This window comes from Panicum virgatum, chromosome 8K, assembly GCF_016808335.1.
Source record: "Panicum virgatum strain AP13 chromosome 8K, P.virgatum_v5, whole genome shotgun sequence".
Classification (NCBI taxonomy): Eukaryota; Viridiplantae; Streptophyta; class Magnoliopsida; order Poales; family Poaceae; genus Panicum; species Panicum virgatum.
Genome location: NC_053143.1, coordinates 33290038 through 33434216, shown reverse-complemented (window position 1 = coordinate 33434216; position 144179 = coordinate 33290038). Strand labels below are relative to the sequence as shown.

The 144179-nt window shown below is 44.7% G+C and overlaps 5 protein-coding genes and 1 long non-coding RNA gene across 8 annotated transcripts in view; 4 read left to right on the top strand and 2 right to left on the bottom strand.

Annotated features, from left to right (window-relative positions):
• Nucleotides 1-50367: 50367 nt before the first annotated feature.
• On the top strand, nucleotides 50368-52105 carry LOC120646267 (leucine-rich repeat protein 1-like). Its single transcript, XM_039922917.1, has 8 exons — nucleotides 50368-50470; nucleotides 50555-50687; nucleotides 50975-51046; nucleotides 51138-51281; nucleotides 51369-51512; nucleotides 51722-51802; nucleotides 51895-51947; nucleotides 52068-52105. The coding sequence occupies exons 1-8, from the start codon at nucleotides 50386-50388 to the stop codon at nucleotides 52103-52105; spliced, it is 750 nt and encodes a 249-aa protein (XP_039778851.1). The 5' UTR covers nucleotides 50368-50385.
• Nucleotides 52106-55146: 3041 nt separating this feature from the next.
• Nucleotides 55147-56525, bottom strand: LOC120646266. Of its 2 annotated transcripts, XR_005664345.1 has the most exons (4): nucleotides 56145-56525; nucleotides 55817-55888; nucleotides 55560-55676; nucleotides 55147-55426 (listed from the first exon to the last, which is right to left on the bottom strand). It is a non-coding gene; the product is annotated as an uncharacterized LOC120646266 (long non-coding RNA). The 2 variants fall into 2 exon arrangements; XR_005664344.1 differs by having other exon boundaries at nucleotides 55817-56519.
• A 24043-nt stretch (nucleotides 56526-80568) lies between these two features.
• LOC120645642 lies at nucleotides 80569-81721 on the top strand. Its single transcript, XM_039922412.1, has 2 exons — nucleotides 80569-81380; nucleotides 81499-81721. Exons 1-2 carry the CDS (start codon nucleotides 80569-80571, stop codon nucleotides 81719-81721), a joined length of 1035 nt encoding a protein of 344 aa, XP_039778346.1.
• Nucleotides 81722-82981: 1260 nt separating this feature from the next.
• Nucleotides 82982-85274, top strand: LOC120644447 (acyl-CoA-binding domain-containing protein 1-like). The gene is made up of 4 exons (XM_039921073.1): nucleotides 82982-83155; nucleotides 83751-83868; nucleotides 84861-84923; nucleotides 85069-85274. Exons 1-4 carry the CDS (start codon nucleotides 82997-82999, stop codon nucleotides 85143-85145), a joined length of 417 nt encoding a protein of 138 aa, XP_039777007.1. The 5' UTR covers nucleotides 82982-82996; the 3' UTR covers nucleotides 85146-85274.
• Nucleotides 85275-91730: 6456 nt separating this feature from the next.
• Nucleotides 91731-100718, top strand: LOC120644444. 2 transcript variants are annotated; one of them, XM_039921068.1, is made up of 5 exons: nucleotides 91731-92019; nucleotides 94091-94301; nucleotides 95183-99921; nucleotides 100046-100144; nucleotides 100248-100718. In XM_039921068.1, the coding sequence occupies exons 1-3, from the start codon at nucleotides 91843-91845 to the stop codon at nucleotides 99904-99906; spliced, it is 5112 nt and encodes a 1703-aa protein (XP_039777002.1). In that variant the 5' UTR covers nucleotides 91731-91842; the 3' UTR covers nucleotides 99907-99921; nucleotides 100046-100144; nucleotides 100248-100718. The 2 variants fall into 2 exon arrangements, with proteins under 2 accessions (XP_039777002.1, XP_039777004.1); XM_039921070.1 differs by having other exon boundaries at nucleotides 91764-92019; nucleotides 100046-100104.
• Nucleotides 100719-142761: 42043 nt separating this feature from the next.
• The window catches only part of LOC120645640, a 1499-nt gene continuing 81 nt past the window's right edge, over nucleotides 142762-144179 (bottom strand). Inside the window, exons 1-4 of the mRNA XM_039922411.1 lie at nucleotides 143320-144179; nucleotides 143069-143201; nucleotides 142890-142974; nucleotides 142762-142772 (exon numbers count right to left, since the gene is read on the bottom strand). The exon at nucleotides 143320-144179 is cut by the window's right edge and continues 81 nt beyond it. Of these exons, the coding sequence (XP_039778345.1) occupies nucleotides 142762-142772; nucleotides 142890-142974; nucleotides 143069-143201; nucleotides 143320-144179 (1089 nt within the window). The remainder of the gene's footprint in view (nucleotides 142773-142889; nucleotides 142975-143068; nucleotides 143202-143319) is intronic.

Below are 144179 nucleotides of genomic sequence, written 5' to 3'. Positions count from 1 at the left end.
GATCCTACTCCTAGAGTAGCAGCTCCACAACCTCCAGGTGTAGGTCGACGACGCGCTTGATCACATCGAGCACCTTAAGGCCCTTTAGGCACAGCCAGAGCCCATGGAGGAGGATGAGCCCCAAATGGTCCAGGGCATTTCAGGACTCGACACTGCGTCAGGGCTCCCACTGCCCCCGCCACAGTGAGCCCACTCCCCCGCTAGGAGCGAGTCGTCGGTCAACAACTTAGACGATTTCTAGATGTTCAGATGTTGTATTTTGTATTACTCCTCGTTAGGTATTGCCTTGCTTTTGGACATGTTGTGATAGGCTAACGACGAGTTGAGCACCACTATTTATGTCGAGTGCCACTCCTTTGTATTAAACTCTGATCGTGTGGACCAAGTTTAGAAACTTGGTGGATGGTTGTAATGTTGGCACGCAGCCAAAACGTTGATTCAGTAGTTGTCGAATTTTTATCTCTATTTTCCTTTATTTATGGACTGTGCGATGAATACCAAAGTTTTCACAATTGTTGCGACCTAGGTGTCTGCAAAATTTCAGCATCCTTAGACTTATGCGCTAAAAGTTACAAGCCGATCATTACAGCTCGGTCTGCTGAAAATCTGCCAAGACAGAGAGGCACAAACTGAAATTTTCAACCATCGTAACCGCGAAATTTGAATCTGAGTTGAATACCGAAGTGGTAGCTCTATAAATTCTTTAATTTCTGGTGGAAAATGATGGCATTTGCAGTAACGTGCTGAGAGTTATGAATTTTCTCGTAACAGACAGCATTCTGTCCAACTCGTTAATCCTTATGCTGTTTTACATTTTGTTGTCCGCAACCAATCTTATGCGCCCGAGCATTGGGTATATACTGTGCTAACAATGGGTTTTGCATATTCCAAATGGTGGGATCAACCTGTGGACACCCCGAGGGGTTTGAACACGAGAGCAGCAGTGCAACACCCCCTCCGCCACTGCTGCCTAGCGGAGCACCACCACAACACCCGCCCCCGCCACCGAACTTCGGAGAGTTCATCGCAGCACAGACGGAGTCACTCCGTCAGCTCGTGTAGGGGCAGCAGCAACAACACCGCTGGGGTGGGCAGGCGCCGCGTGCCGCTGAGTACTCAGACTTCCTGAGTACCCAGCCCCCTCTCTTCACCAAAGCAGAGGAGCCGCTAGACGCCGATGCTTGGATTCGAACCATCGAGTCCAAGTTCGCTCTGCTGACAGCACCATGTACCGAGGCGAGCAAGGCCCTATTCGCCGCTCAACAGCTTCGAGGGCCGGCTCGACTCTGGTGGGATCACTACGCCTCTATGCTGGAGCAAGACCACGTCGTGACATGGTAGGAGTTTCGGACCTCTTTCCGGGCACACTACATTCCGGAGGGACTTCTGGACCGCAAGCTCAACAAGTTCCTGGCTCTCACCCAGGGCACCCGCACTGTGCTCCAGTATGCCCAAGCTTTTAACAGCCTCTGCCAGTATGCCGGTCACCACGCCGACACGGATGCCAAGAAGCGCGACCGATTTCGTCGCGGACTAAGCACCAAGCTCAAGGAGCGCCTCAACCTCGTTCGAGTGGAGTCCTACAACGAGCTGGTCAACCTGGCTATCACCCAGGAAGACTGCATCATGGCTCACCGGGCTGAGAAGAGAAAGAAGGCACCGTCAGGACCCTCCACTGCCCCTCCCCAGAAGTACAAGTTTGTGCAGAACGTGGCACCCCAGGCTTCCCAGAGGCTGCCGCAATAGGGACGATGGGTGGCTAGGCCACCACCACCCCAGGGAGCACCCCGTTATCCCCAGCAGCAACCCGCAGGCCCCAGGCTTAATGCACCACCGCCACCAGCTCAGGCGGGCATGGCTAATCGATGCTACAACTGCGGGAGCACGGCGCACTTCGCCCGCTTCTGTCCCCACGCTAAGCAGCAGAACCAAGGCCAGGGTGCTGGCCAGCAGAATAGAAGCAAGGGCAAGAAGCAGATGGTGCAGGTTCGGCAAGGAGGAATCAACTACACCATCCTCACTGAACTTCTAGAAGAAGCTCTAGTCATGACGGGTATTTTCTCTATCTACAACAAGGCTGCAGTTATATTGTTTGATTCTGGAGCATCACATAGTTTTATAAGTGGAAAATTTGGTGCAAAAGTGGGGTTAGATTTCTACCACACTAAAGGGTCATACATGATATCAACACCGGGTGGTAAAATAGCCTCTAATCAAATCATGAGGTACGTGCCAATCAAGTTGGAAGGAAAAATCATCAAAACCGACCTCATATTACTTCCACTTGAAGGCATGGACATAATCTTGGGAATGAACTGGATGACACGACACGGGGCAATCTTAGACATCTCAGCCAGAGTTGTAGAAATCAACTCACCATCCCACGGGACTTTCGCTATCCACCTGCCTTCTCATGAGTGCAGAACTTCCTACGCCTACGCCGCTGAAGCCACGAACCTAAAGTCTATTCTAGTGGTATGCAAGTATGCCGATGTTTTTTCGAAAGACTTGCCAGGAGTGCCACCTGATAGGGATATAGAATTCGCCATTGAGTTACAACCCGGCACAACACCTATTTCAAAAAGGCCATATTGGATGCCACCTAAGGAATTGGCAGAATTGAAAATCCAACTCTAAGAACTGCTGGACAACGGTTTCATTCGACCTAGCACTTCACCATGGGGTTGTCCAGCCCTATTTGTAAAGAAGAAAGATGATAGTCTGAGGTTGTGTGTGGACTACCGACCTCTCAATGCGGTTACTATCAAAAATAAATATCCACTCCCCCGAATCGATGTCTTGTTTGATCAGTTATCGGGAGCAAGGGTGTTCTCGAAGATTGATCTTCGTTCGGGCTATCATCAGATCAAGATTCACCCGTGCGGCATTCCTAAAATAGCCTTCTCCACATGGTATGGGCTGTATGAATTCTTGGTCATGTCTTTCAGCCTTACTAATGCACCAGCCTACTTTATGTATCTCATGAACTCGGTCTTCATGCCCGAGCTTGACAAGTTCATTGTGGTATTCATTGACGACATCCTCATCTATTCCAAGGATAAGGAAGAACATGCTCGACATTTGCACATTGTCCTTCAGTGCCTTAGGGATCATCAACTATATGCCAAATTCTCCAAGTATGAATTTTGGCTAGACACAGTAAAATTCTTGAGTCACACCATCTCTAGCGAAGGCATCGCTGTAGACCCAAACAAAGTGCAAGAGGTGATGAACTGGAAGCCTCCAACCTCAGTCCATCAGATTCGCAGCTTCTTAGGCTTAGCCGGATATTACCGCAGATTTATTCCGGACTTCTCCAGAATTGCCAAGCCAATAACAGAGCTGCTGAAAATGGGAGCCAAATTCGTGTGGGACGACAAATGTGAGAAAGCCTTCCACACTCTCAAAGCACAGTTAACTACAGTGCCAGTCTTAGCTCATCCCAACAACACCAGGCCCTTCGACATGTATTGTGACGCATCCGGAACAGGTCTTGGTTGTGTGCTTATGCAGGATAATAGGGTCATTGCTTATGCTTCCCGAGCACTTCGACCCCATGAGAAGAACTATCCTACTCATGATCTAGAGCTAGCAGCAGTTGTTCACGCCCTAAAGATATGGAGGCACTATCTGATGGGTACTCAATGCCACATCTACACAGATCACAAAAGTCTTAAATACATCTTCACGCAAGCTGACTTGAATATGAGGCAACAAAGATGGTTAGAGCTAATCAAGGACTATGATCTTGAGGTGCACTATCATTCGGGCAAGGCAAATGTAGTAGCAGACGCACTGAACTGTAAAGCTCATTGCCATTGCTTATCAGTCGAGTCATACAGCGACACCCTCTGCAATGAGATGAGGAAGCTCAACTTGGAGATCATTCCTCAGGGCACTCTGAACCACATCTCTATTGAACCCACCCTTCACGACCAAGTCAAAATGGCACAAGCTCACGATAAAGGCATCACTATCATCAAACAGAAACTTGCGCAAGGGGATAGTAAATATAAATGCTTCTGGCTAGACCACCAGGGAACCATATGGTTTGAAAGTCGCTTGGTCATTCCGAAGAACCATATGCTTCGCAAACAAATCTTAGATGAGGCACATCTATCCAAGTTCTCGATCCATCTAGGTAGCAACAAGATGTACCGAGATCTGAGGCAGAACTTCTGGTGGACTCGAATGAAAAGAGAAATCGCCAAGTATGTTTCAGAGTGTGACACCTGTCAAAGGGTGAAAGCCAGCCATTTAAAGGCATCCAGTACACTTCAGCCTTTACCGATTCCATCATGGAAATGGGTGGATATCAGCATGGACTTTATTGTCGGATTGCCGAACACCGCTCATAAACATGATTCCATTTGGGTTGTAGTGGACTGACTCACTAAAACTGCACACTTCATCCCAGTACACACGACCTATTCAGCTAAGAAGTATGCTGAGATCTACCTTGAGCGCATCATCTGTTTACATGGAATCCCGAAGACCATTGTCTCTGACCGCGGTGCACAATTCATTGCACGCTTCTGGGAACAGTTACAAGAGTCTCTCGGTACCAAACTTATCAGAAGTTCAGTGTATCATCCTCAAACTGATGGGCAAACCAAAAGGGTAAACCAGATCTTAGAGGATATGCTGAGAGCATGTGTCATCCACTATGGCAAAAGTTGGGACAAGTGCTTAGCTCTAGCAGAGTTTTCGTACAATAACAGCTATCAAGAGAGTTTAAAAATGGCACCCTTCGAGGCCTTATACGGTCGTAGGTGTCGAACTCCATTAAACTGGTCACAAGCAGGGGAACGAGTCCTATTCGGACCCGAACTTGTAATAGAAGCGGAAGAGAAAGTGAAAGTGATTCAAACCAATCTCAAAGCTGCTCAGTCGAGACAAAAGAGCTACTTCGATAAGAGACGGAAGCCACTCCAATTTGAAGTTGGCGATCACGTCTATCTACGGGTTTCACCAATTAGGGGTGTACAACGGTTTGGAGTAAAGGGGAAATTAGCTCCTCGTTACATCGGCCCCTATGAAGTTGTTGAGAAATGTGGACCCATGGCATACAGGTTGCGACTTCCTTTGCATTTGGCAGCCATCCACGATGTATTCCGTGTATCCCAGCTCAAGAAGTGCATCAGAGTTTCTAGTGAGACCATTGATCAGCATGACATCTCAGTCGAGCCAGATCTATCTTACGTCGAGCACCCTCTTAAGATCCTTGATCAAAAGGAGAGGAGAACTCGGTGTACCACCGTCAAAATGTACAGGGTACAATGGGCTCATCATACCGAGGAAGAAGCCACGTGGGAGACTGAGCACTACCTCAACCACAACTTCCCGGGTTTTCTAGACTCCACATTAGTTACACCATCATCCACACTTACACCTTGTCTGAATCTCGGGACGAGATTCTTCTTAAGGGGGTAGGCTGTGACGAACCCGAGTTTTAACCCATAAACCCTAAGTCGAGAAACGGTCGTAAAAATTTAACTACAGCTCCAAATCGCTCGAAACTTCACTCACATATCCTAAAGTTATGCCACAACTCAGTAGTAACAAAAGTTGAGGGAGGAAGTAAAAATTCACACATGAAATGGCGGCCTTTCTTTAAAATCAAGAAAATCAGGAAATAACTTTAAAAGGGTTAAAAAGTCAACTCTCACAAACTTGCTTAATTGAATTTTTGCCCCAAACAAAAGTTGTAGAGTTTAGTGAGAAAAAAAACTTTTTGTGTTCAAAATTTTTGAAGTTGCCACATGAAATTTGGAGAAAAACCCTAAAAATAGCATGTTTAGGGTGAATTCCATTTAAGTTCAAATTTAAAATTCAAATTCTCAAACCGAGCCTCAAATGAAAAACTGCCCAACACCAAAGTTGTAGAGCGTGAATTGAATTACAACTTTGGTGTTGAAACTTTTTTGAGTGCAGTTCAAATTTTTAGAGGAATTTTAGTTTTAAAAGCGTTGACCATTTTTGACCGGGCCCAACTCCTCCCTTCTCTCTCTCCCTCCTTCACTCCACCGGCGCTCGACTGGCTGAGTCACGCCCGTGCCCAGGGATTCCTCGCCACGCGGCCGAGCTCCCCTGCCACCTACCACTGCCGCCCTGCTGCTGCCATGGGCGGGCTTCCGCGCACGCGCACGCCCCGGCCTACAGCCCACCCGTGAACGCTGCCTTGCTGCGCCGCTGCCGCGCCCGTGCTGCGCTGCCGCCGCGCCCCACCTACCCCGCCCCGTCCCGTCGTCGTGCCGCCATGATGGCCCTACGCCGCGCGGTGCTCCGCCGGCACACGCCACTGCTACAGAAAGAATCACCCCGCTGCAGCTGCCTTGACCGTCGCTGCGCCTCGCCGTGTGCACGCGCCCACACGCCGCCCCGTCTAGTCGTGCAGGCCACGCGGGCGCCAGGCCATCCCCTCCCCAGCTCCTCGCCATGGCCGTGTGTAGGGTCGAGATGGCGGACTAGAGGGCGGAATTGAAATTATTCGCTTAGCCAAGACTTCACCCCTCTAACTATGACTCTAAGGCACCTCCAAAAAGATCCTACACAAAGCAAATGGAGTGCCAAGCTAGTAAGAGCTCTCCTAACAATTCTAATGCCAAGTCACACAAGCCTAAGCACTAGTACTTCACAAACAGGGGGAGCTCCTACACAATTCTAATGAGCAAAAGCACAAAACTAAACCTAAGCTCACTAGATGCTCAAGGACAAGGATACACAATCCAAATCCAAGAGCTCAACTTGCTTAGCTACACAATCTAAGCATGAGCAACTAATTAAGCTACACAAGCTAACTAGTTACACTAGGATATCTACTTCTAGCTACACAAGCAAGAAGATGATTAGCAAGCTATACAAGCTAACTAATCACTAGAGAACAACTACACAAGCACAAGATATAGATGAATGTAAATACAAGGCTTATGATTTGGAGAATGCAAACCACCGAGAAGAGTAGACAAAATTGACACGGTGATTTTTATCCCGAGGTTCACTTGGTTGCCACCAAGCTAATCCCCGTTGAGACAAGCTCCAAGGTTGCCGCCGATCCTCTTGCTAGTGGTGACTCTCAAGTCACACTCTCCCACGTGGAGTGCTCACACCGAGCTCTAGCACATAATTCGGCCGGACCACTTGTTGCTCTTCACGTCTCGCTCAACTAGAGTTGCTCTTCGCGGCTCCCGCGGGGTGAGCACAATACCCCTCACAATCTCTTCTCCGGAGCACCGCACAATCTTCTTGCGGGCTTCAATGGAGCCTCTTCCCACCAAGCCGTCTAGGAGGTGGCAACCTCCAAGAGTAACAAGCACACCGGCTTACAACACGATCACCTAGTGCCACTCGATGCAATCTCTCAAAGCAATCGCACTAGAATCGCTCTCTCACTCGATCGGATGATTACTATCAAGTTAGAGTGAGTAGAGGGCTCTCAAGCACTCTCACACATGGACACCAAGTCCCCAAGGTACTCAGCCACCTCAAAAGGCCGGCCACACCCTCTATTTATAGAGGGAGGCCCCAAACTAGCCGTTACACTCAAATCCCGTGAAAACAGAGTTTTCGCGGACTGTCCGCCTCACAGAGACCGGACCGTCCGCCATTCAAAACAAACGGCTAGAACTGCAATGATTATGTGTCAGAGTCGACCGTTAGAGCCCAGGGGCGGACTGTCCGCGCCCCAGGGGCGGACTGTCCGCAGTTCAAAAGGTGAGCACACACAGAAACCGCAGTGTTTCTGTCCCAGAATTTTCAGTAGGAGGCGGACCGTCCGCCCCCAAGGGCCGGACCGTCCGCAGTACAATTTGGACACCCAAGACAGAACTACCACATTTCTGCGCCCATTTCAGCTTTTAAAGGCGGACCGTCCGCCCCCATGGACCGGACGGTCCGCAGTTCATTTTGGACCACCAACAGAGCCAAAAACAGTTCTGTTCGAGCTCATCCGAGATAACGGCGGACCGTCCGCCCCCAAGGAGCGGACCGTCCGCAGGTCTATTTCCAGCAGAAATGTATCTCGATAAAACGGCCATAACTCTTAGCTCCAATGTCCAAATTTGGTGATCTTGGACTCTATGGAAAGCTTATTCAGAGGGCTACACAACCCAACTGAATAATTGATCCAAAACACAATGGATCAAAGCAGTATTCCACTCCAAGAGCCAACCTAATCTCCAAAGAACACCGAAAAGCCTTTCTTGCTTCCCCAAGTTGATAAACATCAACTCCAACTCTTTCTCCTTTGCAAATGTGCCAACACCACCACGTGAAGAACACCATGTGCATGTGTGTTAGCATTTCACAATCATTTTCAAAGAACTTTCACTTGATCTCACCACGCCACTCGATCCTAGCAACATCGCAATGTTAGATCGCTCAAGTGGCACTAGATGACCGATATGCAAACAAGTTTGCCCCTCTTGATAGTACGACCATCTATCCTAAATCCGGTCATGCACTTCTCTACACAACCTTTGACCGGTGAAATGAAATGCCCTACAAGTCATACCTTTGCCTTGCGCATTCCATTTCATCTTCCCAAATGTTGATGCCACACAAGCACCAAACTCCATCAAGCCTTTTGATCATCATCATGAGTCAACACTTGGCTTGATCTTTCTTAAATGATATGATCCACTCCATATCATCACATGACCTCTTTGGTCCATCGATCTTGACCTTGCTCGCTCTTCACCGTTGCCTCGGTCCATCGGCGCCAAATCTTGCCCAAGCTTCACCGCCTCGCGGTCCCTTGCTTCAAAGCCTTGACTTGCCCTTCTCCATTGCAACCGGTCCATCAAGTCAAGCCTTGTCTTGATCTTCTCCACTTTGGTCACATAACTCCATGTCATGTCCCATATGCAATGAGCTTCTCGATCACACTATATGAGCATAACATCAACCCTTAGCCATTTCTCCTCCATGGCACATGTTGCTCATACTAGTGTCTTTGTGTGGACTAATCTCCTGTGTATCTCAACATAAACACTTATTAGTCCACCTAAGTTGTCACTCAATTACCAAAACCAAATAAGGGTCTTTCACCATGTGCGACCGCAACGATCACCGCGCCCTGTCCGTGAGAACCCATGCTAAATCAACTCGCACGCCTACTCACTGATGCCCGTGCCACGCGTCGCCGGATTCCTGTGATAGCGCACGCCGGGCACCATCGTCCTGACCCGCAGCGCCTTAACCCGCTCACGTCCGCCATCCACACCACCCCGCTCAGACTCTCCTCCGCCGTACAACGCTCGCGCAACCTCTCTCACTGTCCCTTTTCCCACACCCAGAACCCAATTGCAAGAGCCGCACTTCACTTCCCACCGCGACGCCACCCAACGCCGCCGAGCTCCTGACTCCACTCCGCCGTACCACCCCTCCCGTGGAGAGCCTAGCTCACCACTCCTCCACACAAGCCAAGAGCACAGCTAGCTCCCTCTCAGTCCCGAGCACCTCCCAGCACCGTCCTTTCCCGCTCCGGGCCCACCAGTGAAGCAGAATGCCGCCGCCGCCGTCGTGAGCCTCGCCGCCGTACCCATTCTCGCGGAGAACTAGACTCCAGTACCTCTCCTACCGATTGCACCGTGTTTGTAGCTTCCCTGAGCTCATGTGGTTCTCCTCGACCTCTACCCTCTGCCCAGGCCCACTGGAGCTTCGCCGTCACCGCCGTCCGCGAGCTCCGCCACCCCTGCTCACATCGCCGCCACGCCTGTGACCACCTCGGCCCGATTCCACCCGCACACAGGTAGCGCTCGATGTGTCCTCACCTCTGAGTACCTTCCCCGCCGCCGGCGAGCCCTACCTCGCCAAGAATCCGGCCGGCCACCACGGCTCTGCTATGCCCCCGGCCGGGGGGACCCTATTGCATTTTATTTAAAACTTCTTGGGGGCGTCACGTAAAACGCAGGGACTGATTTGTAAGAACTGAACTCAAGTTTTAAAATCCAATCAGTGAACTTGTAAAATTCGTATAAAATCATACAAAAATCAGAAAAATGCAAACTTCATTGTTCTGGGTTCTTTGAAAGTAGATCTACCACTTTTGTTACAGAAAGTTTTTCATTTGACCATTATATTTTGCTCTAGTTTAAATGCAAGAAAAAGTGGTGTTAATTAGATCTCCAGTTAGAAACCTTTGCTGGATTTCGTACTTTACCAGTGGCTCACCCACCTAAAGTTAGCTCTGCCATTAAAATTTGTGCTCCAGAAACTTTGGTTAGTTAAGGTTTTTAATTAGCTCTTGTTTAATGCCTAGTTTTATGGATCTATTTATATCTTGGTATATACTACATGTTTAGACCTGAAATTGTTACTACTTGATTAGATTGGTAATAGTGAGTAACAGAAAAAGTTTGGGAATTTTTGGATATAGTATACTGGTCCAACTCATTTTGAGCTTGGACAATCACACAAATTTAAAATAAATAGTTTAATCACTTAGAAAAATGTAAGTTTATTTCCGGGATCTACATTTAGCCATAAGAAAATGTTTGAAAAGTTTGAGCCACTCAAATCCCCCAGAGCTCTCTGTAGAAATTAGTTTAGCTCTATGGTCGAATAAATTGTGCAATTTTTCATGCCTAGAAAAAAAGTTATATAAGACTGAAATTTTTACTGTAGCAAAAACACCATTTCACATCTTCATTAAAATTTTCAAGGCCAGTAATTAAGTCAAACTCCCTGTATAATTTTAGTTTTGATAATAGGCTGCAGTTGTATTTTATTTTTCATATTTAATGTACTGCATATATTGAGTTGAAAATTTCACAGTAAATCCATACTCACATGATGCAACTTGTGTTAAATTTGAAAGACCAGAAAGTCACAGAAGTTCAGTTTCACATTTAACCAAGATCATGCAATTAAAGGGAAATAATAACTTTTCTATTTAATTAAGAAGGGTTAAGAAAATCCAACCAACTCATTTTATGAGGTAAACCAGATTTGAAAACTACTCTATAAACGATTGCTCAGTAATGAAAGAAAGAAATAAACTCATTCACTCTCAACCTATATTTCATACAACTTTGTTATAAAGTTTAAACACGAAACATTAATATAACGCACGCATTTGCATCCATGTAGAACCAACCGCTCTCGCTGACGGCCACTACGAGTTAGTCCCGTCCAGCGACGAGGAACACCGTGACATGCAAGTGACATGGACGGAAGCAACTGAAGACCTGGCCCAGCATCCGGAAGCCCCCGCGCAAGAAACCGATCCAGATGGCAAGCCCCGGAGCATAAATTCCTAACTAGATAGCTATTCTATTATGTAATCTATGTTTATTAATGTTTGCACATTAAGTTGTTAGATTTGTTTGAAACCTTAGTTGCATAATCATAGCTTCCCAATTGAAATTCTTACTAGATGATTAGGATCGCTAGATGGCTAGGCTATTTCTCGGTAGAAGTCGAGTGATCTCTTGTCACTCGCGAGCAATATAGGAATTGCTTGTTTACTACATGCTGCAATCATAGGTCTACGGATGGGGAAATATATTCGTAGATGCCCCGTCTGATTAGAGGAAATGATTAAGGCCGCAGTGTGTGGTAGTGGTTGTTAAGCGTTTGAATTTACTAGCCACATGCCGAGAAATATGGTAATCGGAAAGCAAAAGTACTTGATCCGACCGGCAAGTGGACATACCACCTACCGTCACTTGAACCTAGTTCTCATGCCGGCCACATGCGGTTTCAGTTGTGGGTCACGACTCGGCTTCTACCAAGCATGGGGCTGCTGTCTCTGAGGGGCGGTGGCACTGGTCCACGAACCGGGAAGAAAGGGGAAATGTTGCACGTGTGACTCTTTGAGCAACCACGTGTCGTGTGAGTTAGGTTTGCCTTGCAAGGTTAAGAATTTGATTCGAATCGGCCACCGTTCACGGTCAATGAGACTGCTTAACACTTTTGCCACATAGAGTAAGAAGTGGAAAATGATGATGATGAACTTGTTGGATGAGGAAAGATAATTTTTTGTACCACCATGGATGAATAGCAAGGTGCTAATTTAGAATGGTTTAGGTAACAAACTTAATTGGATGCTAAAATGTGAATGTAAGTATCCACCCTTAGATGCTTTTCGACAGAACAAACCCCTCAATCCAAAAGCCATGCATGTCTAGTTATATGGGCTAAGTATACCCATTAGATGGGTAAGCCTTGCTGAGTATTAGTATACTCAGCTTTACTTGTGGGAATTTTTTGTTGTACATGTTCTTTCTAGGAGCAGATTGCCAGGTTAACCTAGCCATGTTAGCTTCCTCCTGGCTGGTCCGTCGAGTGGCACCCGTCTCCTGCCGATGGGGATGCTATGGAGTAGTTCGCATACGGGCTTCATCGCGAACCGCTTTTGTTATCGTCGTTTAGATTCCGCTTCTTTTATCAAAGAACTTTCGCTGCAGTTAAACTCTGAAGTGATATTTAAGTTGTTAATTTAAGTACCTTTATTCGAACATGGTCTGTAATAACTTTTAGGCTGTGAAACTCGGTGATGTAAAATTTGTGTGAGCATGTTGTAACTCTAGGCTCGCCTTCGTGCGAGTATTTGATGTCTTACTTCGATCCTGTTCCAGTGGTTAAATCAGGAGGTTACCCGACAGAAGCTTCAGATTACTCCATTTGAAGTGCATAGGACCGAGAAATGCGATCAGAGGTGAGGGGGGTGAATGGGAGCCAATAAAAATTCTCGCAATCAAAATTTTGGCTCAAGACTAAGGTGCGCACCCCAACCCTAGAGTCCTAGACGTAGTGTAGAGTAGTTATAGAGGAGATACACCAACACTAAACAGCCTTAGGAACAAAAGTGATCAAGCGCAGAAGCAAACACAAAAAGACAGCGCAAAAACAGCACGATATACTAACACCGGTTGAACCGACGCATATTGAAATGAACCCGTCGGTCTAACCGGTGTCACAGAGCCGGCAGCTGAAGAAAGACACGCACCGGTTGATCCGACGCAGAGGTTTGAACAACGTCGGTTTTAAACGGCGTGCCTACACCAGGTCAACCGACAAAATCAACCTCTTACATCGGTGCAGTTTTCTAGAGGGGCGACAACACACACCTGTGAGCACCGGTTAAACCGACGTGCACTAAGGGCACCTAGTCGGATTAACCGACGTGCAACAAACGTCAAAGCAGAGAGTCACGCACCGGTTAAACCAGTGAAGAGAAAAGTGTACACGTCGGTTGAACGCCCAAAACTGCAAAACTTGTGGTAATGTCAGTTGATCCGATGCACGTAGAGGCTAATGCACCGGTGCAACCTCCAGAAACCCCAAAGACCCTAGAAACCCAAACTTGTAGTCACCGGTTGATCCGACGACCTTGAACTCAAGCGTCGGTTCAACCGGTGCTGTCGAAAACAGAGTCCAGAGGCGTTTTCCAGCCTGCGTTCTCCCAAAAAACTCGATGATTCGTGGATCAAAATGAGTCCAAAATCCACCAAAATTCATAGGCACGATCACAAGGGACTTGTGAACAAACCCACGGAAGAAATCGACGAATCACTCCATGGTTTGGAAGGAATCGAGGATTTAGCGATCAAGAACGGGGTTTTGTCTTGAAATGCGAAAAGCACAAGAATTCTGATTCTAAAGAGCTCGTGATTCCTAGAGGTTTTGCACTAGGCAAGAGGGATTAGAATCACGTCAAAGAGCTCCAAGAACCACACCAATCTCGTATTACAAGATCAAACAAAGAAATCAAAAATCGTCGCAAACAAAGCACGAAGCGTATGAGATCGAAAACGAATTCAACTCCCCGGAGGTCACAAGGAGGGAAGGGCCTCCTTTCCCGCACAGATTTAGTACAAGGTCTTCAGAAATCCATGGCTAAAATCCTACCTTAGAGAGAAGAAGGAGGAAGAACATGGAGGGAGAACAGAAGGGGAAGGCGCCTGGCTCATATTTTCTGTTCTGTGAGCGCACCAGGTAACCAGCGGGAGGGGGGGGGGGGGCGCTAGCCTTTTTGTTTCCCTGGGGACAGCACCACCCACTCCAGTTCGCTCCCCTTTCTTTCCCTCCAAGTCTTCCTCTAAACACTAGAATAACCCTAAGTGCTAAAATTAAACTAGAAGGCCCTTAGGGGCAAAACCGGAAAAGATACATCGAAGACCATCCGACTGCTGCGATGACTTGGAGAAGTTTGCTTCGACCTGACGCAATCCCTCTGATGTCGCCACGCGTTCTTCTGGAATCTTCACGGGGGCAGTTTTGGGAAAACTGCCGAAACCGAGTTCGGGGGCGGTCTTGGAGGAACCGCCAAACCTTCCCACGCGATGTTTCCGGCACACCCGCCAAGCCCGATGTCGCCACGTGTCCGACCTCCCGCCGAAACCCTAGCGCCTTCGTCATCCAGATGTCATCGCCATCTCCCTCCGACTTGGCCGATGTTGACGCATCCCAGCCATTGGTTTTTCCCGAGCCACCAACAAACTCAACGCCGTCCCGCCTTGGCGCCAGGAGTGGATCGCAACGCGGCCCAGCAGTGGCCCAAGCATCTGGGGGCCGCCCTTCTCCACCGCACGGTCGTCCGGTCGGGCCTCTAGCGCCACCGCAAGGTCTCCCGCCTCTGCATGGTCATCGAGCTCCCTGCCACCGCAATGCCGCCACATGGTGCTCAGCACGTGCCTCGCTCTTGTCCAAACCATCTTGCTGCCACCGCGCCATCCGTGTACCTGCACACCACAGACCAAGAACTAGAGCAATCTCCACAGAGTCGCGACTATACACAGTTAGTCCACTCCACGTGTTGGCAATCACTCATCACACCAAGGAGCAGGCCTCCACTGCCTCTCAATCTCCCCCTTGATGAGTGCATTGTCAACACCACATCCCACACGGGCACTGGTGAAAGAAAGAGATAACCAAAAAGAAATAGAAAACAAAGAAAGCTAACTCAAGTGATCAAAAGCGAATGAAAGCCAGAAAGGATCACTTGAAGATAGCAAAGCCAAAAGAGTCAGCCCCCAAGACAAGGGCAATGGCTTGACGCATTGACTCCAAAACATGCTTGACCCCTCAAGAAAGAGGCAAGGCTCAACACAGCCAAGCATGTGCAAAGCTGGTCCCTCCAGAAAGAGACAAAGCTCAACGCAACCAGCAAAGCTCAAAACTCCCCCTGAAATGCAGCTCCCCCTCACTATGCAACTCTCCCCACATGTGTGCACACTCAAAGACTGGAACTCTCCACAATCTCTCCGCCTAAGGTATAAGAGGCACCAAACTCTCCCCCTTAGACCAAACACCAATCTCTCCCCCTTGTTAACAAGGCACACACCAAGGTATCTCCCCCTGTCTAGATGCCCCCCCTGGAAATATGCCATGAAGTGCAAGCATGCGTGCCTAAAAAGCTTCCAGGTACAGAACAAGAGCATTTGCAAGGGTCTAAACAGCACAGCATATGAGGGTGCATATACAAAGACAATGCATGGAAAAGCTCATAAGAATATATCTACACAGATCATGAGCAAGCATTTGTTATTTGTAAATGAAAAAGCATCACCATAAAGGACCTAGCATACTAGAAGGTAAACAAGCATGCCAGTGCTAGCAAGAACATACAGGTGAGCTATCCAAAGCATATCACAGCAACTGCTACTCAACAAACTGAGAACTCTTAATTTCTCAACAAGAAGAAGTGGTGCCAGGGGTTGAAAACTTGCAAGAGCTTAACTTAGCGAATGTGCCAAGCCTAGGTCAAGGACCATCAGAAGCTTAAGACAACACTCTCAGTCATCCACAGCCTTGTCCAAGTTCTCCAGAGGAGCAGTCTCGGTATAAGAATAGTGGTGCAAGCAATCCCACCTGGATCTTTTCACTCAAAGCAAAGCATGATATACCAAATGTTGGATTTTTGAAAATGAACACCAATTATAACACTCCAACCGTTTGAATTTCCAAATCAACCATGAAGTAAAAGAGGGCATCTTGTTGCATATGAGAGCAAAGGACCTAGCCACTAAGCATGAACGAGATAGCATAAGCATACAAACCTACACATGCTAGTAGCAGATCCTGAAGGTGACCATGTTTTATGATTTTCAACGAATAAAGGAGCTAAGCTTAGACCCAATATACAACATATTCAAAGGAGCTAGCTACACATGGTCAAAGCATATATACAACTCATAGCATAGCACAAGGCACAAGCAAATGCAGATATCATACATGAGAAGCTGGTGCAAGTGTAATGCATATGAGCAAATGCTATGCAAAAATGGTATGTACACAAAATGCAAGAGAAAGCAAAGAAGAAAGAAAAACAAATCCTAAACTACAGAAACAACTACCCAACTCAAAATGGGTAGCACACGCCAAGCTCTCCCCGCAAGCGAGCAAAGGTGGCTTGTTCTAGGGGCTTGGTCAAGATGTCGTCTACTTGATTATCAGTGGATACATGGGTCAGCTCGACATCACCCTTCTCATAATGGTCTCTCAGGAAATGGAATCTCACGCTTATATGCTTGGAGCGAGAGTGTAGGACAGGGTCCTTGGCTAAGCTTATGGCTGAGGTGCTATCAATGAAAATAGGAACTCTGCCATAGGTTAGGCCATAATCGCTGAGAGTGTGTCTCATCCAAAGGATCTGGGAGCAGCAACTAGCAGCAGCTATGTATTCAGCTTCTATGGTGGAAAGAGCTACACTAGTTTACTTGCAGGCAGACCAAGACACAAGAGAAGTTCCGAGAAACTGGCAGGTGCCTGAGGTCGACTTGCGATCAATCCGACACCCACCATGATCAGCATCAGAAAAGCCAACCAACGCAAGAGAAGAGGAAGAAGAGTACCAGAGGCCAAACTCAGGAGTGTAGCGGAGGTACCTGAAAATCCTCTTCATAGTGTTCCTGTGAGAAGTGCGCGGAGAAGCCTGGAACCTCGCGTAGAGACAGACCGCAAACTGGATGTCGGGTCTGGTGGCCGTCAATTACAGGAGCGAGCCGATCATGCTTCTGTACTCCTTCTGGTCCACAGCAACACCTTCAGCGTCCTCATCCATTGCCATAGAAGTGCTCATAGGAGTCGGCATGGGACTGAGGTCCCCGAAGTCGAACTTCTTGAGCATGTCCTTGGTGTACTTGGCCTGGTGGACGAAGGTACCATCCCGGGTTTGCTTGATGTGCAACCCGAGAAAGAACTGAAGCTCACCCATCATCGACATCTCAAACTCCCTGCTCATATCATTAGAAAAACTAGAAACAAGAGAGTGAGAGGAGCCACCAAAGATAATATCATCCACGTAAATCTGAACCAACAGAAAGTCAGCACAACGCCTGAGGAGAGACAAAGTCTTATCTACCGATCCCATGACAAACCCCTGCTTAAGCAAAAAGGCTCTCAACCTCACATACCAGGCTCTAGGGGCTTGTTTCAGACCATACAAAGCCTTCTGAAGCTTGAAGACTAGGTCTGGAAACTTGGGACTCTCAAAGCCAGGAGGCTGCTTCACATAGACCTCCTCCTCTATAAACTCGTTCAAAAAGGCACTCTTAACATCCATCTGATACAGCTTGAACCCCTTCGAAGCCGCAAAGGCTAAAAAGATCCGGATGGCGTCTAAACGAGCTACAGGAGCAAAGGTCTCCTCATAATCTATCCCCTCCTGCTGGTTGTAACCCTGAGCTAATAACCTAGCCTTGTTTCTCACAACCATCCCATCCTCACCCTGTTTGTTCTTGAAAACCCATTTGGTACCTATAGGGTGGCAATCTGGTGGCGGCTCTACAAGGACCCAGACTTGGTTTCGCTCAAAGTTTTCTAGCTCCTCATGCATGGCATTGACCCAGTTAGAATCAAATAAAGCGTGTCCAACATCTTTGGGCTCAAAGGTGGCTACAAACGCAGAGTGAGCACAGAAAGTGGTTGAGGTAACCTTCAACCGCGTCTGAACTCCTCGGTGAAAGTCCTCGAGTATCCTCTCTGGAGGATGATCCCGCAGGGCTCGGTGGTGTACTCGCTGAGGTGAAGTCATCTCGCCACCGCCCTCAACATGGGTCCTGGAGGAAGAACCTTGAGCTGGACGTGGATCGGCCGTAGTCGAAGCTGTGGGGAGCGGGCCGCCATCGTCGTCAGAACTCAAATCCCCAGGAAGTGGGCCTGCATCCGGAACAGGAACACCACCATCATCCTCAAAGACCTCAGGCTCATCCTCATCCTCGAAGATGTCCTGGCCAAACTCATCATCACCTGCACACTCCACAGAAGCAGACAAAGAAGGAGTGGACTCGTCGAAGGTTACATTACAAGTTTTGACGATCCGGTTAGTTTCAAGAATAAGAACACGATAGCCTCTAGATTGAAGAGCATATCTAAGAAGAATGCCATCAGAGCTCCTAGACTCGAACTTATCAAGATTTCCCTCCTTCAAAACAAAGCATCTGCAACCAAAAGCACGCAGGTGGGACACCTTGGGCTGTCGACCAAACCGCAACTCATACGAAGTCTTTTTCATGAAAGAGCGAAGGAAGATGCGGTTGGCAACATAACATGCGGTGTTGATCGCCTCGGCCCAAAAACGCCTAGGGGTCCTATGCTCATCGAGCATCGTCCTGGCCATCTCCACTAAGGTCCGGTTTTTGTGTTCAACCACGCCATTCTGTGGAGGAACATAAGGTGAGGAGTACAGATGATCAAGACCAAAGCCACGACAGATGTCATCAAAACGAGCATTCTTAAATTCAGAGCCATTGTCACTGCGAATAGCCCTCATGGAATGTGGAAGCTCGTTCTGTAACCTCAAAGCAAGGTCTCGAACGTACTGAAAGGCCTCATCCTTAGTCTCCAAGAAGAAAACCCAAGAGTATCGAGAGAAGTCGTCCACGATCACAAGAATGTACCACTTCCCACCAACAGAGCGCACACGAGCAGGACCAACGTTGTCCATATGAAGAAGCTCGCCTGGGTGCGATGTCATCACCTGATTCACAGGTGGGTGCGGAAGGGATACCATCTTCCCGTGACGACACGGGTGACAAACAAGGTCCTTGTCCAACTTGAGCTTGGGCAATCCTCGGACTAAATCAAGTGAGCTGAGCCTAACTAGTAGATCAAAGCTCAAGTGACCAAGCCTCCTATGCCACTTCCAAAGCTCAGAAGACTGACCAGTCACCAGACAGTGAGAGGTGCTAGAAGAACATCCAGAGATGTCAATGCGAAACACACGGCCAAGAGGAACAATGTTGCAAATGAAATCCCCTCTGGAATCAAGAACACGCGAGCAACCTCTCTTGAAGCTTACCTCATACCCATCATCAAGAAGTTGCGAAACAGAAAGCAGATTAAAACCAAGTTTATCAACAAGTGCAACCTCTCTCAGAGTGAAGTCATTAGAAATCCGAATAGCGCCAACTCCACGTACCTTTCCTCTGATGTTATCCCCGAAGATGATGTACTCTTTGTCCTTCGTCGGGGTAAGGCTGGAGAACCATCTGTGACTCCCGGTCATGTGGCGCGAACAACTGGAGTCCATGAGCCATATGTTCTCCAGGTCTCGAGTGTCCTGCTCAGTAGGAAGAAAACGAGCGGGCAAATGGCCCGACACTGGGGTTAGCACAGAAGGAAGCAAACTAGTGTCATGCCATCTACTCGAAAGCAGGGTAAGTATCCTCAAATAAAAACTGTGGCTGGCGACCACCACGCTGAGGAAAACGTGGTGCGCCTCCGCCGCCAAAGCCTCGGCCACACTGACCACCACCGAAAGCACGGTGTGGGATGGTGCCGATGAAACCACCACCAGGAGCGTGGTATCCACCACCACCTCCCCCTCCTCCACCTACACGACGTGGCCTGGCATCCCACCTTTGCCCACGTCGAGCTGGAGCGTGTCCTCCTGTAAGCTGGTGAAACACCTCCGGAGCGCGCCTCTCAGGCTGCCTGCGCTCAAACCTCAACCTCCGAAAGCAAAACTCTGCCAAGTGACCATCCCTCTCGCACCACTCACACTAGTAAGGCTCTCTCTTGTGTGTAGGCTGTGGTGTAGGAGCTGGGGCTCTCTGAGGTACTCTGGGGGGCTGAGTCCTTACCTTGGGCTTAGGAATAGGCTTACCACTAGGAGGGATTGTATCCAGTCGGTTCTTGAGGTGGTTAGGCTTGGGAACCCACACTGGATTCTTAGGTGGAGCTTTGGGTGGCTCAAAGAGAATTCCATCCTTAACTGGTGCTGGCTTAGGAACTGGTGGAGCTGTGGAAGAAGAAAGTGCACTCACACTCGGCTCAAGCATCTCACCAATCTTGCCATAGGGTTGGACAAAGTCAGCAGGAGTAAAAGCAAAACCAACCCCAACACCATCAGGATGCTTAAACTGCTGAACCATCATGCCCAACTGAGGCTCGCGGGCGGACACCCAACTGAGAATCTGCCGAAGGTGGGAGTTCTCCTTCTCCATTCGGGTCTTGTCCTTCCGTGCCTCCTCAAGCTCAGAGATCAAGCTTGGGCACACAGTACAATCAGCAGAGCAAGAGCCAGTGACTGCGGATTTCTCCAACTTCCTCAAAGCAGCATTCTTCTCCATAAGCTCTTCTCTAAGCGCTGGGCACTCCTTACAAGCACCCAAGAGGGTAGGCCGGGACTTGAGCTCGTCCAAGGCCTTCTTGCCCTCCTCGAGCTTGAGCAAGTTCTCATCATACTTGCTCCTGAGCTCGGAAAGGTCAGACATCAAACCAATGCACTGACTGCACTCATCCTCCTCCTCACAATCCTCCACAATAGGGACAGACTGACCAATCTCTAAAGCTAGTTTAACTTCCTTCAGCTCTTGTCTCAAGGATCTAAACTGCCTGTTAGCATCCTTAATGATCAAGTCCTGATTATCTAGAGCAGTGTAAAGATCCTCCAACTCCTCAGGAGTGGGGTGCTCAGGACGTACCTCAGAGCTTGGCTCTGGCTGAAGTACAGGCTCTGCCATGGTGGAAGGAGTCCCATCGGCGTCAGAGTCGATGGCCATGGTGCAGAAACCGGCCGCCTTCCCAGCATGGAGGCAAAGGCCAGTGAAGCCCTCCGTGGCCTTCTTCTTGGTGCTCCGCTTCTTCTCGCCACGATGGTGTGAGTCGGAGTCACTGGAGCTGGATGAAGACGATGACGTTGAACTCTGGCTGGTGGAGGAGTGATCCTCGCTCTGGGCGACGAATGCCTGCTTGCTCTTGTACTTGCCGACATTCTTCTTCTGCTCGTGGTGCCGCTTGGAGCGTCCGCCATTCTTCTTGTGGGAGTGCCCACTCTTGTGCTTGTGGCGGTGCTCGCGGTACTCTTCGTGCTTGGAGCGGTCGTCCTCCTCCCTGCAACTCTTCTTCTTGGGACACTCAGTGGCGAAGTGGCCGGTCTTGCTGCAGTTGAAGCAGGTCTTCACTCGTGCTTGTCTGTTGTTGAAGGCTCGCTGGAACTTGTGGATGATCAGTGCAAGCTCCTCGTTTCCCAGCACCTCCAACTGCTCATCTGTCACAGACACAAGAGAAGACAAGCAAAAACCTCCAAGAGAAGGGTCAGGGTTAGCTCCAGAGTTGCCTACCAGGGCCATCGACTTGGAGGCGGAGGCATCAGCATGATTGCCTTCCATCTTAACTCGAGAGAGCTTCTCCAGCTCCGAAGCCTTGAGCTTGCTGAAAAGCTCATCCACGGTGAGGATCTCATAGCCAGCAGACTCTATGATAGTCTGGACCTTCACCTCCCAGACCTTGTGATCAAGAGCATAGAGAAGCTTCATAGCCTTCTCATGATCAGAGTAGGTCTGGGTGCCCTGTGGCTGGTTCGCACGCACCTTGTTCACAATCGATTGGAAACGACTGAACGTGGTGTCGATGCTCTCACCCGGCAACTGAGTAAAGTTCTCATATTCCCGCCGGTGAGTCTCAAACAGCCTAGACTTGACATGGTTGGTTCCCTCATGGAAATTGGCCAATCGTGCCCAAATCTCCCGGGCTGTGAAAAGGTCGCTGACACGATCAAACTCAGGGCGAGCGAGACAGGCGATGAGAGTGTTGTACGCCTTGCTATTGACCTCATGTCACCTGACCTGAAGTTCGGTCGTGCGGACCGCAAGGTTCACGTAATCAGGGTCCACGCAAATCTCCCAGACTTCGGAACCTAGACTCAGGAGATAGGCACGCATGCGCACCTTTCAATAGTCATAATCAGTTCCATCGAAAATCGGGGGTTTGCCGGGAGAACCCATGGTCGCACAATGGTTTCGAACCGGAGAAGGCTTTAGAGAAACCGACTCGGCCCTAATACCAATTGTAGGACCGAGAAATGCGACCAGAGGGGGGGGTGAATGGGAGCCAATAAAAATTCTCGCAATTGAAATTTTGGATCAAGACTCAGGTGCGCACCCCAACCCTGGAGTCCTAGACGTAGTGTAGAGTAGTTATAGAGGAGCTACACCAACACTAAACAGCCTTAGGAACAAAAGTGATCAAGCGCAGAAGCAAACACAAAAAGACAGCACAGAAACAGCACAATATACTAACACCGGTTGAACCGACGCATATTGAAATGAACCCGTCGGTCTAACCGGTGTCACCGAGCCGACAGCTGAAGAAAGACACGCACCGGTTGATCCGATGCAGAGGTTTGAACAACATCGGTTCAACCGGTGTGCCTACACCGGGTCAACCGACAAAATCAACCTCTGACGTCGGTGCAGTTGTCTAGAGGGGCGACAAAATGCACCTGTGAGCACCGGTTAAACCGACGTGCACTAAGGGCAGCTCGTCGGATTAACCAACATGCAACAAACGTCAAAGCAGAGAGTCACGCACCGGTTAAACCGGTGAAGAGAAAAGTGTACTCGTCGGTTGAACGCCCAAAACTGCAAAACTTGTGGTAACGTCGGTTGATCCGATGCACGTAGAGGCTAATGCACCGGTGCAACCTTCAGAAACCCCAAAAACCCTAGAAACCCAAACTTGTAGTCACTGGTTGATCCGACGACCTTGAACTCAAGCGTCGGTTCAACCGGCGCTGTCGAAAACAGAGTCCAGAGGCATTTTCCAGCCTGCGTTCTCCCGAAAAACTCGATGATTCGTGGATCAAAACGAGTCCAAAATTCACCAAAATTCGTAGACACGATCACAAGGGACTTGTGAACAAACCCACGGAAGAAATCGACGAATCACTCCATGGTTTGGAAGGAATCGAGGATTTAGCGATCAAGAACGGGGTTTTCTCTTGAAATGCGAAAAGCACAAGAATTCCGATTCTAAAGAGCTCGTGATTCCTAGAGGTTTTGCACTAGGCAAGAGGGATTAGAATCACGTCAAAGAGCTCCAAGAACCACACCAATCTTGTATCACAAGATCAAACAAAGAAATCAAAAATCGTCGCAAACAAAGCACGAAGTGTATGAGATCGAAAACGAATTCAACTCCCCGGAGGGCACAGGGAGGGAAGGGCCTCCTTTCCCACACAAATTCAGTACAAGGTCTTCACAAATCCATGGCTAAAATCCTACCTTAGAGAGAAGGAGGAAGAACATGGAGGGAGAAGAGAAGGGGAGGGCGCCTGGCTCATATCTTCTGTTCTGTGAGCGCACCAGGTAACCAGCGGGAGGGGGGGCACTAGCCTTTTTGTTTCCCTGGGGGCAGCGCCACCCACTCCAGTTGGCTCCCCTTTCTTTCCCTCCAAGTCTTCCTCTAAAGACTAGAATACCCCTAAGTGCTAAAATTAAACTAGAAGGCCCTTAGGGGCAAAACCGGAAAAGATAAATCGAAGACCATCCGACTGCTGCGATGACTTGGAGAAGTTTGCTTCGACCTGACGCAATCCCTCTGATGTTGCCATGCGTTCTTCTGGAATCTTCACGGGGGCAGTTTTGGGAAAACTGCCAAAACTGAGTTCGGGGGCGGTCTTGGAGGAACCGCCAAACCTTCCCGCGCGATGTTTCCGGCACACCCGCCAAGCCCGATGTTGCCACATGTCCGACCTCCCGCCAGAACCCTAGCGCCTTCATCATCCAGACATCATCGCCATCTCCCTCCGACTTGGCCGATGTCGACGCATCCCAGCCATTGGTTTTTCCCGAGCCACCAACAAACTCCACGCCGTCCCGCCTTGGCGCCAGGAGTGGATCGCAACGCGGTCCAGCAGTGGCCCAAGCATTTGTGCCGCCCTTCTCCACCACACGGTCATTTGGTCGGGCCTCCAGCGCCACCGCAAGGTCTCCCGCCTCCGCATGGTCGTCGAGCTCCCTGCCGCCGCAACGCCGCCGCATGGTGCATCGGCACGCGCCTCGCTCTTGTCCAAACCATCTTGCTGCCACTGCGCCATCCGTGTACTTGCACACCACAGACCAAGAGCTAGCGCAATCTCCACAGAGTCGCGACTACACATAGTTAGTCCACTCCACGTGTTGGCAATCACTCATCACACCAAGGAGCAGGCCTCCACTGCCTCTCAGTGCGTTGTAGCCGTAATTACCCTCTGGGTGATGGTTAGCGCACTTGAGCCGGATTAATTCGGGGTGAGCCGCCATAAATGTTTTGAAATCAAAACTAAGTTCCTCTAATGATCCTCTCGAATCACTCAATGCGTATGATTCCTTACCAGGATAATCCTTGCCTCTTTTTCTTCCCTACTAAAGATAAAGCCTTTGTGGAGCTCAATGTAGGATATAAGATTAGGGCATACTTGTATTTCTCATGTTGCAAAGTCAAAGGGCGGATCCATGGAGAAACAAATCATACAATCAAGATCAAGATGTGCATGTGTGTGGATGGGTGGATGGTAGTATGACTTACTCTGGTTAGAATCGACTCCCTCCTTTATTTCATCCCCTCTATCTCTTTTTTTTAATCACTAAAATCACTATGCAATACACATGAAACATTTATCAATTTAATGTAGTCACAAATATATACTTAAACAAAAATAATATTATCTATACATATACATCTCTTTAATTTCATCCTGATTATACATATACATGAATATCTCTAACTAAACAATTGGGTATATATATAATTGAAATGCTAAATATAATTCAAATAAATATAGTAATTTACTTTAGTTATGGAGGCAAAGGCGGCACTTGCGACGATGGGGCCAAGATAGTAGTGTTTGCAAGGATGTTGGTGTGCAGAGTCCGAGAACGGGGCGGAGGTGCCGGCGAGGACGTCAAGCATGAGAAACTACATAAATGAAGGTTTTATAGTGATTAATTTCTGTAAAAACATAATTAGAAAATAAATTTTAATATCTATTTGTCCAAAATAGACATAAAATGGTGCCCTAATTAATCTATCTGAATTATACCCTAATTTACACCAAAATTACACCCTAACTTTATCGGAATTTACACCTAATTTAAAACCAAAAATTTACACCCCTAACTAAAGTCAGATGTTAAACTAAAGGAAAGCTAAATTTGAACCTAAACATATATATGCATTGAACTAAATAAACTAAATCTAAAATTAAACTAAGAAACTATCTAATAAAAATCTAAAAGCTATTATTCACTAAAATAATTACAATCACAAACAAAAAAAATGGAAAAACCTTAAGCTCGAGCCGTGACTCGTGGCGATGTCGAGAAGTTCCTTGGTTGTCCTTGGGCCCTTGCGCCCAAACTTGTGGACCAGTAACTCGCAGTTGGTCCCGGACAGGAGTGCCCCGATGACGTCGGCGTCGGTGACGTTGGGCGACACGTTGCATTGCTTGGAGAAGCATCGGATGTATGCGCGGAGAGACTCTTCTTGCTTCCGCCTGTAGTTATTGAGATCCCAGGGGTTCCCAGGGTGCTCGTACGGGGAGATGCTTAAGCCACATCCGCACCGAGTTAGCCAAGAACAGTGGCAAGTTGCAGATAATGAAGTAGTCACTATCCACGCCGTCGGCTCGGCAGGCGAGCCGGTAGTCGTCGAGCTAGAGGTTGGGGTTCGTCTCCCCGGCGTAACTTGTGATGTTGGTCAGAGTTCGATACCGTTGCGGGAATGCGGCATTGCGGATTCGTGAAGCGAAGACTCTCAGCCCCAGTGTGTCGGGGATCGGTCTCCGGTCCTCCAAGATGTCATAGCGTCCCCCGCACCGAGGGTGGGGCACGCGGCTACCCTCACCCTCATCGCACTCATGTCCCAGTCGACGCCGAACCAGGCCTTGACAGGTGCCCTCAGGGGTACTTGGGCTTCGGGCAGCGACTGGTTGATGGTGACGTTCCTAAGGCCTTGCTCAGGCTAAGAACGCTGGGCTTGGCTCAAGGCACATCACCGAGAGATCGAGCTCTTGGCCTGCTGCTGTGCCTTGTGTTGAAGGAACACGCGTAGCTTGTCACGGTCATGACGTTCTCCTGATGTTGCAGGCACAGGTAGCGCCACGCGCACCGCCGCTGCCACAGTGATGTTCTGGCTCTCGCGGGCAATGTTTGGAAGACCTCCGCAGTCATCCTAGATCGGCTGGTTCACCTCATGGGTGCGGGCGCGAACGTGCCCGCCGTCCCCTCGGCGACCCAGCTCACGCCCGACCTCATCGACATCATGCTAGAGACTGTTTTTAAGCGTCAATTTAATCAAAAAATCATGAGAGTTTGCATTTCTTACATGCGTACTTGTCTGAAATAATGCCAAAACCCAATATGCCTTTCAAAAATATGCAATGTTGGAAATTGTGCAGAAATACAGGTTATAAGCATCTATTGATCCGAGGTAAAAACACGTTGACCAATGTTGGCATTTCTTATGCCCAATAGAATATGTATTCCACAAGCGCACAGAATCACTGCTGTAGAACTTCACCTTGGAGTATTCCAGGGTATCATAAATTTCCTCAGGGAAGCACTATGGTTAAAGAGTATCAAAGAATCAAATGACAAACTTTACTAGAGACATCAACCGACTAATTTAGTAGGGGTAAGCCAGATAGGATAAATAAGATAAGGCCAAGCGATGACCATCTAACACAGGAGATTCTAATCCTTAGAGAGGTCAGCAGTTAGGAGGACAACGAGCGAGAAAGGCTCCTAAAACACTTCTAAACTATCGAGGTAGCCTCTCTAGACTAAACCTTGTTTCTAACTAGTAATCGGGAACCTAGAGCTTACTTCGGCAGCTAGAAGAGGAAGGACTTCGGAAAGGGCTGTCACCTCCTGCCACCGTGGCGGACTACATGCAACTATAGCTATGAAAACACCCAAACGTGGCGGACTACAAAGAACGAACAGGGCTGTCACCTACTGCCACCTACCACTACGGTACTGTTGGGTGGAACACACTTCCTAGCTAACACTAAGCTAGACATCATGTCTGCACTTGGTGCTAGGATTTCTCTTTTCACATACAAGAGAAATTCCCCCTAAACCTAGGGAACTAACTTGAGCCCCCTAGTTCGGGCGAGAAAACCCGCAAGGTAAGATCCCGAAAAACAAGAAAGAGAACAAAGACTAAGTAGAGGGCTTACTTCCGCACACAAGCAAGATAACTTGGAAGAATAAATAAATGTGGAAAGTAAAACTGAATTGAAAAGATAAAGAAGATAACTTATATTGATAAATGTCAAAGGAAAAGATACAAGAGCTATACCTGACTTCCGATGATGACTCCGGAATCCCGAGACAAGCTCGACTCGACTCTAACTCCCAGATGACTAAACCTACTCTAGAAACTAAAAATGAGAAGAGAACTCCTTGGTGTGTCTTGAGAGTGAGGGCGTTGTTCTCTATTTATAGTGCTCCAAGGTCTGTACTAGGTGGATGCGTATGTTGTAAGCAAGTAGGACTGTTGAAGTAACTTCCACGCGAAGTTGAGTTGGAGATGCTGCAAAGTGGGGCCGGCTGGCCTCCCCTAGGCTGGCCGGCCTAGGAATTTTGCCATCTGGCACCGGCCTTCTCGTGGACGTCTCTGATTTCCTCCTGGAGTCGGTAAATGGTTGCGTGGGTCCGAAGCTGACAGTTGGTAGGCAAGCCGGCCTCTCCCAGGCCGGCCGGCCAGCCTGGGTTTGGCACGTCTCAGCCCTCCATTACACAGACTTGCTGATCAACATGTGCATGAAGTCGAGAAAGGTCAAGGTAAGTACTGCGGGTGGGTCCTTCAATCTATGTGCTAGGCCTTACGGTCCATTTGATCAAACCGAATTGCAATCCATGGCTTAGAAGCAATTATAGTGTGTTTCTTAACACCTGGATCAAAGACATGGTAGTGTATGTGGAGGTCCTAGGACGGCCGGCCTAGGTTTTCACCCAGGTTTGCCTGATTTTTGGTACATTAGTTCTTGCAACCACAATTCATCCAAAACTTGTTGCACTTGATAAAAATAAGCAAAATATATATGGAACATGATGTAAAGCTCAATTTATTCCTGAGAAGTTGACGGTCAAAATGTGAACTAATGGCCATCAACACCCCAATCTTAAACTTTTGCTCATCCTCGAGCAAAGCTAGAACTTAGGCTCAGTGGATCAGGAGTTGCTTCGATGCTCATACTTTGTAGATACCTTGTGCACAACATTTTACTCTAACCCATCTGTACTTTGAATAAGTTCCCTCATACCCTTGTTTCTGGAGATGAGGCTTACTCGCATTTCATCCCTCGTGTTGGGAGGTTGAGAGACTGAATAACCTTCAGCGGAATATTTCTGTTTCCTGTTCAAGTACCTATCTTGGAAAATTTTGCAAGTTTTACAAAAATGGTTTAAGATTCCCCGATGTTACTCTCATGTTGCTCAAGGTGTATGATCCTTACCATGGTCAGATTTGACCATCTTGTTCCTACTCTAAGGCTAATATGTGGAGTTTCGGGTAGAAAAAGTGTAGCATACCTTGGTTACCTGTGTTGCCGAGCCAAAGAGTGGTTTGCAAGCTGTTGGTACTCGATCAAATCCCGATCTTATCAAAGGTTAATGTTCAGGGGAGAGGGAGGAAATGAACTCACACTTAGGAAATTTCTAGTCTTTTTATTTGAGCTCCTTATATTGCAAACTGTTTTGCATGGAAGGATGGGCCTTTGTCTCCTTTTCTTTTTCTTTCTTTCATTACTTCTTTCTCTAGTTTTTTTTAAAAGAAGATAACCCATACTCCATAATGATAGAGTCTTTAGAATGGAGCATTGATTGGATAGACCTTTCAGGAAGAATGGGTTCACTGTGAAGAATTTAGGTTTTGTTGTGAAGGGAATTGTCTGGCGAGTGTGGATATCAATACTCGGAATATGTAGTTGACAAGCTAGACATCTTGAGGCTAGCAAATAATGTGTACGCAATGGGAAAAGATCGGTAGATGACAAGTACCTTCCTCGAATGGACTCACCATTCAACAAAGCTCAAAATAACTCAAGATAGCTTATATTAGTTCATATGATAAAACATTATGGCTCTGGGTAGGGTATGCAAACAAAAGAGGAAATCTTTACCATGTTTCATTTGAAGAAATTCCAAGAGGTTCCCTACTAGAGCCTACAGTTTTATTTTGGTTTGGGCTATCTCAAATCTCACAACAATTTAGACTTGGAAATCAAGCTCATGCTCCCACACAACCAGATTTTAAGTGATAACAATTTCCATGAGCCAACAAGTTCAAATACTAAGAGAGTAAATGGTTGTATACGAGGCACTTGCAAAGCTTAGGCTCGGGCTGTATTTGGCATGAGGGCCCACTGGGCAATTCCCCAGACAAAGCTGGGGGTGGTTGGCGCCAAGATCGGCTCGGCCGACCGGCCCATAGCTCCACCACCCAACCTGCTGCACGTGACACTCCCTCATTGGTGCACAACATCGGTTCTAGGCGAATCAAGTGCAGAACTCACCTGTGCACATCATGGTTCCCTTCTATAAATAGTAGGGGGTATGAGACACCACAAGTAGCTCTCTCTCAAGTTCTTTATTGTTTAGTCCATGGGCTAGTGGAGTTTAGCTTGAAGTAGTAGTCTTCGTGTCCCTGAGGTTGGTCAGGAGTTTTGATATGGTTCGTCTCTTGCCTTCCTTTGTAATTCTCGGATAGATGTAATAGACATATCTTATAGTTATTTATATTATCATGACTTATATCCTATGGTGTTAGACATATACTTATGTTATCACAATAAATTAACAGAATTAATTAATAGGCCACGAGCAAGTTGCGCTTAGTGTGAAGATTAAAGAAGGCTTGTGAATTGGCTCCTGCGCGAGCATTTGGGCCATATGGGCCGTGTATCTTAAGAGAGTCCAATATGGACGTGTCAGTTTAGATTGTGTTCCAAGTCTATGGACTATAAATATGTACCCTATGACATTCGTAAGAGGAGGACGTCATTCACGTTCAACAACAACAAACCACGGCGCACCACCACCCCTGTTTCTAGGGTTTGATCCAAGTAAGCACCATGCTGCCTTGATCGCTCCTTGCGATCAAGGCAGCATTGTTCTTGCTTTTACCCTTGGTATTACTTGTGCTGAAGCATTTTTGATGGCGAGTAATGCTAGTTATCCTGGTGTTTGCAGCATGTTTTTAGTAGATTTATTACATGCTTACATGTTTATCATCTGCAAATATCATGTTACTTCTGCACGATCATATTTTCAATCTTGTACTAGTTCTTGCTACGCGGAATTAGTCGTGCAGGAGTAACACCTCACTTTGTTTCATTTAGCAAATCGGATCTGTTATGGTTTGTTCTTATTCTTTAAGAATTGGTTCAATATCTACTAGTTTAGGCCTTGCAAATGGATTGAATGTTCCGGCGACGTAGTAGATGCTTTGCTTTAGTCTTGGTGGGGATTATTCCGGGAATCGGCTCTTTGCTACCTCTTAGGCCTCCATTCCGGTTAAAGTTTAGTCATCTATTACGTGTGTTAGGCCTAATTATGTGTGGGACATTCTGATCTAGCGGTGAGGCTTTTACCATCGTGGATTGGGTTAACTGAGTGTAATTAAAGCAAGTTATTACAGTTATATGCTTCATTTATTAATATCCGGATATACATATCTGACTGACACTGGGACTCGATCGGCTCTTTAAAGCCGATGCAAGAGTCGTCTCGGGGAGCCGACTGTGGCTCGGACTAATATTTACATGTGTCTATGCATGCAGGCGAATCACTAAAACACGTTTTTCACCTTCCTGATCAGATATAGGTCAGGTGGCACGCCCTGCCACTCCAGAAGCAATAGGCGTGTGCCAGGATCTGGGCCGTTGACCGAGGGACCGGTGCTAGTCAGCTCCCTGGCAGCCTCCCGGCTACTCGTGTTGCCTGTCGCTACTCGCCGGTGGGTTTTGACCGACAACACATTCTGGCACGCCCGGTGGGACTTTCATCGACAACAACGTCCACCGCTGGGATGACCGGATCTTAGAACCAAGCACTAGATCTGTCGGCCACCAAGCCCATCATGTACGAAGAGCTGACTCCTGAATACAAGCAGAAGTATGATGAAGTCAAAGTTCAGTTTGAAGCCGATCTCATCGGCTCTTTCGAGAGGACCCGCCATTGCCATACTCACTCACAGCTCCAGAGCCACAGAGTTCACCGATCTATGTCGTCTACAAGATCGGCGGTGATCCCGGAGAGGGCCAGTTCCTGAGCGAGCCGCCCAAGGAAATCCCGCATGGCTACACGTGCGTCTACAAACCCAACAACGTCAACCAGACGCGCTCAGTTCAGATGGCGAGTGCAGAAGCTTCAGGAACTGATGCAGAGAAGCAAGCATGGCTAGCGAAGTACGCTACCGGGCCAAGTACTGAACCCTCGGCCCCAGGAGTTCTCGGTGTGGAGCATATCAGCGCATTACTGAGAGACCAATTCGGTATTCTGACCAAGAGGAAGGCGATCGGCTATTCCAAGCCGTACCCAAGTGAATATGACTCGATTCCATTACCACCCAAATATCAGCTCCCTGAGTTCACTAAGTTCAATGGATCGGAGGGATCTAGCTCCATTGAGCATGTGAGCCGGTACCTGACGCAGCTCGGGATGATCTTCATGTCGGATCCTCTGCGGGTCCGATTCTTTTGCCAGTCTCTCACGGGCCCAGCGTTTGGATGGTACACGTCGTTGGCTCCGGATTTGATCCGTACCTGGAAGCAGCTAGAAGATCAATTCTATATCCAGTACCACACGGAGGCTACAGAAGCTGGGATTGCCGAGCTCACACAAGTCAGGCAGAAGCAAGGTGAAACTATGTTAGAGTACGTGCAACACTTCAGAGAGGTCAAGAACCGGTGCTATTCATCGCCCATCACTGAAAATGAGGCAGTCGACTTGGCAGTTTTGGGGCTCGCGAAGCCGATCAAGGATCTGGCTTTCTAGTTGGAGTTCAACTCTCTGGCGCACATGATGCAGAAGCTCACAACATACGAGCGCTATCACCCTGAGCTGTACCAGGAAAAGTTCAAGCGCCAGGTGAATGTGGCCTAGGCAGATGATTCTGACAAGTCTGGCGAAGAAGAAGAAGTGGCCACGGCAGAGTGGACCCAGGGGGTAAACCCTGTCCCATGCAAATGGGTCAAACAGAAGGGACCTGTGAAGGGCTTCAACTTTGATGTGTCCAAGGTGGAGTAGATATTCGATCTGCTGCTCAAAGAGAAACAGTTGAAACTTCCAGAGAATCACAAGTTCCCGACGATACAAGAGCTACAAGGAAGGCCATACTGCAAGTGGCACCACTTGTTCACCCATGCCACGAACGACTACAAGGAGCTACGCCATTAGGTCCAATCGGCTATTGAGCAAGGCCGATTAATTCTAGCACAACACACGATGAAGGTTGATAGTCAACCATTACCGCAGGCTAACATGGTGGAGCTGTCAGATCCTGGAAGAGAATGCCAGAATTTTGCATTCCAGATCAACATGGCGGGACCTATACGCCGCCATGACAAGCAGAAGGGAGAGGCCGTTTCTGGCAAATGGCCCTATATTGAAGACAAGTCAGAGCGGCAGAATATCACTGAAGAACAAGTGCGCCATATCCGCAATCAAATCCCAGCTTTCGACTGGCTTCTTAAAAAATATGAATATCAGTACAAGCTACGTCGCCGGTATGAATCGGAAGAAGAAGAGTACGAGCACCGCATGGGAAGAACGCTGGGAAGACGACAGGCCATACTCGATCACTGGCACTGCCCGTTCTTCAAGTACTGCTGGAATTCTAGTATGAGCCGATTGCCTACTATTGATGACTGTCTGGAGTGTAGGCCTTGGGGACGCCAATCAAACGGGACTTCGGTATTCCAGCGCTTGGGACCCAAAGTGGGTCACGACGGTCGTACTGCGCGGCCACCTGAAGATGATCTCGAATCGGAGGAAGACAAGTACCATCGGCTACAATGGTGTCCCAACGGGCTCAGCCGCTCGCAGAAGCAAAGTACCTCGATGTGCTGAGGAAGGCACTCCCAGATCTTGCGGAGCAAGTCAGGCGGCCGTAGAAAGGTAGAACGGCACCCCCTGAGGAAGGAGTGGCATGTCAAGTAGTCAAAAGCCGATAAGAAGCCATCGGTTGATGTGAACATGGTGTTCATGCTCCCGTCGGAATTTCAGGCACCTCAACCTGAAGAGTTGGCTGTTACACAGTTGGACCTCAGCCCACAGCCAATTATCTTCGAGAAGCCCAAGGAGAAGAGCTACAAGCACCTTAAGGGCCTATATCTCAAGGGCCTCATCGACGGCAAGCCGGTCAATAGGATGTTGGTCGACACTAGCGCTGCAGTCAATTTGATGCCATATTCAGTTCTGCGCCGGTTGGGTCGTTCTACTGCTGACCTCATCAAGACCAATGTTATGCTCAATGACTTCAATGGTTAGCCGACAGAGGCGAAGGGGGTCTTCAGTGTAGAGTTGACGGTTGGCCGCAAGACAATCCCGACCTCGTTCTTCATCGTCAACAGCAAGAGCACATACACAGCGCTGCTTGGGAGAGATTGGATTCACTCCAATTATTGTGTTCCCTCCACAATGCATCAGTGTTTGGTCCAATGGGATGGCGATGAAGTGGAGGTGGTCCCTGCAGATGACTCCAGCGAAGTCTCGCTTGCAGACATGAACGCGTGGCATGCGAAAGGACAAGAGCCGATCTCCGGGGTTGGTTTAGAAGATTGTGATCGGATAGAGGCTACAAAAAACAGATTGAGGCTGGTCTTATCCACTGGCCTCACAGAGTAGACACTTCACGGCACACTACACAGTGTGGCGAGTTTTTAGAGGACGATCCCGGCGATCAGTCCCAAAAAATATTTTATTCTTGTTCAGAGTTGAAACTATGTAGTCATGTACCAAAGGTAGCCTACTCTGGCAGTCGGCTAATTAATGGATGTACAATGATGAATGGCAATGGAAATATAAGAACGGCCAGCCCATGCGGTTGGCCAAAATTTTTCTTTGGTTATTTTTCTATCTTCACCATCGACCTGACAGGTGACGACGAGTCATCTGCATTCACTGTCAACTTAACAGGCGATGGCAAGTTGGGTTTCAGGTTTATGTCAGCTGATGATCTATAGGAAGTCGACATCGGTCCCGGGGATAAGCCGCTGCCGACATTTATCAGCAAAAAGTTAGACCCGAGCATACAAGAGCCGATGATAACACAATTGAGAGAATACCGGGACTGCTTCGCGTGGGATTGTACGGAGATGTCCGATCTAGATAGAAGCATCGTCGAGCATTGGCTCCCACTCTAGAATGGATTTCGGTCGTTTCAACAATGGGCACGCCAGATGAAGGCCGAAGTTCTAGAAGAAGTCAAGAAAGAGGTACAAAAGATGTTGGATGCGGGATTCATCAGGCCATGTCGATATGCAGAATGGATCGCTAGTGTGGTCCCTGTGCAGAAGAAAGATGGCCGATGGAGAGTTTGCGTGGATTTCAGAGACCTCAATAGAGCAACGCCAAAGGATGAGTATCTAATGCTTGTCGTGGAGACATTGATCAATGCAACTGCCGGTCATTAGATGCTGAGCTTTATGGACGGAAATGCCGGCTACAATCAGATCTTTATGGTGCTGGAGGATGTGCTCAAGACCGCGTTCAGAGTACTCGGCGTGGTCGGCTTGTCCGAGTTTGTGGTTGTGACCTTTGGATTGAAAAATGCCGGTGCAACATATCAACGTGCCATGAACTACATTTTTCAAGAACTCATCGGCAAATTGGTGGAGATCTACATTGATGATGTCGTTGTCAAATCCGCATTGACTGGGCGGCATCTGGAAGATTTGCGTCAGGTCTTGGAGCGGACTCGGAAGTTTGGGCTCAGAATGAACGCAAAGAAATGTGCCTTTGGCTTATCAGCCGGTCAGTTCTTGGGATTCCAGGTGCATGAGCGAGGAATTGAGATCGGATTAAAGAGTTAAGAAGCCGTGAAGACGATGAAGCCACCCACTACAAAGAAGGAGTTGCAGAAGCTCATCGGCAAAATCAACTTTGTCAGACGATTCATCTCCAATATGTCTGGGCGTATAGAGCCATTCATGGTTCTGGTGAAGATCAAGTCCGATGACGAGTTTCACTGGGGGGCAGAGCAGCAACAAGCTTTCAACGAAATCAAAGAATACTTGTCGAAGCCTCCAGTGTTGGTTCCTCTACAACAAGACAGACCCTTCTACGTGTACCTATCCGTGGGTGACACGTCTAATGCCTCGGTGCTAGTTCAGAAGCATGACGATCAGGAGAGGATTGTGTTCTACCTTAGCAGGCACATGTTGGACGCCGAGACCAGGTATCCTAATATTGAGAAGCTTTGCCTCTGTTTATTCTTTACATGTTCAAAGCTTCGTCATATATTGCTCTCGGTGGAGACGATCGTCATTTGCAAATCGGATGTCATAAAGCATATGCTGTCGGCCCCTATCCTAAAAGGCCAACTTGGGAAGTGGATGTTCGCTCTATCGGAGTTCGACATCTGATATCAACCGGTGAAAGTAGTCAAGGGTCAGGCACTGGCGGATCTCATTGCAGACAGGATCAACATCGTTGTGGCTGCACTTTTCATACGTGCCTGGGCCATGTTTTCGATGGATCGGCCTGTGATGATGGGTGCGGTGTGGGAATCCTTTTGGTATCGCCTCGAGGGGCGATTTATTCCTTTTCCATCAGGGTTACCACTCCATGCACCAACAACGTAGTGGAGTATGAGGCCGTTCGCAAGGGGATGGAGTTACTCCTGGAAGCCAGTGCAGAGGCAGTGGAAATATTTGGAGATTCAAAGTTGGTGATCTCTCAGCTCACGGAAGAATATAGGTGTGAGAGCGAGGCTCTTTTTCCGATTTGGGTGCAATGCCGAGAGTTGTTGTCATAGTTCAGGTACATTAATTTCCACTAGATACGCAGGACGTTGAATAGAGAGGCCAATAGTTTGGCACAGATGGCCTCTGGGTACAAGGAAACAGCCAATGATGTCAACGTCGAGATTCAGTTTCTAGAACCTAGAGATTGGAGAGCCAATATCTTCAATTACTTGAAAGATTCGGCTCGGGGGGCATCCAGAAGGATAAGATTCAAGGCTACGAAGTATGTTCTGATAGGGGATGACATGTTCTACAGTACCTTAGAAGGACTGCTGCTTAAATGTCTGGGGCCTTCGGAGTCAAATCGGCTTTTACACGAGGTTCACGAGGGAGCTTGCGGCACACATCAATCGGCTCATAAGATGAAGTGGCTGATTAAGCGATCGGGATATTATTGGCCTACCATGCTGGAAGACTGTTTCAAGTATTACAAGGGATGTTAGGCATGTCAGAGGTTCGGCAAGATTCATATGGTGCCGGCGTCAGTAATGAATCCTATCATCAAGCTATGGCCGTTCAGAGGTTGGGCCATGGATATGATTGGCCAGATCAACCCGCCATCCAGCAAAGGCCACCAATTGGTTTTGGCTTTCACGGATTATTTCACGAAATGGGTGGAAGCGGTACCCATGTGGTCAGTGGCAACAAAAGATGTAATTAATTTCGTGAAAGAGCACGTCATTCATAGGTTCGGGATTCCTCAGACCATCACGACCGATGAAGGATCGGTCTTTATATCGGCAGAATTCAGAAAGTTTGCCGATGACATGAGGTTCAAGTTGATCATATCATCCCCATCCTATGCCCAGGCTAGTGGACAGGCTAAAGCATCCAACCAGAGCCTTATCAAGTTGATCAAGAGAATGATCGATGAGTATCCTAGGGGCTGGCATGAGGTGTTGTCAGAGGTGTTGTAGGCATACCGCATTTCGTGCCATGGATCTACCAAGACATCGCCGTATCATTTGGTCTATGGCCAAAACACAGTGTTGCCGTGGGAGATTACAGCTGGGTCAAGGCGCGTTGAGTTCCAGAATGATCTATCGGCTGAGGAATACACAGCCTTGATGACTGACAATGTGGAGGATCTCACGAAACTGAGGCTTTGGTCACTCGAGAAAATCAAGGAAAATAAGGCCAATGTCGCTCGTGCGTACAACAAAAAGGTCAGGCCAAAAGAGTTCCTGGCAGGAGACCTGGTTTGGGAGGCAGTGCTACCATTGGGAACCAAAGACAAGAAATACAGCAAATGGTCTCCAAATTGGCATGGGCCCTATAAGGTTGATCAAGTCCTACCTGGAAATGTGTACATGCTTGAGGAATTGGATGGTGTCAAGTTTCTCGTGGCCGTCAACGGCCAGCACATCAAGAAGCGATATCCAAGCATGTGGGAAAGTGAGTGATGAAAGCTGATGAGAACCATCCGGATATGTAAGAAAAAAAAGAGAAAAAGGCCAACACGTTGATTTGTCCAGTAAAAAAAAGAAAAAGTGGCCAACACGTTGAGTTGGCCAGTAAAAAAAAGAAAACAGGCCAACACGTTGAGTTGGCCAGTAAAAAAAGAAGGAGAAGCCAATACGGTGAATTGGCTATGTGATATAAGGAGTTCTGCTTAAGATCGACTAGGGCAGCCGATGTTTAACCATCGACTAAAGATGTTTTTAACAGATACAAGTTTCAGATTTAACAGGCAATGTCAAATGTTTCCTGGGTTTGTTTTACTAGTTCAGGAACTCTTCTATGGCATGGGTGGCTTCTGTGCCGACAGCGTCAGCTCGTGCTATGATTGCTTTGTCATCCTTGTCGTCGCCTGTTACTATCTGCTGACTCAAGGTGCTTATCTTTGCAAATTCTGCTCATATCTACTCGGTCATCTCTTGGGCTTCTTGCTTGGAGTTCGCTATCGAAGTCTTCTCCTCCTGGACAAAGCCTCTAGGTGGCGCAGACCTTTTCTTTGAGTTCTGTCAGTTCTTTCTCTAGGAGATCAAGTCGCTTGATACTAGTAGAAATGTCAGCTTTGGAGTCCAGAGTCGCCTTCTTCTAGTTGAGTTCGCGCACCTCAGAGCAATGTCACCTTTCAGAGAGGTTTGGGAGTGACGCACCTCTATCCTATGTTGTGCTGCTTTCACCTCTATCTAGAAGAAGGGAAGGTGGCCGGCTGGCCAGAGCTTGACCCGAAGCGACTCTGGGAGTTGGGATTCTATCTGCTCAAGGACATGCTTTATTTCGTTTGAATCGTCGACCAGAGTGCTGATCGGAGCAGATAGCAAACCTTTGATGTGTTGAAGCTGATCCGCAAGGTCGATCAGCTACTGTAATAATGGTGTCTTCATGCCAGGGGCAGAGAGACCCATTGATGCCAGGTCACATGAGAGCAAATCCGAGATATTGAAGCCCTGTGAAGATATTGCAGTTAGTTTGGGAACAAGATCCATGAACTAAGTTATCGGCAGATACAAGTCGACTAATATAGCGTTACCTGTCCTGAAGAAGCAATGGCTGGTCCAGGTGCGATCAGCTCGGTTGGGTTGGAGGTAGCAGCAGGAGTATCGGCCGTATTTGTCTGCTCAGTATGAACCTCCACCGGAGCCTCTGGGGTTCCAGTTTGTTTAGTATGAGCTTCCATTGGGGCGTCAGCTATTGTAGTCCCTTTGCTACAGGCATCTGCTAGGACGACGGTTGCTTCTTGTTGCTCTTGGACTTTGGTGGTTCCGGTGTCGGCTTCTGGGGCCATGATCATCTGTTGTGCCGGACTCCTAATGCTGATGGTGTCTTCGCTCGCATCCTGGAGGAAGCATTACAATCAACTAGAGTATATGTGTTTGAGGAAAAAATCTCAAAGGAAGTAGATTACCTGGTTGGTGTCGGGTTCCGATGGATCTGAGGAAGGTTGTGCTGTTTTCTTGATGACTCATTTTGTGGTTATCTTCCTCTTCTTGGTCGGAATTCGAGGGGCAACGCTCCTAGAGATTGGTCTCCGCCTAGAAGCCGACTGAGGTGAGTTTGGCTGAGCATTCAATATTACTGTTTTTATTGGCAGGGATTCTTGCAAAAAAGTACGTCAGGAGCAGTCTGGAAGAGATGGAATGGTTCTCCGCTGCTGGTCATGGGTTCTGGACCATCTTGATGCTGCAAGGAGAATAAACAGAGTTAGCCAAGTGAAGCAGTAGAAGGTTCAGAGAAGATGACTTGCAGATTCAATACATCTTCCTCGGGGATCATGTACTCAGGATCAATTTGTTGCAGCAGGGGACCCAGAGCCTTCCTGAATACATGGGTTTTCCACATTTCCCACCAAGTGCCGAAGCCGTCTGATGAGAAGGTGAAAGACAGATCGGCAGGGATAGGGATGCGAAGGTCATCGAACATGCTGTAGCATCTTGAACTGGTGATAGTATCAGGCAAATCGGCTCTGCTCTCCACCAAGTGGTGAATATGGAAGTGAGGAGGGACCTGTCCTAAGCCGAATTGCCGGGCTGCTATGAATGGTTGGTAGGCTTCATATCCAGGTTTGATGATTCTATTAGAAGTGCTCATGCCAACAGGGAGGAAGCCAGGTCGGATCATCAGAGAATATAGATGCCGAGTGTCGTCGTTATTGGCAAAGCTATCCAGCCTAAATGAAACTGGATTCTCAAAAGTTTCAGAGTCAGCAAATGGAAAGAAGGGCGGGTTATCTGAACCTTTGAAGAAGATTCTAAACCAATTTGCTGCATCTTTTGGATTCAGTTTGCTGCCAGTGATACTGTACAAGGCTTGGGCGAAGCTGGTGCATCTGATCGGATTGCCATTCTCATCTGGGAAAGAATTATTGGCCAAGACCGGGAAGTTTGGGATCTGGTGCTGAAAGTATAAATGAGCCCATAGCTAAATGAACCACTAGGGACCTCTAGTTCTGAGTTTTCTTTGGCTGAGAAGGTTTGCTGTCATTAGGTGGAGGTATCTGTATGTTTCTCCAAGGAATAGTTTGCCTAGGCCGATTCGATTGCCATGGGTCAGATGATAAGCCAAAGGAAGGTAATTCTTGGTTGGGGCTAAGGAAGGGCTGCAAAACAGAAAATGTTCCAACCAAAGGTTCAGAAAGACTGTGTGTTCCTTCTTAGTTACTGGACCTTTTGTTTTCATATGCTAGCTCATATAGGCGCTCCAGTTTGTGCAGTCTGCCTTGGATGAGAGCTTGAAAGGGATAATTGGCATTCTATGAGCTGCAGGATTGGACGATTTGATGTCTAGGCCAGTAATCATTACTACATCTAGCAGAGTGGGTGTCGTGGGTCCATGGCCAAAGAGGAAGCAATTTAAAGCATCTGACCAGAAATAGCCGATGGTTTTCAACAAGTTTTCGTCTTTTTCAAGAGGGGATAATGATAAAGTTAGTGCATCGGCTATGTTCAATTCTTGCCACATGGGCAGGTAAACCTTTGCTACTCTGTTATACCAAGAAATCCAGCCCTCTGGTTGGTTTGGCCAGGCTCTTAAGCAGTCGGCCCAAGAAGTTAATTGAAGTTTTGACTCACAAAAGGGATCCTGTTTGCTTCACAAGAAATCAAATCTATGGGATTTTCATATGTTTGTGGGCCAAGACAGTAAGATTTGGGATTGGAAGGATGCGGCCGAAGAATGTCCGACACCTGGAGTTCAGTAATCCAGAAATTAATATGGTGTTGTGATTTAATGATTCATTGAATTCAGTAACTTGATGAGCTGAAGGGAAATTAAGAGGGAAGACTGAAGGTTACCTACAGGCCGTAGATTGCCGTATCCGCGATTGGGGATCTCGCTGTCTGAATTTCCGAGCTCGCCATGGTTCAGATCTTTTGCCTTAGGGTTTGAGTTGTTTTGTGGACTCTGGTTCAGGATCTGGATGCGTTTCTTGCTTGGATTTATGAGGCGGGGTTCTGAAGTTACACTCGGAGTTGGGATGTCTGTTTGAGTCGAACTCAAAGTGGAAGTGATGTTCTATCCTTATACAGGTTGTTTTCAAGTTCGAATTCTATCGACTCTCAGATGCTGGTAAAGTCCGATGCGATGCCATCGTCTTTTTTGGGATTATCCGAATAGAAAATTGGGAAAAGAAAATTTCATTAATTAAAGATGGAATTTTTACAATGAAAGAGCCGATTCGACAAAGGACGAATCCTCGGCTCGGTCTACTCCTACAGTTCTACTGCTACGATGCTACTCCTAGGTCTACCACCAATAGGTACCTAGGTACCTACGACGCTTGGGGCTTCGCACCGGTGTACTCCCACCATCGAAACTGTCGTCGTCGTCGCTGTCGGTTCTATCACTGCTTCTGCCGTCGCTGGCGTCGTTGCCACTATCGTCGTCGTCTTCTTCAGATCCTTCCTCGGAAGTCCCGAGGAAGCGGAAGGCTTGCCCGGCCGCAGAGTCGGAGTCGGAGGAGGAGGAGTCGATCTCCTCTTTTGAGGAGGAGTTGACCCCATTCCAAGAGAACCGATCATCCTCGCTCTCCTCCATTTCCCCCTGGATCAAGGACTGGAGGTCCTCTCCCTCCGTCTGGGGTTCGTCATGCTTGGAGATGACCCCGAAGTTGAACTCCTTTGCATCCCAGTGCAGAGGAGCGAGCGCCTCGTGCACTGCGGTGGGGTCATACTCCGGCGTCAGCTCTCTACTCTCAGGTATGGACTCGATAGAAGAGGCCGATGAAGTGGAGTAGGAGGGAGAGAAGCTGGACTCAACCGAGTTGGAGGCGGAGGAGGAAGAGATGGCTATGATTGCTGGTGGTTTGGGTGTTCTGTTGGCTAAAACAGTGAGTTGCGGTGAATTGGGCTGATTCAACGTGAGCTTAAAAAGGCCGGAGGATGGAAGATGGATCGTCACTTTCACATTTTATGAAGAGCCAGCAGCAAAGACATTGCATCTTCCGTGAAGGTTTAGTGAGTTTTAATGAGCAACGGGAAAATGGAGCAGTAGAATGGTTTTGGAACTATCATTGCCAAAATCAGGGGGCATGTGTTATCGCGATAAATTAACAGGGTTAATTAATGGGCCACGAGCAAGTTGGGCTTAGTGTGGAGATTAAAGAAGGCTTGTGAATTGGCTCCTGCGCGAGCATTTGGGCCATATGGGCCGTGTATCTTTAGAGTTAGTCCAGTTCGGTTAGGGTTAGAGCCCAATATGGACGTGTCAGTTTAGATTGTGTTCCAAGTCTACGGACTATAAATATGTACCCTATGACATTCGTAAGAGGAGGACGTCATTCACGTTCAACAACAACAAACCACGACGCACCGCCCCCTCTGTTTCTAGGGTTTCGTCCAAGTAAGCGCCATGCTGCCTTGATCGCTCCTTGCGATCAAGGTAGCATTGTTCTTGCTTTTACCCTCTGTTTCTAGTTTAGGCCTTGCAAACGGATTGGATGTTCCGGTGACATAGTAGATGCTTTGCTTTAGTCTTGGTGGGGATTGTTCCGGGAATCGGCTCTTGCTACTTCTTAGACCTCCATTCTAGTTAAAGTTTAGTCATCTATTACGTGCGTTAGGCCTAATTACATGTGGGACGTTCCGATCTAGCAGTGAGGCTTTTACCATCATGGATTGGGTTAACTGAGTGTAATTAAAGCAAGTTATTAATACAAATCTGACTGACACCGGGACTCGATCAGATCTTTAAAGACGATGCAAGAGTCATCCCGGGGAGCCGACTGTGGCTCAGACTAATGTTTACATGTGTCTATGCATGCAGGCGAATCACTGAAACACGTTTTGCACCTTCTTGATCAGGTATAGGTCAGGTGGCACGCCCTGCGATTCTAGAAGCAATAGGTGTGTGCCAGGATCTGGGCCGTTGACCGAGGGACCGGTGCCAGCCAGCGCCCCGGCAGCCTCCCAGCTCCTCGTGTTGCCTGTCGCTACTCGCTGGTGGGTTTTGACCGACAACAACTTTATGATTAGTTTGTATTGTTGCTCTATTGTTTGCATGATTAGACAATTAGCTTTAGTACATCGATACTTGTTCTAGTATTCGAATATTTGCTCCAGTATGATATCTGTCCATCCGAAGTGTGGGGGTTCCACAAGGGATACTAGAGTATCGCTTATTAGCATAGATGTGGTGTCTGGGCTAATCAAGTATTGCTGTATGTCGCCCTTTCCCACGGTTTTGTAGAGGTCCCCTGTAGGTGGTGATAGACCTATTTGTGCCATCGTAATCCTCCATGTTCAGTTAGGGGGTAGGAGGTCCATAAAGTACCATAATGATTAGACAGTCTTATCTGTCAGTCATAAGCGGTCTCCCGGCAGTGCTAGGTTGACTCGAGCAAGGATAATCATGTGTATGGTGTAAAGTATAATATAAGCTGTATAATTAACTAAAAGTACATGAAATCTGCGCTGCTAATTTCTTCCTTTCTCCCTGCCTTTATCTTACCCTGAGTTTGAGAATGAAACTTGTGTGTCACGCTACCTCCTATCCAATATTTATATTACCCCTATTTATATAATTGAATATCCAATTAAGATTAGGCCATCAACTTACCTATGCATTAACCGCTGCCTTCCCTCCAGAAATATAAATGACACCCCTAGAGTACTCCCAGGTAAAATGCTACACATATTTATTTGCGGTTTACAAAATACCCGACAATTAACGTATGTGGGCACCGGTTCCTAGGAACACCCAACCTAGCAGTGACGATGGTAAAAGCCAACAAGCATTTTTGGCGTTGTTGCTGGGGAAGGCACAGGCTAATAAAATAGGCAAAGTTATGAACCACATCGAAATTGGTATTCATTGTCTAAATAGGCCAACTTGGCTTTGTTTTCCCTTTAATGTGAAAACAGGGTAGTGTATGACTGGTTTCGATCTACCATAAAATTTCACTCAAAATCCGGAGTCACTTTTGAGAAGAGTTCGACCTCGCGTCGTACCTCCTCAGATCTCACTCTCGGCAACTGAAATAGTCACCCCAGCATCATCTGCTTCTCAAACCATGGCCTAGAAGATGCTTCGTGATTACTCTGCTCCATCTGCTGCCAACGTGCTAGTTGGGCCAGAGGTCAGCACTAGAGGGGAGAATATTGAAATCAAGATGGGTCTTATCCCAATGGTGCATGCCAGCCCTTTCTGTGGTAAGGCCAACGAGGATGCCAGTGCTCATCTCCAGCAATTCCTGGAGCTCTGAAATACTTTTATTATCAAGGGAGTCTTGCAAGATGCAATCCGACTCTGACTATTTCCGTGTTCTCTTCTTGGGAGAGTAGCCTGTCGTTGTCCTCATTGACATGCCCGTCGGGAGTGTTCGCCATGAAGCACTAGCGTGATGGGTGGTGGCTTCCCTCACTAGAATCAGAGTCAGAGATGTTCTCTGATTCCATGGCGAGGAGATCGTGGATAGACTTGGAGACATAGTCGATCATGCGCACGAACTTGATGTTCACAAGCTCCGGGTCAGCATGCAATGCCATGGGGCGCTGCATGACCCGCGCGGCGTTGAGCAGGCTGAAAGGAAACACCACTAGGGTATGCCCGGTGAGTGTCCCTGGGGTGAGTGGTTCTTCCCTGGACATTTGCACCATGATGTTGGCGAAGGAGAAGAGAACACGACGCAGGTCTTCCTCAACCAGTTCGGGGCCAAGGAACGCATCGAGTTGGTGCTCCATGCTCCCGCGGTCGAGGGGGGACACTCGCTGCTCACGGGGGTGTCGTCCTCGGGGTGTGCAACCGCAAGTCTCGCAAAACCTCGATGTCTGAGTCGATGCTTACGATGTTGGTGGGTCGGACGGGGGTGTGGATCTGCTCTAGTCTGCCCTCTATGTTGATGATGAAGTCTAGGCCGCTGAAGCGCATGAACGCGCCTGGGAACCACCCTCCGACGTGGCTTGCCATCCGCAGCCTAGTGAGAAAAAGAATGAAATGCACAAAAGTCCCCTACTCGTCACCCCAACTGTAGGTGTTTTTTTACCTCCTGTTAGTGATTCTCGTGCTTTGCGTGTTTGTCCTGTATGGTATGCAAAGAAGACAAAGATTATATTGGTTTGGGCAAAATGTCCCTACATCCAGTTCACCATAGCTCGTGTATCTTTCACTAATTTGTAGAAGGGGGTTACAAACGGGTGAGAGGAATGGGTGTTCCAAGTCTCTGGTGTTGTGTGTCTGTGCGTGCGTGTGGGTTGAGTTGAGTTATGTTCTCCTAAATTCCCTCCTTCACGCGTGGTCTGTGCCTTTCCTTTTAGATGACAAAGGATAGGGCTGGAGTACAACATAGAGAGAGAGAAACATAGAGAGAGAGAAAGACCTTCGAGCTGGAGGAGATCTTCTGGTGTCCTGCAGCGCCTTCCCTGGATATGGGGGACCCATCTGTCCTGCCCTGCCAGCACTGCATCCTCTGTCTGGTGTGGGCCCGCTGAGCCATCATCTCCGCCCTCCTCCTCTGAGGCCAGGTCCGGCTCGTCGCTCGGTCTGCGAGGCGGGATACGTGGCGGCCTCCCGTACTGACGGTGCACGTCCCTACCCTACAGCCTGTTACCCTGTAGGCAGCTAGAGACGTGCGCTTCACTGTTTGATGTGTCAGCAGGTGCCCCATGACTAGGTCATCCACTTCATCACTGGTCAGCGGATGGCGCGGGGTACCGGGGCCCTTTTCTAGGGGTTGAGCGCATGACCGTCCCCCAATCAAGGGTCGAGCAAGGCGGGACCTTACCCTAGAGGTCGGGCGGAGAGGAGCCCTTCCCCAAAGGTCGGGCGAGGCAGAAACCCTCCTGCAGAGGTTGGGCGAGGCAGCTTATCATGGTGTGTGGCCGCTTATCCCGTGGCCTTGGGTATCCCTAATATAGATAGCCAACAACTATAAAAGGTGGCCTCCCCCTCTCATTCAACACACACCACGACTCAAGCCTCTCTCCCTCTCTTACTTGCTACTTGTAATCCCTAGGTCTGGTGGAGCTAGGATATAGCTTTTTCTTACGGAGGGCAACTCATCCTTGGGATCGAAGAGCAATCCTCGGCCTCCGATATGGCTTTTATTCAACTTATCAGTACTCTATTGTTGGCGTTTACCAGCGTCCCTGCTAGTTTGGGTGTTCGTAGGTAGTCACACCCATAGACGCCAAGGGGGGCGAGGTATTTCGTACTATGAAATAAATCTGCAAGCGCATAGAATACCGCTGTAGCATTTTACCCGGGAGTATTCTGGGGTGTCATTTATATTTCCACAGAGAAGGCCGTAGTTAATGTATAGGTAAGTTGATGAACTAATCTTGATTGGATATTCAATTACTTAAACAGGGGTAAGGTAAATGATAGATAGAGGTAGTGTGACACAAGTTTTCATGCTCAACTGAAGATAGAATAAAGGTAGGGAGAAATAAAGAAGTTAGCAGCTCGGGTTTTATGTACTTTAGTTAATTATACAATTTATATCATACTCTACACCATACACATGATCAAACTAGCTCTAGCCAACCAAGCATTACCGGGAGACCGCTCATGACTGGAAAGATAAACTGACCAAGCCATCATAATACTTTGTGGACCCCCTACCCCCAATCTGAACATGAAGGATCTCGCTGACACAAAACAGGACTGTCAACACCTGCATGCTACCTCTACAAACCGTGGGAAAGGGCGACATCCAGCAACACTTGATTAACCTAGACACCATGCCTACATTAATAAGTGATACTCTAGTATCCCGCGCGGAGCCCCCACCCTTTGGATGGATAAAAATCATACTAGAGCAAATGTACGAATACTGGAACGGGTACCAGTTTACTATTGTTAATCATCTAATCATGCAAAGTATAGAATGAGCATACAAACTAATCATGAAGTATATGTCTGACACCGCAGGATATAAGTCATGCGAATATAAATAACTATAAAATAAGTCAATTACAGCTATCCGAGAACTATAAAGGAAGATAGGAGCTAGACTCATACCGAAACTCCTGAGCAACCTCAGGGACCCGAAGACTAGCTAATTCAGCCTAAACTCCACTAACCTATGGAACTAAACAAGAGAGAGAGCTTGAGCTTCAACTTGAGGTGTGTCTCTATTCTCACTCCCCTCTACTATTTATAGAAGGGAACCTGGGGTGTATGACGTCTGGCAGCAGCTCATTCACCAAGAACCAACATTGTGAGCCAATAGGGAGCTGCTACGTCAAAAATTAGAGGCGGTGAGGCACAGGCCGTCGGCCGAGCTGGGCCTGTGGCCAACCGTCCCCAACTTCTTCCTACATGTTGTCCCATGGGTGCACATGTCAATTTCAGGTGAGTGGCCTTTGTCTTAAGTCGGTTACGCCTGCAAATGGGCCCTTTGATCCGTGTGAGCCTGAATTTTGCGCTCTGATTGGTCAACGTGTTTTTACCTCGGATCAATAGGTGCATGTAACCTGCATTTTAGCTCACATTCCAATCATGCATATTTTCCAAAGGTACAGTGGGTTTTAGCATTATTTTGGATATGGATAAGGGTAAGAAATGCAAATTCTCATGATTTTCTGATGAAATTGACGCTTGAAAATGGTCTTTATCAAGCGTCAACATCTATTCATAGTAGAGTTTATCCATGGTTGCTATGCTATCTCGATAGTTTATCAATCCATAGTTTTATCATGAGTTATGCAAAGTATGTGGTTAGTCTAGATGATCTGGGTAAGGATATCAGTTTGTTGTGCTTTTGGGCTTACCTTAGCATTTTACTTGTCCATCCGAAAGGTAGGAGACCCGGGGACGTAGGATAGTGACCTCATACATGGGCGTGGTGCTCGAGTATGCGGGATCCTTCAGTTTTGACCATACCCCACGGTGTAGCAGGGTAGACGGCAGGTGGTGACAGCCCTATCCATCCCCCACGATAGCTTTGTCGTAGTTAGCGAATTCCCCCACGTTCGAGTGTGGTGTAGCAATTCTGAAAGATGTAATGACCCTAACAGTACTTGAGTCAGGATATTCTCCCGGTATCTCTAATTTCTTGGCACCTATAGCCCTAATCATGTGTGTAGCGTAGCCCTTGCTAACATGAATTGACACTTTAGGACCTTGTTCCACACCTATGCTCCCTTTAACCTTAGTGTTATTCTTTTATTCTTTCTTTATTTCTTTAACCTTGAGAGTTGGCTATGTGTGCGTGTCGCATTACCCTATTGCTTTCATCTAGGTGTAATCCAGGGTTTTGTATTCACAACGGAACGCGAGTGTATTATGTATGGTTTGAATTCATCCAATGACACCGTACTGCAGAAGAGATAAGGTGTGGAGAGGATTTCTAAGACTAAGAATCTAAGGTAAGATAAACTAACCTAGTTGTTTAGTTTGGGCTACCAGCTTCTCCTGGATAAAACTAGACAGCTCTTGTAATACGGCTTCTGCGATATTACACGGACGTGGAGGATTACAGTGAGTAGATAAGGCTGTCACCACCTGCCACCTGCCTCTACAAACCATGGGGTACACAACAACCAAAGGTAAAGTCTAGTCTAGACCCATATCTACACCGTCTTTTACTAACTCTAGAGGTGTACAAGAACATTCGTCTCTATTAGGAATCTTACTCTAAAGCATCCACTAAACTAGTGAACGATGGTCCCATAAACAACTAGGGGACTAGCACTAACTTAACTAAGAAACTAAAGCACAAAAGAAGTCATAAACACTTACTATGATTGATAAGCATACGTTGAGGTACAAGATGTAGGAGAGTACCGGTGGCGCAAACACGGCACCTCACCAACTTCCCCTTACTCTCTCCCTATTTTCTAACACCGCCGATGCAGCGCTACACCTCTAGGATGAGCCTAAAGCTCAGGTATGATAGTGAAAGCTCAAGAGGAGAGTATGAATGGTGTGTGTTCATTTGGAGCGCCCCCCCCCCCCCCCCCCCCACACACACACTCATATTTTGTAGCTGTTTCCAAGGGTGTTTTGACTGGTTATTTAGCTGCAATCATGTGGAATAGACTTTATGGAGTGATGAGGAGGCGCCATGTGCAAGCTGGATAGCAGTGGTGCCAAGGTCTCTTCGGCCGGCCTACCCTTGGTCCCAATGGACTTCAATCTCATTTGGGTGACTGGTAAGTGGGCTCCTAGGTCGGTGGTGCATGCCTTCAGGCTTTCCTAAGGTGGTTGCATACCCTAGTGGGCCCTTTGATCCTTGGGAGGTTGAATGGCGCGTTCTGATTGGTCGATGTTTTGCAATTGGATCCTGGAGCATGTTTTACCTACGTTTCTGTTCAATTCCCAACATTGAAATATTTTCCAAGGGACATTTGGCTTTGGCGCTATTTTGGGTAAATATGTGAGTATGAAATGTTAATTTTTATGATTTTCAGCTCAAAATGACGCTCAAAATAGGTCTGTAGCGTGCGTCAACAATGCAGGAGCACGGGTTGATAGACTAATTAAAACCAATTGGAAGTGGGTACCGTAAAAGAGCTATTTATACATTCATCATGAGGTGTTTTACGGTGCACCATACCAACACTTAGTGGTATATTATATGTTTATACAGAGAAGATCTAACCCTTCGTTAGTAAGGGTAATCTAGTAATTAGCACCTAATTATACTTTTCACATCATGTGTGCTTACGGTCGAGAAACTAGCCAAAGATGACCATTCAAATGTTCTGACTCGCATTCAGACTCTATGGTATGTTGACAGGTATGCACATTGTGGTAGAAGATTCTGTAGAGTACTTGTTAGGATTGACAAATTATAACCAAGAGCAATTCAGTTAACTGGTAGACATTTTTCAATGAAATTTCTTTGGGATCCCAAAGTTGAGCTTTGTCACTCCCACAATTTGTGCGAATCACTGAATCTTGAATCTAGTTTAAAAAATAATTGTATTTAATAACTTGGAATTGATGCAACAAATTTTTTCTAGTGTACTAAATCCGCACTAATGATTATAGGAAAGAATCCTCATTTTTCATGACAATTACTACAATCCAGATACCATGTAGGCTATTTCTATCACACCATTGTAAGGAATTGAACACGGTTACAAGGTCAAAGTTTGCTTGGTCAGAATAATACTAGATTAAATCTAGTCCAGGACTTGCTTGGCATATCAGTCATCAAATGAGTCCAATATCCAGTCAATGAAGGGAATAGACTAACCAGACCATACCAGGGAAGATTCAAAAGTCCCCCCATTATTTATTCAAACAACTGCATATAAGAGCCTCCCTCAACATTTCATTGTGCCAAGAAGTTCTCAGGTTCTCGATCAGCCATGACAGCTCAATTTGCAGCGGCGGCAGCGGTCCTGATCAGTTGCCTCATTGCTCTTGCAACACTTGCAAGCAGCAACTCTGAAGGTATACTGCATATTAAATTATCATTTTGCATGCATCGTTGTCAAGTTTGGTATTTTTTCTGGAACATGCTGTTGAGCCTTGAAGGTGACATACTGTACAAGCAAAGGCAGGTTTGGAAGGACACAAACAATGTGCTGCTGAGCTGGGATCCAACCCTTGTCAACCCCTGCACCTGGTTTCATATCACCTGCAACAATGATAACGCTGTCATCCGTGTGTACGTCGTTGCTCCCTTTCTCCCTTATCAATATTGTGAAGAACATTTAGTATAGGGCAATGAATTAGATATTCTGCACATCTGTTCAATATCTGGATAATATCAGTTTTCTTCTTTGAAAGTGTCAGTCATTTCTTCCCATGTCGTGCATGCTCTTATGGAGTCTGTACGACTGCTTTTGTTCAAGAAATCAAAACCTCTTATGATTCATCAAAAGTGCATCTGATGGTGTAAATTTATCTGCAAGCAATGTTTATATTGAAGTGCAAATTTCTTGCATTTTGCAGGGATTTGGGGAACGCAGGCATCTCAGGGCCTCTGATTCCAGATCTGGGAGGACTGCAGAACCTCCAGTACCTGTAAGAATTGAATAACTTGTTGCAACCACTGCAAGCATCGAGGATTACACTCTGAATTGTTTTCTGAAATTTGGTTTACCGATTTTTGCAGCGAGTTGTATGACAACAGCCTGAGCGGTACAATACCAGCAACGCTGGGTAACCTGACTAAACTTGTCAGCTTGGATCTTTATGAAAACCAGCTTACTGGACCAATACCGGCTACACTTGGCGCCATCGGCACCCTGCGATATCTGTATGCAAATTTTATAATAATAACGTATGTCTTTCATTAGACTCTCGTGAATCCTAAATATTTGCTGAACTGCTAATTGCGCTGCAGGAGGTTGTATGAGAATAAGCTAACCGGGGCTATACCAACGTCTTTGGGCAATCTAATTAACCTACTGGAACTGAAACTTCAGAACAATGCCCTGAGTGGCTCTATTCCGTCGTCTCTTGGCAACATCAAAACGTTGCAGTTCCTGTATGTCATACTCCTCAAATTCACTGATAATTTTCGGATCGACCTCCCCTGACGTTGGCGACAGCCACTGCCGGGTGGGCCCAGCCCCACCCGGCAGTGACTCAATGTCAGAGGGACCAACGTCAGGGGGACAGGTGTCAAAAAATGCATGTGAGTGTGGTTTAAAATTCTCGGAGGCTGGTTTTGACTTCTGACTCTTCTTTGCACAGGAAGTTGAACCAGAACATGTTGTCCGGTACAGTTCCATTGGAAATCCTTTCTCTTATCATTTCTGGGAATTTGACCGAGCTGTGAGTAATACAGTAACATTAATACATCTTCATCACTTCTACTTGCTACGTTATATTCAGTGAACTCATTCAGAAAACTCGTCTTCATTCAGAAATATTGCAAAGAACGACTTGGCTGGCACAATCAAATCATCAGGATTCAGAGGTACTAATGTGAATGTAAACTTCAGCTTTGATAAATTTACCGTTTGGTTTTCCTTTGTACATGCATATACATGGAAAACATAGTGATGCTTACTAGAATTACACACTGACATTATCACAGTGACGGCGATTATCCAGGACAAGCTGAAGACTGCATGATGAGTGTCCCTGGATCATGACACTGCTTTTCTTCGTGCATATGTTGGAAATAAACAAATAAATCCAATACTACTTGGATTAATCAAGATATCTTGTAGTAGGATTATGCTTCTGAATAAATTGTTATTTGACAGGGGTTTCATCCCTTGTAGCATCATCAATGAATGAGATGAGATGGTAAATATCTAGTTTTCAAAACAAAGTGATCTTTCTGGAACAAAAGACAACTTTTGGTCTAATGCAAGATAAAAGGATACTTCACCTTGCAATCGGAGGGTCATTGTCGTAGCCAAGAATTCGGCTTGATCAGGTAAACGTCAGACGTCGTCCGACATTAAGAAATATGTATGTTTAATGCCATGTTAAGATAGAACAGATAGGAATCGTCACTTTTGCTACTACATAAACAGGATTGATAAGGGCCGCTAAAATACTATTTGTAGGGACGGGTTTGTGGTACCGCTCCTACTTTTCGCAACTACAAATAGCTATTTGTAGGAGTGGGTAACGTGTCCGCCTTTACAATTTAATTTCTTATGATAGCTCTACAAATCGATTTTCAGAAAATAAAAAATTAGAAAAATTGAAAACAACAAAATAAAAAATAAAAAAATATTCCAGCCAACCAGCCACAAGCCCTTTACTATTGTGCAATGCCATGTTAAGATAGAAGAGATATAACTTGTCACTTTCACTATTACAGAAATGATTTATTATCAGGGTAGGTAAAACACCATTTGTAGGGGTGAATGTGGTATCCGGCTACCCGCTTCTACTTTTCGCAGCTATAAATAGCTATTTGCAGGAGTGGGTAACGTGCCCGACCCTGCAATTTGTTTTCTAGGGATGGTCCCTACAAATTAATTTCTAGAAAATAAAAAAAGCAGAGTAAATTCAAAAACAGCAAAATAAAAAGGGCCGCTAAAATACTATTTGTAGGGATGGGTCTGTGGTACCGCTCCTGCTTTTCGCAACTACAAATAGCTATTTACAGAAGTGGGTAACGTGTCCGCCTCTACAATTTGATTTCTTATGATAGCTCTACAAATTGATTTTCAGAAAATAAAAAATTAGAAAAATTGAAAACAACAAAATAAAAAATAAAAAAAAATATTCCAGCCAACCAGCCACAAGCCCTTTACTATTGTGCAATGCCATGTTAAGATAGAAGAGTAAATTCATTTCCAGAAAATAAAAAAATCAGAGTAAATTCAAAAACAGCAAAATAAAAAAATTATTCCAACCAACCAGCCTCTCTGCTATAAACCTATAGATGTACAATTTTTTTGATAAAATATGTACACTTACATCAACTAGGGTTCAAACCGCTTACCTCAATCCTTACGTATACCCTCCTCTCCACCACACTATGCAATCACTTGTGACTCTATGGGGTATGGCATTCTTTCTTTTACATCAAATTGGTTTCTAGAAAATAAAAAATCAGAAAAATTTAAAAACAACAAAATAAAAAATAAGAAAATTCCAACCAACCAGGCCCTCTGCTATAGATGTACGATCTCTTTGTTAAAATATGTACACTTGTGTCAACCAAGGTTCAAATCGCTTACTTCAAGACTTGTGCGTACCCTCCTCTCCACCACACTACGCAATCACTTATGACTCTATAGGGTATGTTATTCTTTTGTATTAACTCTGAACGATTTGTAGGAGCGGGTGACACCATCACCCACCACTACAATTCCATTTCTAGAGGAAGGTGATTCCATCATCCGTCCCTAAAAATATTTATTATTTTAATCCAAAAATTCATTTAAATATTTAAAAATAGCAAAAGAAATGAAAATGTGAAACTTCTACGCTATAGTTATTGTGAACTATAGATGCTGAAAAAATACTTCAAGTATGCAGGGCACACTATTACGTGATACTATATAATAATGTATAATAATAGCCATATGCAGGGCACACTATTACGTGATCTTATGATTCTTAAAGATTTTAAATGAATAATGTATAACTATAAAATTTTAGATCTTACCGCTGCAACTTTGATATAGAGCTACTCTACATTCGAGATTGCTTGAAAAAATCGAAACTTCTAAATTTTAGAATTAGAGAAATTATAATAGTTTTTTGAACTATTAGTGACATTAAATGAAAAAGTTATCAACTAAAAAATTTTAGGTCTCATAAACCTCTATAATATTAATATGAAGTTTGACTTCATCCGAGATAATATGAAAATGTTAATGCATTTTCTTAAGTGGGACCATTTGTAAGAGCGGACCATACCATCACCAGTCCCTAAAAATGCATTTTCAGAGGCGGGTCGGGTGCTATAGTAATCCCGCTCCTTTTGTTGGAGTGGGTTACCTTTTGGGCTGGCCCTAGAAAAAAAGGGTGTTCCTATGAATTATTTTTAGTAGTGATTAAATGAGCAAATAAATTTCTGAAAACTATATAAGTCAAAGTTTTAACAGAACCACACTTTTTTCTATTATGATAACAATAGAATAGTTCATGTGCTCCAAATTTTTGGGGAAACTCACTTCTTATGGTTTCTACTGTAGAGGTCCTTAAATTTACGAGAGAAACATTTGTCAAGGTATCTAGTTGAGGAAAGGTGGAAAGAATTCCAATCAATAGCTACCTCCACCCACCCTGCATCGTCCTCCCAGGCGACACGTGGGCGACCCCGTGCCACCGCCCACCCCTCTCCGTTCGCCACCTCTGGTGGCTGCAGGCCCACGGCTAGGCCACTACAAGAAGACCACCACTTCGGCAACGCCTATATATGTTGCTAGAAGTTCAATTATGTGTTGGTAGGGTCTATACCAACCCATATATTATTGGTTGCAATAGGACGCGTTGCAAGAGTCTATTGCTACATATATATGCATTGGTAAGAGGTGAGAATAAGTGTTGCAAACTAGCAACGGTTATTTTTCATGTCTAACCAACAGATATATGTGTTGCTACATGGAAGAAGCAAACCATACACAAATTTCAGTTTAATTTGGACTTATTATTCTCCATGGACATATAAACAACAACAATAATAATACACTCACAAGTCATGAGAGCTCTGAAGTAATTTTATTTAAAATTTATTAATATATTTTACATAGCAATTCTTAATACAATTCGGCCAACTGAGTTGGAATCATAATGACACTTTCCTAAATACAACAAAAAACATGGCCGATCTTCTTTTGTCACCATCCATACATAGAATTTAATTTTATAGGATCTGACACGCTTCTCTTAGGACCCATCTGCATGCTGCAGCACTATCCTTCGAACCCCGTATGCTGTGTTGATGAAATCATCTTTAAACTTGCTTTGCTTATTAATTACCTGCGAGAAAAAAACTATATGAATGGCCTAGAACGGATACAAGCAAGCAGTTTCTAATAAAATTTGATCTATAAATTGTATTGCCACTCTGATATAGTCTGATTCAAACAAAAATGAAATCGGGTTCTCGAACCTGATCATTTCCCTAGATTTTACAGCACACGATGCATCTTCTTAAAGATTTAGCTTGTCCTTTGAACCACGTGTGCTGTGTTGATGAAATCATCTTTAAATTTCCTTTGCATATTACCTGCCAGAAAAAAAAAACAACAACTACATGAATGGCGTAGCACAGATACAAGCAAGCAGTTTCCAATTAAATTTAATCTATAAGGAGTATTGCCACTCTGATAGTCTGATTAGAACAGAAATGAAATAGGGTTCTCGAACCTGATCATTTCCCTAGATTTCACAGCACACGATGCATCTTTATTGAAGATTTATCTTGTCTGTTAAGAACACCTGAAACCAGATATCAAAACTGAACTGGTTCTTAATACAGAATTGATAGTGGAGTGGAAAATGAACAGCTCAATATCTAAATATCTAAAGGTCAATGCTTTATTCAACTGTAAAAAGAAATTGGTACAACATCTCTTATAAGCATTCTATCAAACATGTGGTGGGCGTGCTAAAAAAATTCTGCATCTGAGGCCATGGGCAAAATTATTCTGCTGATAAGAACTATAGCAATCGGAGAAGGGAGGAAGGACGTGACCATAGATCTGGGGAATAGCTTCAGGTTGCCGACAAAAAACGACATGGAGATGAGAAGGATCCCATAGATGCCGTGGCGCCGTGGCTGTCATCTCCTTTGCCACTGCAGATTACCGCACAGAACTCGTTGCAATAAAGTGATGAACTGATTTGTTTATGTTGCCACGCATACGTTGGATGGCTTCGCTTTGCTCGTCGTTGTTGTACCTTGGTCATTTAGTAAGCTCTTAAGGCAACCATGGCCATGATGGTTCTTTTTGCAGGATCAGATGTTTTAGTCATCTTTATTAGGTTTGGTAAGCTGGGTGGTTTTTCTTTTTCTCTCTTGATGTTCTAGCGCACTCTCGGTCATCATTTACCACTCTCTCTGGTTTTGTGACTCTACACTAGGAGGGTTTTCTTGTAGGCGCGTCACTGTCATTATTTTTTTGTTAATAAAATATGTGTTCAGACACGTTCGCAAAAAAGTCATGAATAGTTATTTATGTTCCACTAACCAGTGCAAACTAAAATAAGAAAAAGAAAACAAATAGTTGCTCCCATTCAAACATTTTGACTCAAAGTTGACGCAAGCACGTGTGGTTGGAAGCTTCTTTGGAAAAACTTTTCTTTTTATTAACTACTGCACATCAGAAAATTATTGCGTGTGATCCAAACCTCACCTTATTTTCCAGGGAATAAAAGTAAAGGTGTGCTCTAGAGATGAGCGTTGACTACCACGACTCAATCCAGTACAAAGGGATCTCATTGGTCAATGTACATTTACATCACCAGTAGCTTCCGGACAGCAGAATTCGGCGAAGCATTACTCCGTTTGCAGCTAACGCAAACAGTTGCACTTCGTCAGAGCTGAACGTCAGGGCTTGGGACATCATTCTTCACAAGAGTACAATACTGACGGGTATGATGGAGAAAATGTACAATTAGACAAGAAAAATGCTACCTCCTGTTGAGCACCAAAATTAGCAGCAACCGGTCTGACTGGTACTCACAGCCGGTCTGACTGGTCTAAACCTTGTAGCTGGTCCGGCAGAGGCCCACCGTCTAACCGGTAGGCTCAACCGATCAGACTGGTCTACCTAGAGTCGGAGTACAATTAAGGAATTTTGTAGATTTAGATCTGTAAAATAATTTTTTGCGGGGCAAGACCTGCCCACCATATAAATATAAAGGGCCACGACTGATTGAGGGGATCCAGTCCACAAAAAACATATCAATCTATTACTTTTCATTACTTTTTGTCTTCTCCAAACCCTGTATTTGCTATTCTTCTATCGTCTTGACGATATTTGAAGGCGTTCTAGGAGGCCTGCCGATCCTAGAACTACCCTGCGTGCGCTAGCCCTGACGGGGTCCCTCTCGGGCGGGCATTCGTCAGACTTTCACTGGTTCACCTAGCGAATCGGTCTAACCGCCCTGCATAGGAGGTGCTGCACCGAGCTCCTCATCGCGCTACATGTTTGAGTGCGTTCGTATGTTGGCCTAGAAAAGGCATCATCACATTTTGGCGACTCCACTGAGGAAGAAGAAAAAGGAATCTATTACCATGGTGATGCTATCAAATCCTAGTGAAATTGATCTCGACAACATCGCTAGGCCGACTGTTGATGAATTGTTGGATGAGGATCATCAAGCTTATGAAGCCTTCATAAAGGATCATGAAGAGAACAAACGACGCAAAGCCAAAGAAGATGAAGATGCACGTTGATGGTACTTATCTCACTTCTCCAAAAATCGAAAGGGTGACATCTCCAAGGACAAAGAGCTGGTTATTCTTTCGAACGAGGATGAGCAAGCCAAGGTAAACCCTGATGTGAGTACTACAGCATCATCTGTTACTTTGGAGCAAGTTTGTAATTTATTAGTAGATGGTTAAGAAAAAAATGGTTGCTGCTGTTTAAAATATGATTGATAGATCACTAGGAAAGCAACTCTTGGCCGATAATAGTAATGCTCCTAAGTCTAATGTTGTTGGTACTTCACAACATATTGCTATGCTTCCTGAGTCATCGACAGCACATGCACCTCAATATGGCGTGCCGATGAATTATTACAAAGGTCAAAAAACTCCAGAGCTATGCAATGTGAACAAAATGGCCGGACCAGTTTCACAAACTGGTCAGACCGGTTATGGAGGACCGGTTTTGGTGCTTTAGTTGCATATCAGTCATCTCAAGAACCAATAGCTAGTATACCTCCTGTCCAGGCTGATCTTAGCGGATCAAATGGATTTGTTTGTTATTGTGTTCCCTATACGCTGCTATGACATATAATTCATATACTATGCCTCCCCAAAGTTCAGTTTTTCGTACAGTGTAGTGCCAAACAATGATTATTTGCAACAATCACCGTATACACAACTGAACCTTGCATCACATCATACGCCGAATAATTCTTACTCTGTTGTACAAAAGCCAAATGATCCTTATTATAATCAAATGCTTGAAGAACATAAGAGAGATTTGGCTATTATGTTTAATGAAACTTTCGATGTAGAACTTAAAGACAAAACTCTTGTGTGTCGAAAACCTTATCTCGATAGTTTTGATGCTATACCATATCCTCCCAATTTGCCAGAATTTATTAAATTCACCAGGGAGGATAGTAGAACTACATGGGAGCATGTTAGTCAGTTTAATACACAAATGGGTATTTATGGTAGTCTTGATCATTTAAAAATCAGAATGTTCCCTTTGTCATTATCTAGCACTACTTTCTCATGGTATTTAGCATTATCTCCTAATTCTAGTCATACATGGCCTTAATTGGAGCATAAATTTCATAAGCATTTTTACAATGGTGATAATGAATTGAGGCTATGTCATTTAAAATCGGTTAAGCAAAAGCTTGTTGAGCCTATTGCAGAATACATTAGAAGATTTAGAGATATGAAAACCCCATGTTATAGCTTGATTATTTCTGAAAACGATCTTGCTAAATTAGCTCTTAATTGTCTGACATCTCGTATTAAAGAAAAACTAGAAGGCTATGAGTTCCTAATCACTAACCAAGTACCAAGTACTGCAAAGGACTTTGGCTCACGAAAGCTAAAGTAAAGATTCTAAATCTAAATCAGATTGTCTTGGTATGCATGTAAAGATTCTAAATCTAAATCTAAATCTGTTCTTCTTGGTACTGCATTGTGATTCTTTAGACAATGAGAGTAATGAGGTTTATGATGCTAAATTTGTATGGTTAACTAATGATAAGCCAAGCACTTGTGCTTCTCTAAAGCCGATTCCTAAAAATTGGCATGATGAGGTTAAATTCACTTTTGATGTGTCTAAGTGTGACAAGATCTCTGTGAGTTGGCAAGGCTTAGGAAGATTAAATTTTTCTCACACGATGCCATCAATAGATGAGTTGAAGCAACATACTTATTGTAAATTTCATAATACTTTCTCTCATGCTACAAATGATCACAATGTTCTATGTAGATAAATACAATCAGCCATAAATGAAGGACGATTCGTTATCCCTGCAATGCAAGTTGACCAGAATTCTTATCCTGTGCATATACTTGAGTTGACAAAACCAAAAGTGTTGATTCGGCCGGACCAAACCGATAAAGCTAAAGGGAAAAATGTGATAATTGGTGAAGAAATGTCAACGGATTCAGAGAAAGTTACAAAAGTGTCATCAGAAAAGCCACCTCAATCTACATTGAAGATTTTGACACTCTTGGGGCAAGACAGAAACGAAGGCACCGGTTCTGCATGAACCAGTCAGACCGGTCATCCTAAGACTTCGAAGAACGGGTCCAAAGGCAAGAATAAAGAAAAGCCAAATTTCGAAGAGCTCGTGGCTAAATATAAGAAGAAAGGGGTTACTCAGAAGAAGAAGAATCAACCAAATAAATTTAAAAGTGCAAAATTATCACCAAAAACTCGAGAGGAACCAGATTATTGCTTATATCAAGGTACAAGTGCTGCACCATATTCACTCTTTGGATCAGTTACTCCCTGGTTTTGTTCATATCCTTGTTATTATTCACCTTTGGATTATAGTAGAATGTATATGCAAGCATACATCATTCAATATCTTTCTAGATATCATAATTGTGAATCATTGCAAAGATTGGTTGTTGCAAAAAATAATCTGGTTAGAAGCAAGCTTATTGATAGCCAAGAGGTTGAGAAGAACTAGAAGCAAGATAACAATTGTTTGCAGCTGAGGTGGTGTCCCTCAGGCTTATCACACTCTAAAAAAGAAGGCTACAATGGATGCGTAAGCAAGAATCAATTGAACAATGTGTAGAGGTAGTATCAGCAAGGTCAGCGATTACCAAGCAGGTATGGAGGCCGAAACAAGTTGTTTCATCATCAACTTGAATTAAAGCAAGTCATGCCCGATAATTTTTATCGCCCTTGGCACAAATAAATGGCCGGTGTATTGTTAATCATCCTCCTTAGACAATTTTGGTCTAGAAGTTTATTTTTTGGCAAGCAAGCTTTGCCAAAAATAGAGGGGCATATGTTGACAACCAAAATTGGCAGCAACTAGTCTCACTGATACTCCCAAGCGGTCTGACCGGTCTGAACCTTGTAGCTGGTCTGCAGAGGCCCACCGGTCTGACCAGTAGGCTCGACCGTTCAGACCGATCTACCTAGAGTCTTGAGTACAATTATGGAATTTCATAAATTTGGATCTCTAAAAGGATTTCTTGTTGGGCAAGACATGCCCACCCTATATATATAAAGGGCCACAGCCGATTGAGAGGATCCAATCGACGAAAAACATATCAGTCTATTACTTTTCATTAATTTGCATTACCTTTTGTCTTCTTCAAACTCTAGCTCTTCCATACCCCATATCTACTATTGTTCTCTCATCTTGAAGATGCTTGAAGGCGTTTTAGGTGGTCTGCCGACCTTAAAATAACCATGTGTGCGCTTGCCCTAACGGGTCCCTCCTAGGCGAGCATTCGTCGGACTTTCGCTGGTTCACCTGGCGAACCGGTCTGACCTGTCCCGCAACCGGTCTGACCACCCTGTGTTGGAGGCGCTTCACCGAGCTCCTCATAGCTCCGCACGTTCGAGTGTGTTCATGTGTTGGCCTCGAAAAGATATCAACACCTCCTGTCTGGCTGTCTCTCTTCTCCTCTTCACTACCTGGCTGCGGCCACTTTTGGGCCATGCCAGCGCCAGCCAAGGCGGTGAAGAGGTCAATGAGGTGAATTGTCATGGCTAGCTGCTCCGGCGTTGCTGCATTTCATCGAGCAGGTTGGGTATGAGGTGGAAAATGGCCATGCGAATCAAAGAGGCGAGAGGGAAAGAGAGCAAGGCGTGGTGCTAAAGCTGTCGGAATTGGAGGGAAGCAGAGGAGGGAGATTTGGCTGATTGGCGAAATGTTTTTTTTTTGTAACATCCATTGTGATTATCGAGGATAAGCTCAAGCCTGCAACCTGAGTTGAACAAGATATTGCTACTGACTTTGCACTTGCTAGAAATAAACGAATAAATCCATTAGCAAGGGATTAACGTAGATAATGAGTGTAGCTTTATTTGGTGTGGAGTTAGAAGACCAAGATGATAGCTTTATTTGGTGTTTGACAAAGCATGCTTCTTTCACGGTAAAGTCCATGTACTTGGATTTGATGAAAATTGGCCACTTATCTGATAGATGTGTAGTATGGGACCTAAAGATTCCGCTGAAGATAAATTTTTTTTGGTGATATTTAAAGAAGGGGTCATTCTAACAAAAGACAATCTTGCAAAACGAAATTGGAAAGGTGAGACTAAATGCTGCTTTTGTAGCTCTAATGAGACTATGCAACATTTATTCTTTGATTGTCATGTGGCTAGGTTCATTTGGAATGCCGTTTACGTCGTGTTTGGTATTCAACCATGAACAAGTATGTCATCTTTGTTGGGTTTTTGGCTTGCAAATTTTTCCAGAAAGCTTCAAAAACATATTCTTGTGGGGGCATCGGCTCTATGTTGGGCGGTTTGGTTGAGTAGAAATTATATGGTATTCTAAAAGACCATTCCTAACTCTTATTTGCAGGTAATTTTCAGAGGGACATATTGGACGAGATGTTAGCCACAACTGTGTAAAGAGGAAGAGAAGCTATCATTGAAGAAGAGCAGGATTGGAATTTCAAGAGCGCTATCATGGAGCTTTACAGCAAGCACGATTGGAATTTCAAGAGCAGGATTGAAGCTCCTAGTGTGATTTAGTTTTCGATTCCTCTTCATTCCTCGTGTCGGTCTTGTCTGGTGCAAAAGTTGAGCCTTATGGTCGCGTGTGCTGCGTTTGGTGTCGGCGCTCTTGTCGCTGTTAAGTGTGTGTTGACAGCTTAAATGCTGGTTTTGTAAGACATAGGCTGTAGACATTCACCCTGAGTGTTCAAGGGCGGAACTTTTCCTTAATCTAAAAAAGGAATAACATACATATCTTGCAATATAATTTTGTGTTATGAGAAATTCGAGACATCCCCACGATTAATCTCAGAAATAAAAGAAACTTTTCAACTCTACTAATATTACTGTCACCATGAAGATTTTAGAGTAAATCACACCTACCATACAATAACTTGGCGGATGGGTGCATATCGATCCAACAACTTGTAAAATACTTTATCTAGTATAGCAACTTGATAAAATTGGTGCATCTCTAGTCCAAGCATTTCATCTCCGATGTATTTGGACATGCCGAATCACAAGGGGAGGGTATATTATCGCCAGAACAAATAATTGAGCATTATTTGGATGTTGATATTTGTGTCGCAACGATGATATATTTGGCCAAGACGAGAACCTTTATTTCAAATTTCAAAAAAAAATATCTGAATAAAAATAAGAGATATTTTGTTTCTTTATTCTAAATCTAACATAACAAATAATTTCTATGGAACATCATAAGACTCGTTTATCCCTTTTTATACAATAGATTTAAGTATAAACAAAGTGGATTTTTTTACTTTAGATTAAAATATACCTTTGATCTAAGAATTCTACCCTGTTTGATTTTTTGTAATTACAATTTATAGTTTAATAAGTAAATGAAATCAGATAATTCATTAAGGTTCTCTTTATATTGTGTATAAATAGTCAATTATGAGCATAATATTTTAATAGAACAATTATTATTTATTTCAAGCTATTTTGGCAATTTCTTGATTTTCAAAAAGCAACAATTAATTCTCATCGCCTCATCACCATGGCGGTTTGAATCGAATTGGCGGTGATAGTAGATATCACTGCGTCGTATTACGATCTGGCGGTGATAGTTTCAACAGTCATCACGGCCGGTTCGTATTATGACCTAACGGTGATATCAACACATCACCGCTAGGTCGTAATACAAAATGGCAAAGATGCCCATTACCTTATTTTTTTTTCCTTCATTTCTTTGTTATCCTTCTCTCTATCGGTCCTCTCCTTATCTCTTCCTCTACATTATCTCTTCCTCTACGGTCAATGTCTCCCCTGCCGCCCACTCCTTCCAATCTTTTCCCTCCGGCCCCTTCCCTCCCTTTTTCCCGCCACTCCGCCCACCTCCCCTCCCCTGCCTCCACCTCCATTGGCTCCGCCCTGCCTCCACCTCTGCTGCTCCCCTACCCCTCTCATCAGTGCAGGACCGGCTGGTGCGGTCGTGGCGGCCTTGCATCGTGCGGAAGCTGCGCCGAAAGCGCGGATTGCCGGCTGTTGGTATTTCTTAATTTCACAGAAAAGATTCGCATGTGCACAAAGATACCATTGTAGCACTTCACCGGTGAGTATTCAAGGGTATCATATTTCCACTAGGAATGGAGGTGCAAAGGTATTTTAGCTACTTTACCTAGAGAAAAAGAAGATAGGATGGTACTTTGTAGTGTGGTTGTCTACAAGAAGAGATACTTAAGAATGATAAACCCAGCTCCCACGCGCTTACTTGAGGCACTGGTTTACACCTGGTCTGCCAAGTGTATCCGGCTATTAGTTCTACACCTAACCTAAATGTGGGGGACTACGACGTACAGAGCTATCAACACCTGCTGCCTACCCCAATAGACCGTGGGGAAGGGTAGCAAACAAAGGTAACTGTTGGTATTTTATAACATCATAAATAAATCCGCAAGCGCACGGATACTGCTGTAGCTTTCACCCAGGAGTATTCCAGGGTATCGTATCCATTGAGGAACATGAGTACACTATCTACAGTTCAGATTCATCCAAGGACACAACACTGGTAGGATAAAAATGGGTTGAGAGGATTTCCTAAGGTTCATAATTTAAGATAAGAAAGATCAAGCTTAACTGTTTACTTCGGGCTATTAGCTTCCCCTGGATAAAACCAGCGAGCGTCTGATAATAAAGTTACTGCTATATACCCGAACGTGGAGTGTTACGATGGCATTAAATAGGGCTATCATCACCTGTAGGATACCTTTACAAACTGTCGGGGTGATACAACAACTAAGCTGTAAAATCTAACCTAGACACCACTTCTACACTGTCCTTTACTAATTCTAGCCTTGGCCAAGAACATCCATCTTTATCAAAAGTCTTAGGCTAGTGTCATCCACCAAAACTAGTGAACACTCAGTCCAGTAAATAGCTAGGAATTAGAACTAAGCTTGAATTAAATTACTGAAACACAAAAGAAGTCACGAACACTTACTATGATTGATAAGTATCCGTTGAGGTACAAGCGGGAGAAGAGTGCTGACAAACCCAGCACTTCCCCAACTCCTCCTCACTCTCTCCCCCAATTTCCTACACTCCTAGGCTGCCTAAAGCATCTAGGAAGAGCTCTCAAGCTCCAATTGAAGAAGAAGAGAATGAGTGGCAAGTGTGGTGTGTCTCCATTCCACACCCTTTCTCATATTTATATAGGGGAGCCATAGGGTCTTTTGCTATGCAGTGCAGCCCGGGCCTACCCAAACTGACGTTCTCCACTAATGAGGGACCTCCATGTGGAAGATGGAAGGAAGTGGAGGCAAAACCCGGTCGGCTGACCAGTTGGCCAAACCCGATTCGGCTCCAATCGACTTCAACTTTGGTCCTGAGGCTAACACGTGGGCCCCTATGTTATTGGCAGGTGAGTGGACCTTTTTTATGTCTGTTTCATGCTCTGGTGGGCCCTTTGATCTGTGTGAGCTTGAATTCTGTGCTCTGATTGGCCGGAACTCTGTGCCTTGGATCAGGCCTCTCCATTTAGCTACAATTTTTTGGCTTAATTCACCTGCACACAATTTCAAACCAGCATACGTGGAATTTATTAATATTTTACCCTATGATAATATTTATTCCTTTTTATGCATGGTTTTTGTGCAGGATTTGATGGTCAAAATGATTTGAAATAGACCATCAACAAGATCCCCCACACTTAGTCATTTGCTCGTCCTCGAGTAAAGGTTAGGACTAAAGCGGAATGGCATCTCCTTGATAGAACATCCTACACAAATATTATTCCATACCTTGCCTTCATCTATGAACTTTGATGTGTCTACCATGTTGCTTTGAATTGTTGAAGAATGCAATGATATTGATCCAAGTGCTCTCCTTGATTTGCTGCTAGATTGGGGGTTTTGAAAAGTTTTGCACAAAGAAACTATTCATGGTCTTACCCCTTTTGGATATCTCTTGTCGCTCATGCGTATGTTCTCACCAAAGCTTGCCTCCCTCTCCCTATATTTTTTCTATGTATGGCTGAAGTGGAGCTTGCTAGGGATGATGTCGGCACACACGAATATTACATTTGTTGCAAAATCAAAGATTGGATCCATAGAGATAACACTTGTATTTCCCAGCTGATCAAGTAAGTGCACGTGTGATGGATGGTGTTTATGAACTCCTTCTTTGAATGACTTCCTCTTTTCTTTATTTTACTCTCTCTCTCTATAGATACATTGGAGAGAGGCCATCAATCATTTTTGGAGTGTTTATTTTGCGGAATGTGACAGCGTACTCCCATAACAGAAGTAGCATGTGTACGTGAACTTGATCAGGGATGTAAACAAAGCATATCTATTATCGGTCACAAAATTTGATAAAGCTCAATGTAATAACAAGGTGCATATGTATATGGTTTATTCTATTAAAAAGACATACGGCTCTGGTGGGAAAACACGGGGGAATAAAGACCATGAATTATTTTCTCCTTTTGAAATAAATTCCCCAAACTTACAGACAGAGCAAGTTAAGTGACTCAAGAATAAAACATATCGCATTAGTCAACAATTTAAATAGCATGGGTTTCTTAAAATATAATTCACAAATTCAGGCTAAGCAGAGAATAAAATTTATGCAGGTATTTATCAAGTCAAGAACCCCTTTTTATTTGTTTATCAAGTTTTAAACAATTTTAGATTTTCATTAAATTTGATTATGTCTAAAACTTATAGGGAGAAAAATGAGTGAGAGCATGCAAACTTGAAGGATGGAGCGAGGAGTGCACGTGACGTAGTGAGATGGTCGTAGCGTGAATATACCGAAACGTCACGGGAATCTCCCCCACACTTATTTTCAACCAGCTCATCAATCAAATAAAAACAAAACATAAAACCGAATGGGGCTCTACCGGCATTAACACCGTGGAGCCAAAAAGTTTTTATTTCGCTAAAATTTAAATCTGGGGCCCATTACAAACAATTGAATCTAACTGAAACTAACTACCAAATCTAAACTTGGCGCCCGACTAAACTACTAAAGGAGGGTTCATGGAGATGATGCATATGTTATCGCCATAAATTAGCAGGGCCGAAAGCAAGATGGGCTTAAAACAGAAGATTGATGAAGGCTTGTAAATCGGCTCCTGCGTGAGCATATGGGCCACATTGGCCGTGTATCCTTAGATTTAGTTTAAGATTAGAGATAGAGTCCAATCGGGACAAGATTAGTTTAGATTGTTTCCCAAGTCTCCGAACTATAAATATGTATCCTTTGTTATTCGTAAAGGAGAGCGTCATCACGTCTCGCAAACAACAACTCTCGGCGCATCGCCACCCCTAATCCTAGGGTTTCATCCAAGTAAGTGCCATGCTGCCCTGATCGCTTTTGCGATCAGGGCAGCGTAGTTCTTGCTCTTACCTTGGTATTACTCGTACTGAAGCGTTTTTGATGGCGAGTAATACTAATTATCCCGATGTTCGTAGCATGGTTTTTAGTAGATCTGTTATGCCTCGTTGCTTATCATCTACGAATATCACATTGTCTCTGTGCTGTCACGTTTCAATCTTTTGCTAGTTCTTGTCGCATAGAATTAGTCGTACAGAGGCAACACCCTACTTCTTTTATGTTTAGTAGATCTAATCTGTTATGGTTTGCTCTTATATTAGGAGTTGGCGTAATATCTGCTAGGTTAGGCCTTGCAAACGGATTGGATGATCCGGTGGCATAGTAGATGCTTTATCTTAGCCTTGATAGGGATTGTTCCGGGAATCAGCTGTTGCTAGTTCTTAGGCCTCTGTTTTGGGTTCTGGTTCAGTTGTCTGTTACGTTCATTAGGCCTAGTCACGTGTAGGATGTTCCGATCTAGCAGTGAAGCTTTTACCATTGTGGATTAGATTAACTAGATTTAATTGAAGCAGTTCCCACAGTTATTTACTTTATTCATCGATATCTGGATAGTTACAGATCAAATCTGACACCGGGACTCAATCGGCTCTTTAAAGCCGATGCAAGAGTCGTCCCGGGGATCCGACCACGGCTCCGACTTACGTTTACACATGTCTTTGTATGCAGGAAACTGTTCGGACCACGTCTACACCCTCCTGATCGGGTATAGGTCAGGTGGCACGCCCGGCTTTCACACATTCTCCGGGCGCGTGACGGAATTGCGGGCCGTCGACAAGGGAGTAGTGCCTGTCAGCTCACCAGCAACCTCCCGGCTCTTCGTGTTGCCCGTCGCTGCTCACCGGTGGGTTTCGACCGACAACACATTCTGGCACGCCTGGTGGGACAACCCTTCTCGGCAACAACATCCACTACAACAATGACTGGAGCTCAAGATCAAGAACCTGCTCCCAAGCCCGTCACGTATGAAGAGCTCTCTCCTGAACACAAGAAGAAGTATGACGAGATCAAAGCTCTGCTAGAAGCCGATCTCATCGGCTCTTTTGAGAGGACCCGCAACCATGGCATCAGGTGGAAGGGGTTCTCGCCTGAAGGTGCTCTCGACAACGTGGACCTGTCTGTACTATCAGAAGAGCGCATCAGGGCCCTGCGTCAGGAGATGAACTACATGGTGGCCCATGCGCTTCATCGGCATTCTCAGAGCCTGATGAACGAGCTTGAGCGCATGGCGCATCGCGTCATCCAGGAGATAATCAAGAACCAGTACTCTCCATCGGGGCCAACCCTGGGGAGTCACATAGAGGAAGCTACGCTGCATTCTAGACCGGTGCTGCCGTTCTCGTTTGCAGCCCCAAGACCACAAAATTCACCGATCTACGTCATTCACAAGATCGGCGGCGATCCTGGAGAAGGCCAATTCCTCACCGAGCCACCCAAGGAGATCCCGCACGGCTACACGTGTGCCTACATCCCTGACAGCGTCCGTCCAACACGCTCGGTGCAAGTGGTAAGCCCATGAGCTTCTGGAGTAGACGCAGAGAAACAAGCATGGCTGGCAAAGTACGCTACTGGGCCGAGTGCTGAGCCATCGGCCCCAGGAGTTCTTAGTGTGGAGCAGGTCAGTGCAATACTGAGAGATCAGTTTGGTATCCTGCCCAAGAGGAAAGCAGTCGGCTATTCAAAGCCGTACCCAAGTGATTATGACTTGATCCCGTTGCCGCCCAAGTATCGGCTTCTGAGTTCACTAAGTTCAACGGGTCAGAAGGAGCCAGCTCCATAGAGCATGTGAGCCGATACTTAACGCAGCTTGGGATGATCTCAGTATCGGATCCTCTGAGGGTCCAGTTCTTCGGCCAGTCCCTTACAGGTCCAGCTTTTTCTATGGTATGCATCACTGGCTCCAGATTCAATTCGGACTTGGAGGCAGCTTGAAGATCAATTCCATACCCAGTACCATTCGGAGGCTGCTGAAGCTGGAATTGCCGACCTCGCCCAGGTCAGGCAAAGGCGAGGAGAGTCTGTGTCGGAGTATATACAGCGCTTCAGAGAAGTCAAGAACCGATGCTACTCGTCGCGCATCACAGAGAAGGAGGCAGTCGATCTGGCTGTCCTCGGACTTGCTATGCCGATCAAGGATGCGGCTTTCCAGTTGGAGTTCACATCTCTGGCGCACCTGGTACAGAAGCTTACGGCATACGAGCATTATCATCCTGAGCTGTACCAGGACAAGTTCAAGCGCCATGTAAACATGGCCCAGGCAGAAGAATCTGATGACTCTGGTGAAGAGCAAGAAGTGGCTGTGGCAGAGTGGACACGGGGGGCAAATCCTGTCCCGTGCAAGTGGATCAAGCAGCAGGGGCTTGTGAAGGGCTTCGACTTCGATGTGACCAAAGCAGAGCAGATATTCAACCTACTCCTCAAAGAAAAATAGCTGAAGCTCCCAGGAAATCACAAGCTACCGACGGCACAAGAGCTGCAGGGAAGACTGTACTGCAAGTGGCACCACTCGTTTACTCATGCCACGGGTGAATGCAAGCAGCTGCGTCATCAGATCCAATCGGCTATCGAGCAAGGCCGATTAATCCTGGCTTAGCACACTATGAAGGTGGACACAAAGCCCTTCCCGCAAGCTAATGTGGTGGAGCTGTCAGACCTCAGATCCGAGGGCCAGGACTTGGCATTCCAGATCAACGTGGTGGGACCCATGCGCCGCCATGACAAGCAGAGGAGAGAGGCCGCTTCTGGCAAACGGCCGCAGAATGAACGCAAGTTGGAACAGCAGCATTTGACTGAAGAGCAGGTGCGTCACATCCGCAATCAGCTTCCAGCTTCTAATCGGCTTCTGGAAAAGTACCAGTACCAGTACAAGTTGCGCCGCCGATACGAATCAGAGGAAAACGAATACGAGCATCGCACGGAAGGACACTGGGAAGACGCCAGGCTATACGCGACCACTGGCATTGCCCGTTCTTCAGGTATTGCTGGAATTCCGGTATGAGCCGATTGCCTACTATAGATGATTGCTTGGAGTGTAGGCCTCGAGGACACCAGCAGGATGAAACATCGGTGTTCCGGCGCTTAGGGCCCAGAACACGTCAGGATGACCGTGTGAGGAGGCCGGCCAGGGGTGATTCCGAGCAAGAAGAAGAAGACAGGTACCATCATCCACGGTGGTGTCCTGACGGGCTTAATCGCTCACAAAAGCGCAGAGTGCAGCGCTTGCGCAATCTGGAAGAGGCGGAAGCCAAGTACCTCGACGTGCTGAGGAAAGCGCGTCCGGATCTCGCGGAGCAAGTCAGACGACCGCGAAGGGAGGAGAGGCGCCCTCCGAGAAAAGAGTGGCGTCCCAAGCAGACAAAAGCCGATGACAAGCCATCGGCTGATGTGAACATGGTGTTCGTACTCCCGTCGGAGTTTCGAGCACCCCAACCGGAGGAATTGGCTATCGCGCAGCTGGACCTCGGCCCATGGCCAATCATTTTTGAGAAGCCCAAGGAGAAAAGCTACAAGCACCTGAAGGGATTGTATCTCAAGGGCCTCATCAATGGCAAGCCTGTAAATAGGATGTTGGTCGACACTGGCGGCGCAGTCAACCTGATACCATACTCTGTGCTGCGCCGATTGTGTCGTTCTTCTGCTGATCTGATCAAGACCAACGTGATGCATAATTACTTTAATGGACAGCCATCAGAGGCGATGGGGGTTCTTAACGTGGAACTAACAGTGGGCCGCAAGACGATCCCGACTTCGTTCTTCATCGTTAACAGCAAGAGTACATACACAGTGCTACTTGGGAGGGACTGGATTCATGCCAACTATTGTATCCCTTCCACAATGCATCAGTACCTCGTCCAATGGGATGGCGAAGAAGTAGAAGTGGTCCCTGCAGACGATTCCAGCAAGGTCTCGCTCACAGATATGAACGCCTGGGATGCGGAAGGACAAGAGCCGATCTCAGGGATCGCCCTGGAAGACTGTGATCGGATCGAGGCGACAAAAAACGGACTGAGGCTGGTCTTATCCACTGGCCTCACAGAATTGATGCATCCTAGCATGCCACAGGGTGTAATAGAAATAGAGAGGCCGGTCCCAGCGATCGGCCCCAAAAAATAGAAAAATTCTATTTAGGTTCGGAATTGTTACATCATGTACAAACGATGGCCTGCTCTGGCAGTTGGCTACTCATCGACTATTTGGTTTCGAATGATGATGGAATTACGGAAGCGGCCAGCCCGTGCGGTTGGCCAAATAATTTTTCTTGTCATCTCCTTGTGTTTGCCGCTGATCTTGTGGATAACAAAGACTCGCTTGCATGTGCAGCTGATTTTTCAGACGACGGCAAACTCGGATACGGGTTCACGTCAGCTGATGACTTGGAAGAGATTGACATCGGTCCTGGGGATAAGCCACGACCGACATTTATCAGCAAGAAGTTGGATCCGGCTTTGCGAGAGGAGATGATTGCGTTACTGAAGGAATACCGGGATTGCTTTGCATGGGACTACACCGAGATGCCCGGACTGGATAGAAGCATAGTCGAGCATCGGCTCCCGCTTAAGAAAGGGTTTCGGCCGTTTCAGCAACGAGCACGTCAGATGAAGGCCGAAGTCCTAGAAGAAGTTAAGAAAGAGGTGGAGAAGATGCTGGATGCTGGGTTCATCAGGCCGTGCCGGTATGCAGAATGGATCTCTAGCGTAGTACCGGTACAAAAGAAGGATGGCCGATGGCGTGTTTGCGTCGATTTTAGAGATCTCAACAGAGCGACACCAAAGGACGAATATCTGATGCCTATTGTAGAAACACTGATCAACGCAGCTGCTGGCCACAAAATGATGAGCTTTATGGATGGCAATGCTGGTTACAACCAGATCTTCATGGCCCCGGAAGACGTGAACAAGACTGCGTTCAGAGTAACAGGTGCAGTCGGCTTGTTCGAGTACTTGGTTATGACCTTTGGACTGAAAAATGCCGGTGCAACATACCAACGTGCCATGAATTATATTTTTCATGATCTCATCGGCAAATTGGTAGAGATCTATATTGATGATGTTGTGGTCAAATCCAAGTCGGCTGGGGGGCATCTAGAAGATCTGCGTCAAGTTTTAGAGCGGACACGGAGGTTTGGGCTCAAAATGAACCTAAAGAAGTGCGCTTTCGGTGTGACGGCCGGTCTGTTCCTGGGATTCTTGGTGCATGAACGGGGAATTGAGATCGGTCTAAAGAGTCAAGAAGCTGCGAAGACGATGAAGCCACCTACTACAAAGAATGAGTTACAGAAACTCATCGGTAAAATTAACTTTGTCAGGCGATTTATTTCTAATCTGTCTGGGCGCATTGAGCCGTTTATGGGTTTAGTGAAGATCAAATCCGATGATGAGTTTCGGTGGGGGGCAGAACAGCAACAAGCTTTCGATGAAATCAAGGAGTATTTGTCAAAGCCTCCAGTGTTGGTTCCTCCTCAGCAAGATAGGCCGTTCTGCGTGTACCTATCCGTGGGTGACACTTCCATTGCTTCGATGCTAGTCCAGAAGCATGATGGCCAAGAAAGGGTGGTTTTCTACCTCAGCAGACACATGTTAGACGCCGAGACCAGGTATCCTGAAATCGAGAAGCTTTGCCTGTAACACCCGGTTTATAAAAGAACATAAACCAAGCAATCATACATGTGCCAGGATCAAGTCACACGTATATACAACAGAATGAACAGTATATCACAGCACATATCACGAATAAGACATAATAAATCGAGATATGAATGTTATTGATTACATTAATGACAAAAATGTCTGATACAGCGGAAGCGAAGTACAAATACGAATAAAAACTCTCCGAAGCTGAGCAGGGCGCCACAGGGACGTCGACTGGGAGACGAACGCCTAGAAGTCCTCGAAGTCCTGGTAGCGCTGAGCGAACTCCCTCGCGTCGGCAGGAACTGAGCAGCAGTAGCGTAGCCAAGAGGAAAAAGTAGAGAAGAGGCAAGAGTGAGTACACAACTTGTACTCAACAAGTATAACACAAACTATGAGGCTCTAAGGTTGGCTGACTCAACTGCATTAGCTTTTAAGTCTTGGCAAAATTTTATTAAAGCTATTTACTACAAGTTGATGAATTACCTTTAACCCAGTTACATAGTAATTAATTAGAATTAATTATGTAAGTACTGAGAACCATACCAAAACCACCAAGGTAACCCCGAGAGGCACCTCCCTCGTCGGAAGGAGATAACCCTACTAATCAAAAGGAGGATCTGGGCCGCTCATAACCGTGAGCACGGCTAGTATACCAGTTTTACACTCTGCAGAGGTTGCACATCTTTACCCACAAGCCGTGAGCTACGCCAGTTGTTCATCACACTTCCTTAGGTGAGATGGCTAGCGACTCACTACGAGGCCGTTACAAAGGACACGTTGGTAAGGTGTAACCGCTAAGGATTCAGGCAATGCATCGATGGTACCCACCTCGAGGGGTACGCACACCAAGCCTCATAGCCTGGGCACCATTGAGGTTCGACTCCCCTCTTGCCCCGTCGGTAAGTTACTCCCTAACCAAAATGGCCTAATTAGTAAGCCAAGACCGTCCCATTCCAGTCTTGTGGTAGCGCTGTTGTCCCAGGTTGTCGCTCTATGAACCGGTCCTTATGGAGAGTGGCCAACTAGGCAGTAAGCACCGTGCTGGCCCGCTAAACCATGTTTCTAACAAAACCAATTTTTAAATGAGACGTGAGCCCCTCCAACGAGCCACTCTCAGAATTAAGTTGCATATACCATTAATCAAATTAATTTACAAGGACCAAGTGTGTTATAGCGCGGCACCTAGCACAACTAACCAAAATGCAACCCAAGGGAAAATATATAAAGGATATAAAGTGGCTAGGAAAGTCCTTCTAGGCATACAGTATTAAAATGTAGTATGAAAGTGTATTTAAAAGTGATAGGTTGTTCATGTTATACTTGCCTTCCTCGTACTGCTCCTGCTGCTGCTCAAAGTGCTCAGAAGACGGCTACTCCGGGTACTGGTACTGGGGCTCCTCCGGTAACTCAGCGTCTACTCACGAACACATGGCCAAAACAATGCACAACAATAAGCATACAAGCAAACACTAGCAAAAACTAAGAAACAGTACAACAATACACGAAAATAGCACACAAAACTACTCTAGAACTAGTCTACGTGTTACAACGATCGCGTGGATATAAAGAACACTTAAAACGGAGCTAAAACGCATTTTCTAGGCTAAAAACAAGGTTCAGGGGCTAAACTGCAAGAAATCTAAGGTTCCAGGGGCTTTTCTGCAAAAACCGAGGGTCTAAACATAATTAAAGGTTAGCTCTGGGGTCTAACTCGTGAATTTACCAAGGTAGGACGGCGGGTACTATTTTTGGAAAGGCTAGGGGGTGAACTGCTAAAAACAGGACCGATCCGTAGTTTTTTTTGAATAGAAGTGGACTGCGGGTTGATTTAAAAGAAACCGAGGGTCTCTTTAACAAAAGTGCCAGGCGAACCGGTACGGGTGGATCTGATCCATTGGATCGAGATCGGAGGGCTCACAACGAAGGGGTATGGGCTTCTAATCCTACTCGTTTACTCTGGATCTAACGGCTGGGAGCCATCCCGCGCGTGGGGGGCGGCGGCGCTCGCCCGCCGGCGGCTCTGTCCGCGGCGGCGCGGCGCGAGGCTCGCCGGAGGAACTAATCCGACGCTCCCGGGGTTGTTTCGGGCTGCGGTTTGGCCGTGCAGCATGAGCGCGGCATGGCTAAATCACCTGGGCGCTTAGGTCTACGGATTGGGGCACGGGTGAGTCTCGTCGCAACAAGGGGGCGGCACTGCACGGCGACGCCCACCGGCGTGCGGGGTCTGAGCAAAAGGAAACGCCACGGCCGAGGCTAGATAGCGTAAAAGGAGCAGGAGGCCTGGGCTGTGCTCACCGGGCTGGGATCTCGACGGGGAAAACGGCGTAGGGGTGTCGACGGCGAAGTCCGGCGGCGATGAAGGGCGGTGCTCGCGGACAAGGGGGTTGCGGGGGTCCTCTGGACGTCCAGTCGCCACGAATCAACTCACGACGGCCCTGCGGAAGTGCCACAGAGAATCAGGGAAGTCCAGGATCGCCGGAGGTGAGGAATTGAGGCGGCGAACCAACTTACCCGCGGCAATGTCCGGCACGAATCCGGCTGCTGTAGGTGTCGTGGTCGATGGTGGTGGCCGCTAGAAGCTTCCTGGCGCGCGGTCGAAGTCGTGGCGGTGGTTTTCGGGCGCTGGGGCGCGGCGGTGTGGCGTGGCCGGTGTGGAGCAGAGCTCCTGCGCTGGCGGAACAAAAGGGGAGGCGATGGCTAGGGTTACGCGGCACTGTGGGATGGATGAGGGTCAGGGGGGGTCTCGTGGTGGTTTAAAGGAGGGCACCGGGGATCTCGGCGTGGGAGCAGGGAAGGAAAGCCGTGGTGGTTTCGGCCGGAGATCCCGGTCGTTGCGCGGGCGCGAGGGAGATGGAGGTGAGAGATGGAACCGACAGGCGGGCCCGGACTGCAGTGAGGGGAGAGGGGCGACGCACAGGCGCTGAGCGGGCTGAGGCGGGGGCGCAGGCGTGAGGAGCGCGTGGCACTGGGCCAACCGCGGGCTGGTGGCAGGGAAAACGGGCCGTGCGCGGTGGGGCATGGGCGAAACTTGCTGGGCCGCAGAACGGGGCTGGGCCAAGGGAAAACGGGGTGGCTGCTGGGCTGCCGGGGTTTGGGCCGGTGTGGGAGAAAAGGAAAGGGGGTTGCGGGCTGGGCCAAGAAAGAGGAAAGGGTAGGCCGGGCTGGTTTGCTTTGGGTCTTGGATTCCTTTTCTAATTTCTTTTGCAAACCTCACTCAAACTATTTGAATTCAAACTCAAATTTGAATCCAACCCTACAACACTCAAACAAGTAAAACTATGCAACGGCATGAATGCACAAACAGTTAGCCCTAAAATAAATTTTAATTACTTATGCAACAAAATTAGATTAAATGCATTACTAGCACAATAAACCTTAGAAATTTGAATAAAGCCAATTAAATTTATTATTAAATACTGAAATTTGAATTAGGGTGTTACATTGCCTTTGCTTATACTTTACATGTACAAAGCTTCGTCATATTTTGCTCTCGGCGGAAACAATTGTCATATGCAAATCGGATGCCATAAAGCACATGCTGTTGGCTCCTGTCCTGAAAGGCCGACTTGGAAAATGGATGTTTGCGTTGTCAGAGTTCGATATCCGATATCAGCCTGCAAAAGCAGTCAAAGGACAAGCACTGGCGGATCTTGTTGCAGACAGGATCAGCACCGATATTGCTGCATTATTTATTCGTGCTTGGGCTATGTTCTTTGACGGATCGACTTGTAATGATAGGTGCGGTGTGGGAATTCTGCTGGTGTCGCCTCGTGGGGCGACTTACTCCTTTTCCATCAGAATGACTGCCCCATGCACCAATAATTTGGTGGAGTATGAAGCCGTTCGCAAAGGGATGGAATTGCTAATCGAAGCTGGGGCAGAAGCAGTGGAAATTTTTGGGGATTCAAAGTTGGTGATTTCTCAGCTCACGGAGGATTATAGATGTGAGAGCGAGGCTCTTTTCCCAATATGGATGCAATGCCGTGAGTTGATGTTACAATTTAGGTACATCAATTTCCACTGGATACGCAGGACTCTGAACAACGAAGCCAATGATTTGGCACAGATGGCTTCCGGGTACAGGGAAGCAGCCGATGGAGTCGACGTGGAGGTTCAGTTTCTAGAACCCGGAGACTGGAGAGCCGATATCTTCAATTACTTGAAGGATTCGGCTCGGGGGGCACCCAGAAGGATAAGACTCAAGGCCATGAAGTATGTTCTGATAGGGGATGACATGTTCTACAGGACCTTGGAAGGACTACTGCTCAAATGTCTGGGACCTTTAGAGTCAAATCGGCTCTTGCATGAGGTTCATGAAGGAGCCTGCGGCACTCACCAATCGGCTCATAAGATGAAATGGCTGATTAGGCGATCGAGTTATTACTGGCCCACCATGCTTGAAGATTGTTTCAACTATTACAAGGGATGTCAAGCATGTCAGGGGTTTGGCAAAATTCAGATAGTGCCAGCATCAGTGATGAATCCTATCATCAAACCCTGGCCATTCAGAGGTTGGGGCATGGACATGATTGGACAGATCAACCCGTCGTCTAGCAAGGGTCACCAATGGGTCTTAGCTGCCACAGATTATTTCACAAAGTGGGTAGAGGCCGTGCCCATGAGGTTAGTAGCGTCGAGAGATGTGATTAGCTTTGTCAAAGAACACATCATTCATAGATTTGGGATCCCTCAGACCATTACGACCAATGGAGGATCGGTCTTTATATCAGAGGAATTCAGAAAGTTTGCCGATGACATGGAGATTAAGCTGATCAGATCATCTCCGTATTGTGCCCAAGCTAATGGACAGGCTGAAGCATCCAACCAGAGCCTTATCAAGCTCATAAAGAGAAAGATCGATGAATATCCTAGGCGCTGGCATGAGGTGTTATCAGAAGCTTTGTGGGCATATCGTATTTCGTGTCATGGGTCCACCAAGACATCGCCGTATCATCTAGTCTACGGCCAGGACGCTGTGCTACCATGGGAGATCACGGCTGGATCGAGACGTGTTGAGTATCAGAATGATCTATCTGCCGAACAGTATGCAGCCTTGATGAACGATAATGTGGAGGACCTGACAGAGCTAAGACTTTGGTCGCTGGAAAAGATCAAGGAGAACAAGGCTAAAGTTGCCCGTGCATACAACAAGAAGGTCAAGCCTAAGGATTTCCGAGTCGGAGATTTGGTTTGGGAGGCGGTATTGCCATTGGGAACTAAGGACAAAAAGTTTGGTAAATGGTCTCCAACTTGTCACGGGCCGTACAAGGATGATCAGGTTTTGCCCGGGAACGCATATATGCTCGAGGAATTGGACGGCGTCAAGTTTCCTGTTGCTGTCAATGGTCAGCATCTCAAGAAGTATTTCCCGAGCATGTGGGATGGCGAGAAATAAGAGCCGATGACATCCATCTGGCTATATCATGATAGGCCAACACGTTGAGTTGGCCGCGCAAAAAAAAAGAGTCATGAAAGGCCAACACGTTGAGTTGGCCAGTAAATAAAATAAAATAAAATCATGACAGGCCAACACTTTGAGTTGGCTAGTGAAATGTATGTATAAGAAGTAAACAGCTGATGTGTAACCATCGACTTAAGATGTTTTTAAAACAGTTACGGATTTCAAGTTAACAGGCAGTACTAATTCTCTCTTGAGCCTATCTACTGGTTCAGGAATTCCTCTATGGCATGGATGGCTTCAATACGGACGGCGTCTGCTCGTGCTACAATCGCTTCGTCATCCTTGTCATCGCCTGTAACTATCTGCCGACTCAAGGTGCTGATCTCTGCAAACTCTGCTTGTATCTGCTTGGATATTTCTTGGGTTTCTTGTTTGGAGTTTGCAATGGAAGCTTCCTCGGCCTGGATGAGTTCTTTGGTAGTGCGGACCTTTTCTTCGAGTTCCGCCAGTTCTTTCTTCAGGAGGTCGAGTCGATTCATGTTGGCAGACACGTCGGCTTTGATATCTAGAGTTACCTTCTTCTGGTTGAGGGCCTTGCACTTTTGGGTAATGTCGGCTTTCAGAGAAGCTTGAGAGCGACGTGCTTCCATCCTTTGTTGTGCTTTATTGACTTCTATCCGAAAGAACGGGAGGTTGCTGGCTGACCAGAGCTTGATTTGCAATGGCTCCGGAAGTTGGGGTTCTATTTGCTCGAAGATGTTCTTCATTTTGCTGGAATCGTCAACCAGAGCAGTGATTGGAGCAGATAGAAGATCCTTGATGAGTCGAAGCTGATGTGTCAAGTTAGCCGATTGCTGCAGAGATAATGTTTCTGCTCCAGAGACAATCAGACCTATTGATGCCAGGTCGAAAGAAAGTAAACCTGAAATGTCAAAGCTCTATGGACATATCTGGAGTTAGAACAAGATGCATTTATGAAGCTATCGGTTGGTTCAGAATTGGTTTTGTAATGTTACCTGTTCTGAAGAAGAAGTGTTGGGCGATTCAGGAGCAATCGTCCTATCAGAGCTGGTGTTAGCGTCAAGAGCATCGACTGTATCAGCTTGTTCTTTGTTGGTATCCATCAGTGCATCAGGAGTTGCAGCCGTCTCATGTTGATTCAGGCTTTCTACATTGGAGGTTTCTTCAGCTGCATCCTGGAAATAGAATTATAGTCAACCAAGGTACATATGTATGAAATAAAGAAGAAGGTTTTGAATGATGAGTTACCTGGTTGGTGTTGGACTCTGATGGACTTGGGGAAGATGGTACTGGTTTCTTGACGACACGCCTCGTGATCATCTTCCTTTTCTTGGTCAAGACTCGGGGGGCAATGCTTGTAGAAGTTTGTTTTCGCTTGGAACCCTGACTTATCTATTGGGAATGTGTATCCTTGCATGAATGACTGTAGACTTGCAGAAATGCAGCGTGCTATTGTCTGAGAATTTGAGCTTGGCACTGAAAAATCTGACAAGTCAAGGTTTAGGGGTTTCTGCAAAGCAAGAGGTTACCAATGGGTAATTAGAGCTAAGACTCGCAATGATAATAGTGTCAGGGTACTAATCTAACTTCCTGTGTTATTATGCTTTGCCTTGCATGTTGTTGTGATGCTAGTGTTCTTATGCTCCATTTTTTAATAATCTTTTGATTTGTTCTTTGACTGTGCAGGTTCAAATAAATACAGAGACATACACTTGTCCCTCTACCAATAGAGTTTTGAGCACCATGGCAACCCAAGCTTGGGTAGCAGAGAGGGCAATACCCCTCCTGAAGAAGGAACCTAGCATGGGGGCCAAAGAGGTTCAAGAGGCACTTGAAGAGAAGTACAACATAAAAATTTTGTATCAAACAGCTTGGTATGGCAGGCAGAGAGCAGTAGACAAATTATTTGGAAAATGAGATGATTCATTTGATTGGTTGCACAGGTTTAAAGCTGAGGTTGAGTTGAGGTCACCTGGCAGTGTAGTAGAGATAGATACATTCACAGATGAAGATGGCAATGTGCGTTTCAGTAGATTTTTTTGTGCATTCAAAGGGTGCATAGAGGGGTTCTTAGAGGGCTGTAGGCCATATATAAGCATAGACTCAACATCTTTGAATGGTCTTTGGAATGGCCACATGCCTACAACCCTAGCTCTAGATGGCCACAACTGGATGTTTCCTCTGGCCTTTGTGTTGTTTGAGTCAGAAACCAAAGAGAATTGGATTTTGTTTATGGAGCAATTAGGAAAAGCTATAGGCCGACTGCCTCATCTGGCCATTTGCACTGATGCTTGTAAGGGATTAGAATTAACTATGGCCAAGATATTTCCCTGGGCAGAACAAAGGGAATGTTTCAGGCACTTGATGGAAAACATGAAGAAGCATTACACTGGTGAGATATATGGAAAGAATATGTGGCCTGCTGCTAGGTCCTACACCACAAGGAAGTACAAATATTTCATGGACAAGGTTCTAGCAGCAAGCCCAGATGTAGAGAAGTGGCTCAAAGCTCACTACAGCTTCAAATGGTCTAGATGTCAGTTCAGTGAAGAAATCGAAGTAGACTATATCAATAACAATCTGGCAAAGTGTTCAAACAGTTGGATCAAAGAACTAAAGGACTTACCTGTTCACTACTTGGTTGATGCAATTAGAGAGAAGTGTGTAGTGTTATTTGAAAAGAGGAGAAGGATCTTAATGGCTCTGAATGGTAACACTCTACCTGCTGTTGTGCACCAGCTCAATGCTGCTTCACATGGCCTTGGGCACCTTAAAGTAACTAAGGGCCACCCTGACCAATCTGAAGTGACTGAGGTTTACAAAGATGAGGAAATGAGAAGGCATGTGGTGTATGTTCTAGAGCACCAATGCACCTGCAGAGAATGGCAAGTCACAGGCAAGCCATGCCCACATGCCTTAGCTGTCATCACATCAACCAGAAGCCATGACATGGAGAGTTATATAGACAAGGCTTACTCTGTGGAGAAGTTCAAGGCTGCATATGTTGGGGTCATACCAAACATCACAGATAGGCACCAATGGCCAGTTGTAGAGAAGGGTTTCAAATTGTTGCCACCAAGTGGCAAGAAGAGAGGGGTTGGAAGACAGAGGAAGAACAGAATCCCAGGCTTCTTAGAGAGGAGTGGAAAGCCCACTAAACAGGTCAAGTGCAAGGGTTGTGGGGAGTATGGTCACAGGGCTGGTAGCTGGAAATGTTCTTTGACTGGCACTAAGAAAAGTTACTTGCTCTCACAATATACTTCCTCTCCTGTAGAATATCACATACTAATCATTCTTTTTCAGGAAGAGGACTAAGAAGAACAAGGCAAAGCCAGGCAGGAAGAAGTCCAAGGGAGAACCCTCTCAGCCACAGCCACAGCCACAGCCACCTGTGTATGGTACCCCTAGGACGAGGGCAGCCGCAGCTAGAGAAGCAGCAGCTGCAGCTGCTACTGAAAAAGAGGTTCTTGAAGCTGCAGCACTAGCTGAGAAGCAATCTCAAGCAAAGAGGTTAGCAATGTCATAGTCTTCTTTATCTTGTCAGTCACACACACACACATAATAACACATCATGTGGCAAGAAACTTACAATGGAGGCTGCTGAAAATGAGAGGACACAAGCTGATGAAATTCAAAACACCCAGGGTGCCCCAGAACTTGAAGATGCCCCAGCACCACTAGAAATTGTCCCTGTGCAGTCCAAGATGACACCAAGGAAGGCAAGAAAGGTCCTAGACACATCATATGGTAAGAAACTTACAATGGAGGCTGCTGAAAATGAGAGGACACAAGCTGATGAAATTCAAAACACCCAGGGTGCACCAGAACTTGAAGATGCCCCAGCACCACTAGATATTGTCCCTGTGCAGTCCAAGAAGACGACACCAAGGAAGGCAAGAAAGGTCCTAGCCACCAAGGTGAAGAAGAAGGCTGACAACAACTGAAGCCATACCAAGGAGTCCTAACTTTTGGTCTACCTAACTTTTGATCCCACCACTGGAATAATGTCATTATTGCCTCTGTTGGCAAAAACAATGTGATTGCACCTGTCATGTAAGCCTATGTTGGCAAAAACAATGCCTATGTACCATGAAAAATATCATGTAAGCCTAGTTGGCAACCTTAGCTGCAAATTTGTGCCTCTGTTGGCATGATTATGCAATGTATGCCTCTGTTGGCTCAACTAAAAATTGTGATGCACAAGCCAAATGTCATCAAGTTGTTGCTACCATATTGTTGCATTTCATCATACATTGTTGCATTACATCCCAAATTGTTGCATTACATCCCAGATTCTTGCAAAACCAGTCACATTCCAGGCCACATTCTTCCATCTACTTAAACAGATACACAACTCCAATGAACACAACACACACCAACAACAAAGCCACCATCCTAATAGCCCTAACTAGACGCTCAATCTGTCCATACAACAGCTTTTCCTTTCCTCTAGCCTCACCAAGCATCATGTTTCCACCTAGAGCTTCTTCCATCACTGGACGTCCAGAACATTTGCGCTGTTCTTCATGTCGTTCGCTCGGCAGCCCCATCACCTTGACCACCTCCAGATCAACAAGCACTTGAAGATACTGCTTTTGCCATTCATAAAACCGGCAACGATTTGGGATCCAATCAAAAGGCGGTAGCATTTCATCACACAAACCCCAGCCACAACGAGCACACGGATTACAAACGAAAGAATACTTACCCCATAATGTTTCTGGGGCACTTGAAGAACACCCTGCCCAGATTTTCATTCTCCTTCCTCGACTGCTTCTCCACGACCCTAGCTAGCCTGGCAATGTATATTCTTGCCCCTGCCACGCCGCCGCCTGGCCCCGCGCCGACGCCCGCCGCCCGCCGCCCCTTGCCCGGCCACACGCCGCCACAAGCCGCCCGGGCGCCCGCCGCCGGATCCTGTTCCTGCTACCGCGCTCGCGTGAGGCGGCCGGATGTCGCGGTATCGCGGCCCCCTGCTGCTCGCCCTCACGTGAGGCCGTCGCCGCCTATAGCTTGCCCCACTGGCTCCCGGTCGAGCAATGCTGCCACTGCCGCCAAGGCGCTCCCCCCTGCCAGCTGCGCTCTCCATCTTTGCGCCGGCAAGCGGAGGCCTGTATTATCCAGTGAACCGATCTAGACTTGGGAATCCAGTGCTGTATGTACTTAATTTTTTCCCAGATTTGTATGCGTAGCCAAGATCTGGTGGATTCAGACAGTGGATTCTGCAGCACTTGGAATTGTAGATGCTTTGCCCTTTGATGTGTTCGTGCTAAGAGGGGATCCAACGGATTTAGGCCGTCCTAGCTCCTGACTCCTGAGCAGCAGCTATTGTTGAGTTTTCATGATGCCTTTGGGTGTAGGATGGGAAGTTCCCTCTTAGTTTACATATAGCGGGATCTCTGCATTTTCTATAATTCTGTTGAAAAATAGTGAGGAAGCACGTGGTTCAATGATTCCCATGAAAGATTAATTTGTCAAATAATTTAGCATAATATTGTAACCGTAGCGTAGTCCTGAATAAACATGGCAAGCGATGAGCTGTATCTCTGTTGCAGGAGGAATTTGAGGAGTATGCTGAGAAGGCGAAGACCTTGCCCGACAACACGAGCAATGAGAACAAGCTGATTCTTTATGGACTCTACAAGCAGGCCACTGTTGGAAATGTGAATACCTGTAAGTATATAATCAGACAGCTATTTTTGTTTTTCTTTTTCCAGTTCTCTTGTAAGTTTGTAGTGTGGATGAAATTCTTAGTTTGCACAAACCCAATTTATTATAATGCCATGGTTCAATACTATTCGCAGAATCGATAGTGTGTAACTTTGTGTCATCATAATTCCATAGAAGTTTGACAATTGAAAGATCCAAATATTGGTGATAATGCAATTTTGAGACTGTACCTAAGAGTATTAAAATAAGGGAAAGCTCCTATAGCAAGCAAACAGAACAATAAACAATAAAATGAATTATTTAATATAATATCCTTTTATTCTCCCTAGGTTTAGAATTTAAATTTCAACGACAGTATTGGGATGTGTTAAGTAGGACATAGAAACAAAAAGTTATGCAAGCTGGTGGATCACCCAAGCCTGCAGTTCCTTATTTGTATTCTTGAATCCAATAGTGTTGAATGGGAGTACCAAATGGTGAGGATGCAATGCCCTCATAAAAAATGGTGGGGATGTAATAGATGCTAATGCAATCAACTAATGTTGAAGCACAGCTTTCTAAGCCCTATCTTGCACCAGCAAGAATAGATATGCCCTATTCTGCACATCTATTCAGAGATTAAATTTTGCTGTACTGAGCTACTGATGAATGATAAACATATGTTCATAGTGCTAGTCAGAGTAACTGAGTAATGTAATTAAAGAATTTGTTTGTTCGTAGCATTATATGCTTCAATTCATTTATATGCATTTTTTTGGCTTTCTGTGCAAAAGAAGTGTATCCAATGATAGTCTAGATCTTATTTATATAGACTCATGGTGACATTGGCTTTCTGAATTTAATCCGCTGCTATTAACACCTCACAGGATGGTGACATTGTCTCGCAGCTCGTAGTCTGTTATTGTCATTTGTTCTTTGTGTATCTTTCGTGTTTATGGTAATACTTATTCATCACAACTGTGCTTACATGTTTGCTTGTTAATAAATTTTTGAAGATCGTCCTGACATAATACACCAGAGGGACAGGGCCAAGTGGGATGCATGGAAGGCTGTTGAAGGTTCGTATACTTATCTGATCCTTGTATTTTGGGCAACTTAAATTTTGTTGTCTACCACAATACTAGTGTTTTACAAGGGCACATATATTCTAGTAGTAGCTTAGGTTCGCATATAGTAATTGCTAAAAAATTGCGATGTTTGCAGGAAAATCCAAGGAAGAGGCAATGAGTGACTACATCACCAAGGTGAAGCAGCTCCAGGAGGAGGCTGCTAGCTCTTAAGTCTCTTAAGTGTTGAACCAAACAGATGTAAGATGAGCTCCTATGCCATCTGATGATGAAAACGAGATCACTGGATTCCCAAGTGATCATATGCTATTTCATCATTAGGCATACTGTATTAGCTGCTAGCTCTTAAGTCTCTTAATTATGTAGCACATCTGAATTTTTTCTATATTTTTGGTGCTTTATGTGATTTTTTTGTCTTACTTTTTTAATTAAAAAATTAATTATTTTCGGCGGTTTTACTGTAGCTGCCAAAAAATAGCCATTGTTTTTGGCAGTTTTACTATAGCTACCGAGAATTATGCGTCCCGGGTGTATTTTCGGCGGCCTCCAAAAACCGCCGAAAATAAGCCTAAGCTGCCCAAAATAAGCTTAATAAGCCTAAGCCGCCAAAAAATAAGCTATTTTCGGCCGGAAAGGCTTATTTTTGGCCGCCGAAAGTGTCCTGTTTTGCTGTAGTGGTAGCGAAGGTGCTCAATAGGATACGTTTACATATCGATAGACCAACACTACTACAGATTTGGTTATCCCAAACACTCCACCACAAATTGAGCTTAAATGGATGATGATAGACTTTCACTATCGATGACCGTAGTAGCTATTGAAACTGGCGATGAAATTCATATCACTAAAGGTATCAATTGCAAACCGGTTGTGAAAGCTGAAATGGCTATCGCCGCTGCTTCATAATACCAACCGGTAGTGATAAGCAAATGGTAAAATTCTCTACCTCTTTCTAAATTGATAATCTACCAAATCATTCGAAAAATTTTGTACCTTTTCCATATGAAATTGGATGATAAACTTTATATTAAAATTACAAAGTTTAATGAGATCTAAAATTTTATTGTTGACAGCTTCATTATTTAAAATTATTCATATGTTTAAATATTTTATATAAATTATTAGATCAATAAAATGTCCTTAGAAAAAGATCAACATCAAACTTGTAGTATTCAGTAAGATCTAAAACTTAACTTTGCAGTTAACAATCTTTTATTTAATGTTATTTTAGCGCCTAAATATTTAATATATAAGATTTAGAAAAAATAGTATATATGAATAATATCCCATTCTTGTCATAAGTAATTCTATAGTGTAGTGGTATGGAGGAGTAGTGCTATGCATGAGGTCGCATGTTCAAATCATATTTTGTATATTACGTGTAAGAAATATGGATATTTTGTGTATTGCGTGTAAGAAATTAGAAATCACCGTAGTGCATAGCGTCTTCGGTATAATACTTTTTATCATTATTATAAATTTTTATATAGTTTTTGAAAACTATATCACTGCTGGTTCCTGGCTGGCTCAAACCGACAATGAAACCCATCATCACCGTCAGAGTGTAGCTTGAACCAACCTTGATCAAGTTTAACTGCCGACATGAACCGGCGGTGATGACTGACCCTATCATCGTCAACCCTAACCTAATGCTCCGCTAAACTGACGGTGAAAGGGGTTTGGGTATAATTTTTATGATTATTACAAATTTTTACAATTTTCAAATCTATATATCACTTTTGATTCCTCGTTGGCTCAAACCGACAATGAAACCCCATATCACCGTTGAAGCGTAGCTCAATGCAAACCGACCATGATGATCAAGTTTCACTGCTAACAAGAATCGGCAGTGATGACTGACCCCATTATCGTCAACCCTAATACAATGCTCCACCAAACTGGCGGTGGAAGGGGTTTGATCCCTGATAGAGGTGGTTGCAATCTTTTATTTTCAATAAATAGTATTCCACATCAACATTTTATTATGATTGTTGATGCTAAAATTTTACAAGCATAATTTTTGCGAGATAGATTGAGTCGATGGGGAATTTTTCAGAAAGGCCGATGGCCCAGTCGGCCCAGGATTATTTGGAGGCCTTATCAAAGCTGGTGCTAGTATAGTCAAAGCCTGATAGGGAGTTGGTCAAAGATGGTTCAGCGGCAGATCACAACTCAGACGAGAGGATGATGTCATCTGAAGACATCAGAAGGTCCAGTAGTCCGATTCCTTTGGAAAGTATCTTGTAAATATAGTAGATTTAGCTGGTTCATTTCAATCAAGTCTGTTAAGTCTTATTAAGTCATGAGTCTTAGCCAAGGTTATAAATACCAGACCTAAGGGTTTTGTAAAGGGGACCACATCATCAATACAACTTTTTTCTCGGCTGCACGCCAAACCTTACGAGTAGGTGTAGAGTAGAACTCGGTGTATTCTTTGGTAAATAGGGCTGCATCAGTTAGGTCCAACCTTCGGTTTGCTCGTAAGTACCATCCTTATCAGATTTGCTAAACTTTAATTACCGATGCATTGCTGTAGTTTGGTTTAGTTTATCTACCAGTTATCGAATTCTTTAGCGGCTCGTAAGACTGTCTCGGTTAGGTCCAATAATTTATGAGTTGTTATTAGATTTCACAATTTATCCAACGTTGATCAGAAATCCATCCGCTATTGCTTAATACTGCTTGCAGGATCTTAAAAGCCGATAGGTTTAGTGATCATGGTTCTTTACATTTAATTGATCAAATCTTTTACCTTGTCATGGTCAATCTTGTCAGCTGATTCGTGTAGTTTGATCTTGTTATCTCAGACTGTCTCGATTAGGTCTGATCTTTGAGTAGCATGATTAAGCTGGAATTATTTGTTCGATTCGATGTGTTATGGCTTAAGTTGTTAATCGGCTATCCTAGCCAATCGCAATTGTAAATTGAGGATAAGTTCTTTCATGATTAGATTCATCTGTGAGTTGGATTTAATTTATCATCCTGGCCGTTAGTGTTGTCTCGGTTAGATCCCATCCGACTAATAGTGATGGTAAATTGAGTTTCATAAGTTAGATGCGTCTTTTTATGATTGAACTTGCCCTTAATTCTAGCTGTCATATAAGAATTGGCTCTATAGCCGATGATCTTAATGTCGTATGGGACGACGTGGCCGATATCACTTTCATGGAACTATTTGGAACATCAGCCGATAAGTCCCCTATTAATTATACTGATTAAATCTCTTTCTCTTGTCAATTGTAGGTCAAATTGACTTACACACTCCGAACCTAAAGAGTAGGATCTTGCACTAGCGATAAGCAGAGCTCCCAAAACTTAGTGTGTTGTGCTCCGCAAGATTTATCGCGCCGAATTTTGTGGCAACAATGACAAAACACAATAATAAATAATAAAATGGAGAAGAAAAAAATTGTAAGGGTGTGTCATTCAGGTCCACGAGCTCTAAAAGTGTATTTTTAGGTCCATCAATATGTAATTTATGTCACTTAGGTCCATAAACTTTGAAAACATAGGTCCAAAGTGCATTTTTAGATCCACAACCTGATAATTTGTGTCACTTTGGTCCATACACTCCAAAAGTGTATTTTTAGATCCATAAAATTCATCCATGAACAGTTGTTTTTGCTACAGACGCGCCCACAACGGTCTCCCTGATATCGCTCTCCATGAATATCTTTCAACCCCTCAGCAAGAACCACTCTAGGTTGACTTAAGTCTAACCTCATCAAAGATTTTTTGCCAGAACACCTGGCACCACCATATTCGGCCACCCGCGCTACGGAGGACGTAATATCCCCTACCACGACACATATATTGTTGAGTCCCTCTATAACGTTCTCCATCTTTCTCAAGCAATCACCCCTTGGTTATCACCCATATTACGGGGTAAGATCTAAGCTCCACACCAATGGAAGAATCCTAATACATGTCAATAACATCCGAAATAAGTCTTTCACCCCTCCTATCTCCTCTCCCTATGCACTTGATTTTAAATGAGAGCTCAAATTTTACCCTTCTGACGGAACTCCAGTAGCGTATGGGCACCATGTAGATTCATGTTGGTGTGAGATTAGTGCATGAAGGCTAGATGGTGGCTGGTGTGCTATGGACCTTGATGACACATTACACGTTTATTGACCTAGCACTACTAGAAAACAGGCCTTGAGCACCGGCTGAGAAAGGCCAAAGGCACCGGTTTCCCAACCGGTGCCCCGCAACCGCGACCAATGGCCTCGTCTTAAGACACCGGGTTTTTCAACCGGTGCCTTAGGCACCCATTGGTACCGGTTGGAAAGAACAACCGGTACCAAAGCATTTTTGGCAAACAAAAAAAAAATAAGCAGGCATCCTGCTGTTGGCGCTCGGCCCCGAGCTCCTGCCGCCGGCACTCGGGCCCGAAGCTTCGCCTCGTCGCCGTCGCCGCTCCTGCTGCCGCGCTTCGAGCCGCTCGTACCGGCCGCCGCTCCTGCTGCCGCGCTCGGGCCCGCTCCTCCCTTGGCCGCAGCCAAGAACCGCCGTCCTCGCGCCCCTGCTCGGACGCCGCCTGCACAGAACGACCGCGACTCCAGATCCGCCGCGGGCCGCCGCCGCTCCGACCGAGATGGCCCGAGATGGCCCGCCGGTTTGCTGCTCCGCGTGAGCCAGGGCTCGAGCGCCCCCCTGCCGGCGTGCTGCTCCGCGTGCCAGGATCCCTGCCGGTGAAAAAAAAATGAAAACCAGTGCAGGATTTGAGGTGAAGATGATGACTGACTTGGCCAGGATCCGCCGTTGTCGTAGCTCCACCTCGTGTTCTTGGGGTCGCATCCCGTGACGGTCTGCCACTCGTGTCTCTCGATGGCCGGGAAGCAGATCTTGACGGGCAACTCGCCGACGAGGTCCTCCCAGCGCTCCTCGATGAGGTCCATGACGGCGGCGGCCTGGTCGGGCGTGGCGAGCGAGGCGAGGATGGCGACACAGTTGCCCAACGCGAACCACCGGAAGTCCCCCGCCCGCACGAGAGGGAGAGGTAGAGAGATAAGAGCTAGAGAAACGAGAGTGGTAGAGAGACGCGAGAGAGAGAGGGAGGACGGCCAGCACTTAAAAATATCAGACGCGAGAGGCATGGGTACCGGGTGGTTTTTTCCACTGGTGCTAATGTCTGCTTCATAAGCACCGGGTTGTGCCACCACCCGGTGCCATTGATGCATGGCCAATTTGGTACCGGCTGATGGATTTAACCGGTGACTTTGTCAGTGCATTGGCACCAGTTTGTGTTGTGGCGCGTTTTGCCAATGCTCGGCGCAGGCTAAGAGTACCGGCTATTGATGCAGCCGGTGCTGATGTCTCCCATTAGTACCGGTTCAAGCAACAAGTGGTTCTTTTAGCCTGGATCTTTGGCCTGTTTTCTAGTAGTGTAGAAATAGACTTTCAGAGTTTGTGGATCTAAATGATACAAATTGCAAGTTTATGGACCCAGAAATGCAATTTCAAAGTCGATGGATCTAAATGACACCCTATTCCAAGTTGATGGACCTCTGATGCATTTTACTCAAAATAAACTAAGTAGCTAGTTTATTATAAATTAACATTTTTAATGCACATTAATATTTTGTGAGACTAGCCTTGGTGCACAGCTTTCAGGGCCTCAAAAAAATTAGGGCCTCCAAATTTATATAAACAAGTAGACCTTTGTCCTTTAATTACTCGTTTGCTCACCAGGTTAAGTGGCTAACAGGCCGGTAGGCAACAGCCAAGCAGGCCCAGTTTATTTACATATTTCCCTACTGCATGGTGCATGCGCCCTTACCCAGGCCCAGACAGCTGGACGAAATTACGAAGACACGAACTAGCTGCGATACGCGACCTTCCGTATCCTAAATTCCTGATCTCCTCTAATCACGACACGCGGAAGCTGCCGCCGGCTCCGCCGTATTGCCGTAGTGCCGTGCGCTGTGCCTATGCGCCGGCACGCCGCAGTGCCGCCGCGCCTTGCTGCAGCCTAGAGTCTAGATTCTAAAGAAGGTACGATCTTTCATCTTTCATCTTGCTCAGTACCTCTGATGATCTGATCCTCAATCTTTTTTTTAAAATTTTATACATCAAGATGCAATACGTCAATACGGTGAAATCGTTAAATCAAGTCTAAATGCTAATACTTCATGCTATAATCAGGGACATAGGGGAGTATTTTATTTCATCCTTCATCATCATATCTTCAAGAAATAGGAGGTTTGAGTCTGGTTATGAAAAGTGTAAGAAGAAATAATTATGAAGATATAGTTGGAGAATTTATTTCAAAGAATACGAAAAGGATGATGTTGTTCAGTAGGACATGAGGTCAGTTCCTTCATTTATGAGTTTTAGCGAGAATCCTAATGTTGTTATATCCTAATTTAAATTTTTAGGGCCACCATTATAAATATTGTTCTGGGGCCCCTGTTTCGTAGATACGGCCCAGATAGCTTTATTACATTTTTATTAAAATTTTTTGTCAAGGTACAGGTGTTACGGGATAAAACACCTCTCTTACTTCATAAAACTCTCTTTTCCTTTTGCTCATAATAATGTTTCCCATATAAATCAATGCATACGAGAGACTGGTTTAATCAAGAATACCAGAGTTGACATTGCGATGGCTCCTCAATCCTCATATGTATCTCCGGTTTAAAGCGCTTTGCTTAGATAGCCGATGTTTCACTGCTTTGGTTGTCCTTTCGACTGGCAGACAAGATAGAATGCCCTGGGTCGGAAAGGGGCCGGACCCTACGATGTGGAGTGAATCACTTTCCTTCGCAGCTAAGAGATGGCCGTATCATCACCGTCGCTATTTAAGAGTGGCCTGGAAACAAAGCGAGAAAAGACCTTTCCTCTCCAAGCACCGGTCACCACCACACCGTCACTTCCCCTTCTCAGCCCAGTGGAAACCGCCGAAATGTCGTCGTCCCCGGCGCCGTCGCCGCGGGAGCACGTGGAGAGGATCCGACGCGACCGCTACTTCATCGGGCGCGGCGAGCAGAACCCGCTGGCGGAGGACATGAACCAGGCCGTCAACTACCTCAGCCAGGAGCTCTACTCCAAGGACGTCCACTTCCTCATGGAGCTCGTGCAGGTCAGAACATCTTGTTTCTTGGCCTCTTGCTGTTCTTGTGTAACTGTTTGAATGAACTCTGTTCATCCATCGCGAAAGGAAAAAAAAATAATTCGATTGTTTTGTGTTCATGTTGGTACTAATTTTTCCCTTTTTTCCGCCCAAAGTGCATTGGCGTCATTACATAAAATCTGAGAAGAAAAGTTTTTTGTGTTCATCAATTTTCTCTCTTGTTACAGATTTCCCAAGAAAAGAAAATACTTTTTGGGCGTATATTTTGTGTTCGATTAGTCATCTCTCTCTGGTAGGTTAGCCTCATTTCATGCATACGGTGTTAATGTGAAGTGACTGCTTCCTTGGGGTCTCTGCTCTGCTCGTCGTATTCCACTGGGCGTGTTGACGTGCCCCTCAACTCTAGGGCCGTCAACTCAACTCTAGGACCCACCTGTCGGTTACCTAGTATTAACAGAGAAAGCCTTGTCCCCTGTTGTAGAGCTCCTTGGGATGGAAAAATGACTACGGGCAGAACGAAAAGCATCTTCACTGTTCAGTGCGTGATTCGGAGATATTCCTATTCTCCAGATTTAATCTGTACCCCCATAGATGATAATCATCTTCACAAGTGCAATATTTCTGCTGCGCTGCAGCTGAGAAATGTCTTCTTAATTTTAGGATTACTTCCATTGTTCAACAAAACACTGAAGCTCAAACTGTTTATGTGCATGCTCTTTGTTATTAGATACTATGTCCTTTTGCGGTAAGAAGCTGCTTAGCCTTTATCATTTTTGTTAGATGGAGACTGAAATTCCTCTCTTGTAGACCTACATATTCCTTGGCACTGGGACCTAAATATCTCACCAATTCCTGATGCATGCATAATTACAGAGTGTCTTCTTGCATTTTCACTTTTAACCCATTTCTTTGGAGCATACACATACGTGAAATCATCAAATCAATGAAATCATTCCTAGGATGTTTAAGTTCTGATCGTGGCATCCTTACCAACAGAAACTTTTAGAATGTTTTGATGGGTGGCATGTTTGTGTAACTAAATTATTCATAATGTTCTTACATGTTCTTCGTATATCATGAATAGGGGTTATACTTACAATGAAGTTCTCTCATTATTAATTCAGGGACACAAAAGTAAAAAAGGTTTCGAATTGGTGTAGCCTATGGCTGTGGTTTTGTAGGCATACAAGTAGATAAGACCATATTGTTTCAGTTGCCATCACATGAGCATGTACTTGAAGACAATAAACAATAACACTGGCTCGATTATGCTGTTGAATCTGAATCTGAAACACAACATAGAGCCACATCCCCACTACTACAGGCGGGAGCACAGGGAGTAACTCCAATTGGGTAAATAACATGTATGATGTACTATGCTTAAATTCACGTCTTCATCGGTCAAGAACCAAATAGCTGAAAAGTAGAGTAAATAGGAACAATGTGTTTACATGGATGGTGGAACAAATCTGAAGTGTTATTGATTGCTTAGTTAGTTTATGTATGCGTATAGGTGATAAGTAATGATTATTACTTATTTTGTCATATTCTTTTCATATGTATTATTGTTGTCATTTGTGCATGAAATCGGCATGGATCTTGTGTATTTTGCTACAAGAATGCATACTGTTTGTTCAAATGATGTTCCGTTTTGCAGAGTTCAATTTCAGCTGGATTGCCCGTATTATTTTTTCTTCAGACTTTTTTTCCATATTATCATTAAGTCACTAATTAACTACTGTCTTATATCCCAATTTATTGCTTTACCGATTCTCTGTCCCCTAATAATATTTAAAAATCATGTATTCCTCTTCTTCAATGACAGCTGAAGCCCTTAGAAAAAAACGCATGTACTTGTGTGTTGGCAGTTTGGCACGGTCTGCTTATTTCCATTGAAGTTGTGAAGCCAATAAAAAAATAATTCGTTTAGTGTGCCATTTTCCATGATCAGTCTACCTGATTTGTTCATGTTTGCAATTGTTAGTGGATATATCTTACTATTACTTATCACATTAATGCTTTCTTACTGGGTGAATCTTACTATTGCTTCTCATATTAATGTTTTCGTTCTCAAAAATAGAATGCTGAAGATAACGAATACCCTTCTGGAGTGGCACCTTCATTGGAGTTTCTAATTACATCGAAGGACATTACCAGATCGGGTGCTTTATCAACTTTGCTCATCTTTAACAATGAGAGGGGATTCTCATCAACCAATATAGATTCCATCTGTCGTGTTGGGAAATCAACAAAGAAGGGAAACAGGCATCAGGGTTACATTGGAGAGAAAGGTAAATATCAGCAATTGATTCAATCTTTTGTTTTTCTTTTTTCACCAAATAGAAATAGTCAACTTTCTTTAGAGGCTAAATTAGTTGAAACTCTTCTGTGCCATTGTCAAAAATTATGAGATATGATATAGATGAAATGATATTCCCAAATGGCAGGAACTATGTTTACTTCTTTTGACTAGATAATTTTTCCCTATTCACTAATATATATGAAAAAATTACTTTTCCCGGAGGCAAATTTAGTTTATAACCTTTTTGTGTCACTGTTCAATACGCTAACAGATCAATATCAAACAAAATTTTAATTTCAAATGGCTGGAATTTTTGTTGACTGCTGATTATTCATTTTTCTTAAATATTGTTGTGGTGTCCTGTATTTTGTGGAGGCAAAGGGCTCCTTGTTGGTATATGAGCTGACACATTAGAATTTTGAATCCTGTTTAACTGAAGAAAGTTCTTTTAAATTCAGTATGAAATTATATTGAATACGATAATTCCTAGTAAGTATTTTGTTTTAAGGTCCTAGCTTTTAATATTCTTAACTTATATATTTGGAATAGATTACTGGATCAAGTTGTTATATAAATGTTTTAAATGAATTTGAGAAATTATTTCTTACCTAGTGTATTCATATTATGCTTCATGTCTAGATGAACTAGTTTAACCCTGCCAGTGAACTAGCTTAAATGGGAAAGTTAATCCATGCGTATCAATACAGATTCACAGATAAATACCCAAACATGTTTGAGATGTCAAAATCATTTTAGTATTCTGTCAATATCTTTTGACCCACCGCACACCCAATTCATTGCTGAGTTAAAGACTGCCTCTCTTTTTTTCTTCTTCACTACAAGTTATATTTTTTTTTCCTTTTCATTCAGGCATTGGGTTCAAGAGTGTTTTCTTGATATCAAGTGAGCCGCATATATTCAGTAACGGCTATCAGATCAAGTTCAATGAGAAACCATGTGCTGAATGCAACATTGGATACATTGTCCCTGAATGGGTGGAATCCACACCTAGCCTTTCAGACATCGAAGCCATATATGGACGCTCCAAAATCCTACCTACAACCACCATCATCTTACCCTTAAAGTGTGAGAAAGTTGATGCGGTGAAGAAGCAACTGTCAAGCATGCATCCTGAAATGCTACTCTTCCTGTCAAAGATCAGGAAGCTTTCTGTCCGAGAGGATAACTCTGATCCAAAGAGTAGCACTGTTAGTGAGATCTCAATTTCCAGTGAAAGGAATTACCAAGCCAGGAAGAATATGCATGCAGAGTCTTATACACTCCACTTGTCAGCTGAAGAGAGTGGTAAAGCAGAAGAAGAATGCGGTTACTATATGTGGAGGCAGAAATTTCCAGTCAAGACAGAGAACAGAATTGACAAACGTGCTGAAATCGATGAATGGGTGATAACCCTAGCCTTCCCACATGGCCAGCGACTGTCCCGTGGGAAGCAGCTATCACCTGGAGTCTATGCTTTTCTCCCTACCGAGATGGTAACAAACTTCCCCTTCATCATCCAGGCAGACTTCCTCCTTGCCTCATCAAGGGAGTCAATACTGTTCGACAGTCCATGGAACAAAGGAATCCTAGAGTGTGTCCCATGTGCTTTCATGAATGCTTTTGTAACACTTGTGAAGTCAGGAGCTGACACACCAGCAATGTCTTTGCCATCTATGTTCAACTTCCTACCTGTCAATTCCTCACTAATCCCACTACTTGAGCCTGTTAGGTCTGGCATCAAGAATAAGGTTCTTGCTGAGGATATAGTTCCTTGTGAGTCTTATGCTTCACAAAAGATATTCTGCAAGCCCAGTGAAGTTGCACGGCTGAAGCCAGCCTTTTGGACTATCCTTGGCAAAGCACGGGAATGTGGAATGGACTTGAGGAATCTGTCAACTCATGGAACCTACATTCTTAGTTCTCATTTTGACAAGAGTACACACAACAGTGTGCTTGAATTTCTGGGTGTCAAAAGTGTGAACACTGAATGGTATGCAAAATGCATTGAAGGGTCTAATCTTGTCAAGGAGGAACATGAACAGCTTTACCTGGAAATTATATATTTTGTTGCCAATAATTGGGAAAACTGTTTCTATGGTACAAACATGATGTCAATTCCCCTACTGAGATATGTTGATAGGAATGGTGTTCTCTTGTTTTGGAGCATATCAAGAGCTACTCAGTGCAAGGATAGGTTGTGCATTGCATCTGACAAGACATACAGATCATGGTTAATCAGCTGGAACAAGGAGTTTCCATCTGCTAATCGGTTCTTTCTCCATCCCAGCACACAGATTGCTCTGGAAGGTTTCTCACAGAAGACGATAGTCGAAAACTGGCTTCAGAACCATGCAAGAGTCGAGGTTATCTCTGTCTACAGTTATGGATTGACTGTTGTTGATTCTTTGGATAATGATCGGAGACCTCTTGTTGCTTTCGCACACTTTCTGTACCACTCATTGAAGATGAAACACATAGAGAGCTACCGCTTATCAGAACTATGTCGTGTCATGCCGGTAATTGACAGCTATGGCAATGTTGTCAAGGAAAGAAATGGCATTATAGTTCCCGCCACGGGGAGCAAATGGGTTTGTTTGCTGGGTACAAACCCATGGAGGAATGATGGTTATGTTGAATTGTCAGCAGATTACAAGTCAGCAGGCCATTTTGCTGGGAACTACACATCTGAGGGTCAGCTATTGGAATTCCTCAAGACACATCTGCATGCCTCAGATGTCCCATTCATAAACCCACCAAATGCCAGCTTCCCTACTGTATCATCGCCTCTCACAGTGGACAATGCATTCTTGCTACTGGAATGGATACGGAATATCAAGTCAAATGTTGTAAGATTACCAGATCGGTTCCTGGCTTGTGTAAAACAAGGGAGTTGGCTAAAAACGTCAGTAGGGTACAAGCCACCAAATGAATCATTTCTATCTAGTGCTAACTGGGGAAGCCTTTTGCAAAGTGCATCTTCCTTTGTTGATATACCAATGATTGACCAACAATTCTATCGAAACAAGCTCCATATGTACAAACATGAACTCAAGGCGATTGGTGGGAGATTTGAATTTCAGGAGGCATCAGCTTACATTGGAAGCCGCCTCATGTCTATGGCTGCAATAAATGAATTGACCAGAGAGAATGTGTACTCGCTGCTTCGGCTCATTCGGTTCTTACGAGAGAAGATTCTATCTCCAAGTGAACTGATCGACAGTGTTAAAGGTGGATGTTGGATGAAGAGCACTCTTGGCTACAAGCGTCCTTCTGATTGTATCATCTGTGACTCAGATTGGAATGTGGCATCATGTATTAGTAACCAACCATTCCTTGATGTCCAGTTCTATGGCGAGGCAATTCATGACTACAAACCAGAGCTGGAGTTGCTTGGTGTTATTGTTGGGTTCAAACAAAATTACCAGCTTGTTGTTGATAACTTCAAGTTCAATTCTGCTTCTATTACCCTTGAGGCTACTGTATTAATCCTTAAATGCATCCGCTATGTCGGTTCATGTGAAGATTTCATAAGGAAGCTCAAAGATCTGAAATGGGTGAAGACTAATGTGGGATTTCGTGCTCCCAATGTGTCTTTTCTTGTGGATCCTGAATGGGAGTGCTTTGTGAAGATTTTCAAAGAAGTTCCTATAATTGATTTAGGATTTTATGGGAGTATCATCAACTCATACCAAGATGAGTTGAAGAAAACTGGTCTGATAATGCAATTTGAGGAGGCATCAAAGGTAGTCGCTCAGGTTTTCAAGAAAATGGTATCGACGTCATCACTTACAAAGGCTAATGCCCTTGCTCTACTAAAATCTTATCGGCAGCTAAGAACACACAGCCCACTTCCCGTTGAGCTTTTCAACTGCATGCACAGAGAGAAGTGGCTACACACATCACTAGGGTTCAAATCTCCCTCAGATGCAATCCTATTTGATAATGCATGGCAATGTTTATCTCATGTGGCATTATTACCATTTATTGATGATGGTGACTCTTGTCATGGTTTGGGAAATGATATTTATGGTTATAAAGATGTGCTTAGGGAGTTCGGTGTTACTGTTGAAGTGAAATTTGGTGCCAGATTTGTCATTGCTGGCCTCAGCATTCCTGATGATCCATCCATCATCTCCAAAGCTACCATCTTTTCATTGCTTGAGTGCATCAAGAACTACTTTGCGTCTGCAACTGCACCTCCTAAGGACTTCCAGGACAAGATTTGCAAGGAGTGGTTGAAGACATCCATGGGCTACAAATGTCCTGATGAATGTATCCTATTTGATGCGAGACAGTCTTCTCTGTGCATGGAAGATGGCCCTTTCATCGATGAAGCATTCTATGGTTTGGAGATAGCCTCATTCAAAGATGCCCTTGCGAAGATTGGAGTGATCATTGATGTTAATTGTGGACAAGATCTTATTGCTCGGCATCTGAGAAGCCACAAGGATAGAACTACTATTTCCCGGATCTACATGTACCTGATGGAGCATAATTGGAAGCCTGATGACAACACCAGCGATTGGATTTGGATACCAGATGAAACCGAGGGCGGAGAATGGGTGAGCTCAAGAAGCTGTGTTCTTTTTGATAAGAATAACCTTTTTAACCTGCAGCTACATATTCTGGACAAATATTATGACAGGAAGTTGCTTAACTTCTTTTCAATTACTTTCGGTGTGAGGCATGGACCTTGTTCTGAAGACTATTGCAAATTATGGGCCACATGGGAGAACTCAGTCCACATGCTCGCTATATCTGATTGCTTCGCTTTCTGGAAGTTCATTGCAGCTAACTGGACCAAAAAAACAGAGGAACTTCTATCTGGTTGTGTCAAGGTTCCAGTATGTACCGATGGCAAGATTATTTTACGAAACAAGGAGAATGTGTTCGTTCCTGATGATCTACTGCTTGCAGATTTGTTCAACAAGCTTCCTCGTCAATCGCTTTTCATCTGGTATCCTTCTTCCACCCTACCATCCATGTCTCGAGCAAGACTTAACAGGATCTATAATAGCATTGGTGTTCAGAGAATATCCAAAGCAGTCACGAAGAATGATTCTTTGACCTTAGATAATGGCCATTTCAGAACAGTTGATTCGAGCAAGAGGATTAAGGTTGGCTTGCTCCAGATTATTATGGCGTACCTTGCTGATACTGCTCTTGACATTCCTTCTGAAGAGAGGCAGGGGATGGTTTCTTGCCTTCTGAATGTGACTGTCCAAGAGACTGATGAACCTATCACAGTGGGCTATAGTGTAAGCTTGTCATCTGGAGAGGTTGTGGATGTGAAGGCCTGCCGAATGATTCGGTGGGAAAGGGAGAATTCCAAGCTGTACATGCAGAGCAGCAATGGCAAATCCAGCTACGAAGAAAAGATTAAGTTCGCAACCAACTTTGCAGACGAGATATCTAAAGGACTGCTCTTTGAGATGGCGGATCAGATCCCTTCGCTCGCTGAACTCATAAAATTTGGAAGCTTACTGGACTTCCAGGATGGTGCTGTTGGGTTCTTGCTAAGGTCCAAGAATCTGCAGCTGTTCCCTGAAGATGAGGATTTTCTATTTTCAAGAAAAAAGATGAGGATTTTCTGAAGTCTTCAATGCCAGGTATGTGCCCTGAAAACTAAATCCTCTCAATGTTCTTTTAAACTTGACCAGAATGTCATAATCATATAACCTATTGAAGTACTTACCACTGTCCCCAACTCCAATTTCTTGTCTCTATCCACAGGTGGCAGCAAGAACCAGTAGTAGTGTTCTGCAGAATATGCTCTTTTGGACATGGTTGTGGTAGTGTTCTGCAGAATATGCTCTTTTGGACATGGTTGTGGTCAGTAAATTGTTCACTTACGCCCCTGTTATGAACATATATCGTTTGTGTTCGTCAGCTATGCCCACACTGTGACATGGTCTAATGTAAGTTCTATTGGCAGGTTCCTGATGGTTTATAAAATATCTGGTGTTGCATCTGGAGGTTCATGAATGTGACTGCCTTGCTGTCTTCTGTTAGACTTAATATTAAGTCTTAATGCTAAACTATTATCGCTAGTCTAATCATGGATTTTGAACCACTTCGAACAAAACTTGTCAGTTGTTTCGCTGCATATTTTTATGTATGTATGATATCACACTCACTCGAGTGTGGTGCTACTAAAGTACTATATTATCGTCAGTGCATGGTGCTACTAAAGTACTCTGAGTTTAGCTTTTGAGGAAATTTGTTGTGGTGGCCAGTTAATTGCATGGGCTTAGCTTGTACAGGTGGCCAAATAAGGATGCTTCAGTCAGTCTTTCTGATAGGCGTATACGTCAGAACTCAGTTGCAGTCATGCTGATGAAACTGGGTGCTTCGGTCAGTCTTTGTGATAAGCGTTTACGTCTGAATTCAGCTGCAGTTTTGCTGATGAAATTGGGTCACATTTTCTTCTTTTGATGAAAAGACGGTTCGTACAGAAAACTTCAGGAAAACAAAAGGATAAAAAGAAGATCAGAGAAAGCAAATAAAATGAACATAAGTATCATGCACATAAGTGATAAGTCCCAGCTCCCGAACTTTTTTGCTTAGCTTTGAAAATGCAGTATTCGATCTTGCTTTCATGCTAGTAACAGGCTGATCAGCCGTAGTGGAAGACCGACCTAGCTATAGGCTGTCTTGCTGTCCTTTTTTTTTTAACCTACTTGCTGTCTTGCTGTCTTGCTGTCCTCTTTAGTTGGTCGTCATGCATGGACGGTCTTTTTACAGATTACGGACGATTGGAAAAAGGTTGGCCGTGGTGATTTAAAGCTGGTAGGACGATCTAACAAGCCACGTCCTCAGCTCCTTTGTGCTTTTCCAAAGGCACTTGGTACGAAAATATTCGTCTCCAAAGACTCAAAGAAAGAGTGCTGGGACAGCCGAGTCCGTAGCTGCTTTCTTTGGGTCACTTGGACGCAGCACAGGCAAGACGCTTTGCGGTACAGCGAGTCACAAAGAGCTCGTACCTTACGACGTGCAGTGCAGCGAAGCGATTTCCTTCCCTGCTAAGTCATGGGATGGCGAGCCTCATCGGCTGCTCGTCTGACTAATAATATGCTTTCGTGGACGGAATTCCCTTTTGGATGGAAACCTAGAGCGGAGACATTTTCTCTTTAGATTGCAGGATCGATGCACATAATTTCCTCCCTATGGAAGTGGAAATCTAGGAAGCTGACCAAATTCGTCTGCGTGCGATAAATGTAATCCAGAACTCTCTTGGATTACTGTAACACGAAACCAACACTTCTAACCATACTTGTGAAATCAGAACTCAACTGTCACAACACAAATTGTGATGCAAACATCTTCTACTTTAATTATTTTTTACTCTAAAGACGATACCTCCTGTATCGGCTATAACTCATAATTTAACCGATGCAATCACTCATCGGCTATACATCTACAAACATGCTAGGACAATATCCTTTTAGATCTCTTCCAAGTAGAACAGTCTTTACATTCTTTTAACACATGTTTGTACTTGGAATCCAAATTAGCAATAATAAACGTCGGCCTTGGTCTATCACCATCACCAATATCAATTTCTTCCAGTGCGTCGGCCGACGTAAACCCATGTCCCAGCTTGCCTTCATCTTCTAACAACTCATCCATCAGGAATCATTTGGAGAATCGACTACTTGGATCGGTATTAACTCATAATCGGCCACCTTCAAGAAATCTGTTTCCCAGGCTTGACCAGAGAAATAATTTATCCCTTCATAGCTCCAAGTATGAGCTTTAGCCGATGCAATACTGAATGATGAATCGGCAGAAACAATCTCAACAGAATCACCGATCCACTTGTATAAGGCATTGATGCATAGTAGATGGGATGCAACAATTGGCATGAATCCAGTATCGCCCCAATAGTAAACTGTATGAACCCTTACCATTAATAATAAAGTAGTAGGAAGGGTCTTACTGCCGATTGTTAAGTCAACGCATAATGCCCCCAATGCCGGAGACACGACCCCCTCGAAGTCCTTGAGCATCATGTCTGTCTTCGTCAGGTCTTCACTACTTTTTCCAAGCTTACGTAACATAGCATATGACATTATATTCACTGCTACGCCTCCATCCACCAGCATCTTAGTGATTGGTTTGGCATTAACAAACCCTTTCAAGAATAAAGCTTTAAGATGCTTTCGCTTCTCATCTTCCGGCTTCTCAAATGTAGCCAGAACAGAATCTAAAACCAACTGAGCAACTGCCTCCTCTAGCTTTGGTTCTTCACAATCATCAATTGGTGCCATGAATTCCCTTGGCAATATGAAAACCATATTGATAGGTGCAGCCGATGACCCAGGATCCTGCCGATCATCAGCCTTAGTCCTGACACGCCAAACTTGGGATTTGGCATTCCTTTTGCTGAATGTTAGTTCTTCTTCTTCTTCCAATATTTTCAATTGACGCAATCTTTGCACACGCCTCTTTTGTGACTTAGTTAAACCCGCAGGGCACCAATGAGGCTGATCCGCACAGTTCTGAACCGACTCCCTCTCAGGGTCTCTACACAATGGCTGGTCATCGGAGACCACATCATTAGCCATGTGCTCAAGTCTATCATGTGCAGGGATTCGTCCACCCGATGGATCACGTAGCATAACCTTGCCCCCAAGCCGTTCATGTTCATGTACAGAAACTCTGCCCCCCAGTCGATCATGCATAGGAGTATGGCTTCTGGATTCGTATCTCCTCCTTATGATCGGCCTACGGAGCTCATTGTCAAAGCGCGGCATCTTATACGATCGGCTGTCATGAAAAAGACCACTGCATTCTGGGCAATCATCAGCCGATGGTAAAGTCAACCCTTCTTCCCAACAATGCATAAAGAAAGGACATCTCCAGTGCTTCTCATTACATCGTGTTGTTTCTTCTCTACACTGCTGTCTTTGACGATCACGCTGAAACTTGCTCAACAGCATTTGTGATGTAACCTTTCTTAGCGATCTTGTAGAACACTCTGCCTTTTCTTGTGGCCTTTTTGTCTTGACTTCGTCGGCCGATATCAAAGCTCTAGGATCAACAGCTCCAGATTCTTTAGCCGATTGTGATGTCAATACCTTAGTTTGCATTGTGCTCTTTTTCCCGCCGATATCCACCATATTTGCATCCATGGGAAACGGATGCTGATCAATCTTCATCGGTTTTTTTGGGAATTTCAAATTTGAGCTTTCCCTGTTCAATAGCCGACTATATTTGCTGACGGAAGACTTTGCAATCATTAGTATCATGAGATGTTGCATTATGCCACTTGCAATACTTCATCTTCTTGAGCTCCTCATCCGATGGGATCTTATGATATGGCTTTAACTTGATTTGCCGTTCTGATAAGAGTAAGTCAAAGATTTTGTCAGCCTTTGTAATATCAAACCCAAATTTCTCGGGTTCCTTCTTCCCAAATGGACATGAGATCGGCTTCTTATTATTCTGCACCCACTCTGCCGATCCTACCATCCTTTCTTCATCAATAGAATCAGAACAATAAGAGTACTCAGCGTAATTAACCTTCTTCTGAAAGTTAACTCTTTTCTATTCATAAGGCCAAGTCTCTCCTGTCATCCGATGCGCCATCTGGCTAATGCTATCGAACTCTTGTGAGGCATATTTTTCCTTGACATATGGCAAGAGTCCCTGAAAAGCAACTTCAGCCAGCTGCTGATCAGACAAAACCAGTCTGTAATATCGGTTCTTAACATCTCTAAACCTCTGTATGAATGCAGCCACCGATTCATCATTCCTCTGCCTAAGGTTGGTCAAATCTGTGAGCTTCATTTCACATACCCTAGAATAAAAGAACTGATGAAACTGCTTCTCTAGATCGACCCAATATAGTATAGAATTGGCTGGAAGCGAAGTAAACCAAGCAAAAGCCAATCCTGATAGAGACATGGAGAATAATTGTACCCTTAAAGCATCCTGATTTCTTGCCTCTCCACACTGCATTATGAATCTGTTTACATGCTCAACTGTGGAGACATCACCTTGTCCTGAAAACTTGGTGAAATCAGGCACTTTGTATTTGTGAGGCAACGGAATTTGATCATATGCTGGTGGGTACGGAGTCTTGTACATGAAGGATTGCTGTTTCGGCTTCAGACCAAACTGATCTCTAATCACCTCAGCTATCGTAGAAGTCCAATCAACTTGATGATCGGTAGCTTGAACCGATCGTGGTGGAATTGAAACCATCGGCTGAACAACCGATGCCAATTGTGGTGATGCCATAGTTATCGGCTGTATAGCCGATACTGAAGATGGTAAAGCTGGAACCATCGGCTGAGTAGCCAATGTCACCTGTGATGTATGCTAAGCAATAGGACTGGATGCCTGTTGATACATTACAATTCCTGAAGTAGTACCCGGTTATGATACTGACTGGTTGGTTGATTACCGGGCTAATGGATGAGCATGTGGTACATTAACTTGCCGAACGTTCCCAACCACCGGGTCATTTAACACCCAATTCACCCTGTTCTGATGAGGTAACCGAGATACCAAGACCTCTGTAGGGGTGATAGGTTGGATCAGAGATGCAAGATGTTGCTGCTGAATCATCGACTGTGAAGCCGATACATTAACCTGATCCGTCTGCTGGGATATCGATGCATCTGGCGCTATCGGCTGTGTCACTGATACGCTCTGCTAAGGGCGCATCGATGTATCATTCTGCCCTAAGGTTGGTGGAATGAACAACCCTGGTGGCATACCAAATCCAGTGACCGGATTCTACCCTGACAGCAAACCCGATGTACATCCTCCCTGTACCTATGTGGTGGATGGCGGAGAATTTGTAAGACGGGATTGCACGGCAGTGGTAATGTTGCGTTTGCTTGCTGTGAAATCGTTTGAATAACACTTCCTTCTAAATAATGAAGTGGAATAGACAGAGGCATCACTGTAGATGATCCAATAGAAGCAAAGTCCATCTGAGCAGGTTGCTGATAACGTGGTCCAGTATAGCCTTGAGATGCGCCTCCGCTCAATGTTTTGATAACAGCATTATGCATAGTATTAGTCATTACTGGTGCATGACTAACAAAAGCGTGTCCCACAGCTTGAAGTACCATGTCCAACATTCTGTTCTCACGCTGAACCTCAGTCAATGGCTGTAAAGCAGGGAAATCAAATTTCTTGACCACTTCTCCAGCCCTTGTAGTACTGAAAGATTTGAGACATTCACGTTTGAACATCTCCATAGCTTTGTCCAGTTCATCCATTTGTTCCTCCTTAAGCTTGTTCTCCTCAACCAGAATACAGTTATCCTCGTTGACACTAGCAGTATCTTTGGATTTTGACATGTTGGAGCTTTTTTGGTCCAACCAGGCGTGCCAAAAGATATGTTGATGTAGAAATCTACACATCAAAGCCTGAGAGACCAGTTCGCCAAGCTCAGACTGCAAGACCTTTAAATCGAGGCGTGCCAGTCAATTTGACCTGTAAATTGACAAGGAGAGACGGTAGATGTCAAATTCAGGAACGTATCGGCAGGATTTTAGAATATTCCTTATCACAGTGTATCGGCAGGTATTGCCGATACGGAAGACGACAAATATTAAAAAAACTGTAAGCACGTATCGGCAAGCGTTGCCGATACAGAAAATGACAAATCGGCTAAGTCAGCCGATGTACATGCAGAGCAATGTAAAAGCTACGAACATGTAACTTAAACAAGATTGCTCGAAAGATAACACTTGAAATAGATTTAATCAGCTTTAAGATAAATTTGACGATGTCACGAGATTTAATAGCCGATCGAACATATTTCAAGCCAGATAGATTTAATAAAAGCTAAAATACTAGGAAGACACTATGAATTTAGCAGATATCGATAATTTGTGAATAGATCTAGATGAGAAAACAGCGATGCGCCAGGAATCAAAGCCTAGATGATATTCGATAAGTTTTGAATAGATCTGAATAGAGCAACATCGATTCGCTGGTTGGCTAAAGCTCAGATTTACTCGGTAGACGAAGACTCACCAATAGATGAAGTCGCTCGAATGTGAGACGTCTTTAATCAGCTCGAAAGAACTCGCAGAAAAAGAAAATAGCGAAGTCGCCGATAAGAAAGTAAATTGCAAGGAAATTGTAAAGGTTTTTGTTTAATTTGATGTGTATGTTTCTCCCGACCACGCAGGGTCATTATTTATACCCTATACAAAATGACTCCTAGCCGATTACGGCAAACACAAAACTTGATAAAAAAAGAAACAAACTCTAATAATTAGGAAACGCACTAAGCCAGATTTGGACTGCACCAGATTTTATCCAAATCTCATTGACCAACAGAGTCGTCATTGGCTAGGACACCATCAATCAGTCGTGCATGCTGTATCTTCCTCTAGTGATGTCTTCTAGATCAACGGCAATTCCCATCTCAGCACCGATTTTGACACGCGTCGAAATCTGGTATCAACAAGTGCCTTTCAGTTTGTGGTCGTGTTCGATATATTGGCCCCAGTTATATGCTGCGGCCTTGTCAACTATTTTGTGTCTGCACTCCTCTAAGGCAAAGGGAGAAGGACAAGCAGAGTGGATGTCTAGTCCTAGTATCATGACTACATCGAGAAGGACAAGCAGAGTGGATGTCTAGTCCTAGTATCATGACTACATCCATTAAAGTTGGGGTCATTGGACTGCTGCCGAACAAGAAACAGTTCAGAGTGTCCGACCAGAAGTAGCCGATGGATCTCAGAAGGTTTTCATGTTTTTCTATCGGAGAAAGGGTTAAGGAGAGGGCATCGGCTATTCCTAATTTCTGCCAACTAACCTCGTGGTCCTTGGCCACATGCCTGTACCAGTTTGACCAACCCTCCACGGGGAACGGCCATGCTCATAATTGGTCAGTCCAGAGGTTCGGATCAGGGGATTGGGCCATGAAGGAAATTCGCTGCAGTTCAGCAGAAATCAGATCTAGAGGTGGTTCAAAGGATTGAGGGCCCAAGCTGAGGGATTTGGAAAAAAGGGGATCTAGGGATCAGGATATCACTCCCCTAAAAATTCATGAAGAAGCACGGATTTTGAAGATCAAAACATCATTATTCCCAGATGCACAGAGGGAAAGAGGGGCCAAAGTCTCACCTTTAGGCCAAAAAACTGTTGGTGAGATTTTGAGCGATTTGAGCACACTTCGACTAGCAAGGTTTCTTACGTACCCACCCGGATCGAGTTCTTGACTCAGCATGTGTGCTCGTATTTCTCAAGATTCATTCTAAAAATAACAAATCTATTATTTTTGGTGCCAGGTGATGTGTCGCTTGATAGCAAGGTGTCTATAGTGACTCATCAATCTCAAGATATTTCAGCTTAGTCTCTTAGAGGTTATATGAGTGTATTTATAGAGGTGTTACCGCCGGTATTTGGTCAAGATGGATATGGGCCGAAATTGTCTGGTGGGCCGGTAAAGATCGTCCAAGGAAGAGGCGACTACAGTCCACGCAAGAAGCCGATGGGCTCTATTTATCTGTATAATTAGAGGTAGACTAGTTTTTGTATTGTTTAAACTAGGGTTTGTTTAGCTTGGTCATCAAGTCTCTGGACTATAAATATGTACACATACCCTATGAATAAAATTGACAGCAACCGTTCCCAAGCAGCGGTTGTCTCCAACATTCTCTCGGCGCATCGCCACCCCTGATCACGTTAGGGTTTTCCTCGAGGTAAGCATCATGCTGCTCTAATAATTCTCTGGTAGTCTTGTTAGAGCATCATGGCTCCAGTCTTGTACCATAGTAGATCTCATACTAAACCTTTTTGTTGGCGAGATCTGCTAGTTATCCTGGTTACCTTATGCGTCTTTCAATCTACTATTGCATCTGTGCTTCGATTTAATAGATCATTTAGTCATACTGTTCGAAGCATGCTACTTAGCCGTTTGTTACAATCTACGACGCATGCGACTTGCCAATAGGATAGCGTGTATCGAACACCTTGCCCGATATGTCTTAGATTAGATCTATTTACGTGGATGGGTTTCTTTGGAGATCCTAGCTATGTTCACGCATGCTTAGATCGTTCTATGTTGTGCGTAGCAAGAGCCGATCTGGATAGGTAGATTTGTCTATATCATATTTTGGAGCAGGTTTTATCTTTTATAGATGCAGATTACCCTTTTATTTATTATTCTTTGTTAAATGCATCTAGAATCGGTAGATGTGCCGTTACTCTCGCATGGGTCACCCAATCGGCTGATTTTGCCGATGCAAGATAGTGGGTTGACAAGTACCGATCCGAGCGATCCGGCAGCAATTTAACGTTTACTTTTGTGTGACACAGGGAAAGCAGGAGACGATAGCTGCATCTCTCACCCCTTCCTTGCTGCAGGTCAAGCCAGGTGGCATGCTCTGAACACCGCCGGTATGAACCGCACGAGGAGAGACGAAGGTGCACTAGTGCCTCAATATCATCAAAGATGTCACTTATGATTGCAATAAATTTAGGGGACTGAGTCATTTGACTTCCATACTAATTTGTAGGAAAAATCTTAAAATTGGATTCTTCGTAGAACAAACAAATATATAACCTTAGAAACAGAGGAGTTTATTAGGCAAGGCATACGTCGCATGGCCCGTTATGGCCAATCTAACCAGTACCCGAACAATGCACGCCCAATCACGGATAGGACAGCAGATGGGGGGGGGGGGGGGGGGGTGGGGCGGGGTTGGGGTGCGGGGAGATCAGGCCCGTGATCATGCAGGCTGCTTGCCAGTTGTTGCACCAATAATTAGATTTCATTTCATGATAAAAAAAGGAGAGAGTCAAATAGAAATAGAAATTGTTTAATGACTCTACAACAATCGTGTAAAAATCTGTAGTGGCTTCAGCTGATTTTCAGACCAATAAGATGAAGCCGCGTAGCATTGCTAGTTAATAAAAATTTGGAGATAAAAATAAAAAATCAATTGGATTACACATGAAACTGGTCGGAGAAAAAATCGACTGAAATCATAAAACTAGATCAACCGAATAACGGCAACGCTTACCTCATGGGCCATGGCCCAGTGGACGGCAGCTCCCTCTTCTTCTTTTTCTGCCTTCCCGCTGTTTCATGTGAGCTGTTACGTTAGTTTCCTCGTGGGCTCAATTAGTTATCACCCATCTTCCGCGGAGCAAAAAAAGAAAATAAAAATAGAATTGTTCACCACTAAAAAAACGAGTTGTATCAACCCCTCGTTTTTTCCGGGGCGGATCAAAATATCATCCGCTTCTACAAATGGAACGAAGCTACTGTAACAATTGACCCACCTCTTTTAATATATTTTTAGGGACGGGTGATGGCGTCAACCGCCCTTAAAAATAATAGTTATTTTAGGGGCGGGTGACGCCATCACCCACCTCTAGAAATGATCACTATTTCTAGGAGCGAGCGATGGCGTGACCCACTTCTAAAAATACATTTCTAGTACAGGTGATAGCATCACCCGTCTCTAAAATCCATTTTTAAGGGACGGGTGATGACATGACCCACCCTACAAATATTCTCACACCTGTTTCATATGATCTCGGATGAAGATAAACTTTATACCAAAATTGTAGAACTTGACAAGATCTAAAATTTTTGGTTGACAATTTTTTATTTAAGATCATTTAATAGTCCAAAAAATTATTGTAGGTTTTCTAGTTTCAAAATCTACAAGTTTTAATTTATTTTTAAACAACCTCGGATGTAGAATATAGAGTAGTTCCATATCAAAGTTTGAGTGGTATGATCTAAGATTTTATAGTTCATACATTATTCATTTCAGAACATTTAGTATCAAAAGATTATTTGCTAGTTTTGCCCTATATGTGGCTATGACTATATAGTATCTTATACAACTCAAACTATATTTTCAAGTTTCCACAATTTTAACCTTTATATATAATGAAATATATTTGGTATATTTTTTCTGTATCTATAGTTCACAATAATCATAGTGTAGAAGTTTCACTTTTTTTATCCGTTCTACTCTATTTAAAGATTTAATTAAATTTTTGGAATAATATAGAAAATATTTCTTGGTGTTGCTTTGGTCTTCCACCGGATGTTCGGCTACTGCCCTGATGGCACTGACTTCTTGTTATTGAAGGAATGGGGGCCATCCTGTCGAGCTGAACACAAGCATATTGGAGTAAACGTATGCTTTGTTGTACCTCGGGGTTTTGAATTTTCTTCGGTACGGCCATTGGTATGTGGAAACCTTGCTGCTAACGTTGTTCCGTGTTCGTCCTGCGACATATGCTCTTAGCGTTCCTCCTCCTGCGCGCCTCGCGCTGTGCGTCGTCCTCCTGGCCAGCCTCGGCTGAGGCTTTATTTGCAGAGATGGCTTCGAGACATTCGTTGGTGTACTCATCATCGACATCTTCCCCGTTGCCCGTGTCTGCAATGAAGACATTGCAATCTGTGGATAGATCGTCGGAGTCGTCATCGACCAGCTCGGTGTCGCCTGCTCCTTCCTCAAGGATGGGGGTGAGCTCAACGCCTTCCTTACATGGAAGGTTCGGAAGGTTGACGAGGGTCGTCTTCAAGTAGTTTGGAGGGTTCCATGCCCTTCGAAGCGGCCTTGCAATGTGGATGAGATGGTTAGGCATAGATGTTGACCTAAGATAATCTTGGAGCCGAATATTCATAGTAGATCGGAGCCTCCCCATACATCGTGGCATCCTTGTTCTCTATGGTAAGCAAGCTACCCGAATCTTTTTCCTGATCGGAAAAAGTTTCAGATTGAATTGCCTTCCGGTAAACGTTGGTTGTAGTGCGGTTGGTGTCCGAGTTGGACGCCTACTCTCTGGTTAGATCGGAAAATTGGATCTCACCGAGATCTTCAGCAAGCTTTGTCAATGTTGTTGGTGAAAGTCGATGCAGATGCCTCCGGCTCCCTGGGGTTCGCCTCCCTGAGCTTTGTCAAAGGCCATTGGTGATGCAGACCTAGGAGCCGAAGACAAAGGTGGTGCCCTTCTCGACACAATGGAGTTAAGGATCGCCATCGAATTCACCACAGAATCATCGGTGAACTCCCCTACCCGGCGTGCTAGTTGTCGGTATTTTACCGGCAAGCCCACGTAGGGATACCCTATGGTGGTAGTTGTAGGAAGTGAGTGGTCAAGATCAGGAACTCAATGGTACAAGCAACACAAGACTTAAATAGGTTTAAGACGCAAATAGCATAATACCCTACGTCCTGTGCGCTGGTTTGTATTGCCGGAGGGTTGGAAATTATAGTTTATATATTGTGTGTATCTTCTTTGGAGAGGTCCTTGTCCACCCTTATATAGCCTAGGGGGCAGAGTTACATGGAACCCTAGATCGATACTAGCTTAGGAGTCCTTCCTGAGTACTACTCAAGTAGTTTCCTTCTATACTGACTAGTTCTAATTGTACATGAGTACCTTATATGACATCTGGGTGTGGGACATGCCCCATCCCATATCTCGTATAGATCTATGGCACATCAGGTATCCCGTGGTTTCTGGTCTGACAAGCCCCCAAACTCTTCGTAGCCGAGTAGTGTAGGCTCCCGAGTACTTCTTGTTGGGATCTGGATTGCGAAACCCAAACCAAAGAAATGAAACGACGACGGAATAGCCAATGAATCAATGGAATAATGGTAAATAGCACTTTATTCCAAAAGAATCAACTCCTTACAAGGTAATTGGGAGGGGGTATTTATACCCCCATCCTTCATTACATAATTCCCAAAATATCCGTCACCTGCCCACATGCAAGGGGAATATTCTAGTTTAACAGTCATTCACTAGGGGTTGAAGTGTACAAATTGAATACCATTGCATGATCACATTTCTCACACTTCCGAAGGTCTTCATAGCCTTCAGATCATTTGTCTGTTCCTTCGTCTTGCGTCGAGATGCATCTTCAGCATCATCGGAGGCTTCCACCCAGGTCATCAAGTTCGCAGTCACCCTTAGAGGACCTTCGGCCATTGTTGAATCAAGTCCATCAGCATACAGGCGCCCAAGATTTGATCACGAAGGTGACGAGAGGCTCAAGCTGGCGTCGGACCTCCGGCTTTTTCATAATTTCACCCTGCAAATAGACCAAAGGAAGCATATGGCCACAAGTATTATATCGCTGCTCAGAGGTCACTTTAATACACTCTGAGGTTTCCCTGGCAAACCTAGAACCTTCGGCTCTGTCCTCCGGAGGTAGCAATCCCCAACAGTAGCCTCTCGCGGGCGAGGGCCGATACGAACCCTCGAACCAGAGATTGCAGATCAACCTCGAACAAGTCATACAACCATGATCGAGAAGTGCACTTGTGTGGTAAATGGATGATATATGGAATGAATAAATAATAACTCCTTATATGATCCTTCTCTTTTTATTTTATTGTAGACATGGCTAACTCTTCTTTTCTTATATGATCCTTGTCTTTTTATTTTTATTGCATGTCAACTGTTTCCACTGGTACATCTTCCACTTCAGGCACTCTTAAACATTTCCCTAGCTGAGATACATGGAATACTGGGTGGATGTCTGACATTTCTCCCGGTCGCTGAATACGTATGCTACCGCTCCAATTCTTTTTACCACTTGGTAAGGTCCAATATACCGATGAGCTAATTTCCTTTGAACTTGAAATCTTCGAGTCCCTCGAATCGGAGAGACCTTAAGATAAACAAAATCTCCAATAACAAAACTTAGTTCCCTTCTTCGCTTATCTGAATAGCTCTTCTAGCATGATTGAGCTGCCTTTAGCTTTTCTCTAATTTCAGCCACACGGTCTTCTGCTTCCTTTATGAGAGCTGGTCCGATTAGCGTACGCTCTCCTACTTTTGACCACATTAGAGGGGTTCTACATTTCCTTCCATAGAGGGCCTCAAATGTCGACATGCCTAGACTTGCTTGATAGCTGTTGTTGTACGAAAGCTCTGCATAGGGTAAACTCTATTCCCAATCCTTGCCATAGGTAAGGACACAGGCTCTTAACATATCATCCATAATTTGATTTACTCTTTCTATGTTACCATCAGTCTATGGGTGATAAGCCAAACTAAAATCCAATTTTGTACCCATGGCTTTATGCAAGCTTCTCCAAAATTTAGAGGTAAATTGAGTTCCTCTATCCGAAACAATTTTGCTAGGCACACCATGTAGTTTTACTATGTGGTCCATATAGAGTCGAGCTAATTTTTCTCTACCATAGTTGGTCCGTACGGGTAAGTACGACCTTGGTAAGTCGATCCACTATCACCCATATAGAGCCATTCCCTTTCTGGGTTTTTGGCAATCTAACCACAAAATCCATGTCAATCTCATCCCATTTCCAAGCCGGGATAGGTAATGGTTGCAATAATCCGTCCGGCTTCTGATGCTCGGCTTTGACCCTTTGGCACATATCACAATGGGCGACAAATTGGGTGATGCCCGCCTTCATTCCATTCCACCAATATTTTGGCCTCAAATCCATATACATCTTGGTGGTTCCAGGGTGGATGGAGTACGCCGAATTATGGGCTTCATCCATGATAATGTGCTGGAATTTTCCTTCCTTGGGCAGACAAAATTCTTATCTTATACCACAAGGTTCCTTGGTTATCTACTATAAAATTTGAGGCCTTATTTTCTCCTATGTGCTTACGAATTTTCATTAAATCTAGGTCCGAACTTTGAGCCTTTTGAATTTCTTCCTCCAAAGTGGGCTGGATACTTAACTTACGGTGAGATCCTTGAGGAACAATGTGCACATTTAATCATGCCATTTCTTCTTGTACATGGGCATTCTTGGGTCCGAGCTGCCTGTACAACTTCCTGCTTAAGGCATTTGCTACCACATTAGCTTTGACAGGGTGGTAATGGATTTCCATATTATAATCCTTAACTAATTCCAACCACCTTCTATACCTTTAGTTCAAATCTGGTTGGGTGAAGATATACTTCAAACTCTTATGGTCGGTGTAAATATCACACTTATTCACGATCAAGTAATGTCTCCAGATCTTGAGGGCATGCAGTATGGCTGCAAACTCCAAATCATGGGTTGGGTAATTCTGCTCATGAGGCTTGAGCTGGCAGGAAGCATATGCAACTACTTTCCCATCTTGCATAAGGACGCACCGTAATCCTTGCCGGGATGCATCACAATAGATGACAAAGTCCTGATGAAAATCTGGTAGGGTTAGTACTAGTGCAGTCATCAATCTTTTCTTCAATTCTTGGAAACTCCTTTCACATGACTCTGTCCAAGTGAATTTCTTATCCTTCCGGAGTAGTTCCATCATGGGCCAGGTTATCTTGGACAATCCTTCAATGAACCTCCGACAATACCCGGTTAATCCAAGAAAACTTCTAATTTCACTAACATTGGTTGGCTGCTGCCAGTTGGAAACCGCCTCACCTTTCTCGGGGTCGACCGCGATTCCTTGTGCGGTCACAATATGACCAAGGAAAGCCACTTCCTCAAGCTAGAATTCACATTTGCTGAATTTAGCATAGAGTTTGTGTGCTCTCAACTTTTTCAAAACCACTCATAGATGTTGTTCATGCTCTTGAACACTTTTGGAGTAAATAAGTATATCATCAATAAAGACTACAACAAACCTATCTAACTTGTCCATAAACACCTTGTTCATGAGGTTCATAAAATAAGCAGGTGCATTGGTGAGTCCAAAAGACATCACAGTAAACCCAAACTGCCCGTATCGGGTGACAAATGCCGTCTTCGGGATGTCACTTTCCTTAATCTTGAGCTAATGATATCCTGACCTTAGATCAATCTCGGAGAAATACTTGTCTCCTTTTAGTTGATCAAAGAGATCATCAATCTTTGGCAGAGGATACTTATTCTTGATGATGACTTCATTTAACGCACGATAATCCACACACATCCTCACACTTCCGTCCTTCTTCTTGAAAACAGGACTGGGGTTCCCCATGGGGATGAACTAGGTCTGATGAAACCACTTTGTTGCAATTCTCGTAGCTGTTTCCTCAATTCTGCCAATTCTGAGGCTGCCATTCGGTAGGGTCTCTTGGCGATAGGAGAGGTTCCAGGGATAAGGTCGATAACAAACTCTATATCTCTGTTAGATGGCATTCTAGGGAGTTCTTTCGGAAAAACATCAAAGTATTCATCGACTACTGGGACTCCTTCTAGGGTCTTAGCTTCCATGCTAAAAACCATAGGGTCTGGTCCACTTCTCTACGTGCGGCAGATCACTAGTACTCCATCTAGTTTGGTTAGGTGTACTACCTTGTCAGCACATCTTCTGTGACCATCATGCAGGCTTAACCAATCCATTCCAAGGATCACGTCTATCCCCTTAGACTTAAGTACTACTAGGTCTGCTAAAACTTCTACCCCACTTAAATTGATCCTTCCCCTGGAACAACCTAGCCAATAATGTATGTCTGCCCCAGGCGTTCGGATTAATAGGGGTAACTTTAGTAGTACTGTAGGTATATTGTGCTTCTCCACAAAGCTTGATGATATGAATGAACGTGATGCTCCAGAATCAAATAATTCTGTTTGCAAGAGCTGAGCTGACTAGAAACTCACCGAGCACTACGCCCTAAGCTCCTCGAGCCTCTTGTGCATTGATGTGGTTAACGCGGCCTCATCCAAATGACTATGGGGGCTGCCTCATCTACTGTAGGCTGGTTGTACATTATTAGTATCACTGGCCATGTGCTGTGAGTGCTACTTCTTTTACCAAATGGATTCATTCCATCTGTACTCAATGCAAACTGAACATTTCTCAAGTCATTTCCAAAATTCATATAGTACTTCTCATCGAATTTCTTCCACTGTCGAGCATCAGCTAGATGTCAGAGCTTTTCTTGACCCTTCTTGCACTTATCTGAATCCCACCATCACATCAATTCAGTATCCTTTGGGTTCGAGAAGAAATGCCTGAAATGATTGGAAACTGGGGGGTACCACATAACCATGGCGGGAAGTCTGCTCTGGTTTTCAGAAATGCCTAAAGTAGTGTCGTCTGGCTCAACAGAGGCAACACTATTCCTCGCACCCTTCCTCTTCCTTTTATTCCCATCTTCTGGACCTTGATTGTCGCCACCACAGTAACCAGTATTGTTTTCGTACCGACTTGCAGAACATACATGGCTTTTGTTCAAGTCGTTGAAAGTATCTCCACGATACAAAATACAATAATTTGGACATGCATGAATTCTTTCCACACTCATAGTGAATGGGCTGACTAGCTTCTTTGCTCGGTATGTGTTGGCTGGCACTTTATTTGGCTTTGGAAGCAAACAAGCCAAGATACGTAGCAGAACATTGAAACTTCCATCTGACCTATTATGCTTAGCCTTCAAAGTCAACTACTCAAGTATGAAACGAAGCACGGTCCTGTGTTTTGGACACCCCTTTGATCGCTCACATATATTTTCCTCTGCTAAATTTTTTCACCATCTCGAAGTTTGCTAACCCCTTGGCACTAGCAACCAATACCTCCGCTTTGGCGTGGCGCAACTAATAGCTCAGAAAATCACCGTCATCAAGTTCATCATCACTACTATCACCATCGTTGGGCCCGTCATCGACATCATTAACATGGAATCCACCAACCCCATCATCATTGCCACCCCCATAATCAACTCTGCCATCATCATAATAAGCATCAAAGATTCTGTCAAACTGCTCATCTTGTATGATTTCATACAGTGGATTATTTGTCGGAGGGGGAGCATCCGTCTCGCCATGATACTTATAGATCATGTAGTGCATAACAAAACTATTCATTAACACATGCGATCTGATTGTAGTTCAATCAATGAATACTCTCAAATTCCTGCATGCTTTGCATCGGCAATGTATCATCAGTGTCTTCTCATTTCTTGTGTGGTCCTCCGCAACTTGAATAAATTTATTAAGCTCTCCACGGAAATAGACATCCGTCTTTTGTGCATTGTACATCCATATCATATCCATCTCTGAACAGCAACAAATAATTTAAATAGATTAAAATAATCTCTTCAATAATTTTGTAAACAAATGATAAATAAATATACACGGTGGTCCATTGCACTACTCTCATGGTGAATATTTTTGGTGCTACAAATTTTACACAAGGGAGGAAACTAAGACATGAGATTATAGCAAAATTTTCAGCAAAAACCAGCAAGATATTTTCTTATGAAAAATTCTTAAAACCATTCATAGCAATATCAAGATGAATTTGTACAGAAATATTTATAGCAGATCTGAAGCTCAAAATTTTATGGCGTATTCTACCACAGATTATAATCCTTCGTAAATTTTTTCTAATCATAAAACAATGATAAAAAAATGGACAAATATTTAATCAATATAACAAGACTAAAAAATTTTCTGAGTGTTCTATGGGGTTTATGGGTTTCAAATTTTTACCAGAGCCTATACTTTGTATCATGATGCTGCAGTAAAAATATTAGCATTTTTCTATACGTGGATACTTAGTTTTACAAATACTCCATTTTAAGCATGTATAAATATTCAGGGTAGATTCTTTTAAGAATAAATGTTTAAACTTTTTGTGCATCCTCTACGGGTCACTAGCCGTCTTGGGTGTGATTTTAAGAGGCAAAACCTCATAGAAACTACCAGAAGAAAAATAACAAAACAAACTTGTGATATCATGATTAATTCATATCTTTTGTTATACTCAATATATGGTTCCCAAACTTTTCATGATGGTTTCTATAGTCAATGGAATCTTTATTAAAAAAATTCATATTTTTCCAGATTAAATGACATAAATAGTTAAACAGCTCAAAAGTTAACCACACTTGGAAAGTGTGTTTCTTTTAGTGTTCTAAGACCATGGAAAAAGTTTCATGCACAGAACTATAACATATCATGCAGAAATAAAAAGATAAGAACTATTCTAGATCTAGTTGGAGGTAGGATATCATATAGTTATAAATGTGTACTGGTTCTCAAGATTTTACACAGGCCTACTTATAGAATAAAGTAAAACATATCCAAAAATTAGCTCTAGTAACTGAGTAGAACTCCTAGAACAAAGATATCCTAATTATTTTAATCTTTTTATTAGATTAAAATGTGATAAGAAAATGAAGATGTGGGTGTAACAAAACTTGTAGATTTTTTGCATGTATTCCAAAACAGTTGAGTTTACATTTTTCTGATTTCTCTACGATTTGTTATGAATTTTTAAAGTTCGCTGATTTGAAATCAAATGTTCATGCACTTTTTGTATTTAGGCCCTGGAAAGAATGCAATCCATCGCAATTCAGTCCTTGGCCGGTTTTGGGGAAGGAGCAGGGGAATGGCGGCCGGATTCAGGCGAGGAGAGGCCACGACGGCGAGGGGCCCGGGGTGGAGTGGGTAGAGGGAGTCAATGGCTACCTCTCGGTGGTCTTGGACGGGGTTGGGACGGCTCGTGGCGCGCCGTCCATGGGAGCAGTGGGGCGGAGGCAAGGGAGCTCGCCGGCGGGGGTGCAACGGTGAGGGAGGAGCGGCGAGGCTGGGCCGGGGAGCTTCAGTGCGAGGTAGGGGTTCGAGTTTGGTCGTCAATTGGGGACGAGATGGGGTGGATGGGGTGCTCCACAGCAAGCTCGGGGAACTCGCGGCCATGGCGGACGGCGGCGCTGTTCCTAGCCAAAGAAGGGAGTGTTGCGCTTGGGAAAGAGAGGGAGATTGGAGAGGGACTTCGGGAGCGTGCGGGGGCGCCAGTTGAATAGGGAGGATAGGGGCTGCAGGGGGAGGGCGCGGGTTGAGCGCGTGGGCGGCCATGGAGGCGTGGCGAGCTGGGGCAAGTGGGGGGGGGGGTGCGTGTCACCTGTGTGCATTGCTAGGGAGGAGCGGGCTCAGGGAGAAACCGGGGGCGCGTCCGTGGTTTGATCGGGAGCGTGGCGCATGGACGTCGAGGTGGTGGCGCTAGCGTACGGCGCGGCCGTGGGCACAGCGCAGGGGGCACGCGAGGAAGAAGAGGTGCCAGGGCAGTTTCGTAAATAAGTGGAAAAAGAAAAGGGGCTCCGGTTTGAATGAATTTTTACCCCTGATCCCGAGGGCAAAAGAAAAACTTGTGAATACCAAACTTGTTCAAAATTTCGAGATCTACAAGTTTGGTTTTAGGCACTTTTTCATTTGAGCTACGGTTTGAATGTTATTTAACCGATTCGAAAACTGCAATTTGAGGAACTTGTCATTTTATGTGAAATTTTTCATTTTCTTTCTTAGGCTTCAACTAGAGTTATGTTAATCTTATCATTGCGGACATGCCCATAAAGTTTTAGGAACTTTGGTGAAACCATTTGAAATTTAACTTAAATCCGGGATAAAATGGGTGTGAGTTGGTTATAATTTTATGTGACGGCGTTTGAATTTTGATTCGATTTGCATAGAAGTTTATGAGGCATTAAGCAAGGTATGTTTTAGTGCATGGTTACTATTTAGGCCAGCTCAAGTTTGAACACATAAAATTTTGTTAGGTTTCAAGCACAAGCACTTCGAATTCATACACATAGGTGCATATGAAATTAAAGAAACAAAACCGGAAGGTTCTTATTTGAGTTTTTCTTCACGGAATTATGTAGGATGATGTGCTAAAGGTCTTGATTGGGCTAAATTGACACATGAGGTGTCATAGCCTACCCCCCTTAAAAAAGAATCTCGTCCCGAGATTTGATACTGATCGGAAATGGATAGAAAGGTACCTGGGGTAGACTTGACAAAGCCAGGATAATGTCGATATGATGGAGGTATTGTTCAGTCTCCCAGGTGGATTCTTCTTCATTGTGATGATTCCACTGAACCTTATACATTTTCACCACCTTTCGATGAGTACCTCTTTCCTTCTGGTCAAGGATTTTGATAGGATATTCATCATATGAGAGGTCAGGTTCTACGACAATTTTGTGTTGATCAATAACTTCTGCGGGAGCTCGGACACATTTCTTGAGTTGAGAAACATGAAACACATCGTGGATGGAAGCGAGTTGCGAGGGAAGTTGCAAGCGATAAGCCACTGGTCCATGTTTTTCGATGATCTCATAAGGTCCGATGTAGCGAGGAGCTAGTTTGCCTTTGATTCCAAAACGTTGAACACCTTTGGTTGGGGAAACCCGTAGGTATACATGATCACCAACATTAAAGTACAAAGGCTTCCTTTTTTATCAAAATAGCTTTTCTGCCTAGACTGTGCTGCCCGTAAATTTGCTTGTATTACTCTGACTCATTCTTCCGCCTCGACTAATAGATCAGGTCCAAAGATCTTACGTTCGCCTGTTTGTGACCAACTCAGAGGAGTTCGACACTTGCGACCGTATAAAGCCTCAAAGGGTGCCATTTTCAAACTTGCTTGATAACTGTTGTTATACGAGAATTCAGCCGGAGGTAAGCATTTGTCCCAATTCTTGTCGTAATGGATAACACAGGCCCTCAGCATATCTTCAAGATTCTGGTTCACCCTCTCGGTTTCTCCATCCGTCTGAGGATGATAAGCGGAGCTTCGGATTAATTTGGTTCCAAGAGCTATCTAAAGTTGTTCCCAAAAACATGCTACAAACTGGGTACCACGATCAGAACTTATTGTTTTGGGTACTCCATGTAGACAAACAATGCGCTCGAGATAAAGCTCGGCATATTTCTGGGTTCGATAGATGGTATTCACTGGAATAAAATGGGCCGTCTTTGTGAGTCTATCAACAATGACCCAAATTGAATCATGACGTTGTGAGGTAAGGGGTAAACCTACAATGAAATCCATGCTGATATCGTCCCATTTCCAAGATGGAATAAGCAGAGGTTGGAGAGTTCCAGCAACTTTCAAGTGACTAGCTTTTACTCTCTGACAGGTGTCACATTCCGCAACATATTGGGCAATTTCTCGTTTCATTCGGGTCCACCAGAAATTCGATCTTAAGTCTTGATACATTTTGGTGCTACCCGGATGAATAGAAAATTTCGATAGATGAGCTTCATCTAAGATCCATTTCTGTAGTTCTGATTTTTTGGGTACTACTAAGTGGCCATCTAACCACAAGATTCCTTTTTAATCCAAACGAAAGCACTTATACTTTTCTTCTGCTTCTGATAATTTTTGCTTGATAATCCCGACACCCTTATCATGCAATTGTGCCATGATGATTCGTTCAAAGAGTGTTGGTTCCACCGAGATGTGACTTAAAGTCCCCTGAGGAATAATTTCCAAGTTCAATTTTTGTAGCTCAGTGCATAGTGTGTCATTATATGACTATGCAAAAAGGCAGTTGCAATGAACCTTGCGGCTGAGCGCATCGGCGATAACATTGGCTTTACCCGGATGATAGTGAACTTCCAAATCATAATCTTTGATTAATTCTAACCATCTTCTTTGTCGCATATTAAGGTCACTCTGGGTGAAGATATATTTGAGACTCTTATGGTCCGTGTAAATATTGCATTGAGTTCCCATAAGATAATGTCTCCAGATCTTGAGAGCATGAACAACCGCTGCCAACTCAAGATCATGGGTTGGATAATTGAGTTCGTGTGGTCGCAGAGATCGGGAAGCATAAGCGATAACCCGATTATCTTGCATGAGAACACAAACAAGACCAGTACCCGAAGCATCACAGTAGACATCGTAGGACTTACTGTTGTCGGGTTGAGCCAATACGGGTGCCGTAGTCAAATGTTGCCTTAGAATGTGAAAAGCTTTTTCACATTTCTCATCCCACACAAACTTAACTTCCTTTTTCAGTAGTTCCGTCATAGGTTTGGCTATCCTGGAGAAATCCGGAATAAAACGGCGATAATATCTAGCCAAGCCTAGGAAACTGCGAATTTGATGTACAGAGGTAGGAGGCTTCCAGTTCAACACCTCTTGTACCTTACTGGGGTCAACAGAGATGCCATCATTGGAGATAGTGTCTCCTAGAAATTTCACACTATCTAACCAGAATTCACATTTAGACAATTTGGCAAACAATTGATGATCCCTGAGGCGTTGAAGCACTATACGCAGATGTTGCTAGTGTTCTGCCTCATTCTTGGAATAGATCAAGATATCGTCGATGAATACCACGACGAATTTGTCAAGTTCCGGCATGATTACCGAATTCATCAAGTACATAAAGTAAGCCGGAGCATTAGTGAGTCCGAAAGACATAACCAAATATTCATATAATCCATATCTAGTCGAGACAGCTGTCTTCATAATGTCACATGGTCGGATTTTTATTTGGTGATAGCCCGAGCGAAGATCGATCTTGGAGAATACCTTGGCTCCAATTAATTGATCAAACAGTACATCAATGCGAGGAAGAGGACATTTATTTTTAATTGTCACTGCATTAAGAGGTCGGTAATCAACGTACAACCTCAGACTGCCATCTTTCTTCTTCACAAATAGAGCTGGGCAACCCCATGGTGAAGAGCTTGGGCGAATAAAACCCTTGTCTAGTAATTCTTGCAACTGGGTTTTCAGCTCGGCGAGTTCTTTGGGTGGCATTCGGTATGCCCTTTTTGAGATAGGGGCGGTACCGGGCTGAAGTTCAATAGCAAACTCGACATCCTGATCTGGCGGCATTCCGGGTAAGTCATCTGGGAAAACATCCGCATACTCGCATACCACAGGAATATCTTTTATGTTGATATCATTCGTGGAGAATGCACAAGAATTTATGCAATCTTGGAATGGCAAGTAAAGAGTAGTGGTTCCATATTTTGGAGAATTTATCTCCACCGCTCTGGAGGAAAGATCCAGTATGACCTGATGTTGAGTCATCCAATCCATCCCCAGAATAATACCCATGCCCACTAGTGGTAAAATGATAAGGTCGGTTTTGATGATCATGCTACCCAACTTGAGTGGTACAAGCCGTATGATTTGGTTGGAAGCAATTTTACCACCCGGTGTTGATATCATATATGATCCTTTGGTGTGATTGAAATCCAATCCCAGCCTTGCACCAAATTTTGCACCAATAAAACTATGTGATGCACCAGAATCAAACAATATTACTGCATACTTGTTGTGGATCGAGAATGTTCCCATCATAACTGATGCACCTTCGGGAAGTGCGGTAAGTGAAGTGGTATTTAACTCTCCTTGCATCACTTGAATAGTCTGCTTTTTGTCCTTGTTCTTTTTGTTTTGCCCAGAGCCTTGGCTCCGACTAGGATGTCTGGTCTGAGGGCACTGACGAGTAGTGTGGTTCGGATCCCCATGATTAGAGCAATTGTTGGTGCTGCTCGGACGAATGGGGAAGGAAACACTCAGTCTTGGGCCATTTTGCTGAGGCATAGGGAATGTAATATGATCATGCTGCAGTGGAGGCCTGAAAATCCATCGCCCTTGTGGAGGGGCCTTCTGAGAAACTGGAGGTATAGCAGTTTGCACTAAGTAATACCTCTGTGGCAAAGCACTAGAGGGTCCAGTGGGCGCTTTCCTCTTTTTCTCAGCACGATGAGCCATGATACAATCTTCCTGAGAAATAGCCAAGTTCACCAGCTTATAATAAGTGTCTACCTTGATGGGGTTCAAACGTTCTTTGAGCTTGGTATTTAGTCCTCGACGAAAACAATCACGCTTCTTCATGTCAGTGTCAGCATGATAACCCACATACTGACATAAATTATTGAACTTCTGGACATATTGGATAACAGTGCCGATCCCTTGAGTAAGATCCAGAAATTCCTTAAGGTTTCTTTCCATAAGCCCTTGCGGAATATGATGAGCTTGGAATGCACTCTTGAACTCATCCCAGGTGACAATATGATCAGCCGGGAGCATAGCATTGTACTGATCCCAACAAAGGCGAGCAGTACCGCGGAGTTGTTGAGCGGCAAAGCGGACCTTGTTTATATCAGAACATGGCAACACCAACAAAGAAAAATTTGATTCGATCATGCGAATCCAAACGTTCACATCCAAGGGCTCCTCCGTCACGTTGAACAGAGGGGGCTGAGTTCCCAAGAAATCCAGGTAACTCACAGCTTGAGGTTGAAGAACATTGGGCTCTTCTTGCTGGTGCTCAAATTGTTGCCCTTGACCAATTTAACGTAACAACTCATTTTGGGTGGCCATTATTTCTGCCAGATTGAGTGGTGGCTGCTGCGATCCGCTATCGCTGGTTTGCCCAACATCATCAATAGTACCACGAGTTGCTCCAACCATCTAAAATGTGGAATTTAGCATCAGCAATATGATCCATAACATTTTTGATGCTGATAGGAAAAGTACAAGGCAGTTTTATTGCAACAGCTCGAATAAACAGGATACACAGAAAAACCGTTAATACGGAAAAATGTATAACTGGAGTTCTGTATATTCAATTTCCTTGAAAATTTAATAGGAGTTAGATAATTTCATGTGCTACAACTTTGGTAGTCAACACAGAGACCAATTCGATGATTAAGATGGTCGAAGAGTTCCATTTCTGAGTCTCGGTTTCAGCTGATAAACAGATTCTGGATACGGGAAGAAAAATGCGTATCCACGGGATTTATGGTCCAAAAATTCTCAGAATTTTACAGGATATTCTTTAGATAATTGTGCACAAACTTCCTAGTCAAACCCAGGTCTAGATCAGAGCCTAACAAGGTGAAATCTTTACATGTTTGAAGTGAAGTTGAACAAGGAAACTGTTTGTCCAGAGAGCGTGTAAACTGAGCGTAGCTACCAAACCACTTGACCAAAATTTCTCAAAATTTCACAGTAGCTTCCTGGTTAAGTTATCTACAACTTTCGTGTTGAACGATTTTCCAGATGATCAACTTAAGTTGGTCAAAAATTTTTGTGTAGCCAGACTGCTCCATCTTAACATATTTGCAGGGTTTTAGACATCATTCGAAAACACCAAGGTAGGGAACTCCAAAAATTTTCAAATTTTTACAGAAGAAAGAACTTTTATGCCACTACACTTCATCTTATTAACCCAACTTTAGTTAAGATGACTTCCTAATTTTTAAAATTCGAGGAAATCAGATCCTTCTGTTTCCAACAGATTTCTCTAGATAATCCTTAGAGATGTTTTCAGGTTTTTCGGTTGCGGTTTTTTTTCTTAAACATTTCTTGGTTAAAAACTTTTTGGGATGAATGTAGATCCTATTCGTCCTCACAAAAGAAAATAATTGCCAAATAGCTTTGGTCTTACGTGGTTAGTTTCGATGACATACATAATACGTCTCTCCTTATATATAACTAGTCGATTAACTAGTCATCCTAGGTTTTATCGGTTCGTGGTTAGCGTACCTGCAGAAAATTGACAGTATATAATGAACCTTTCGTGCTAGCACTCATGAAAGCGTTCTCATACATTACTGATCACTATAGAACCGGCATCCATACAATTCCCGCCGTATGGACAACGTTAAGCATACACCATCGAGATAGTGTATTAACTGAGTACCGTCATAGACGACGGGGAATTTTCAATTCCAATTTCAAACCATTACTCCCCATATAATCAACCAATGATTGGTATATGGGCAGCAATTCAAGTAGGCCACTGCTTGAGCTCAGCGTTCGGTTTGCATCACCGACGGGAAGGTCAGTCTCTCTCAGCTGACTGAGCAAACATAACTTCGTGGCGACGTGTAGGTACAATATTTAAATGCGGAATTTAAATACTGAAAGTAATGTGTTGGAAGTCAGTTATAGTATATAAGCCACCTTAATTATACCCTTATGTCCCCCTAGGGCTTTTGCGTCCTAGAAATTCTCCTTAATTATCTGATGATTTTTCGAAAACTTATTCATTTTGAAGTCAAACTTTAACGGTTTCTTGTTTAGAAACTGGGTGCACTCTCTGGTATGCTTTGCTTAGCTCTGATACCAGCTGTGGTGGAACAGCTCAAATAAGCACGGCTCAAATGCGCTAATCATCGTTGCATGACAACTTTGATCCAACTCGCATAGAATACCGTAGTTCCTCGAGTAAACTCTCGATTAAAGTCACTATCCGCCAGGATCTAGCAAGCAATTACTCACACGAAGGTGAGCTCCAGAGAATACATCAACCCACATTTCATACATTCAGAGCACCAGCGGAAGTTAAATTATTACAAACCATTCTGAAAACAAGGCAGGTTTACATAAGTTCTTCATGATTACAGTTTAATTCAAGTTCAGAGTTCAGCGGAAGTAGAAAATATGTAACTAGTGATAACTAGATATCTCGATAAAGCCCACACGAGAAATCATTCTCGAGGATCGGAGTCAGCACCAGCTGAAAGTCCATTCCACACCATAGACCAACCCGGAGGCACAGAACAAGACGAAGCTAAATCAACCAACATATCTCCACAAACGACACCTGAAAACAAAGCCACAAGCAAGGCTGAGTATACTAATACTCAGCAAGGCTTACCCATCAACGGATATAACATAGTCTGTTTAACTAGACATGCAAGGATCTTTGGCTTGAGGGGTTTGTTTTGCCGAAAAAGCCTCTAATAGTAGATCGTTACTTTCAACTTTTAGCTTTCATCATTCTAGTTCAGTTAACCATTCTAGATGAGCATCTATCTCTAGTCATCCATGTTGGAGAAATTAATTAAACATCCATCAGTATTCAACATAATTATGTTCCACTTGTTACTCTATGTAGCAGAAATGTTAAGCAGTCTCATTGACCGAGAGAGGCGGCCGATTCGAATCGAGTTCTTAACCTTGCAAGGGAAACCTAATCCACACGCATGGGGAACGACATCGCCCATGCAACAGTTCCCCTTTCTTCTCGTGTCATGGGACAGGCCCACCGTCCTCGACTACAGAGTACGAGGACTCTGCACCCGCGCATTAGCTAGATGGAACCAAAGTAAAGACGGTGGGGAGGTATGTCCTAGTCACGATCCAATCAGGTACTTAAGCTTACCTATTACTATATTTCTCGGCATGTGGTTAGTACATTCAAACGCTTAACAGATGTACCACACACTGCGGCCTTAGTCCATTTTCACTAAACAGACGGGGTCTCCACCAATAAATACCACCATTGACCCCGCCCGTAAACCTTATGATTGCAGTATGTGGTAAAAGTAATGAGAACCTATAATCTCATAAGTAGCAGGAAACTACTCGACTTCTACCGGTCCTAATCAGCGAAGCATCTAGTCGAGCGTTAACGTGGTAATGAGCATATGGGAACCTGGGATCATACATCTATGGTTTCGGATAACACCTAGAACTTAAATGCGCAGATAATTAAATTACAACATGAATATTATATACTTGAAAATAAAGGGTGTTTAAATGCATCGGGGCTTGCCTTCTGTGGCATTGTCAAAAGTTAGCGCTTCCGAACTTTGGTTCGGGTCTTGAATGAGTTCACTTGCGTTCAATTGTAACTCGTCGGACGTACTCTCGTTCGTCGGCACCAATTCGTACGTTCCGTCCAATAAAGGGGTGATTTCTATATGAATGCAAGAGAGGATGTATTATGATTCGTTTCGAGTATAGCTTTCCTTCACTATAGAGTCGTAAACCAAACTTAGAGTTTTGATGGATAAACTTTAGTTTAAATTTACTGGGCAATCATTTATAGAGTAGCTTTAACTAAACTGATTTTCACAAAAGTGCTTGATTAAGTTTTACCTTTAAGTGCTTATTATTCCTCAAGAAGTTTTGATCTTTTTATTCCATGAGTTATGTTTAGTTTTTGGTGCTACAGATTTTACACAAGGGAGAAAACTAAGACATGAGCTTATAGCAAAATTTTCAGAAAAAACCAGCAAGATATTTTCTTATGAAAAATGCTTAAAACCATTCATAGCAATATCAAGATGAATTTATACAGAAATATTTATAGCAGATCTGAAGCTCAAAAGTTTATGGAGTGTTCTACCACAGATTATAATCCTTCCATAAAATTTTCAGATTTTTCCTAATCATAAAACAGTGATAAAAAATAGACAAACATTTAATCAATATAACAAGACTAAAAAATTTCTGAGTGTTCTATGCGGTTTCTGGGTTTCAAATTTTTACCAAAGCCTATTATTTGTATCATGATGATTCAGTAAAAATATTAGCATTTTTCTATACATGGATATTTAGTTTTACAAATACTCCATTTTAAGCATGTATAAATATTCAGGGTAGATTTTGTTAAGAACAAATGTTCAAACTTTTTGTGCATCCTCTACCTGTCACTAGCCGTCTTGGGTGTGATTGTAAGAGGCAAAAACTCATAGAAACTACCAGAAGAAAAATAACAAAAAAAACTTTGCATGATGGTTTGTATAGCCAAGAGCATCTTTATAAAAAAAATTAATATTTTTCCAGATAAATTAACTATATTTCCCTATTTATGGCTATTAAAGGAGGATTAAATGACATAAATAGTTAAACACCTCAAAAATTAACCACACTTGGAAAGTGTGTTTATTTTAGTGTTCTAAGACCATGGAAAAAGTTTCATACACAGAACTATAACATATCAAGCAGAAATAAAAAGTTAAGAACTATTCTAGATCTAGTTGGAGGTAGGATATCATATAGTTATAAATGTGCACTGGTGCTCAAAATTTTACACAGGCCTACTTATAGAATGAAGTAAAACATATCCAAAAATCAGCTCTAGTTACTGAGTAGAACTCCTAGAACAAAGATATCCTAATTATTCTAATCTTTTTTTAGATTAAAATGTGATCATAAACTGAAGATATGGGTGTAAGAAAACTTGTAGATTTTGTTGCAATTATTCCAAAACAGTTGAGTTTGCATTTTTCTGATTTTTCTACGAATTGTTATGAATTTTTCAAGTTCACTGATTTGAAATCAAATGTTAATTCACTTTTTGTATTTAGGCCTCTGGAAAGAATGCAATCCATCGCAATTCAGTCCCTGGCCGGTTTTGGGGAAGGAGCAGGGGAATGGCGGCCGGATTCCGGCGAGGAGAGGCCACGGCGGCGAGGGGCCCGGGGTGGAGGGGGTAAAGGGAGTCAAGGGATACCTCTCGGTGGTCTTGGACGGGGTTGGGACGGCTCGTGGCGCGCCGACCATCAGTGGGGCGGCGGCAAGGGAGCTCGCTGGCGGGGGTGCTCCGGTGAGGGAGGAGCAGCGAGGCCGGGCCGGGGAGCTTCAGTGCGAGGTAGGGGTTCGAGTTTGATCGTCAATTGGGGACGAGATGGGGTGGATGGGGGTGCTCCACGGCAAGCTCGGGGAACCGGTGGCCATGGCGGACGGCGGTGCCGTTCCTGGCCAGAGAAGGGAGTGTTGCACTTGGGAAAGAGAGGGAGATTGGAGAGGGACTTCGGGAATGTGCGGGGCACTAGTTGAATAGGGAGGAGAGGGGCTGCAGGGGGAGGGCGCGGGTTGAGCGCGTGGGCGGCCATGGAGGCGTGGCGAGCTAGGGCAAGTGGGGGGGGGGTGCGTGTCGCCTGTGTGCATTGCCAGGGGGAGAGGGCTCAGGGAGAAACCGGGGGCGCGTTCGTGGTTTGATCGGGAGCGTGGCGCGTGGACGTCCAAGTGGCGGCGCCGGCGTATGGCGCGGCCGTGGGTGCAGCGCAGGGAGCATCGAGGAAGAAGAGGTGCCAGGGTAGTTTCGTAAATAAGTGGAAAAAGAAAAGGGGCTCCGATTTGAAGGAATTTTTACCCCTGATCCCGAGGTCAAAAGAAAAACTTGTGAATACCAAACTTGCACAAAATTTTGAGATCTTCAATTTTGGTTTTAGGCACTTTTCATTTTAGCTACGGTTTGAAAGTTATTTAACCAATTCGAAACTGCAATTTGTGGAACTTGTCATTTTATGTGAAAATTTTCATTTTCTTTCTTTGGCTTCAACTAGAGTTTTGTTAATCTTATCATTGCGGACATGCCCATAAAGTTTTAGGAACTTTGGTGAAACCATTTGAAATTTAACTTAAATCTGGGATAAAATGGGTGTGAGTTGGTTATCATTTTATGTGACGGCGTTTGAATTTTGATTCGATTTGCATACAAGTTTATGAGGCATTAAGCAAGGTATGTTTTAGTGCATGGTTACCATTTAGGCCAGCTCAAGTTTGAACACATAAATTTTTGTTAGGTTTCAAGCACAAGCACATCGAATTCATGCACATAGGTGCATATGAAATTAAAGAAACAAAACCGGAAGGTTCTTATTTGAGTTTTTCTTCACGGAATTATGTAGGATGATGTGCTAAAGGTCTTGATTTAGCTAAATTGACACATGAGGTGTCGCACGATCTAGGTACCCCAGCCCTCCTTTATATAGTCCAGGGGGTGGGATCCTAGTCGATTATAAGGTAGGAGTCCTAGTAGGTTTACAGGGTAGAGTCATAGGAGGATTACAGAGGAGTCCTAGTTGGAGTCTGACTACTTCTTCCTTGCGGGTAGCTTCCTGGTGGGTACCCAGAGACCTATCTCTGACAAGCCCTCGAGCGCTTCATAGCCGAGTACTGCAAGCTCCCGAGTACTTCTGGAGTCATCTTTGAGTACTTCCTTCAGAGCTTCACCTTGAATATGTCTTCCCGAGTACTTCTCCGGCTGCTTCTTCGAGGCTGCGTTGTGCTCTTGCTCGAGTGTATTTCATTCTTCATATAAGGTGTGCGATGAACAATCGCACTCCATATCGAGTAGCCCCCAAGCGTTAGGTTGAATCGAAGAATCATGCTGAGGGTCCATCCTGATCTTGGATCTTCTTTCGTCTGTCTTCCTAATAGATTTGAAAAGAAAATTGATGATGACACGTATCCTACAGCCCTCGAGCCTTGAATCCAAATCCCAAGGATCCAAAATATCATGGCATACATCTAAATTTAGTAGAATCTTTTCATCTTCAGTCTTCACATAAACCATCTTCCGAGTAGTTTTGCAGCGTCGAGCGCCCGAGCTTATGAGCTAGGCAAGCTGTAGAATCCACTTCGAGTAGTCATCGGTGCCAGCCCCTGAGCCTGGGAACTAGAGAAGCAGCCGAAAGCACACCGAGCGCCTTGTCGTGCCCAGCCCCCGAGTATGGGAACTAGATGAGTTGTTGCCGAAGCCCGATCTAAATAAAGACAATGCATACATTATGTAGCATACTGCTAAGATACTGAGTTTTACTCAGTGACAACGTGATTATAGATACTGAAATTAATTCAGCAAAAAACGAAGAGGCCAAATTAAATCGGCCACACAAAGCTCTTGTTCTAGGTCATTTAAATCCCCCAAGTAGCCCACCCCTTACGTTTAGTCACCTAGTCCCTGATCGAGACGCTCATTCAAGAGTCACTTAGGTCAAGACCGAGAATTCGAGGCTTCACGATCAGGGTAGGAAATCGTACCCGATCGGATTAGTGACAAAAAACAAATGAGATGATGTGTAGAAAAAGGTAGTCATCATGCGACAAAAAGAACATGCAGTGCGCAAAAAGCAGTCGATGAAAGTGTGGGTTACCCACAAAACAAACGACGAGAGTGTGGGTTACCCACAAAAGAGTCGGCGAGAGTGCGGGTTATGCACAAAGTAGTCGATCTTGTGAAGAACAAGTTGAGAAAAGGTATAAGTCAGTTAGCTTGATTCCTGGATGATTTGTCGACGAAGCCATTGCGGTCGTTGATGAAGTCGACTAGTCGGAGTTGATTCTGGCTAGTTGTCAATCATGCAGAATTCAACGCCGAGTAGTTGGAGACTCATCCCCGACTAGTTTCTAGTCGAGACAAGTAGTTAAACTAGTCATTGGCGTGGGCATTGCCGATTTGTCAAAGTAGTCGTAGCTGCGGTGCTAGCTGGAGTCGAGCTGAGTAGTCGATATAGTCACTCGCTCAAAGATCTGATCTTCGAACTCGACTAATTGATCCGCCACGTAGAGTGAATTGATCTTGATGATGAGGTCCTTCAAGCTGGCCCGATGATCTCGACAATCAGCCCCACGTTGGGCGCCAGCTGTCGGTGTTTTTACCACCGGGCTACCTGGGGATACCCTAGGTAGGAGATTATTTGGCGAGGAGTCGCTGGATCTGGAACTTGAAGGTAAACATGAGGACACAAGACACGGATTTTGACAGGTTCGGGCCGCCAGAGTAGCATAATATTCTACGTCCTGTTTGGGGTTTGTATATTGCACCCTGCACTTGGGTGTTGTGTTGCCCAAGTTTAGGTTTGTGTTGCTTCTCTGTTGGGTTTGCCGATCTAGGTACCCCAACCCTCCTTTATATAGTCCACGGGGCGGGATCCTAGTCGGTTAGAAGGTAGGAGTCCTAGGAGGATTAAAAGAGGAGTATTAGTTAGAGTCTAACTACTTCCTTCCTTACGGGTACTTTCCTTATGGGTACCCGGAGACCTACAAATTTTATTTTTAGGGCGGCTCACCCCCTCCAGCCGCCTCTGAAAATAGCACCCATTTATAGGGGGGGTGTGGGGGTGATCCTCCCTAGAAATGGATTTCCAGGGGTGGTTTGGATACTACAGTAACCCACTTCCGAATGGGTGAAATTTTGATCCGCCCCTGAGAAAAAAGAAGCATTGATACAAATTATTTTTGTAGTAGTGTAAAAAACATAATGATTCCCCTTAAAACAACACATACAATGGTACTGAACTTGTCAAGCATTTTGCTTGTTTCATAGAATCTCCATGTAGCAACCACATGTGTGCAATCCAACGACTCAAAAATCTAATAAGGATCATATGGCATCATGCATCAACTCACAACATCATACAAAAGTCACCAACTCCTATTACTATAAGCAATGCATCGTCATCAATTTCTGCTAGCACCATCAAGAACCGAGCATAAACTAATCCTGAAATCGAGCCATCAGGCCTGGACGTACCATCTTTCAGAATTGCCTACGCCCCACGTCTTGCGTCATCATGCTCATAACCTTGTGCAGTGTCCTGAGCTCAGCACATCATTCCTGCACTCGCACCAATATGTACATAACACAGTCAAGGATTTTGCATCTCCTTGAGCGCTTATCTCTTTGCTTCAGAAATCCGTTTTTATAGAATCCCTCAAAATATTTACATGAAAAAAGTTAGATTAGTCCCATCAAGCCATGATTAACGACCTTCTCTCTGGACTGCACGTAATAAAGGAACTCCGAAAATCCAATTTCCTCTTCACCTTCCTTAGGGTCTGTGTTCACAAGCTCTTGCAAGTGCTTGTCCTTCCTCATTGCCTTCTCAGAATCGGTGAAAATGACATTGTCAATTCAGAAATGAAATGTTCACCATGTCACTTCTAATTGGACGACCTTTTTAAATCTGAGAACAAACCTGTGCAAATTGTGTGTGTGCGTGTGTGTTAAAGTTATGTTCTTAAAAATTCTGGGAAAACTAGAAAATTATGGGTGATCACTGGGTAGCCTCTTACATAGTCGATACAAATACCCATGTCATTATTTATTTCAGTATTATTAGTGTGAAAAATAAAGATTAGAGTTAGAAAGCAACGGAAATAAGGTGTGATGTAGTAATGTTTACACTCGTGTATAAATGCACCATCGAATGTCTATGCATGACACTACAGCAAACAGGCTAATATTCGGTGGCCAAAAGCCGCCGAAAATAAAGCCTATGCCGTCGAAAATAGCTATTTTCGGTGGTTTTTCTCTTATTTTCGGCGGGGACTGGCCGCCGCAAAATAAATACCGATAATAAGGCCTAGATAATTTTTGGCGGCAGTTGCCAAGCCGCCGAAAATAAGTTAGTTTTCGGCAGCTATAAAAAGCCGCCGAAAATAGGTTAATTTTCGGCGGCTGCATATATTAATTTTCGGCGGCCATAAACAGCCACCGAAAATTAGTTTTTTTAATTTTCGGCGGTTGTCTTGGCCGCGGTAAATTAAGTTGTTAATTTTCTGTGGCTTTTTATTGCTGCCGAAAATTAAATTGCTTATTTTCGGCGGCCATTTCCAGCCGTCGAAAATTACTTTGGCTAATTTTTTGCAGCTTTTTCAGCCCTTGAAAATTAGCCATTCCGTGGCAAACCCACTTTGCTTTGCATACATTCATTAAAGATTTTACGCATGCATTGCATACAAATACTTAACACATATATCAAATATTAATCAAAACATTCATACAAACATTAAACATTCAATTCATACAAATTAGTCCATAAACTACACAAAAGAGTTCAACATGCTACAAATATCCTCTCACTCATCTCTCTTCATCACATAAGACCTGGGTCATTCGAGTTGTGGCCGCTTCCTACAGAACCAAATAAGATTTCAATGAAATCCATAATCCTATTTGAATTCTAGTAAAACGTAATCAAAGATTAGTACCCAAAATACAAGAAGTAACTATAGTAGCAGCAAAGTAACAAAACGAACCTCCTGTATAGGTGCTCCTATCGTTGCAGGCGGGGTCTGATGATAGTTCGGCTCATGAACGCCCGATCCATATGAAACACAAGTTTAATAAGAGATTGACTACATTGATTTTAAGTTTAGCTATAACTTATAATTTTTGATAGAATATATCAAGTTTAGCTAGGTTTCATAAGTTTGAATACGATCGACTTGCTATGGCTAAAAAATAATAAAGATGGCTAAAATTAACATAGTTAGCTAGAATTGAGCTATATTGCTACAACTGACTAATGGCTAGCTAGATTGATCATATTCATCTAAACAAAGCACGTTTGACACACCTGAAGTGGAAGATAAGCCGAAGAGTGCAATGTATTAGATCCCCATTGTGGCGGTGGTGGCGGCGGCTGTCATGGTGGAAAGACAATATTTTGTCCTTGCTGCTGGAACATCGCCTGTGCAAGGTATATAAGAGTCACATGTATTGCTAAATAGTAGTCACATGTATTGTGTTTGCCGAATGCTAGTACTTAGCCATTAACACGCACCTGAATCGCCTACTGTTACTGCATAGTGTAAGAGGCATAGTACTCCTGCTGCCTGGCATAGTACTCTTGCTGCCTCTTTAGGTACTCTTCTTGCTGCCTTGCGTACTCATCACGCTGTTGCAGCTCCTCACGCAGCCTCTCGAGCTCAACTTCCTGGTCCATACAGCGTCCACGGCTACCACCTAAACTCTGAGAGGAGGATCCACGCCTAGACTGCACCTCCCTCAAATCGATCAAGCCGGTGAACATAGAGTACCTAAACAAATACAAATTCAGTGAAAACATCAGTACCTTTATTTTATTGAATACATTAACAAAATCTTAAAAATTACAATAACTTACCGTCCATGTGCCTTTCCTCCACCACTAGCATGCACTGCCTCAGGGTCTACAGGCTCCTTCCGCCAATCAAAAGACCCCATGCCTTCTAACCATCTCCCTCCCATAGCTCTCCTGCAATTAAAATAAAATTTACTTAAAACTGTGTTATACAAAACTATAAAAGTAAATTGAAGATAAAAGAGAACTAACCAGTCTATCTGTGGCCACCTGAGTGCAAAGTTGGTCTAGCTGTGAAGGGTCTGGTCCCCTATGCCCTTGTACATATACCTCTATATCAGTAGGCGCAATACCATTTTTTACTTCCTGCAAAGGCACTAGTTAGAAGCATACAAAAGATAGCCACATGTGATGAAAGTATGTGGTGCAGAGGAGAACATCAGGGTTATGCTCCCGAAACTTCGTTCGGACACCATAGCTCGTTGTAAACTCCACGCTCTATCGGCCACTCCAAGCCTGTCCAAAAAAGGGACAATTCCGGATCGGGACATCTCACATGCGCAAGGCACGGGAGACGTGCCGGTCCGAAATGGGTGACGTATAAGTTTCGTAACTCTACCATTATGTGGATGTTCAAATAATAATAGAAATTATTGATTGTTGATTTCATTTTTACTATTTTGTTTTCAACCCAGATAATATAAAAAAACTAGATTGCAGCACCATCATCCACTTAGCATTTACGTATTCAAATAGAATCACAGATTATAATACGTAACATTTCAAAAACAATTAAAAATTAAATTCTAATTTATACTACAAAATTTCTAATAATACTATAGAATCATAAAATTAAATTCTAGAGAATACTATAAAATTTCTAATAATACCAAAAGTTATATACAAATAATACTATAGAATCATAAAATTAAATTCTACAGAATACTATAAAATTTCTAATAATACTATATAATCATAAAATTAAATTCTACAGAATACTATAAAATTAGCCTGTTACCGGCCTCAACTTTGGAACTTGGAAGTGAGCCCAGCAGGGATCACTTTTAGTGGGAATAATTTATCGAATATCCTAATACACCGTGTTCCTTGTAATTATCTTTGTCACAGTTCAAGTAGCTGTTGATATCCTTCTAAACTACTGTAAATCATGTGTTTTAGCTAAGTTTCCCGGTTACTTCAGCTGTATTGGTTGAGAGTCAAACATAAATTGCTAAAACTGCTTTTTATTAGGTTTGTTTGACTTCATTGATGCATATTTGTTGTTCAATAAAGTGAAAAGCTAATCATGACAATACATAAAATTATATTCTAATAATACTATAAAATTAAAACAATGAAAAAAATTCTAGAATCATAAAAAGTAACCTTACGTGGCGCTGCCGCGACCGGACGGCGCGGGCGTCGGGCCAGCGGGCGGCGCGGGCTGCATGGCCGGACGGGCGGGGTGGCGCGGGCTGAGGCTGGAGGGGCGGCCGGGTGGCGCGGGCCGAGGCCGGCTCGGGCGGCGCGGGACGCGGCCGGCTCAGGCCGGCGGGCGGGGCGGCAGCAAGCGGCGCGGGCGCCGGTCGGCGGCAAGCGGCGCTGGCGTTGTGCGGATGGAGAAAGAGGAAAGAAGAAAGGAATGAATGGGCCGGGCCGGGCGCCGCAGACGTAAGGTGCTCCTATTTTCGGCGGCCTGGGTCCTGGCCGCCGAAAATTAGGTAAAATTTTCGGCGGCCAGGGCAAAAGCCGATGAATTTTGCTGTTTTTTCGAATAATTTTATGTGGCCGCCGAAAATTATTTAATTTTCGGTGTCCGTCAGCCGTAGCCGCTGAAAATTATGCAATTTTCGGCGGCATAAGTGCTGCCGCCGAAAAACTGGTAATTTTCAGTGGCCAGGAGCCACAGCCGCCGAAAATTACATAATTTTCGGTAGGAGCAGGTGTGCCGCCAAAAATAGGTGTAGCCGCCGAAAGTTTCCTTGTTTCCTGTAGTGTGAGTACTGGTCAAGACCTAGGTGTACACACCAAGGCAATAAGGCATTTTAGCATAGGCGCATTGCATCCTTGCGGACCGGACGCTGGCTTTCAATCAAGCAAGTTGTCCTATGAAACGAAGTACTAGTGAGCCAAGGCACATTGGAGCAATGCCACTTTGATGTTGGTGGGCATAATAATGGTTACCAAAATATATGTGGCAACATACAACAAGATAACGCTGCAACTAATAAATATCTATAACTCATTTAGGATATTGGGATAAGATACGATATTTGTTTTCGATTCAGAGACCTGTAGCTAATAATGTTTGAGAAACAAATCTAGAAGTCCAGGTGCTGTTGTCTGCCCATGAATTGGCCATCTTTTTGTTATTTCTGTTGTGCCTCGATCAGATTACTGGTTGCTCTTGGACTTGTAACTGGTGCAACGGAACCGTATGTGGGCTTATCTATTGGTGTAGATAATTCATGGGTGAGCCACTCCCGTCAGCTATTGGTGTGCTATTTTGTTGGAGTAAACCATGAGCATCCCAGACATTGGTTTCATCAATATTTCTGGAGCTCGTTTGCACTGCATTGAGCTTGGTACAGTTCAGTGCTTGGATCTGAGCTTGCAGTGTTTCAGTCGAAGCTGCATACAAAACAAATTGGGTCAGTTGGATCCATGCCACTCCAATTTCTTGAAATTGGATCTCATGTTGAAAATCATGCCATTGAGTGGCATGATTTTCAACATGACACCCAATTTCACGGAGTTGTGGTGGCATGAATCGAATTTTCCCAAAACAAATTAGAGTCACATTAAAGTAGTCACGGATAAGACAATAAAGGAGAAAAATTGCACTACAATCACGGATGAAACATGGAACTAAGGGAAGACATTAAGAGATTATAGATAGTATATGTATGTCCTTGAAATTAAACCTCAGAACCATATTAACAAAAAAAATTGAGGACCCCCTAATATATTGTTATATTCAATATGGACCACACATTTACTACATATTTTCATTATCGATCAATACTAAAGTGGACCACGAACATGTTCACCACCATTTTTTATTATCAAGCAACATCGATGTGGACCGCATAATCACCTAGCAAACTTATGCAGGAGACAACAGGTGTGAGCATGTCAGCTTGCATGCTTATTCAGTATTTAGTTTAAACAAACTACCTTTGTATTCTGAGCTACTTGCCCTAAAAATAAAATTTGATGTACTTTACTCTACTGATAATTTGACCTAACGTTCTATATCACATTTCTGATAATAAACCATTTTCTAACAAGTAAATTAGAAACAATGTAATGAATAACACATGAATTTTTCTTAATAATAAAGTTAATGTATCCAGGAAGGTAAAATTATCAGAGACAAAAAAATGGCTTCATCAGGTAAATCATAATTCACCATCAAACCCAACATTTGATGTTATATAGCAACAATTATTGCTATTTATGTTTATCAAGCAAATTAGGAGGTATTTAACCAATGACGACTAATGTATTTTACTGTAATTGACTTACACAATATTCTTTTGCAAGTATTCTGAGGTCTCAAAGAGAACATATAGGAATGTAAAAAACATAAAAAAAAGCATGGTGTATACAACACAGCATGCTCAAAAGAGGAAAAAGAGTCATTGAAAATGATCGGCGCCTACATAGTAATAGATAAAATTAAAAGGCACACATTTCTTTAAAACTAGTGGAATACCCCGCGCGTTGCTGCGGGACTAAGTTGCAAAGTCCTGGAGTGATTTGAGACCGATGCACCATTGATAGTCATCTAAAGTGTAAATAATGCAAAAAAATAAAATGAATTTGAACGGAAAATAATAGCGAAGAAGCAAGTGCAAGTTCACTGTACTTTTTGCCACTTTATAATATGATTGACAAATTAATGGCAGATTTGGAGATCTCCAAACATAAGAATAGATGTGGTGAAAGCATGAACTATGAAAAGCTAGTTGCTTTACATATGTATTACTTCAGTCTAGCATGGACTATGTTTTCCATTAGGTTATCATTAGAAAAAATAGTGAGCAGAAATATGGACATATCGAAATTAAAAAAAGATCAAAGAGTGAATACCATGTATTATCCGTCAAACTACAGGTGAATTTCTATAAACAGAGGCAAATTACAATTTAAGCCGTGTTATATATTAGGCTATCAGGAGAAGAAGCAAAAGAGAACTGGAACATAGTGAATTAATGAAAACCGGATCATGATAAAGAAATGTAATTGGCCGGTGCTAATCGGGGGGGGGGGGGGGGCATGATGCAAGTGAAAAATGGCGCACGCAGCAGCAGGGCTCTGTATGGTTGCTCCAACGTAAATCCTCACCTGTGGATGGTAAAAGTCGCCGTTGGTTGATCAGAGGGCGAATCACCAGATCAACAACCGAATTCAAGGCCCCCAGAAAATGAGTGAATGATCCTTCTTCAAACCTTTTCCAAATCCAAGAGTGCTAAGTTGGTCGTGGTCACATGCAGGAGGAATGATGCGTTGGATGTGGCAGGTCTACGAACTGAGAAGGCCAAGGTTGAGGCCTATGGGTGTAGTCGAGCAGTATTTAAGTGGAAATAGAAGAGGAAGAGAAATCGATAAATGTAATTAGCTAGTGGTATGATTGTGCTCCTCCGTGGCCGTTTCTGCTGCTGCAGTAGGCCGTAGCGATTGGACTCCTGCGGATCTCCCTCCGGTACCAACCAGCCGAGATGGCAATTGGGTGGCCGCTACGACGGCTCAGCACCCGGGCAGGACACCAACAGGTGACGTGGACAGGTTGCATGTCAAGAGAAATATGATAAATGATAGATAGTGGGTTGTGTTTATATAAGATATATAGATAAGGAAACTCATTTTGCTGCCAAATAAATAACGAAATAATGTAGTGAAATTATCTATTTTACATTAAACTGAAAACAAGTGTTTCTAAACAGATGCTACATGCACTACTTCAAGGATGGTCATCCCCGTTGGTTTCAAGACCCGTTGGATTAGGGTCCACAGTGATGGGTGGAGCCATCACCGCCGGATCTGGAACCGGCGGTGATACCCACTCCAAAAATAAAGAAAAACACGGCCCTCTCGCTACGCATCCACGGCCGGCTTCACGCCACCGCCTCTGGCACGCCCCCCTACTCCGTGCCGCTCTAGCCGTGCTCGCCGTGGATCGCACATCCGCCCTGCATCTGCACCGCGCAGCCGCTGCGCTCGCCACGGATCTACGTGGCCACAACACCGCCACTACCCGGCTTGCCGCAGATCTGCGCTGCCACCCTAACAACGGGACTCCTCCGTCGGGAGAGGGGGAGGGAAGGGTGGCTTGGGAGGGGATGGGAGGGCCGGGGCTCCATGCAGCCAGAGCGACTTCTCGCACCGAGGGCGGGGTGGGTAAAAGGAGGAGAGGCGTGGATAGGCGGCGGTGGGGGACTGGAGGAGCGGAAATGTAACGGGAAGGGGAGGAGCGGAGGGGCGTCGAGGAGGGCGGTGAGAAGAGGGAGCAGGGACGAGAGAACGGGCGACGAGGGGAAGATAGAGGTAGGATGGGGGCGTCTATTCATCTCATTGTGCGAGATTAGACGAAGCCATCACCCAAGGCTTCTTCCTCCAGCCGCCCTCCACCCCACCCCGCCCCGCCCCGCCCCCTCATCCTCCGCCCTAGCCGGCGGCTCTCACCGCCGCACCGCCCGCCCACCACCCGCCGCCACCTTCCACCTCCCTCTTTCCTTTCTTCTCCGTGCCCCCGCCACCGGCCACCACCCACCGGTTGTCTGACCCGGCCGGCCGGCAGTGCTCCTGCGCCGCCTCGCCTCCGCCGCTACCAGGGCCGCCGCCGCCGCCTAGGACCCCTCCTCTTCTATAGTCAGAAGCTGTGGAGCCGCCACAAACCCCTGGCAACCCCGAACCCTAAAGCTCTGCCGCCTCCCTCCACCACCCTGGCAGCCGGTGACCTCGCCAGCGGCCCCTCACCCCACCTCCCACGCCCCGGGCCCCGGCAACCCCCTTCTCCTAACCCGGCGGCTATTACCATCGCGAGATCAAGAGGAAGAAGAAGAGTAGTGCCTCCTCTGCGATGCGTCGCCACCGTATCGCATATGCGATAAATTGAATTTTCGGGATAGGGAAGGAGTGGCAACGAGGGGGAGGGAGAAGGAATGGGGGATGGGGGGAAGACTGAAAGGGGGAGGAAATATCTTTATGGTGGTGATTGATCACATCACCGCCGGTTGGTAATACAACCCGGCAGTGATGATGGTTATCACCGCCGGATCGTATTACCAACCAGGTGATGCCCATCATACCTATCACCGCCAGGTCGTATTACGAACCGCACTGGTTCAAACCGAATCGTATGAGGCGTTTGAGATGTGCTGTTCTGTAATAGTGATGGAAGAAATTAGGATTTTCGAGGAACTAATTTATTCCAATTCTTATCTAATACATGCCTAACCATATAAAATTAATTTTATACTCGAGTGAAGCATAAAATTTGTTACCTCCCAATCAACAACAAAAGAAAATCTCACACTTTTCAAGTCAACATGAAATTTGGGATAGGATTTTTTTTCACAGGTAATTGAAAACAAGCAACAACATGACTTTCAACGCAAATGGCATAAAACTTTAAATAGTCCTTACTACTCCCTCCATACCCAAAAAACCTAACGTTTAGGACAGCGACACGGTCTCCAAAACACAACTTTGACTTCTTATTCCTCTAAAAATATTTATCAAAAAGTGATATATGTATACTTTCATAAAAGTATTTTTCAAGAAAAATCTATTCATATAATTTTTACATTTTCAAACTCAACAACTTTAGAGTTATTCATGATTTATATTCTCAAGGTTTGACTCAAACCTTGTCCTAAACGTCAGGTTTTTTGAGTATGGAGGGAGTATAAGACAATTGGTGAAAGAACTGTTTTCAAAAATGAAACACGTATTCTCGGTAGAAGAGGAGTTAGAGGACTTCCACAAAAATTTAAATAGCAGGTATATATGTAATACATATGTAATGCTACGTTTCCAGATCAATAGAGAAGCAAAAGATAAGAAATAGAGTAGAAACTTGAGACAACAGTGTTAAGCATAACACTACGACTAACAGATATAATTTTTTGTCTAATTATTTATTAAAGTTAATGTCGACATGCTTTCAGTTTGTAAGCAATAAGCATATGAAACTTACTAGAGACACTTAGACAAACATTGATCAGCATCAATTGCTCATTTGCCTTCACTGACTCAAGAAAGTAGTTACACGGCAATCTAAGCTAACCAGAACATCAGTATTCAACAGGGCTTTTGATAATTATTTTAGATAGTACAATATCTTCTGTAAAGCAAGAACATACAATAAACCTCTAAACAATAACATAAAATGATATTCATAATTCAACATATGCAAAGCATTTTGCAGGTTGCAACCATATGTGTGCAATCCAACAACTAAAATGGTACTGTAAGCATCAATTTAAGACACACATGCATTATTATCATCAATTTGTAGATCTACTACCACCTTCAAGAACTGAACATAGATTGCTGCTAGAATAAATTAAAGAAGCCCAACATACCATCTTTCAGCAAGACCTTATGCTCCAGCTCCAGCATTATCATGCTCAACTCATTGCGCTGTGTCTTTAGCTCGGCGCATTGCCCCTGCAGTCGAGCAAGCAAATACACAACACGATTACTTGCATTTCCATTTGACAAATAAATAGCATGCTCATGTTGACCCATGCAGAGAACAAACCTGCAGCAATGACAATTCTGCAGACAAAGTGTTATACTGGCCCTGCAGTATCTCAATCTGGCGCTCGAGCTCAAGGATGCGCATATCCTTGATGGCCTTTCTCTTTGCTGCACAAAACCGATCTGCTATAATCCTGCAAAATTTACATGGAAACGAACAGATCGATTAGTCCCATAATCTAAGCCATGGTTAACGGCCTTCATTCACTCGGGTGACCACATGTAGTAAAGGATGCCGGAAATTCCAATTACCTCTTCGCCTTCTTAGGGTCAGTGTTTATAAGCTCTTGCAACTTCTTGTCCTTGCTGATGATCTCCTTCGCATAAATGAGCCTCCTGGCACTGCTGAGGTCCCCGGAAGTTGAGTTGTTCGGCACGGGCAGGTCCTCGCCGTCAAGGTCGATGGGTGATATGAACTCAGGTTCACGGCGAGCGGCGTCGATGGGCACCTGCTTCATCGGCAGCAGAGGTGCTTTCATGGCTCCGGTTGTCAGATCCGGCATGGAGGAAATGGAGCCGCCGCCAACGTCCATGGACGAGCTGCCGTAGTGCCAGGGAAGCATGCTCTCGCCAAAGGTGCTCAACTTGTTCGTCTCCTCCAGCGAAGGTATGCGCAGGCTCGGCGGCAGCGGGGCGAGCTCGCAATCCGACGGCGGCTGCGCGGACCCGGCGCCGATGATGTCGCCGCTCCGCGGCGGCAGGCCCGAGCCAGACGGCGTCGAGACGAACGGCATCTCGCTCTGCGGCGCCCACGCCGCGATCTGCTCCAGCAACGCCGACTGGCCGGCGAACCCGGAGAAGGCGCCCTCGGACGCGGGCAGCATGCCCGGCGCTGTCCACGACGACGGTTGCTCCAGCACGTCCCACGGCTGTCCGCTGACGAGCAGCGTCGGGAGATGGGTAGCCGCCGGCGCTTCTGGTTGGGCGGAGATGTCTCCAGCAGTCATATGGACCGCGCCGAGCCAGGGGAAGGATGACGAGGGCAGGGACTGCGGCGGCGTCGCGTGCCCGTGGACAGACAGGGACAGGGAACCCTGCGGCCCCGCCGCCGGCGTTCCGGAGCCGGAGCCAAACGCAGAGGCGAGGCCGGGCGACGGCTCTGGGAGCAACGG

Coding starts and splice junctions, on each gene's coding strand:
- LOC120646267 (XM_039922917.1), top strand. CDS start 50,386: ATGACAGCTCAATTTGCAGCGGCGGCAGCGGTCCTGATCAGTTGCCTC. Junction 51,047..51,137: donor CTGCAGAACCTCCAGTACCT/GTAAGAATTGAA, acceptor CGATTTTTGCAG/CGAGTTGTATGACAACAGCC. Junction 51,948..52,067: donor CAAATCATCAGGATTCAGAG/GTACTAATGTGA, acceptor ACATTATCACAG/TGACGGCGATTATCCAGGAC.
- LOC120645642 (XM_039922412.1), top strand. CDS start 80,569: ATGAAGAAGCATTACACTGGTGAGATATATGGAAAGAATATGTGGCCT. Junction 81,381..81,498: donor AAGTGCAAGGGTTGTGGGGA/GTATGGTCACAG, acceptor ATTCTTTTTCAG/GAAGAGGACTAAGAAGAACA.
- LOC120644447 (XM_039921073.1), top strand. CDS start 82,997: ATGTATATTCTTGCCCCTGCCACGCCGCCGCCTGGCCCCGCGCCGACG. Junction 83,156..83,750: donor TGAGGCGGCCGGATGTCGCG/GTATCGCGGCCC, acceptor TCTCTGTTGCAG/GAGGAATTTGAGGAGTATGC. Junction 83,869..84,860: donor TGTTGGAAATGTGAATACCT/GTAAGTATATAA, acceptor AAATTTTTGAAG/ATCGTCCTGACATAATACAC.
- LOC120644444 (XM_039921068.1), top strand. CDS start 91,843: ATGTCGTCGTCCCCGGCGCCGTCGCCGCGGGAGCACGTGGAGAGGATC. Junction 92,020..94,090: donor TCCTCATGGAGCTCGTGCAG/GTCAGAACATCT, acceptor TCTCAAAAATAG/AATGCTGAAGATAACGAATA. Junction 94,302..95,182: donor GGGTTACATTGGAGAGAAAG/GTAAATATCAGC, acceptor CTTTTCATTCAG/GCATTGGGTTCAAGAGTGTT.